This window comes from Eptesicus fuscus, chromosome 3, assembly GCF_027574615.1.
Source record: "Eptesicus fuscus isolate TK198812 chromosome 3, DD_ASM_mEF_20220401, whole genome shotgun sequence".
NCBI lineage: Eukaryota > Metazoa > Chordata > Mammalia > Chiroptera > Vespertilionidae > Eptesicus > Eptesicus fuscus.
Window position 1 is genome coordinate 15,670,561 of NC_072475.1, and position 144,179 is coordinate 15,814,739.

A 144,179-nucleotide genomic window follows, 5' to 3' on the forward strand; every position below is an offset into this window, starting at 1 on the left:
TAATTACCCCATTCTATTAGCTTGACGTGGGGGCCAGTGCTTTTAAATGCTCTTCTTAAGTGATCTTTTCTGATTGGAACCATTCTTACAATGGTCATTATAATTCTAGGCTGCAAGTCCCCTAGTCAGGTAATTCATTCATTAATTCAACTCATATTTAGTGAATGCTTGGTAATTTGGGGGGACTTGGAGAACAGTGATGGAAAAAAAAATTCCTACCCTTATAAGTTGAAGTCCTAGTGGAAGGATGTAGGTGTTAGTGATGTTATTGGGGGTAAAAAGAAGGTGCATATACATTGTCAACTTTACTTGTAGTTCTTTGGGCTCACACATTACATAATACCTAATAATAACATTGTCCATATCATATTATTGTCACTTTATTTATCCTCACCCCTTACACAAATGCATGCTAGAATGAGTTCAGGGACAAAGATTTTGATTTATCCTCACTTTTGAGACAAGGTGTGTGGCTAGTACATGGTACATCCATAATTGGTGTTTGTTGATAATTGGATTAAAAACAAGAACCTTTGTTGGGAAGATAATCACTCCTATTTAAACTCAGGTTTGCATGTTATTTGTCCTCTACATTCCCTTTAACCTTCGTTTTGGATCAGGTTTAAAGGCCAGATGAGTGTGGCAGCAATGTTCACTGTAAAGAGAACCAAGGCCACGGCATCAACAGAGATGAGACAGGTGTAATGGATCGAGGCCTTGAGGAAGTCGAAGCACAGAAGAATTCAGTGCCATGAGAATCTGCAGGGCACAAAGATAGGGGCATGCATTGAATACAAGCTGTGAGAAATGAGGCTGAGTAAGGACCACGGGAAAAAACCTTTCACAGCACCTTTGTGATAACGTCCGTCTTGATTTACATTAAACCTCAAGCAGTTTATCCTCTGAAGGAGCTGATTATAAACAATTTTGTCTGTTGACATTTATTTCTAAAAGTCATTTCTAACTGAAATTATTAAAGCAGCATTCTTTTCATGCGGTTTGTAAAGCTTAATATCATTACTTGGGTTTTGTTTCTGATTAGCTTCAGAAATATATCCTGGAAAACATTAAATGGTAGAAGAACTTAGAAAATTGCTCATTACATATATATTCCCCAATACTTTCTCCTAAGGCCAAAAACAAGATAAAATATGCTCAGGGTGATGCGAACTAATTAAGTTCTTATAATACACATTTCCTCCCCTATAGTCCTTTCATTGTAACGGTTACATTTTTTGTTGTTGTTAAGGCTATAAATAGAATTTACATTTCATTTCCTAAAATTATAGATTTTAATTATCAATTTAATTTTATTTTAAAATAAGTTACTCTTTAATCTCTTGAGCATATAAAATTTCTGCATACTAGTAATAAACGTGAATTCAGAATTATGTAAGTTAATATGCCAACATTTTTCTTTATGCATAAATATTAAATATTAAGCAACTTATTTTGAAGAAACTTGAATCAAAAGGGCTTTTAATTTCCTTTGACAAAAATTGGTTTTAATTATATCCAATAAAAGAAAAAGAAGAGAATCATAGATGTGATGTAGCCAGTTAATAAATATATATGAAAAACAACCAAACAAGTAAACAAATAGAACATTTGATAACTAGAAGTAAAAATTAATATGATAAAATATGGAAAATTCAATAAGGAAAAGGTAAAGAATGCAAGAAGAAAGAATGAATCTTGCTACAATTATTAATGAGCTTTATTAATGTCAACATGTGAGCAATTCCTCACCATTAAAACTATACTATTTGACTCTTGGGATCATTCTGTCTCTTATTTAAAAAATTGTAAATTTGCTTGGTTAACATAAATCATTCACTTACTTCTCAAAATGTCCCTTCTCTCTTTGCTGAGTCCTATTTTTTCATCAGGCCTATCAAGTTAGTTTTCCTCCATCACTCTACTCCTCTGCTCATCCTGCATAATTTCTAGGTACTATCATTTTAGTCTTTCATCACAACCAATCCAGGAACAGTTCTAAAGTAAGTCTGCATCAGCTCTGATATTATCTGAACGTGACATACATGCCCACACTCCAGCGCACACATACTCACACCTGCAAATTTTAGGTCAGGCATTCTACTCCTTCCCTGGGATTCCTCCTTATGACTCACATCAGTTTAATATTTTTCCAATTGAAACAAAAAAAACACACACAAAAAAATTTTTTAAACCCACTCTTCTCAATTAATCCTTCACTCATTTTTACCTTTTGATGTGTCTCCATTACTTCTAAAATAAACTCAGATATTGTGTGTTTTCTTAAATATAGTTTTATTGATTTCAGAGACGAAGGTAGAGAGAGAGAGATAGAAGTATCAATGATAAGAGAGACTCATTGATCAGATGCCTCCTGCATACTCCACACTGGGGATGGAATTGAACCATGACCTCCTGATTCATAGGTCAACATTCAGCCACTGAGCCACGATGGTCAGGCTAAACTCAGATATTGTTAACATGGTATATAAAGATTCACGAAAAATCCTTGGCTTCTTTTCCAATCTCAGTTCGTATAATTTCTCTCTTCCACCCTGTAACTAGTTACAATACTCTTGGGGTAAAGAACATATGTTCTTTTAGCAAAATTTATAAATGTATCTCTTCAGAGATCCACATGTAGCTTATGTAACCATTGATGTTCAACAATTTATCATTTTAAGAATTGTAAATTAATTAAATCCTGCACTTTGAACCTACTTAGTGATTCAGATGCTAATGAAACAGCACACTAGAAAAGCAATCAAGTGTTATCAGGGGAATTAAATTTGTCTGTTAGCATGGATTAGTGATATTATTTATTTTCTTTTATTGGAGACTGAAAAAAAACAACAACAAAAAAACCACAAATCATGAATTATCTTTAACGTAGATCCTGGTTCAGGTCACTAATATTTTAGAAAATATGGTATGAGGAGTACTTTGCATTTAATTACAAGTAATTTTTACTGAGCTATTTATAAACTTACAACCTCAAAATAGTATATATTATTTCCTAAACATTTACATATAAAATACATAGAACAGCAGTTCTACTCTGAAGGGTTACTGTTTATCCATTGCTTTCCTAACATGACATCTATCAAAAATATGAAATATTGTTTTTTAATGAAAACATCCTTCAATTTATAACTTGATCAACTATAATCCCAAGCATTAGCAATAAAATGGAATAAAAGTACAAAGAAGCTTTAATAACAACATGATTATTTTAACTCTCAAATGTATTTTAAATATTATATAGCATTTACCTTTAATGTCAATACAATTATCTAAAAATATGGCAGAATATAATTTATAAGTGACCTAATTTTTCATTATATCTGGTATTTAAAAATATAGAAAAGATGAAATTTATAATATAGGCTTATTATATTAAAGTTTATATTTTAACAATGATAATTTTTGCTGCAAATATGTTCTTTTTAAATTGAATTTTTATTTAACAAATTATGGAAGAGAGAAAGTTGGGTAACAAAATATATTTTAATAAAATAAAGTTTATAATATTTCTTTAAGATATTTGGTACATTTTAAAAGTTAATACTAATTCGTTTTTTATGTTACTGATAGAGAACTATAAAAATAATTTGAGAACTATCAAAAATATTTACTATTAAATTTATTTTATATACATTCAGTATATAATCACAAATAAATGTTGAGTTGGAACTAAGTTTTGGAAAAATAATTTCCTTTAAAAGTTTTATGAAAATAAAAAATGTAACATTTCCAGAATTAAAATATTAAGAATAAGAACTTGAAGTTAAAATTTTATATTTATTTATTTATTTTTCTCCCAGTATGTTTTTTAAAGCAAATGTGTATGCTCTAATTTTCCCAAATTTGGCAATTTTGTGTGCCTTTAAGCTGGTTCTTGTGTCATATTATGACCATATTGGTAACTGAATATTTCTTTCTTGGCACAATTTCTGAAGGAAGGTGTAAGTATATCAGAGTTTCAAAGACATATAGCCACTATACACTGTACAAAAGGCTTGTATGTGTCATCTTATTTAATGAACCAGCTGTGAAGTTTTTTTCCTATTTTACAGGTGAAGAAACAGAAGTGTTCAGAAGATAAGTTAAATAGTATGACATATTTCAGAAAATAAAAGAGATTATTAAGAAATTAAATATAGTTACAATTTATATAACATAGAAATGGGAAAAGGTGTTTATTTTTATTTTTTAATATATTTTTATTGATTGCAGAGATGAAGGGAGGAGAGAGAGATAGAAACATAAATGATGAGAAAGAATCATTGATTAGCTGCCTCTTGCACACCCCCTACTGGAGATTGAGCCTGGAAACCTGGACATGTGCCCTGACCAGGAATCACACCATGGCCTCCTTATTCATAGGTCAAAGCTCAACCACTAAGCCACAAAAGCCCAGCAAACAAGGCATTTAATATCTATACTAATAAATCTATACTAATAAAAGGGTAATATGCAAATTGGTCACGACGCCCTCACAGTCACAACCAAACAGTAGGCTGTGTGGGGAGACCAGGCCAGCAGGGGGGTTAGGGAGGGACGACCAAATGACTGACCAGCAGGCTGAGTGGGGCGATCAGCCTGGCGGGGGGTGAGCAGTGAGGGGCGACCAGGCTAGCAGGGGAGGCAGTGAGAGATGACCAGGCCAGCAGAGGGGGACAGTGACAGGTTGGCAGAGGGTGGGCAGTTGGGGGTGACGAGGCTGGCAGGGGGGGCATTTAGGTGCAATCGGGTTGGCAGGTAGAGGTGGTTAGGGGTGATCAGGCTGGCACTGGGAGCAGTTAGAGGCAATCAAGCAGGCAGGCATGTGAGCAGTTAGGAGCCAGCAGTCCCAGGGATGGGGCCGAAACTGGCAGTCGGACATCCCCTGAGGGGTCCCGGATTGGAGAGGGTCCAGGCTGGGCTGAGGGTACCCCCCCACCCTGTGCACAATTTTCATGCACCAGGCCTCTAGTAAATATATAATTAAGTAGAAGTAAAATTTGAAAGTACTGTATAAATTAAACAGTTAAGTCTGTGTCATACTATATATTGTGGAGAAACAAAAGTAGGCTTTGATATCAGGAATCTGAGTTTAACCTTTAATTAAGCTCTTTAATCCTGATGGACATTTTTAATCTATTTACCCAAGATTCATTGAGTTTGTACAAAACTCCAGACACAGCTCTGTACATAAAGAGGAGAGCAATATACAAAATGGGTGATGACCTAGATTAAAAGAATTTACATGTTAATAGGCAAATTGCAATGTATAAATATATGCAAGACAAGACAATTTCAAGGGAGATAAGTGCTATGAAAGAAATAGGATATTCATTTAGGACTAATTAAATAGTGGTTGTTTAGTTTCACAAAGTAACAGAAGAGATAAAAAATGGTGGACAGATTAGAACTAGGTAATAGATTTCATTTAGTTGACTAAAAAAAGTGAGATTTGGGATAGGTTTTTTATGGTTTGTGGGTTTCCAGGAATATATCACCAGTCATTTTATTTATTGAAATAGAGAAAATTATAAAGACTTCTGATTTTGCTATTTTTAACTTGAAAATGCCATTAAACACTCAAATGAGTTACCAAGACAGTGGTTCACAGTAAGTCCAGAGTTCATCCTCATTGAAAATATAAACATGTAAATCTTTAGTCAACATAGAAGTATAAATATCTAAACTCAACTTACCATGCTGTAGAGAATTCACATTTTAGATGCTTCATTTTCTGTAAACAAACAGCACTGTTTGATAACTAGGGATATGGAAAACAACAACTGTAATTTGTTGATGAGTCCTAAAACAGCATAAAGCTTGTTGTATTCCAGAGATGCAATAGAAACACTCAGTGGTGGGAGCTATGGAGGATGCAGTTTTGTATGTGTTAGACTATATTTCCTAATACAAGAAGTGGGTTAAGTGGACTAAAAATGGATCCAAAGTGATAACATGTCTGAAACTTTACCCACTGAAGCCAGACTTCCTGATCTGGAAAATTTATTCTTTTAAAATCTGTAATTATTGAAGTCAATTATTCCATAAAATAAGCTGGAAAAAAAATGCTGCCAAATTCCATGAATATCGAGGAATAGAGACTTTCTTGCATAAGGTTTCAAAAGAGAAATTTAGCCATATCATCCACTGGATTTGGACTTGAATATGAAAATAAGAAATTAAACACACACACACACACACACACACACACACACAATCCTATATAATAAAAGCCTAATATGCTAAGTGTCTGGTCGTCTGGTCATTCTTTCAACCAATCAAAATGAAATGTGCTAATGATATGCTAAGACTGCTCAACCGCTCACTATGATGTGCACTGACCACCAGGGGGCAGACTCTCAACACAGGAGCTGCCCCCTGGTGGTCAGTGTGCTCCCACAGTGGGAGCTCCGCTCAGCCAGAAGCCAGGCTCACAGCTGGTGAGCACAGCAGTGGTGGCGGGAGCCTCTCCCTCCTCCGTGGCAGCACTAAAGATGTCCGACTAACAGCTCCCATGGGTAGCAGGCCTAAGCTGTCATTCAGACATCCCCTGAGGACTCTCAGACTGAGCAAGGGTGCAGGCCAGGCTGAGGGACACCCCCCCCCCCAGTGCACGAATTTTGTGCACTGGGCCTCTAATAAGAAAAATAAAAAGAAATAATTGAAAGAATAAAAAAAGAAAAAGTGAAGAAAAGAAGAACTAATCTACTATTGGGATGTGAATTTATTTCAAATAAAATTTATTTTAATGTCTGATAAAAATTTTAGATTAATAATATGATAAAAAGTGCCTGAGCTCAGCCAACCTAGCTCAGTGGTTGGGCATCGACCTATGAACCAGGAGGTCACGGTTTGATTCCTGATCAGGGTACATGCTCAGGTTATGGGCTCGATCCCCAGTTTGGGGCATTTATGTAATTAAAATAGAAGATGTTTAGCTTGGTAAAGGGAATTGCTCTTAAGAATTTAAAATGTCAATCCTTTGTTATAATTTGTATTGTCTTGAAACAATATCTGCTTCCTCAGTTTCTTTTTATAATCCCCAAAGCAACAGCACCCTTCAAAATGCCAAAACCTATTTGAAAATATTCACTATTTCTCTAGGTTATTTTCTCATATGCTAAATTTATTCTTTTAAAGTATGTAATTATTTAAGTCAATTATTCCATAAAATAAGATGATAAAATGCACAGATGATCTTAATCTGAATTAGACTTACTACAACCACTTTTTAAAGGCATTTTAGGAATTGTTGATTAATATGAAGTAAACTCTTTAATTATTAATATTGGTCTAGTTTAAAATATCAGTGCATTCAATCCAGGTTGATAGCCATAAGTGAGTAGACTGTGCCTTTTTTTAAAGTGAGTCACTGGTATCTTTGAATTAGAATATTTCTCAAATGCACTCTAGTGACCTTAAATGTTCACTGAAAAATATGAGCAATTTAATCATTTGTAAGAGAAAGTCCATTACAATGCCAGGATAGAAGCCACAGAGAACTTTATGTGAGGATAATGCATGTCTTAAATTGAACATGAACATCTTGAAAGTAAGTGCAGTCAATGGAGCGATTATGTAATGGTTTCGGTTGAAATGATAATCAGGTCTCCATTTACATTCCCTAAAGGCTAGCATAAAATATGCACAGTATGTACCAGTGTCCTTAATTGGTCCCGAGAAGTCACTTGCTATTCTGCCTCCATCTGAATTACATGCTTTTATGAAGATATCTTCCTTAGTTTATTATAACAGTATCAGTTAATATATGTATAGACAGGAGAAACATCATTCTTTAATAATTTTATGAAATTTTAAAAAAAGGAGCTATTTAATCCTATTATTCTCATTAAAGGACTAAAGCAGAACTTAGTTAACATCATTTTTAGGCACCTTATGTGCTTTCCCTGTAAGTTTAGATTTGGATTTCATTCTATCAGTCATAAAGAAGAACATCTTTCCTTCCTAACTAGAAGTCTTGTATCCAACATTTGATAAATGTACACATTTTTCTTGATTTTCTTTTCAACATTACCTTAATGTCCCAAGTAGGGCCTCGATATACTAGATTTTTGATGAATATGTATTCATTTAATTAGCAAGGCTAAAATCATCTTAGATAATAAATTAACTCAGAATAATAAGACTGGTTTGACATATCAAAAATAAAGAATTTCCCCCCAGTCATACACATACAGAGACATGCAGGTTATAGAGATTAGTATTATATCTAGAAATTGTTTCTAGAAATGAGGCATTTTCATCGGACAAATGGTAGATCTACTTCGAATATTCTACTGATTTTCTAATAAGATATGAAAACATAATAGAAAGTTATCGTTTTAGCTATCTTCAATATATCCCTAAAAACAAACAAAAAACAAAGTTACAGTAATTTTTTAAAAATTCTTTATTGTTTAAAGTATTACATATAGTGTTACATATGTCTCCTTTCCTCCCCATTGACCTCTCCCAGGCCACCCCAAACCCCCAGCACATGCCCTCACCCCCTAGTGTCTGCATCTATTGGTTATGCTTATATGCATGCATACAAGTCCTTTGGTTGATCTCTTACTTCCCACCCCACCCACCCCCCTGCCTTCCCTCCAAGGTTTAACAGTCTGTTCCGTGTTTCTCTGCCTCTGGATCTATTTTTGTCCATCAGTTTATGTTGCTCATTATATTCCACAAATGAGTGAGATCATGTGATATTTATCTTTCTCTGACTGGCTTATTTAGCTTAGCATAATGCTCTCCAGTTCCCTCTATGCTGTTGCAAATGGTAAGAGTTCCTTCTTTTTTACAGCAGCATAGAATTCCATTGTGTAGATGTACCACTGTTTTTTAATACACTCATCTGATGATGGGCACTTAGGTTGTTTCCAAATCTTAGCTATGGTAAATTGTGCTGTTATGAACATAGGGGTGCATATATCCTTTCTGATTGATGTTTCATATTTCTTGGGATATATTCCTAGAAGTGGTATTACTGGGTCAAATGGGAGTTCCATTTTTAGTTTTTGGAGGAAACTCCATACTGTTCTCCCCAGTGGCTGTACCAGTCTGCATTCCCACCAGCAGTGCAAGAGGGTTCCTTTTTCTTCACATCCTCACCAGCACTTGTCCTTTGTTGATTTATTGATGATAGCCATTCTGACAGGTGTGAGATGGTACCTCCTTGTCCTTCTGTTTTTCAGGGGGTTGTGGTGGAGTGGGCACCGATTGCTCTGGGTTGCACAGTCCATGGTCTCCTGTGGCCCACAGTGGGGTGTGCTCTGGGTTGCTCTGGGTCACCCTGGCAGCAGGTCCTGGGGCTCTGGGATCAGGGTGGAGTGAGTGCCTGGTGACTCTGGGTCAGGCGAGCAGCTCAGTTCTGGGGTCGGGGCGGGGGTGGGGTACAGGGATCCCCCTGGCTTGCACTCACTGTGGGGTCTTGGAGCCGGATCCTAGAATGCTGGGTCCAGCGGGCTGGTGAGGAGGCCTGGTGTGGGAGCTCACCCTGGCAGAGCGCTGTTTTCTAGGTGTCCTCTGCCCTTCCTTATAGAAAGCTGTCTCCTCAGCTGTATCTAATTTGTTATTTCAGGGTGGATGTCTGCGATTTAGTTGCTTTTCTGGCCTGGCCCTAGGAGGAGGTACAGGGCACTGCTGCCTATCCGGCCGCCGTTTTCTCTATGTACAGTATTTTTTAAGAGTACTTAAAAACCATCTCAACTGATATGTTGACATTGATTTAGAAATAAAAAGCTCTCATTCTCAATTGACTCTTGATTACCAAGAAATCTTAGAACCATCAATTTTATTCTCTAATATATTTATGGATTGATGGCATTCTTTCCTTCTTTAGGGCTCAGGTAAGCACACATTCTTCTTCTTTGATAAAATAGACATAATTCTCATGCAGCTGCTAAAACATACATGTCTTTGCTCTTAGCATAACCATAGTAGGTAAAGCTTCTTCATCTACTTACCATTCCAGTTTTCAGGTTTCTCCTCCTGCTAAGTCCTTGGGTAATACCTTTATTTATTTATTTATTTATTTTTTGCCTCCTTTATTTTTGAAAACTGAGTTCCTATATGGATAGATAGACAGTCAGTTCTCATTATTTGCAGTAGTTTCATAGTCTGTGAAGTCCCCAGGAACACTGAATTAGCCAGTACTGAACCACAACTTGTAGGGAAAATACAGGCTTGGGTGTCTGTGATTCTCTGATCATAGTATTTTTATCAACTGATCAATATGTACCCTTGTTTTATGTGTGTTGCTTTTCAAAGACACGCTGTTTAAAATATGTTGCTGCTTCATTAGCATTGAACTCACAGCCAATGGCAGTATAACTCATGCCTGAACTAAGCTGCTCTAACACAGGTATTTTCTCTGTAAGGCACAGCACAGCCTTCTTGCACTTAGAAACAACGAACAGCATTAGAGCTCTATGCCTTGGGGTGGAGAGGGGCATTTTAAACAGCAGATTTCTCCCAGAGAAAGCACAAAAACGTGGAAAAGGTGGCACTAAATAAGGGGCTGAAAGGACACTTGTTTACAGCTTGAAAGCTGAAAGCTGAACTAAGGGGAGCATCATGTCACCTTATGTCTGACCTCAACTGGGCATGTGCACATTGGAGAATCACATTTTTCACTCTGTGCATGTCCACAAATGACCAGGACAAGCACCAGGGAGCATTGATTTGGGGATTACAAATACATTTTAGAAGTAGGCAAAGACACAATTTGTGGATATAAAATTCGTGAATAATGAGGTTCAACGTAAATAGATATATAGATGTAGATGTAGACATATAATATACTGGAATTCCAAATTAACTGTAACACTGCAGTGTCAGGAAATAAAATTCTAAGCTTGTATTTTTTAAAAGATATACAATCCCAGAAAAGATATTATAAACTCTCATACATTTCTGTGGGAGTTAATTGATAAAATTTCCTGAGAAGTGATTTGGCAACATATATCAACAACTTTAAACATTTTAAAATAAATTTATTAAGTCATTATTTTTGGGGGAAACCAATCCTACCAAATTACATAAATTGTGAACAGATTAATATACTAGTACAGATATATTCATTGTAACATTATATTTACTGTATAAAATTTGGAAATAAAATGCTCAACCACAAGATAATACTTACATAAATTAGATTTATTTATGTAAAAATACTGAGTCAATATAATAAATTGTTTGAAAGAAATTACATTTATTACTATGGGAAGCTTCTGATATAAAATAAGATAAAGTAACACAGATGTAAATATTATATATAAAGTTATGTCAGTTGTGTAAATACTTCATACAATGAAATAAAAAAATATTTATTAAAATTGCTTATAAGTATTTCTTTACTCTTAATTTGTTTTTAGTATGAATATACATTTCTTTCCTAATTGGACAAAATTAGTGGATACAAGATAATATGAAATTGCTTCTAGATGAGTGATGTTTACATATTGCCTTAGAGTCCTTGATGATAATAAAGTATTTTTGGTGGTAGTAGATGTCAAGATATGTGCTCATCAATATGCAAGGGTCTGAGTCTGGGACCACCTGTGGGATTGACACAGTAAATAAAATGTGGAAAGAGTATCACATGAGAATATTTCTTCTCCTACTTTATCTCACCCATACTATAACTACAGAATTTCAGAATACATTCACAGAACCACAATATGGTGAAGACATAAAAATGTTTTAAAAATGAATTCTTACTGTCTAAATAAAAAGATATAGCATTTCTGGTTTCTGTGTATACTAAAATCCTGAAAAGCATAGTAATTTTATGTAGGATATTTAACAAGAGATAATTATGATATATTGTATGTGAAAGAAAATATTCATTTTAGTGAAGAAGCTCAAACATTAGTAATGAGGAATCCAGAAAAGAATCACAGAATCACCTTTGAATTGATATAGCTCAATGGGTATATATACCTTTAATTTTTGCATTAAATAGGCACTATTCACAAACCTGTTGGCTGAAAATATACTAGTAACATTCTTTTAAATTATAGTAGTAAGACCTTACAGAAAGAATGGAATTTTTATATTTTTATAATTTCTATATTTTATAGGTAAAATAAATATTTACTTGGCATTTTATTGTATGCTTTAACAAGTTATGGTTTGTTCAAATGCCTTGCACATAGTAGATGGCCATTTAATATTTTATTTCTGTGAATGTCTTGCCAGGGACAAAACATGTTTCCTTCTATTGGAAATTGATTCCTTGAGGAAATGTCTCTGCCTGCAGTCATGAAACTAATTAATGCTGAATTCTACTCCTACAGCGATGTTTGCTATTACAGAGCAGAAAGGGATGTTGCCAAAAAGTACACAGAAAGTGTGTTTAAGAATTTTCTCCTCAAAAATGCTGAAGGATGAAAAAATGTACATCAAAACTCAGAGTTAACATAGAATTGAAAATTTAAGTAAAAATTTTTAAAGAACGTATCAGTTTTTATTTGAATATTTCTAATTATTCCTATATACTTCTATATATTTTTAATTTTTTAAAGTCCTTCAAATGTTTTGCAGACATTGAAAGATTAGCACTGAAAAACAGCAGTATATTTTTGAAATAAAAAAGGTTTGAGACATAACTAATTTTAAAAACAACAAATCTGTTAGAAGAAAATAAAACTGGAAGTTTATTCTTTGAACTCTTTCTGGATTATTTTTCTATATTGTGTTAATTTTTTAAATATCTTTTTTTAAATTTGAAAATATGTTAAAATACCAGTTGCTGAGAATAAACTTTACTCCAAAAATCATTTTAATGTATAAGCAGATCAAAATTAGTAAACAGATACAAATTTGTAAACTAATGCAAGATTGTTGACTTTAGTAAAAGAAACATCAATTTTCATAATTCCTGTATCAAACTTGATGTCTAGAGTAATGATTCTCTGTGATTTTAATCAACCGTATGCTCCATTGAGAAATACTACTGATAACTCCAAAGTTATCTTATCCAACATTCTCAGTTTTTAAAATATTATTAGTGTCTTATAAGAAATATAATAACCTCAAGTCTGGATGTCCATATAGTGAGCTTATTGTTTGGTTTCATATTAAGTTAGACTATTTCTTCCTTAATTGTTATTTTCTAAAATTAAATGACCTTGTCCAAGAGACACTGAAATCTTATTCTTAAGGAAATTACATTTGACCCAGTAATCCCACTTCTAGGAATATATCCCAAGAAAACAGAAACACCAATCAGAAAGAATATATGCACCCCTATGTTCATAGGAGCACAATTTACCATAGCTAATATTTGGAAACAGTCTAAGTGTCCATCATCAGAGGAATGGATTAAAAAAAAAAAAAAAAACTGGTACATCTACACAATGGAATACTATGCTACTGTATAAAGGAACTCCCACCATTCACAACAGCATGGATGGAACTGGAGAGCATTATGCTAAACAAAATAAGCCAGTCAGAGAAAGATAAATATCACATGATCTCACTCATTTGTGGAATATAATGAACAACATAAACTGATGGACAAAAATAGATCCAGAGGCAGAGAAACACGGAACAGACTGTCAAATCTCGGAGTGAAGGCAGGGGGGTGGGTGGGGTGGGAAGTAAGAGATCAAAGGACTTGTATGCATGCATATAAGCATAACCAATAGATGCAGACACTAGGGGGTGAGGGCATGTGCTGGGGGTTTGGGGTGGCCTGGGAGAGGTCAATGGGGAAAAAAGGAGACATATGTAATACTATATGTAATACAGAGAAGCATCGATCAGATGGTCTAACCTCAGAGGGAAGGTAGGGGAGGGTGGGGGTTACGGGGAGAGATCAACCAAAGGACTTGTATGCATGCATATAAGCCTAACCAATGGACACAGACATGAGGAGGCTGAGGGCAGGAGCTTGGGGGTGGGGGGACAATGGGAGGATAAGGACACATATGTAATACCTTAATCAATAAAGAAAAAATAAATAAATAAAATTTAAAAAGAAATAAAAAAGTATTTGTAAGGGACATTGACCATTTTAACTATCTACCTGTAACTTGGGACTTTGCCAATTATATCTTGGCTGAAAAAGATCATTGTAAGTGAATAAATGCCATTTGTGGAAAATGTTCAAATTGTTCAAATTGTACTTTATATATGACACATTTGGACTTGAACTTCCCACACCTTTGTCACTATTTCTTGGGGTGGGGTCCCATTTATTTCTCATTTAGTACAAAATGTATTCAAAATACAATAAAAAATATTGCACAATTAATATAGTTTCTGCAATAGGATTTTTTTACTTACCATAGCACTTCTACTGTGCTACCAATTTGGTAACATCAACTACCTGAAAGCTCCTAATATGGTTTTAAAACTTCTCCTGGAGTTATAAAGAGAATGTATGCTCAGTTAATTTTATTTCACTGCTGATTATATTAACAATGCCAGATGAATCTTGCTGTTCACAACATTGAGCAACTGTATAGCTTTGTTCAAGGTAAATGCTGTATGTAATTTGAAGGTCAAGAAAAGTGATATAATTGTTGCAAAGAAGCACTTAATATCATTTGACCATTTCTTATCTTGTTTCAGAGAGAAAACTTGAGAAATTAAAAGAGTTGATTTTAGACATAAGGAAGAGGCTAAATTTGTTTTAGGGAGAGGCATATCACTATTATATTTACATGACACTAAATTGTGCTGAGATGGAGCCACTTGAAGAAGGAAATAAATCTTTACAGATATGTTTTGCTAAGAAAATAGCAAATAAAATAAAGCATGTCAATTCTGGAATTTTCTGCTATAACAAGTAATAATGTCAACAAGCCTTAGAATGCTATGTATACCTAAAGAGAACTTGATTCCCATAAAAAAACACACTTATAATAATTTCTAATATTCCCATTCTACTATAATTTTGTCTTTTTGGTTGAGTTTATACATCAGTATTGATTGATTGGTATGGCTGGCCCTTGGCATAATAATTTAAAATACTCAATAGTTTTCATGGATTTAAAATACACTGTTTAAAGTAGCTTGGTACTTCACTGTCTCTTATATGCAAAATGCTTATTAATATTTGACATATATTAGGTGATTTAAAAATATTCTCTGTGATGGGAGATTGCAATTCTTTTTTAATAAGAAAGCAAAAACTGATGTGATTTCTGTAACTTAGAGAAAGAGAGAATAGAAAACTGTTACCACCACCACCAAAAAAAAAAAAAAAAAAAGCCCTATTGAGGCTCCATTAAAGCAGAATATTCCATAATTCGTCTCCTACTTTGGACCTTACCATTTCAGCAACAAATATAATTGGGTAACTTTGTTCTCTTTAAAATATACATAGTTAGTTGTATTTTTTTCACTTTTCAATAAAAAGGCAGCTTTGTATGTCAGGAATGACAGGAACCAGAGGAAGAATGATATAGACACACCAACTAGAAATAGTTCCACGGATTCCCTACAATGCAATGTTGGTTATCGCTACCATTCTTTTCCCCTGAAAAAACATATGGGTCCTACTTCTGATCTAGTATCCCTTCTTTTTCCTTTATGCTGTTTCCACTGGTCTGTCTCTGTGTCTCATATCACTCATATTTTATGTTTCTGAACCCCATATCAGCTCTTGTCAGACTGTACTAATTGCATTTATAGGGAGTTTGATTTTCTATTTATGACCTATACATTAACATCACTATAGTCTTGTTCATTTTCCTACTACTCACATCCAGACAATGGAGTTTGAATGCTTCACTCGTCAATACATCACTGTCTTCTAAAAGTGACTATTATGAATTTTTGATGCAATTTTGTGATAAGCCTCCTTCGTTTTACATAATAGGAGAACACCGTGATGTTGAGTGCTATCTGAAATATATTTTGTGCTCATTAGTGAAAAGCTTCTTCCTACAGCAACTTTCCATCTCATACTATCAAATATTACTTCTAACATTTTGGTTTCTATTGTTAAACCACCATACCACTTGCAGCTTCTTCAGAGCCTTGCTGCCTAACCCTTTATGCACTTTTTACAGCTGAAATATGTTGAATGGGAATGTTAATGCTTCAGCAACTCCCGGGGCTTCTGTGAGCAGAGTCTTTTGCCAAGTGCAGAGCCCTATATTTGCCATTATTATACTCTGTCCGTGTCATTAAATATAATTGGAATGTGTGTTGCTCACTTGGATAAAAATAAACCACCTTCAAAAAACTTTAAGGGAAAAGAGGGGGAAATCTTGAAAACAATAGACAGGATGTAACAAGTCTCACTGTTCTAACTGTAATGAATGCAGTGCTGGTTCTTTAACTTACAATTTTAAGAACACAGATGAGGGCTTAGTTGAGAATAACAAAAAAAGTCAGTATACATTTTGCACTACGGTTAGCTTAAGCATGCCTTTCCTATTCATCTCATTGAATCCTGGATATTTTTTTCAAATATAACTTTGTAACGAGTCATTGCTCTAGACCACCCTCCCGTCTCTATAGATAGTATTTAAGTTCAAGAGCGTTTAATCTCCATAGATGCAGCACTTGTCTAATAACAGCCTGCTCTGGAATATTGGTTCTCTGAAAGCATTTATGACTATATGTAGATACTTCTTTTTAAATATATATTTTATTGATTTCAGAGAGGAAAGAAGAGGGAGAAAGAGATAGAAACATCAATAATGAGAGAGAAGCGTAGATTAGCTGCCACCTGCTTGCCTCATACTGGAGATCGAGCCTGCAACCCTGGCATGTGCTCTGACCGGGAATCAGACCATGACCTCCTAGCTCATAGATCGACACTCAACCACTGAGCCATGCTGCCTGAACTGTAGACACTTCCTAGTTTACAAAAATGTACATGTTAAGATTTCCTTTAGTCAATGAGCAGAAGCTGTCATGTGTTCATTGTATCCTACGTGCATTTTTTGGACTCAGGGATAGAACCAGACTTCCCAGCCTCTCTTATGTGTACATGTGCCCATACCCGATTACCTGGCAGGGTTATCTGGCACATTCTTCATTCTTTCACTAATTTGATTTGGATAAACTTGGGGTCCTAGCATAGGACGGACACAAAGAGCAAGACCTGGATCTCTGCACTATTGACCAAGAATTTCCATTTTTACTGTATATGAGTGAGCCACTGATGTGCTTTATGTTATACATTTTCAGGTGTAACAGTTATACACCTAATATGGAGTACAGCAATACTGCAATAAATTCCTAAAATATGGGACATTATTTATTGTTAGGGAACAGAGAAACGTGACTGTGGATACTTTAGATCTAAGGGAAGTGACTTAGAAATGAGTGATTGTGTGGATTTTTAATTTATGTAAGAGAAATGAGTTTAAGAAATAATTGACTAGATTTCTAGCATAAATGAGAGGGCATGAAGAGCACCCAGATATTTTTTAGTAATAAAATCTTAGAAAAAAAGGAATGCTTTTAGATACCAAAGAGTGAGATAATGTTGAAAGAGATCCTGAGAAGGAAATACCACGAAGAAATAGTTGTATGGCAAAGATCAGATTAATAGTGTACCCATCCTAAAATCAATATCATATGCAGCTTTAAAATTAGAGACCATGAGATGCAATTAAAAAAAATAAAGCAGCCTTAGCAATTATGTCTAAGAACATTTGTAGATATATTACTAGCACATGGAACTTAGCAGCAAAAATCAGACTCCTACTAATCAGAAAAAGTTCATGTCTGAAAATTACACAAACTTAATTTATAAATGTGTTTGGTTCTTAGACTCCCAAACACCCAGGACAGATGCAGCCACAGATGGAAATGAACAAAAACCAAACCAAAGAAACAAACAAACAAAAAGCAACAATAAGATTTGTGAGCAAAAAGAAGCCATTAAGCTTTTATCCAAACACTGCAGTGTGAAGACAGTAAAAGAAAAAATTGTCCTGCAGGGAACAAGTAGCCTAAAAAAATTACAAATTAGATTGGGGAAGGTCAGCTAGAGTCAGTTTCATTTCCACAATTTCTCACTGCCCAACATGTTAACAGGTGTGAAGAGCTTAGGTTGCATTAGATGTGGCAAGGTTTAGTAACTGCAAGACTAAGGCTCCATTGGAGCAGATGTAGGTTTGTCAATTTGAGTTTAACAAGAGAAGTGCAGACGAACAGTTATTAGAGTCAGCGCAAAATTTTCCACCCTTCAGCCTCTTGTGCACGAATATTTGATGAGCAGAAAAGTCGACTGTAGTGGACTGCAATTTTTTTTTTACCCTAAATTCATTTCCTTCTCTTTCTGGATTCAGAGCCATAACACATTTCCAGCCTCTCTCAGCTATGTAGGGACATAGGACATAAATCGAGTCAATATGTGCCACTTTAAGGCCTGGTCCGTAGACACCTCCTATCAGCGAGCCTTCCTGGTCTTTCCCCTGCTGGCTTGATGCAGCTTGACCAGGTTTCTTAGAACCCAGATAGGACAGTGGGACCCTGAGGGTAAGAAGAGCGCAGGGTACCTAAATCATGCTTGGAAAAGCACTTCCTGCTCATCAGAAACACACACTTAGACTCTAGATGAGAAAGAGTGAAACCTCTATTGAGTTATACTATTGAGATTTCATAGATCATGTTTGAGCAGGTAGCTCTTGAATGGCTGTTTAACACCAGTACTCTGTTCTAGCTCAGTACTCTGGGTTCTCCGTTCTGGTCAGTTGTATTTTCTATTCTGCCTAACCATTCCTTGACATGCAATAGCTTTGGAAAGTGTTTGCCTGCCTAATTGCCCCTCACCGTTTCTGCCTGCCACCCTGATCACCCCCTAACCACTCCACTGCCAGCCCAATTGCCCCCAACTGCCCTATCCTGCTGGCCCGATCACCCCTAACTGCCCTCCCTTGCCAGCCTGGTTGCCCCCAACTGCCCTCCCTTGCTATCCTGGTCACCCCTAACTGCCCTCCCTGCAGGCCTGGTCCCCTGCCACTGCCCTCTCCTGCAGGCCTGGTCCCCCCAACTGCCCTCCCCTGCTGGCCTGGTTGCCCCCAACTGCCCTCCCTTGCTATCCTGCTCACCCCCAACTGCCCTTCCCTGCTTGCCTGGTCACCCCCAAATGCCCTCCTCTGCTGGCCTGGTCACCCCTAACTGCCCTCCCTTGCAGGCCTGGTCCCTCACAACTGCCCTTCCCTGCTGGCCTGATTGCTCACAACTGCCCTCCCCTGCTGGCCATCTTGTGGCAGTCATTTTGTGGCCACATGGGGGCGGCCATCTTGCTTGTTGGAGTGATGGTCAATTTGCATATCACCTCTTTATTATGTAGGATAATAAATTTAGAGGGATGATTTTAAAAATATCATTTTCTTGCCCTAACTGGTTTGGCTCAGTGGATAGAGCATCAGCCTGAGGACTGAAGGGTCCCAGGTTCGATTCCGGTCAAGGACATGTACCTTGGTTGCAGGCACATCCCCAGTGGGGGTGTGCAAGAAGCAGCTAATCAATGTTTCTTCCTCATCGATGTTTCTAACTCTCTATCCCTCTCCCTTCCTCTCTGTGAAAAATCAATAAAATATGTTTAAAAAAATAAAAAAATAAAAGTAAAAATATTTTTCTTATAAAATAATCACAAGTATCATTAAAATTAAAGCCAAAATATCAATTATAATGAATGATGATCAAAATATTAAATCACATTTCTTTAAGTAAAGTTTAATGATTTGATTTAATTTGTTAATTTATATTAGATATTTTCTAAAAACAAACCTATTGCTATGTCCTTAACATTTAATGTCTATCTGACTGCTATTCTGAAGAATTAGCATCATGCTGTATGTGTTATTTCTAGAATGCATACAACTTTGAACAGCATGAAATTTACCATACTGACCTTGTCCTTCACTTGCAGTGTGCAACTTGATGCAATAGTGGGCTAATGCACAAGTTTCTCTTCTGGATCCAATTCCTGTACTTGTCAGAATATCTTTTAACATCTAACATATGAAAAAATGACAAATTTATAAAATACAAACATTTTGATGCTATGTTAGAATTTGTTCACATATTTTGCATACTTTTGTATGAAAATGTTTAGAAAAATGACCCCACACAAGCTCTCTTAAACAGGAACACGATCCAGTACTCTGAACCTCAGCCTTCATGCTTTCTGAACTTGCCCAGGTAATCACTTTAAACTCTCATTCGGTTTTGCTTACATTATGCTCTGTGGTTCATGTTTTACTCAGATCAGTGTTTTTAACAGATGCTTTTAAAATGCCAATGCAGTTTTCAGCTGCAATCACTGAGTCAGGGTTTAAATCCAACATCTGGCACTATATGTCAGCACCTGAGGAAAAGAACACTTTTAGCGATGTACTTGTCTGGCCCAATAAACATGTTCATTTGAACCTGTCATTGTTAGATGCCGTGATTTATTACAGCTCAGGCTTCTTCAACCTACTCTACCGGCCACTGATCTATAGAACATTTAGACCAAGAGAAGTACTGGTTTTCCAACATTGTCTTCTCTGATATCCAGGCACTGGAATAGTAGGACTAGAGAACATGACTTGAGGAATGAAATAGAGAATGTTTTAAGAACAGTAGTCATGTGGGGACACAGAGAAATGAACCACAGTCAAGTCAGAGAGCCAATAGCTGCATTGGCTACACGCGAACTTCCGGTTTGGTTGTTTTCATATAGACTGAATCACTGAAGCTTACCAGACAGGATAATAAACAAGTTTTAGCAGAAATACACATGTAAATGTATATATTTGAGTTTTTTGGAAAATAATTTTCAGAAGCAACTGAAATAAGAAAACCACTACTTACCATGACATAAAATGAGGAAATGACTACTGGTAGTGATAGAACAGAATGCATTCAAACAGACCAGGATATCAAGATAAATAAAATGAAATAAATTAGAATTGCCTAGTCAATAACAGGCAATAGACATACTTTTTGTTTTTGAAAGTGCACTATATTTAAGATAATTATAAATGACTAGAGGCTCGGTGCACGAAATTTGTGCACAGAGGGGGGTTGTCCCTCAGCCCAGCCTGTACCCTCTCCAATATGGGACCCCTGGAGGGATGTCCAACTGCCCATTTAGGCCCGATCCCACCGGGCCTAAACGGGCAGGTGGACATCCCTCTCACAATCCAGGACTGCTGGCTCCCAACTGTTTGTCTGCCTGCCTTCCTGATTGCCCCTAACCGCTTCTGCCTGCCAGCCTGATCACCCCCTAACCACTCTGCTGCCAGCCTGTTTGCCCCCAACTTCCCTCCTCTGCCGGCCTGGTCACCCCTAACTGCCCTCTCCTGCAGGGTTGATCACCTCCAACTGCCCTCCCTTGCAGGCCTGGTCCTTCTCAACTGTCCTCCCTTGCAGGCTGGGTGCCTCCCAACTGCCCTCTCCTGCTGGCCATCTTGTGGTGGCCATCTTGTATCCACATGGGGGCAGGATCTTTGACCACATGGGGGCAGATATATTGTGTGTTGCTGTGATGATCAATCTGTATATTACTCTTTTATTAGATAGGATAGAGGCCTGGTACAGGGGTGGGGGCCAGCTGGTTTGCCCTGAAGGGTGTCCCTGATCAGGTGGGGGTTCCCTTGGGGCATGGGGCTGCCTGAGCGAGGGGCCTGTGGTGGTTTGCAGGCCAGCCACGCCCCCTGGCAACCCAAGCGGAGGCCCTGGTATCTGGAATTCATTTACCTTCTACAATTGAAACTTTGTAGCCTGGAGCGGAGCCAAGCCAAGCCTGGGGCTCCCTCTGAGGCTGGCAGCCATTTCTGTTGGGGTTATAATTGAAACTTTGTTGCCTTAAGCGGGTGGGCCCGGACAGAGTGTGCAGAAAGCTTTGCTTCCCCTGTTGCTGGCGGCAACCCTGGCCTACTCTCTCAAGCTCCATTCTGCTGCCATTTGTTTGAATTTGTTTACCTTCTATAATTGAAACTTTGTAGCTTGAGTGGAGGCTTAGGCCTGGCAAGGGCAGGCAGAAAGCTTGGCTTCCTCTGCTACCTAGGAAACCTTGCTCTCTGTGGCTGTAGCCATCTTGGTTTGGGTTAATTTGCATGCTCGCTCTGATTGGATGGTGGGCGTGGCTTGTGGGTGTGTCGGATGTATGGTCAATTTGCATATTTGTCTATTATTAGGTAGGATATGCAACATTTTTGTCATAATGAAAAAAAGGTTATACAAAAATATAATTTACTAGCTCAATAAGTTAAACAATGAAAATTTACCTTTAATGATGAAGATTGTTACAAATCACATGATTTTATAGGTGATTTTCTTAGCACGATTTGTTTCCTACTATTTAAAATATAGCATGCTTATTCATCTTATTGCTTCTTGATTTGTAGCTTACTTTTTAAAAAAACTGTTTCAAAAGCTAAATGTTCTCTTGGTAAATATTTTCTACTACAATATATCTTAAAACTAGTAATATGTCTATAATGATTATGCTTCCAGATTTAACAATAAAGGAAATTTGTCAAATATGCTCAAAAAGAGTTTCTTATGCAAAATATATACTAGGTTACAAAGAGTGATGGACATAAAATTCAGATATGAGCATTGAGTTGGCAGAATTTGTATTAACACATTCATAAAGTTGCTAATATATACCATGACTTTGTGGTACGGTCAATGAAAAACAGAATGTGTTTTTAGTTCTATACAGTTGTATATACCAAATAAGCAAAAGGTTGGTATAATGGCCTGAAAGTATTAGGTAATATGCACACAGCTCATGTCATGTTAATTATTAGTAGATATCCAAATATCCCTGCTTTTTAACAGCATGAGTGGGGGTTTGGGGGGGAAATGGGGGATAAGGACACATATGTAATATCTTAATCAATAAAAAAATATTTTTTAAATCAAAAGAGAACCGCAAGGCATTCATATGCTTACTCAGCAACAGTCTTCTTCTGACATATTGATTTAGCCATGTTTAGCTATGATTTGTTTACTTCGTTTTGCACAGTTTTCATCTGATGTGAGTGGTGTGTGTGTGTGTGTGTGTGTGTCTGTGTGTGTGTGTGTCTGTGTTTGGATTATGTGTGAATGTAAATAAATATGTACTTAGATCTATTTTAACATACATGCATGCCACTGGAACCCTGATTTTATCAGTGCTTGCTTTAGTAGTAAAATAGTATTTTTAGTACTCCCTGGTCCCAATTCCTCATATTTAAATCATTCTTATAGTCTTGATATAATGAAGATGGCATATTTAACCAGTGGTTATCCATTAAAAGTTATTAAAGGATATAATGCACTATCTTTTGATGGTGAGTCTTTGCTAAAATTGTGTATTTAGAGAGATCCTACAAGGTTATCTGAAGTGCCAGAGAGTTTCTTAATTGTATTGAATGCCTTTAATGCCAGAAATCAGTAAAGAAAAACAAGGAGTTGTTTAAAGGATTTAGTTACTCCATGGTCCTGTATAAATCCATTCCTATGCAAAGCCATGCATTCCTCAGGGAGCAATGCATTCAAAATTAACCTTTTCAAAACAGCCTATTATAAACTGTGCAGATTTGAACACTAAAATGTTAAGTTTCAATTTCTGACTTTAATGTTCCCATCTATAATCAAATTTATAAACTACAGATCATGATGAATTACTTTTTTTAAAAAATCGATGGAAGTATTATTAGGTTATGCAACTAAAGGCAAGTGTCAACAAGTACAGAAAACATAAACTATTTCTGTACTTCTATGACTTACAAGGACTAACACTTTAAAAATATATAAAGGGGGATAAATGGTGATTGCAGGAGACTTGACGTGGGGTGGTAAACACACATACAAATATAAAGATGTGTTGTAGAATTGTATACCTGAAACCTATATAATTTTATTAACCAAAGTTACCCCGGTAAATTCAATTATACATAAATTAGGTAAATGCAATTATATTTCTTAAAGAATATAACAGAGAGAATATGAGGTCATTTAAGTATAAATATAAACTTTGGGGAAATATATTTATATTTTCTTCCAAGAAGGAGGATACATTTGTGTTTGGGTGAGAATAGGTTGATATGATCAGAATAAAACTAGAAATAACACTGACTCATTTCTGAGCATTTGAAAGTAGCTATGAATTCCTTAGATCTACCTGATTACAACAGAAAGTAATTCAGAATTTGAAGCCTGGTTAAAACCACGTGGGCTAGCAGGTGCCTCACCTTTAATGATGAAATCGACCCAAAATCTCAAAAGAAGTAGAGTGGGCCATTCCACAGTTTCTCGTTAAAACTCCACTGTTGTCCCTTTAATGCAATTGTGTTTGCTTACTATAAATTCTTATCATTTATTTCTTGCATAATAATCAGAATTTGGAGAAAAAATAAGTCAAATCAAAAGATATATGATGAGGATCAAGAAAAGAGAAATAGTTCATTACTTTTTCTCAGTTTCCTCGACTCTTCACTATTTGATTTCTCTTAACCTGTATTAAAATTTAATCTGCAAAGAAGAGACACATTTCTTTTTCTTATTGCCATATATTCTTAATTCTAAAATGCACATTTTTTCACATTTAACATTTTGAAATCAGGATGATAGTGCATAATATCAATTATATACCAATTCAGCTAATAATCCATTCTATTAATGTTAATGAGTAAGTGGTAGAATATTTATATGAGATTCATAATAATGTAATTAAATGGCATTATTAATTGTCAATACCTATCTAATAAAAAGGGAATATGCTAATTGACTGCCACGCCCTCAAAGATGGTGCCCACAGCCACAAGATGACGGCACCCAGTCTCCTCAGGCCTGCTGGGATGGCAGGCATGCATCAAGGCCTCAATGCCGCGTGCCTGCTCTGCATGCCTGCCTCCGGAGTCCCCCAGTCCCCTCAGTCCCCCAACCACTAAGTGCCAGCCCGAGGTGTAGGTAAGCCTTGGATGGCAGCTGCCCAAACCAGCTAGGGCAAGATATTTTTTTAAAAGCCTATATTTACTCAAAAGTCAATTTAAAAAAATTCTCCAATTTACTATTTTAGTGTAAGTTTAGATGCCAGTGTCTAAACATAATTTTACCAGGAAGGAGTAAACACAATTTTGGGGTGAAGGTGTCTGGTTAGATTTGTTACTAGATTTGCTAAATAATGTTATTATTAACTTATTAATTTTGTTGTTGCTTTTTATTGTTCCTATGTATCACTGGTTTAAAATTAAAGACAAATAAGCCCTTTATAGATGATAATATAACATTAGTCCCAATCTGTCCATATCTTGTGCTTCACTTAGTAGTTACATCTTGGTTTTCTTTCCCTTAAAGGAATCATTTTAATCTTATTAATTCAATGCATACTGATGCTCTGGATTTGCTCCTGATACTCAATTATCTTCACCTTTTTCTTAATAAAATTGGATGGTATTGAATGTTGAACTTAGTCTTCCTATGTTAAGATCACTCAGTTTTCTGGTTTCACAGGATATCGTATGTGAGTAGCACGGAGCTTGTTTGTAAGCATCAGTGTCATCAAAAGAGAAACCCTGCTGCCTACGCTGGGCAAAGGCAGCTGACCTGCTCCACGATTCCCCTTGTATTGGTTTTCTAGGGCTTCTGAACAAAGTACCCCAAACTGAGTGGCTTAAACAACAGAACTCTATTGTCTCACAGTTCAAGGTGTCGCAGGAGCAAGCTCCCTCTAAAGGCCCCAGGGAAACACGTATTCCAGGCCTGTCCCCTGGCTTCTCCTTGTTTGCTGGCAATGTTTGGTGTTTCTTGGCTTGTAGAACATCACCCCCACCTCCCTTCATGTTCACGTGTTGGTGGTCTCTCTGTGTGGGTCTGTTAATGACACCAGCCATATTGGATCAAGGTCCACACTAAAGACCTCATCTTAATTAACTGATTAATTGCATTTGCAATATTCTATTTTCAAATGAGGTCATATTCCAAGTACTTGTGGTTAGGATTTCAACACATGCATTTTGAAAGGACACAATTCAACACATAATGTGTTGCCTAATCTATAATAATAAAAGCATAATATGCTAATTAGACTGGACGACCTTCTGGACAACCTTCCAAATGAAGCTGTGGTGGCCGGGGCACAGGCAGCTGCGCCGTTGGGGGCCGAGCCCCTTGCACAAATTTCGTTGGGCCTCTAGTCCTAATAATAAAAGCCTAATATGCTAAGTGTCCAGTCATCCGGTTGTCTGTTCAACCAATCAAAGCATAATATGCTAATGATATGCTAAGGCCGCTCAACCACTCGCTCTGATGTGCACTGACCACCAGGGGGCAGACAGTCGACCAGTTGCTATGATGTGCACTGACCACCAGGGGGCAGACAGTTGACCTGTTGACCAGTTGCTGTGATGTGCACTGACCACCAAAGGGTAGACACTCTGACCGGTAGGTTAGCTTGCTGCTAGGGTCTGGCTGATTGAGACTAAGTGAGATGGGCCAGACATACCCTGAAGCCCTCCCACAGTTCCTCCCTGGCTGGTCAACCTTCCATGTCCTTCTCCAACCCCGATCATGCACTGGTGGGGTCACTCGGCCTGGCCTGCACCCTCTCGCAATCCGGGACCCCTCGCGGGATGTTGGAGAGCCGTTTTTGGCCCGATCCCAAAGGCCAGGTCGGGGACTCCATTGGTGCATGAATTTGTGCACCGGGCCTCTAAGTAAAGAAATAAAGGCTGTTACGCTTTATAGATTCAAAGCCACATTGCATTCTCTCCTGGCATCTTTAAAAAAATTTTTGTTTATAAAATGTTCATGGTTTTAACCAACTGATGACAAAGGCTTCATTACCTTCTTCTGAAATAAAATCATTAAAAAACACAAATACATTATAATAAAAACTAGAGGCCCAGTGCATGATTGAATTATGCACGTGTAGGGTCCCCTACACGCTTTCATTTTTCGCGAAAACACTGATTATATTAATTTCTCAGTGTTGTTCTTAGGTCCACTTTTGGTGGTTTGGAGGTAGCACTGAGGAGCAGGGAGAAGACCATGGCATTGGGAACAGCACAGATTATTAATGAAGAAGGATTTTAAAAATTCTCTATATGTGTCAAAGTATTCCTTTTGGTTTTGTTAGAAAATAATTTTATTGTTGAAAATTCCTGGTATTGTTAACACGTTTTAGGCATTTTTGGTTACTTTCTATTGTCAGTCAACACTACTTTCTATCTCTTCTAAAAGTTAAAATTTCATATGTTCTCTACCTGAAAGAAAAGCAAATAAATCCTTAATTAAAAGATTTCATCCTTTATATTTTTGTTATCTTTCATAACAGAAGCTTTAGAAAAGGAAGGGTTGTGTTATTTTTTAAGTTCAAATTGCAAAGCACAATTTTAGTACTTAATTTATGATGTGTTTTTTTTTTTATAAACTGTAGAAACAATACTCTAGTTCTCTCATAAAGGATGTTTTTTTTTTTTCTTTTGAAGATATTGTGCCCTAAAAACACTTCCGTGGGGCATCTCACTGGCTGCCACGAGTGTTATATAGATTGAAAAGGTCATGCTCAAGCATCTCTTTCATTACACAGCCCATTAATCAGGAAATCACTGCCTACTTCTACTTGAAAGCTTTTAATGTTAGAACTTTTTTTGAGTGTGTGGTTGGAAACTTGTGTTTTGTTATTTTTCCCCCTTATAGTCTTTTCGGTTCTTAATGGCCCCAATAAAATTACTTGGCATCTTTGATGGGTGTAATTGTTAACCCAATTGTGTTGCTAAATTATTATGTTAAAAAAAACTCTGGAGTCTCATCATTGCCTGTGCTTACCAATCCATACTTATCTCTGTCAAGTCCATGTGCTATCTGAAGATAGCAATGAACAAGGGTAAACTACTGAGCAACTGGTATATCACCTGATCATAAATGTATTTCTTTCTAAAGTTAGTAACTGTTATTGCTGGAAAAACTATTGCTATTTCATTCAACTGGCTCAAATCAGCCCCTTAAAACTGATATAAAATTATCTTTTTACCTTAAGCCACTTTTTTTTTTAAATTTTTAAATCATTGGCTCACTTCCTTTTCCACTTTCATGAATCAAGATAAAACCTTAGATAGTAGACCAATCACTTTCATAATATACATCAATTAATTACAGCTACCTTGGAGAGAGGAAATCATTGTTTTCTTTTATACATATGAGAGTATTGTGTGGAATATAAAGAAGACACAAATCCTACTCTTAGACAATTCAAGAAGAATGCATCTCTGCATATTAATTCTATGGTCTTAATTCTTGCAATTAATTCTCCTCTTTAGTCTGATGCTTTATCATTAGCTTAATTTGTCTATAATGCTGCATATAAATTCTATTCATAAAATAATTCTGCCCTCTCAAGTAGCTTAATTGTATTTATTGCATTAACTGTATTATTCCTTAGGTTGAAAAAAGACTACAAGTTGCAAAATCATTGTATTCATTTCCATTATGTTGAAAAGGCTACATAAAATTTCCATTATTATACCTAATAAAATATATGTAATTCCATTTTACATGGCACTGGTTTACATGACATTATAATTTCCAAAATAGAAGGTTACAAATGGATGTTATTCAGATAGTTTAAATTTTATTTTAGTTACTCTCTGAATAACCTGCCATCTTTAAAAACTATGCTCTTTTATGCTTTGGATTTCGATGCTTAAGGGACTTTTCTTTTGCATCATTTATTAAGTTTCTATCATCTTATCTGGTTTATACCATGAAAGTTTCTGAAAACATATCACGGTTTTTCTACAATTCAAAAATTTTGTGTGATAAATTTAAGTGTGATATAGTTACAAATTAAAACAAAAACAGTGACTCTAGCCTTAGCTCAAAAATGATAAAGGGTCCAAATGTTACCATACATATTCAACTAAATATATGGATACAAACACACACATATACTTATACATTGAGTGGTCAGATTATTATGATCTCTTAACGCATAATAATCTGGCCACTCAGTGTATATCCTATATAATAAAAAGCTAATATGCAATTTGTCCCCTCGACCAGGAGTTCGACCAGCAGGCAGGCCGGCCAACCGCCCATGTCCCCTCCCCCTGGCCAGGCTGGCCAGACCCCACCCATGCATGAATTCATGCACTGGGCCTCTAATACACACACACACACACACACACACACACACACACATATACACACTGAGTGGCCAGATTATTATGAGATCAGTGTATATTCAATTAAAATATAAGATTAAGACTTGATGGAAGATGTCAATGAATAAAACTCATATCAAAATATGTCCAAGCCCAGCTTGTGTGACTCAGTGGTTGAATGTTAACCTATGAACCAGGTGGTCCCTGTTTGATTCCCTGTCAGGGCACATGCCTGGGTTGTGGGACTATTCCCAGTGTGGAGCAGGCAGGAGGCAGCCGATCAATGATTCTTTCTCATCATTGATATTTATCTCTCTCTTTCTCTCTGAAATAAAAACATATAAAAAAATACATGTCTACAATTGCCCAGCATATTGCTGAACCTCAGCACCTGGAAAATGGTTCAGTGGCTTTGGGTTGATATTTTTGAGCCAGTGGGTGCCTACCAAACTTCTGAAGGGGTGTGGTGATGCCAATATTGCAAGGATCAAAATAAATTAGAGATTAAAACCAGATTGGAAGCCATTGACAGAAACAGAAGCAAAGAAGCAGAAAAGTCCTTACCTATCTTCATGATTCCCAGCCTCCCTCTATTGTCCTCTATTAATGTAATGTAACAAGAAGCCAGCTGGCAAGGAAAAAAAAAATGTAGGTTGCAGATTCCCATCCCAAGCCTCACAAAATAGGACATACATCATTAGGTTAAGAGTTGAAAGAAAACAGTTTAACAACTGGTAGAATAATAATAAGCCAAGAGCCTTGTTGATGAATCAGCCACCACTACCTTCTGTTTTTGTCCATGCACTTGTTCTTGTCAAACCTGTCAATATCCCTCTGGCAGTGAGGCAAGAACAAGCAAGCTTTGAGCCCTGCCATGGGTCTCAATGGCCATTTGCCCCATCTCATCTCTAACGGTGTCCATGGCTAAGACTCTAACTCCTAATCCAGCTCCAACTTTGGAGCTCAAGGCACTTTTTTTTTTCCAAATAAATCTTTAAAATTGAAGACATTTTAGTTAAAATTTCGACCAGGTATATTTTTAATGGAAAACTTGATATAACTAGACAAATAAAACAAAATAAGAATTGAACTTTTTCAACAGTGAGGATGATCTAAAACTAACTATACTAAGTAATTTTATGAAATAACAATCCCACCCAAAATTGCTTAACAAATAAAAAAATTAACAAGCAAAGAATATTACAGTTCTAAATGAAAGGACCACTTCAGTATTATAATGAGGATGGTGCAGATTCATGTTGTATTGTTGTTTTGTGTGTGTGTTTTTAAATAAATTTGCCCTTTTTATTAAAAAATGGACTTATATAAGATTAAAATAAGAAAGGTTTGGTTCAAATTCTGTATTCTATATTCAACAGTTGTCAATTATTAATCATCTGACTTTGGGGAAATTCATGTAACTACCCAAAAGCTGAGTTTTCTCACTCCAAAAAATTGGAAATTATAACAGTAACTTGGTGTTGTTTGGAGGCTAAATACTGTTTCACATGTTATGGGACATAGGATATAACATATCAATTTTTTTTAATCCTCCCCCGAGGATACTTTTCCATTGATTTTTAGAGAGAGTAGAAGAGAGAGGGAAAGACAAAGAGAAACATCAAAGTGAGAGGCCAGGGACAGGGAGGAGCCTGAAACCCAGGTACATGCCCTTGACTGGAATCGAACCCAGGACCCTTCGGGCTGCAGGCTGACACTCTATGCACTAAGCCAAACCAGCTAGGACTAACACACCAATCTTCACACACAAAAGGGTATCATTAAAAATATCTCAAACTGACTAATTATACAAAGAATTTTTTTTTAGATTAAGTAAGTAAAAAGTCAATAGATTGGCTAGACTTCAATAAATTTTAATAAGAAATTAGGGGTTTTTCTCTGTGGTTCTCTGAGCTTCCCATTCTTCATCTTTTTTAATCCCTTATTTTAGCAAAATGTCTTCAATAGTTCTGAGCTCACATATATACCCACCATAATGCAGAATGAAAAGACAGCTTTTCTTCACCAAACAAGAAAAAAAAAGTCTTGGGGTAGTCTCTGATTGAGTCATTCCAAATGACATGCACAGACCTTACCCAACAGAGTCAAACAAGAGACTATTATAGCTGATTGGCTAAGTATCTTAGAGGAAGCATGAGTTTTAACTTAGGTTTTATCAAGATTGTCTCTCTATTTCTATGCAACCTTCATAGCTACCTCTTGCTCTTTTGGCCTCTTGATTTCTTAGGTAGATTTCCCTCAGGTTAGTGATGTAGCTACCAATGGCCAGGGCTCCATATTATTATGTCCCAATTTTGAAACAAGAGAGAGTTGATTTTTCACAACCAATTTTTTGAGAGCCCAGGATTTCATTCTTATTTAACAAACTATTACATCTGAAATAAGTACATGGTAATGGGGATAATAGTATGTTTCTGATTGACCTGGACCAATCACAGACCAATTCTGGATTTAAGGGTGGAATCAACTAATAAATAAAGTTGAGGGGTCCAGAAATGGAGGCTGGAGGGATAGTCAAAATAACCATTGCAACCTTGTATAGGAACAGTGATTACAAAAGTGATCAATTAACTTGCCTAAAGGAGACCTATCATGAGTAAGAGATAAATTCTATTTCATTTCACTTGAAAATCATCATAAAAGCAAAACCTTACAATTGATTTTTTAAAAATATGCTCATTTATTTCTGCTTATTTAAACAATATTGTGAGTCAGAATAAAAAAATAGAAATATATTTAATTCTCATGGTGTCGGATGTATTTTATTAATATAAAAATTATGATCAAATCCTAATAATATGAGGTCCCACTAAAAAATGAGCTTGCAATACAAGCTAGAAAAACATATAATAAGAGAATGAACAGGAGGGAGTAATATACCTATAAGTAAAATTACTGGACCAGCAGATGTACATACATTTAGCTTTAGTGGATGCAGTTGATCAATATTCCAAAATTAGTACATCTAAATTTACCCTTCTACTATCTGTACATGACATTGGGTAGGTACAGTGTGTATAGATTAGACTTGAACATGTAAATAAAGAGAGAGGCAAAAAGATACATACAAAAGCAAGGATTAATAATGAAGCAATGTCTCAACACAAGAATGAGATCACTTGTTATTTATTACAATCTTTTTTTCTCTTTTAAGTGAGATTTACAATATTCTATGACATATTGTAAACATGCATGAACTATCCTTGATTGTATAGAAATACTGACTGTAATATGAATACAGACTAATTTTTTAAAATTTTGAAATAAACTAATACCTTCCAAAAATTACTTCCATGAATTATTAAGCCAGGTACTTCTTAGCACTATCAATTAGCAGACCTAAATATCTCAGTAAGATTTATTTGAATTTAAGTAAGTCAATGAGAAATAAATTAATAAAAACTAATCAAGCTTATATTAAATCTTTAATCATCTGGCATTTCTCCCTTATTTAAGGTAATATTTCTGACTGCTACAGTACTGTCATGTATTAAATTTAGATACCACCTCACATAAAGTTAAAAGAAAAATGTGCATATTTTCAACATTATAATCTTAAAAATTAGAAATTTGAATGCAACAAAAAGTATCATTTTAAATATTTTTGCATTGTTTATTATTCAACTCTAGAGAAGAATACTGATTATGATATAATTTTCTTAATATTTACTACAATTTATTTGGTATTTATAAGTATAAATTACTTAACTATGACTCTGGAATGTTGTTATAATAGGAATACTTAAAATGTAATAGTATCAGTAATGTATATGTACAATTATGTAACTGCTGTTATATAATATTCTATGTATTAACAAGTTTGGGATATATGTTTTACCTCCACAATGAAACATGTACCCAATGTTATAATTTACTTGTTCTATTTTGTATCACACTTAATTTTACATATATGTGCAATATAATAACTTACTTAGAATAAATATTTTGGTTATTAAAATGATTATATGTAGGCATATCTACTAATGATTCCATTTATTTTACTATATATTGGTATTTTCTTATTTCAAACTAAATAAGTACATTATTGTTAAATTATATGCAATATATTTGCATATATATATATATAAATTTAAAGTATACTTATAAAATGTTGAGGTTGAAGAATGAAAAAATTATCAAGAAACAGAAGAGATGTCTAACTGTGCAGGCTACTTTGAGAAATGCTTAAATTCTAACCACTGATATTAAGAACAGCAAAAGCTAAACATGCTTGCTTAGAAGGTTTTTTTTGGAAGGGTATCCATTACCTTTTTTTTTATAATAAAATCTGTCCTTTTTTATAATAAAATACTGCTTTTATGATTTCAGTGTATCAAACCTTTCTGAATCTATATCATATGTTATAAAAAATGCAGGGATATACCAGTTCTTTTTTAGTCTAGATTGAGAAGAGTAATGACCAGATAAATTTACTTATGAAAGTATAGAGTATATGGAGTCATTGTTTAATTATAAGCTCTACTTGTAACAATGCTTGTATCATGGCATACATTCTAAAGGTTTAAGCCACATTTTGTCTAATTTAACAGTAAATTTTGATGTATTCAGATAGAAAAGTAAATTAGAACGAATAGGATCTCACCTACTGGAAGCCAATCAGGAGATTCTGATGTGCCAAACTCCACATTAAGTTGTAACAATTAAGATTCTGAAGCTACAGAAAAAGCAAAAGAGGGACTGGGTTCTTTAATACAGGTTGCTCATAGAGCAGTGTGGAACTATTTGCTTTTTTGCAAAATATGTGTATCAATATTGTACAGACAGCTATTAAAATAAGAAATTTTTCCTCATAGGATCTCCTTTCATCCTTACAGAGGCATATGTATGTGCAGCCTGTAACATGTGGTTTAAATGCTGCCAAATGCTTGAGCTTGCCTTTATCACTTTATGTATTTGTGCTTTTCTCATTAGATTTAACTTACTATTGAAAAACCAAGGGGAATGTGGTGGCATATGGCAAGCAGTAGATGCAGATAATATGCTGTTTCGCTATTTCCAAGAGCAGTGATATACACTATATTCATCTGCTTAGATTCAAGTCCCAGCCTCCCTTAATGTTACAGCATATGAATTATTTGGCATCAATTCATTTCTGTCTCTTTTCCCAAATCACAACAAAACATCTCTACCTTATTTTTTTTCTATGTACTGACAGTTTTACAAACCATTTTGCTACTGAGATCCCATCACGGACAAGTACAAAGCATTAGGATATTATAACCATGCATAGAAGTCATGAAGACTATTTTTGCACCTTACATAAAATAGATAAATTAAAATTTCAACAAGATATTAAAATGGGCTTATACATTGATCTTACTTTGTGGTTAAACAAACAAAAACAAACCCAAATGATATTAAAAAGCCAAAAATCATAGGCCACAGCAAATATCTGTAGTACATGTGTATGCTCTATTCATTATTCTTCATCAATAGTTAGTTTGGGAAATTTTTCATAATGAGCTTCTTCTTGCTTCATTAAGTGACTTCAAAAGCATATATAAGTAAGTATACCTTTTCTTAAAAGTTTGCTCTAGAAAACATAATATTGAACCTCAGTTGTCTATAACTTAATGCTATTAATTCTCTCTTTGGGTGTCCAGATATGTAAAATTATGACACCGAAAGCAATGATCCTTAACATAATCAGACTTATATAAATTAAGAAGTTGGCCATATTAATGCATGTAATGAGCCACATCTGGAAAACAAACAAACGATAATGTTAATGATTAGAACTGAAGATGTCCCCTCTAGCACACACATTTATTCATTCTCTCAAGACTCAATGACAAGTTTGTTCTTGTTACTTCTTATGCATTACGTGGTGATGTAGTTGATGTCTTGAAGGGACTAAATGTCCAGGGAAAGAAAAAACTAGGTATGCAGATTACTTATGGTGCACAAATGCAGGGTATGCAACAATAAATATGTGAGCAAAGGGCGAAGGTCACGGAAGACAACAACGAGCATAGAGACAGGAGGGCTTCAAAGAAGAGGGAACGTTTGATATTCATGTTTATTTATCTGCTTCTATTGAGTGTAAAATTAATGCCTTTTTTACTCAATATTGATTGATCTTTTAATGCTACAAAGCAGGAGTAGAGAGGGAATGGGAAAGGTGAGATTTAAAAGACTCCTGTCAGTCCCAAGAAACAGAATAGCTGATTTTGCTAATATATATGTGAAAGCAGAGGTTTCAGTATTGGTACATCAGTTCATTTGGGTAAACCCTAGGTCAGCTTACTCTCTATACCTTGGTCCCTTCTTCATAGTTGGTTGGCTGTAGCAGTAACCAGTGACAAATTCTTCCACATCAGAAACCAAAACAGAGAGGACAGGGACTTTCCACCCATGGCTTTCTCTTCCCCTTCTCAGGGAGGAGCACTGTTCACAGAAATGCCACCAAGATACTTTTCAGGTCCCATAAAACCAGGATATGTGCACATGCCTAGCAGTAAGGAAGGCTGAGAAATTGTCTGGAATTTCCATTTTATAGAAGAAGAAAGATTCTGCTAAAAAGGCACAGAGTAGGGGAGAGCCATAACCAATAATATTATCATTGGAGCTAAATTTTCTACTTGTCATTTAAAAGCCATTAGGTAATGTATAAAGTTACTGATTTATGAAAGTATAGTAAATAACTACTTTTTGAATGTATAGAAATATATTGAAGACATTTCTAAACATCTGGAAAGAGATTGCCCTTGAGGAAGCTTGAGAAATGACCATTTAGTGCTTTTCTGGTTACATGATCTATATTTATTCAAAGTAGTGTGTGTGTGTGTGTGTGTGTGTGTGTGTGTGTGTGTGTGTGTGAATTCTCAAGGCTCTTCCAAAGATGAGCTAAACTACATTATTTTAGAGTATCATTGTTAGCTGATATCTGCTATCAAACGTATTATACTTAATTAAATTTATTTTTATTATCCAAGAATTTGGGAGAAGAGAAATGCACTGTGCCCTCAGGAATGCCATACATTCCCACATAATTTCTTATCTAATTCACTTCAGTAATCATTTCTCAGGAGCTTATAGCCTGCAGGGTCCTGCCTTCAGAGCGGGTCAATGAAAGGCCATGTCACATTTAGGAAGTACAAGGGATTCAGCTGGCTCTAGTGGTTGTGCGTAGTCATGGGATGGCCATTTAATACAAAAGCCAAATTCTTCACTCAATATTGTTCTGTGAACTGGATTTCCCTAGGGTCACTTCAAATAAGAAAATGTTAAAAAAGAAAAAGAAAAAAGGGGAAAGAACTATATTAAAAACAGCTAGAGGACACACTCACAATGGGTTATTATAAAAAGCTATTAAAACTCATGAAAATTTGGAGCTTTGTTTTTTTCAGATCCAACTCATGCAGCCCTCAGTATTCTCAAATTGTTACCTTTCTCTAAACTTCTTCAAGTCAGTTAACAGAGAAGTAATCAAGGAAGGTAGGAATTCATGGGTTATGTAAATATCTTGCTTGTATTTGTAGACAATTTCAAATTTAAATATTTTACAAATCTTAAACAATGGAGTAATTTTAGCATCATCATCAATACGGAATATTCAAAATACTGAGATATGTTCTTTGCCCTTGAAAAAAACTAATTATTTTTAAATAAAATTTATTTTTTAATTTTGTTTCTTTACTGATTAAGGTATTACATATGTGTCCTTATTCCCCCACTGTCCCCCTCCCAACTCCCCCACTCATGCCCTCACCCCCCCCTGGTGTCTGTGTCCATTGGTTAAGCTTATATGCCTGCATACAAGTCCTTTGGTTGATCTCTCCCATTTACCCCCACCCACCCTTACCTTCCCTCTGAAGTTTAAAGGTCTGATCAATACTTCTCAATCTCTGGATCTGTTTTTGTTCATCAGTTTATGTTGTTTATTATATTCCACAAATGAGTGAGATCATGTAATATTTATCTTTCTCTGACTGGCTTATTTCGCTTAGCATAATGCTCCCCAGTTCCATCCATGCTGTTGCAAATGGTACTATTTTGTCAGATGAGATCATCTGAGGAGAGCCCAACAGGCAAGCCCAAAGCAGCTCCCCAGTTTATGCATTTGACTTGAATAAGTTTTTAATTTAGAATTTCAGATATGCCCATGCCTTCCTAGGTTCACTTATTTAGTTTTACACAGAAACTGAGTGGTTATAACATAGCTGTCTACATCAGTGGTTCATTGGATGTCTTATTGTATTACCTGTTTTCTTCCCCACTGTTGCCAAAGATCAGACAAACCCTTCACTTTCCATCTCAAACCCTCCAGTGTGAACTATCTCGTTTGTTTTTGTTTCTTCAATTTACATCCTATTGCTTCATATCTACATTTTCTCTTTCTATCATCCCTAAACACTTAAGAACTATTTTGAGCAAATGTTATATTGTTCTGGTTATTTAGAAACACTCTATAATGAATCAGAAATATCTCGGAAGTTATGGATCTGAATTACAAATGATGAATGTTTTATACTACTTATCTGTCTTTTAATTGTATTTCCTCCAAAGATTTGTCTTTTATGCATGTTCCTTTGGGCATGTTTGAACGCCCATGCCCAGTCAGGATAAAAAGACCCAGACCAGGATAGGCAAAATAGCTTCTACTTGTCAGGACAAGAGGATTGGAAAGATGTCCATGTCTATATCTTTCTAATCTCCATTCTTTCATACTCATCCTGGGTATTACAACAGATTTATATTTTCATTTAGGTTATCCAAGGTCTGTAATGAAATATAAATATACTGTATCATTCATATAATAAATTATAAATATTTCCTGAAGGTTAAAATGTTTGAGAAGCTTAGCCAGTCTATTTTTCACTAGTCCACCTCTTGCCTCCTATTCTCAAAATTGGGCTATTATGTACTCCATGTAATTGGGCTATTTTCAGATTTCATGCCTCTGAAAATATACTTTTGTCAAAGTGAAATAGTTTTCCCCCTACTCCTTCCACATTTCCAAGCATCCTTTTAAGTTAAACCGAATTATCCTCTTTCCATTTAGGATTCTTCAGTTCTCTAAGCTTAAAAATTACTGCTTTTTGTGAACTTCTATAGCATTTTACCTGGCTTTTTTTAAAAGACAAATTCTTATCTACTCTATGTGCTACCAATATTTATTCCTACTTTACATTCTTTAGTTGACTCCAAAATTCCAGAAACTAGGATGTCAGAAGACTAAGGTATAATCTCTTACTATTCTCATAGATGAAGAAAGTAACTTCTGTATAAAATGTTATAACACCATCAGAAGAGAGAAACAAGGCTTTTAATTTTTTTTTTTCAGTTTCTTGGTTGGAAAGTAAATTATATAATGCTAGTCAGGAGCAAAAAAAATAAATAAATCATAGTTTATTATAACCAGTTAGTCAAATAAATGTGAAGAAAACATGATGATGGTGATGATGATGAAGATGACAATCATGATAACTAGTCTTTACTGAACTGAACACTTTTTTCCCCACTCAGTCAGAAGCTTATATAGAATTTTTCTGAATTATTCATTACAACATACCTAAGTGGTTGTATAATTCTCATTTTCTAAACAAACTGAAAGTAAATTAAGTAAATTTCATAAGTCAGAATATACATTGAATCACATTATTATTTAGCTCTTAAACCTTTGGTTATGTTTGCTTACTTTTCAAGAAAGAAGTTAAAAGATACTTCAGTCTACATCCAGTACACAAAATGTTTAAAAATATAACATATTGTTAGGTGGCTGAATATGCAAGTACAGGTGTATCTTATGCTTTTAAGGTAAAATAAATTATTGAAATGAAGATTATGAAATATTGAGATTTCCTGGGTATACTCAAGGTTAAAATGGCTTCCCTGATTTAACACCCAATATATATTATTATAATACAAAAGTAGAGTTGTTAGAATAAATTGGAAGAAAATTATGTGGATGGTATCATACTTTTTATGTCTGAATTAATTTGAGGATAGTAACATTATAAATTAATAATGGGAATTAACCAGTTTATAAAATTCAAGTTGCCAGTAACACTTATTAAAATTAAAATTAAACTAAATCCTTGTCCAAATAAGACCCCTTCATTATTTGATCTATTATTTTAAAATATAATGTAGTTCAGATTTTTCTAAAGTTCAATTATATCATTTTTATTTTCCCTTTTGAAATAATATTCAATTTTTTTTCTATTTTCTCAATTTCTCTCTTTAGATGCTATATAAGTTTTATATTTATTTTATAAGAGAAAAGTAAATATATATTGAATTATCTGAAAATACCAAGATTCATGCTGGATTAATATAGAATCTAAAGAAATTTTTTTTTGTTGGAAGACTGAGTTGTTACATTGTTCTTGCTGTTCACTCAGTTAAATAATACTTTTGAATTTTCTTGTTCAAATTCTTCTTTCTTACACTATTATTCTATAAGACCTTTGTCCTTACTTTCTTGCTATACAGAGAGATACAGTTTCTTTGAAGATGTCTGGATTCTTTTAAGAGCACCTCTTTTATTTAGCCTTTATGAATCAACAAATAGAAAAAGCTATATAATTCCAACTTTATCCCTTATTTTTGGTCAGGAAACACAATTGCCCCTAACTTTTACCATTTCAAAAACACTAATATTATTACTGAATTAATGACTCAGCAAAATCATCATGCTGTGAACAACTCTGACTCATTTGTTGACTCAATCAAGAGAATAAAACTAAAGAGCCTTTATGATCCAATGCCTAGATATTTTAGTTTTTTTTTTCTTTTTTCTTTTTGAAATTATCGCCAAACAGTTAATTAATTGCCATGGAACCTGGCAATTTTTAAACAGGTTAAAAGTTACATTTTTAAAAACCATACTTTTGCTGGTGTTGCTCACTGGTTGAGCATTGACCCATGAACCAAGAAGTTGCAGATTCAATTCCCAGTCAGAGTACATGCCGGGATTTAGGGCTCAATTCCCAGTAGGCGACCTGCAGGAGGCAGGTGATCAATGTTTCTCTCTCATCAAAGTTTCTGTCTCTCTCTAAAATATCAATAAAATATATAAAAAAGAATAAAATATATACTTTATTGTTTTTATGCATGATAATAACAGGAAACATGTTTTTAATGCTTGTAAATTAAAAATTAAATTTGAAAGTTAAACCTGAGAATTTGTCTTCAGAATTATATAAAATGCCATGAAAATATTACTAATGCAATATATAGTGATGGAATATGTGCATAGGGTGGCAAAGAATTAAGAAACATAAGGTTCTGGAGATTTCAGATAAATGTATATTAAAAATTATACTTTTAATAATTATATAGTAGAAGTCAGAAGAGTTTCTCTGGCACATAGGGAGCAAGTTTTTGTTGTAGCATTTTAAAAATATAGACATTGCATCTCTGATTTCAGTTTTAACAAAAATTAGAGACATAGACATCATCTGTGGTTCTTGGAATTGGAAAGTGAGCTTTCATATTAACAATTACAAATTGTATAAAATCATCAGATGACACTTGGATTTCTCTAAATAATATGGCTTGTACAACTGCTTGTTCTTTTGCATCAACTCTTGCATCCTGTACATTTTCCTTGTGATATTACTTTTAAAATATATATATATGTATATATATATACATACACATATATATATAAATATTAATTTATTTCAGAAAGGAAGGGAGAGGGAGAGAGAGATAGAAACATCAATGATGAGAGAGAATAATTGATCTGCTGCCTACTGCACACCCCACACTGGGGATTGAGACCACAACCCAGGCATGTGCCCTGACTGGGAATCGAACCTTGACCTCCTGGTTCATAGGTCAACTCTCAACTACTGAGCCATGCTGGCCAGGTTTGATGTTATTTTTAACAGATCATACTCTGAAAAGGCTTTGAAACATACTGTAATAATTAGAATCCCATTGCTATCCTGTTGAAAGGCATCATAGAGTTTTCCAGAAAATTATGACACTAGAAAACTCAGAAAATTATCTATTAATAGTGGAACAATCCTTGGATAGGTAATATCATTGGTATTTGAGATGCAAAGAAAAAAATATTCAATATAAGAAATCAGATTCTGAATGAGTATTTTAACATGGAAAATAAAAGATAAATACTTAGGGGCATGGAGAAAATGCCACCTTAGGTATAAACTATGAATTTAAACCACTTTTAAAAGAAAAAATACTTTGAAGCAATAGACTTCTGAAGAAGAATAATTATAATATCGCTTTAAAAGACCTGAAATATGTTATCACTAAAGGAAATTATGAAAGTGTCTTCTCTGGAGTTCTGAGAATGAAATAGAATAATAAAGTGTCTTAAGGTGTTCGGGAAAGGAAATAGACTAATAGCATCCTCAAAGTCTTTCCCAAACCTCTAATTTTATAAATACTTCATTAGCTTTAGTCATATTAAAGAAAAACTGTCATAAAATAAAAAAAATCATTTCATGGTTATAGAAGTTAGATTGTTTTTACCCATAGTACCTTGCCTTTCAGACAATTTCAGAACATTAGTTAATAACACAATCACATTGAAGAAGTACTCTGTGATTACACAAACAAAAAAGATTTAAAATTGACCTCCAAATATTTAACTAAGCTACAAAATTTTATATGAGTTTTATTTAAAATACAATCTCTGAATGCATTTGAATTCAATATAGAAAAAGTAAGCAGTGAATATGATTATTATTCATTTTTACTGAAATTCTTATTTGTACAGAAATAGGTTTCTTTTAATAATACCTTAACAAATATTGTAACACTGTACAATTAGACAAAACCTTTCACATATATTTGCACATGCTATTTTATTTAATTGATCTCTAAACCTGCATTCTAAAAAAGCTCTGTGAGTCCAGCTGAAATGTGTTAAGAGCCACCAGAGCAGGCTGATAGAAAAAAGAATGGCTTCATTTTCTTTAATAGTGTTTTAAATATCATTCATACGATTTTATTTGTAAAAATTCCAAATGCATATAAAAACTATTGGGCATCACCTCTTTAAAGCGATTTGTTCAGTTACCCAAACAGACTAAAAATGCAAATATGTAAGTACACTTGCAACTATGGGAATTGTAAACTCTTTGAATAAAAATTTTATATTTTGTATAGTAGTTACATCTTTGTTTTATATAGCATGTATTAACTGAACAAAATTAACCAACTTGAAAACCACTGTACATGGATTATGGACATCTGGACTAAAATAAACAAGATGTCCTAAATTTTTGTTTTTAATTTTTACTAAACTTATTCAAAGATGACACCATATTTGGTTGTAGATTTTCCCAAGTTAGTGGCTGTATTTTTTGATTACTACTATTTTAATATTTTCAAAAAAATTACAGCAAGTTATTTGGGAAAGGCTTATCTTCTACAGTTACACTTATGAAATTAAAACTATCTTCATTCATTTTGAAACATTATAAATATCTAATAAGATTAGTAGGATGGCTTTCAATAACTAAAGAAAAGCCACAAACTGTTCCATTTCCTAGTCAATCAATGAGAAATATTCCTGAACAAGTCAGATGACCTTTGAAAATGTTATCCTCTTTGTAATTATACCAATATTAATAAAGTCAGACAATATTAGGATTAAATATTAAATAAAACACTCTAACTAGGAATTAATAAAATGCATTCATATTTTGGAACAGAAATATATTTCTTAATCTAACTTTTAAAATTCAGATATCTTAGTTCTCTAATACAGAGAACTGTACCTTTACTTGTGGTAAATAAATAATAAAAAACATAAAGCACATATGTACATACAACGAAATTACAGAACTTTTTTTTTTTATAAATAAATGGGAGATGGCGATGTAACCATGAAACGGCATACGTCGAGTCCGACGTAACCCAAGGACTGCCTATATAGAGTAATGGTAAAGGTTAAGATACAAGAAATAACAAGTGTTGGATAGAATGTGGAGAAAATGGAAGTTTCATTCACTGCCAGTGGAAATCTAAATTGGTACAGCTACTATGGAAAACAGTATGGAGGTCCCTCAGAAAATTGAGAATAAAGTTACCATGTGATCAAGTAACCCTTCTTTATAGGAATGTACTAGGTATGTACCTAAAATGTTTGAAAATGTTTATTAATTAACTGCAGCATTATTCACAGTGGCCAAGACATGGAAACATCTGAAATGTTCTTCTATAGATGATTGGGTAAAGAAGATGCAATACATACGTATATACTAGTATAATGGAATATTATCCTATCTAATAAAGAGGGATTATGCTAATTGACCCTCATGCTGTTCCAAAGATGGCAGCACCCACAGCCACAAGATGGCAGCACCCAGTCCCCTCAGCCCTGCTGGGGTGGGAGGCACGTGGCAAGGCTGGGCCCGCCCCCAGGGGGGCCTGGACACTCCGTGCGCTTGCCTCCAGAGTCCCCCAGTCCCCTCAGTTTCCCAGCCGCCCAGGGCCAGCCCAGGGTGCAGGCAAGCATGTATGGTGTCTGCCCAGCCGCTCAGGGCCGGCCAAGGCTTGCGCTGCCAGCAGTGGCAGCAGCAGAGGTGTGATGGGGCGTCGCCTCGCCCTGATCGCTGGTTTGCCTCCCACCCCTGAGGGTTCCTGGACTGTGAGAGGAGGCAGGCTGGGCTGAGGAAACCCCCCCTCCAGTGGATGTATTTTCATGCACCGGGCCTCTAGTCAGCTATAAAAAAGAATGAAATACTGTCATTTGTGACCAAATTGGATGGATCTTGAAAGTATCATACAGAGTGAAATAAGTCAAATGGAAAAGGATAAGAACCATATGATATCACTCATTTGAGGGATATAAAACAGAAAGTAATAAATGAGCAAACAAATGAACTCATAGGCACAGACAACAGTATGGTGGTTATCAGAGGGGAAGAAGGTGGAGGAGGATAAAGAGTGTAAAGGGGGTCAAGTATATGATGATGGAAGGAGATAAGAATTTGGTGGTGAATGCACAATGCATTATAGAATTATACACCTGAAACTTATATAATGCTTTTAACGAATGACACCCCCATAAATTTAATTTTTAAAAAGGATACAATAACAAAAGAGAAAGGGGATAAGGAGTTATTTGTAAAAAAAACAATTTTAACCTATAAATATATAGTTTAAAGATATAATTATAATATGATATTTTGCATTGTGGTAGAGAAATCAGCATTTCTTTTAGTTTTAATGACTGAGCACAAATTCCCAGAGAGTTTAAGAAAAAGCAATGCAACTGAAGGGAAGTGTGACATATGCTTCCCTTCATTTGCTTTGAAAGGAATGTGGTCTAAAACATGTTTTTAGTCATCACACCATAGGAAAGGAATATTGAGGCAGAGAGTGTTTGATGCTACCTATTTCTAGCCATACTTTTACCACAAAAACAGGTATTTGAGCTTAAATAGAGCAGGCTACTATTTTTGTGATTTATAAACTTAATTTTGGTAAAAAGAAAAAAAAGATAAGTTCTGTGGAATAGATCATTAAGAATTCCATATTTATTGTTTTCCAAAAATAGGGAAAGGATTGTATTTTATGAAAATATTTCCACCAGGTGATTATTTGTGTGTGTGTGTGGGGGGGGGGGGAATATTCAAGAATTAGCTATTTACCAACCTATTAATTAAATATTATATTGTTCTGTCTAGAAATAAAAATAGATGGCTAATCAAGCTATAATAGTTAACATGTGTTGAGATTTTAAAAGATAAACACACATGTCTAATTAGTGCTAAACCGAGCTTTGAGCACAAGTCTGCTGTATTCCATAGTTCATATCAGTTATTATAACTCTAACTAAATTATTTCTTATAAATTTATTTATGTTGATCATCAGTCTTTAGAATTTTGCTCTTAGAGACATACAGATAAAGAATTAGAAATAATAAGTAGCTCTAAATAAAGGGTAAGGAAGAAGAAAAGTTAATATTGGACAGCAAAGTAAGCAAAAGGAGAGATTGACAATAATTCTAAAGTGGATTTGTGTACTATACACCTTCACAGGCATATGTGGTAGAAGGGAAGTGTATGTGTGTATATATGTGTGTACATATATTTCTGAAATATATCGATGTGGAGCTTTAAAATACATGATTATTTTTGCTACTTGCATGAATGTGACAGAATCAAAGGTTCAACATTGACATTCCATTCAGATCACAAGGTGAAAAGCATCTCAAAGACAAAAGCCCATCAGAATACATATTGCTTCTGTCTTCAGAGTTCAAATGTAAGCACCCTTTGCAAGAGCATGTTAAGGGATAATCAACTGCGATTGAGTTGGCATTCATTTAAGGGAGGTATGAAAGGAAACCAGATTCTCACCATCTTGACTTGAATTTGGTTTGAACACTTGTAATTACCTGCTTAGCAATAGAAGAGAACAAGTGTAGTTGTATGAACCCACCAAGCTCGACTTCCTGGATACAGAGCACTTGATTTTATTTTGGTCACAGTGTTATTTTGTGCCTCGAATGAAATGGGGAAAATTATATCAAGATGGTTACTTCTTTTTCAACAAAATATTAACCTTTCAAATTCCTTCTGATAAAATTTTTTGGGGAAAAAAAAGTACTAATGAAATATCTGATTCTATGAACATTTTTATCTGAACAAAGTAGCTGATTACATGTAAGGAACGTTAGTAATATAGTACTTATACATTAATGAATGTATAAAATATTCATAAGTAGGAATATGGAATGTTTCCACTTTAAATAAAAATAGTCATCATTACTTCTTTCTACCTATGATGTCTAAAAATGTAAAAATTAAGAAATGCTGCCTTATTTAATTCTAAATAATATGCCAAATTTATTTTGGTGAAAAAAATAGCTAAATCTAGAGGGTGCAGAGGCCAGTTGAATGCACAAAGTCATGTTAATGTATGTGAGAAATAATGATAAAATGAATAATAAAGATAAATCATATAAAGCAAAATTAAAGTTAAAAATATTCAATGTATGATAGCTAATTTCACAAAAATATTTTCTCTTGACTGGTTCATTGAAACTAGGACTTTTACCATCTGTCATAACATTGTCTTTTTATATAAATCTTTGCCTTTGTGTTCAGCTCAACAGAGAAGTGGTTTGTTCATCAGAATTCATATACAACTTATATGTAGATGCATTTTAAATATATATATCAATACATCAATGTTGTATTCTATATGCATAGATGATTTATATATTATAAATACAATATAGACTTCATTATGTCTAAAGTTGGAATGAGATACATACTCAAGAATATGAATATCAATTTTAGTTATTTACAATAATTAAGAATTTATTTCATATTACAAATACATAGAAAATAATTTTAATGGCATTTAAATAACTGCCTTTTAGAAAGCAGGCAAGGTGCTTTACAAAGTTTATCACAAAGAGTAGTTATGTGAGTCTTTTAAGGTAGAGATTTTCCTTATACTCTAATGGAAATAATATAAATAGCCCCCAAACTATAATTTAATCAATGTTCCATCCTATATAATAATAGAGGAAAATGCTAATTATCCGTTACTCCATAACATAACGACCAGTTTAGCAGGCTGCACATGCAGCAGGCTCGGGTGGGTGGGCTGTGGCAGCTGGGGGATGTGAGCCTGTGGTGCCTCCTCTGGAATTGGGGAGCTAATTAGGGATTGGCTCTGGTCCTCCTCCAACAGCCCTCTCTGGCAGGCATGGGGCTGCTGAAACCCAGGCCAGGCCTCTGGCCACAGATCCACAGTTCGTGGAGACCAACTCTACCAGGCCACCCAGAGACCAGGTGGCTGAGCTACAGAGTGCCCGAACCTGGTGCCCATTCAAGATGTGAAACAGAGAGGAGGTGGGGGAGGAAATCCAGAGAATGGGATGTGGGGGTTCAAGACCTACTCCCTTTGGGCTTTGTCCTTCTTGGCCTGACTGAGGGGCGGCTCCCGGGTGAAGCAGCCAGCCAGGAGGCGGGCGGCCCAAGGGGTGCAGAGGGCGCCAAGGTGGGGTGCACTGGAGGGGGCTCGGGCCAGGGCCGGGGGGCAGCAGGTAGGGATATGCCTCGCCTGTGGAGAGCGAGGTTCTGCAGTGGCCCCAAGATGTGGGTCAGCCCAACAGGAAACAAGAGGTGATGACTGCTGGCATGAAAGGATGCCCGGACAGAGGGGCGTGGACCCGCAGCCCTGAGGCAGGCATTGAGGGACATCACCACCTCAGTAGAGGGCTACTGCACTGCCAGGTACCCCACTGTGGTGGTTCGGCGAAGCTCCCGGCGCCAACTGGGCCACGCCCCAGCAGCCTGCGCACTTGAGAGGCGGCAACTCCTGCTCCCGCTGTGGCCCAAAAGCAAGCCCGTGCCCACCCCACCCACAGTTCCAGCCCTGCCGCACCCCTCGGCGATGCACACCTGCATGGTGAATGAGGAGCCTACCACCTGCTCCCCAGAAGGGGGGGCAGTAAAGAATGGGGGTGGGGGACGGGGGAGAGGAAAGAATGTGGAGCATCCACAATGAAGAGGTGCTTGAGAATGAGGCTTGGAAGCCTGACAGGGAGGTTTGTTCTGTTCCCACCCCCCCCCCCCCCCCAGCTGTCCCTTGGAAGGGTGGAGAGTTTGGCTCTGAGGGCTCCCTGTGCGCTGAGTCCATTTCCTCAGCCAACTGGAATTGGCCTCAGTTTCCTGGTCTGTAAAATGGATTAAACGTGTCCCAGTGCCCTCGCTGACCTTTGAGGGCCAATTGAAATACTATATAAAGAAAATGAGGGAAGACATGAGAAAGAAAAGGAAGGGCGAGCAACACAAAAGATTAGAAGGACCTATAAACTTACTGTCACTTAAATGTAGTCAATAGTGTTGTAATGACAGTTTGATACCAGGTGGGTACTGGAAATATTGGGGAACACTTTGTAAAGTATGTGATTGTCTAACCACTATTCTGTAACTAATATAAAACCTGAAACTAATACAAAATAATATTGAATGTAAAGAAATGAAAATAGGAGTAAAATTTTTATAAATTTCAAAGTTTAAATAAAAGCTCAAAAGGAAGGAAGGGGGAGAAGAAAAATAGTGTTTTTCATTTTACCACTTTATTGTCTGTTCAGTACATGAAAAAGACAGCTGTCTTTATATGGTGCTTTTATACTTTTCTAAGTCATTATCTCATTTGATGTTCAGGGCAACTTAAAGACAAGATAATTATTCCCTCCACTATTCAAAGAAAGGAAATCTTGGTGTCTGGCCACAATCATTCAATTGTCAAGCCCTTATTGTAAAGCAGAGTTAGTGAAATTTTCTGTGAAGGGTCATATCTATACTAATAAAAGCCTTGGGGGTGATCAGGCCAGCAGGGGAGGGTAGTTGGGGGCAATCAGCTCAACAGGAAAGCAGTTAGGCATCAATCAGGCAGGCAGGCAGGCTAGTGGTTAGGAGCCAGCGGTCCCAGATTGTAAGAGGGATGTCTGACTGCCAGTTTAGGCCTGATCCCTGCTGCCTAACCCGGCAGTCGGACATCCCCCAAGGGGTCCGAGATTGGAGGGTGCAGGCTGGCCTGAGGGACACCCCCCCTCATGCATGAATTTTGTACACCGGGCCACTGGTAGATAATAATAACAGAATATTTGTGTGACTAGAAATTCTGTTTCTTTCTACAATACATTGCTTCCTCTATAAATATTTGTTGCAGAATTTACCACAATGGAAACAGACAATGGATACTCAGAAGATTAAGGAAAAAGAAAAAGAAACCTTTATTTAAAGCAGTGCTGCTGGCTCAGGGGGTTCGAAGATCCAAAGCCTGCACAGCCAATACAATGAGATCACCCCTTATTTTTATTCCTAAATTATTTGTTTCCTAACTTTTGGGCTTTTGTAGCTGGGCCTTTGCAGCCCTACCCAGGTTAGTTAGAATGGGGAAATAAGATTATAGCTAAAGGCCAGGTGTAGGTGCTGCCAGTGACCTCCTCTCAGGCTAAGCTGTTAAATTCTGGGTCTGTGGCCTTTATAAACTGGGAGTATTTAGGAAAACAAATTATTGCCTAAGGAAGGGGCAGTGACTTAATTATAGGCTAACAAGAATGTGCACTAGGACACCGGTCACTGGCCACTGACACAGATTAAGATTGCTAGCCCCCTTTTCCCACATCCCCCCCTATATTCCTCCTCAATTTATGCAAGAAAAGATATAATGAGTTTTAAAAAGAATCTTTGTTTTCTTATGTACAAAAAGTGAACTTGAAATTAAAAATTAATTCCATTCAATGTAGCTTCAAAAAAATTGAGGAGTATATTCATCAAAAAGTACAAAACTTTCACAGCAGGAATTACAAAATATTACTGAAATAAATTAAAGGAAGTCTAAGTAAATGGAGAGATATTTCATGTATATGGATTGAAAACTCAATGTTGTGAAGCTAGCAATTTTCTCCAAATTAATCTATAAATTCAACCCAATTTTTATAACATTTTCAGCATAGTTTTTTTTTTTTTGAGAAATGTTATCCTAAAATTTATATGGACATGAAAAGGATCTATTATGCACAAAACTATCTTTAAAGAAAATTAAAGTAGAGGACTTATACTTCCCATTTTCAAATTTTTTATAAAGCTATTGTCGTAGCTTTGACTGGGCTAAAGCTAAACATATAGATCAGTGAAACAGAACTGACAGTCCAGAAACAATTTCTTTTATGTATAATCAATTGATATTTGACATAAATGTCAAGGCAAATCAATGGAGAAAGAATAACCTTTATTCAAATGGGGCTGGAACAACATGCAAAAAAAAAGAAATAAATAAATAAAAAAAAATAAAGAATTTATACCCTCACCACACACTACATGCCAACATTTATTTAAAATGGATAGTAGAGCTAAATGTAAGAGCTGAAACTATAAAATTGCTAAAAGAAATACTAGAAGAAAATAAAATATTTGAGCCCTAGCCAGTTTTGCTCAGGGGATAGAGCATCGGCCTGCGGATAGAAGGGTCCCAGGTTTGATTCCAGTCAAGGGCTCGTACCTTGGTTGCAGGCTGCTCCCTGGCCCAGTCCCTGGTCAAGGCTTGTGCAGGAGGCAATCAGTTGTGTTGCTCTCACATCTCTCTGTCTTTCTTTCTCTCTTCCACTCACTCGAAAATCTATGGTAAAAATATCCTCAGGTGAGTATTAAAAAAGAAAAGAAAGAAAGAAAATATTTGAAACTTGTGTTAGGCAAAGAATTCTTAGATATGGTACCAGAAACAGGATGTATAAAATAATAAGCACAACAACAAAGATAAATGGGACTTTACTAGTGTTAACACCTCTGTGCTTCAAAAGATATAAGTAGTGACATTAAAAGATAAACCACAAAATGGGAGAAAAATATTTGTAATCATACACATGAGAAAGAGCTTGTATTCAGAATATGAAAAAGAACACTTACAAATCAATATGAAGAAAATGTTCAACTAAAGTGGGTAGACATTTGAATAGAGATTTCTCCAAATAGTATCTAAGAATAGTCCACCAGCACATGAAAAGATACTCAACATCACCAGTCTTTAGGGAAATCCTACATAATGAAGAGGTAATATGAAAATTAACCCTCATGCCCTCTCAAGATGGCTGCCTACAATTAGGCTGGCAGGGGGGTTAGTGAGGGATGACCAAACGACTGAACAGCAGGCTGTGTGAGGCGATCAGGCTGGCGGGGGGGTCCATGAAGGGTGACCAGGCTGGCAGGGGGGACAGTTGGGGACAACAAGGCCAGCAGGGGGGGCAGTAAGAGCTAACCAGGCCAGTGGGGAGGGCAGTTAGGGGAAATCAGGCTGGTGGAGGAGGTGCAGTTGGGGGTGACCAGGCCAACAGAGGGGAGAAGTTGGGGGCAACCAGGCCAGCAGGGTGGGCAGTAAGGGGTGACCAGGTCTGCAGGGGAGCATTTAGGAGCCAGCAGTCCAAGATTGTGAAAGCGATCGGGCCTAAACTAGCAGTCAGACATCCCCCATCGGGTCCCGGATTGGAGAGGATGCAGGCTGGGCTGAGAGGACCCACCCCCCATGCATGAATTTCATGCTCAGGGCCTCTAGTGTAAAATATAACCACAATGAGGTGTTACTTCACACTTACTAGAATAACTTTAATAAAGTAGAAAGAAAAGAACAAGTGTAGCCAAGGATGTGGAGAAACTGAAACCCTCATACACTGATTGTGGGCGTGTAAAATAATACAGAGCTTTGGAAAAGCTTGGCAGTAGTTTCTAAAGAAGTTAATCCCAAATTTACCATATGACCTAGTGGTTCTACTCTTAGGCATTTTACCCAGGAAAATTAAAAAGATTTATATAGAACCGTTCACAGCAACATTATTTCTAATAGATAAAGAAGAGTTGATTGGTTACACATTGAGTTCCTATCATTGCTTATATAACAGAAAATGGAATTATGTAGTTTGGGGATATGAACTTGATATGTCTTATTTTTATTATGACAAGAATGTTTTGCTGTATTTTTATGTAATTTGTAGAATAAATTAGTAATTAGAATATAGTAAAATAGGAAAAAATATACTATTTCTCCACTCCTTGTCTGTGTCCTTGAGTTCAAGGCTATTGGAAACAAACAAATGCTAGGAATGTTGAAGAATAAATGTCATACATCTGAAGATATGTTATTTGATGAAGCACATTTTTTATGTTCCCATATAGAGAGGCTGAATGCACTGTGATTGTATTGAATTATTCTAACTAGCCCTTGCTTATTATTTCGTTGTTTTTTAATGAAAAAAACTATTTCCCTTTGTATTTGAACTGTAAAGAAGTTTTCAAAAGAGGGAAATAAATAGGCTGACCTACCTATATTGGTCAATGTGATCAAAAGACCTTATGGATTGTAGAAATACAGTCATTAAAGGAATAGAAAATGATTCTTCTCATTCACTGTTGTTTCTGGAAAGATTGATCAAATTGTCAGTGGTTACCTAAAGAGTCTAAAATAAAAAAGCTGTTAACATCTGATTATTATCCATTTCTGTATATAAGCACATATATATGTGGAAATATATGAATAGTGCATCACATAATTGTTCTTGATATGTGTACACGTAAGATATTATTGACTTAACATTTATATCAAAAACATCTACTTTAAATCATTTTTAGCATTTTTTAACAGGTAGAGAGCAAAATGTTTACAATTTGGTTATTTCTGAGTTTGTTTTATGGCTAAGTTTACTTGGGTCATTTCTGATATTGTTTTAAATAGCTTAGTTCACTGTTAATATTAGTGTTGCTCTAATGTGTTTGTTTGTGTGTATATGAATTTTTCAGGAAAACTTGAAAAATATATTTCATGTTTCATATATATACATTTTATTGGCATGTACTCATCTTTATTATACTACTAGAGGCCCGGTGCATGAAATTCGTGCACAGGGGTGTGTGTCCATCAGCCCAGCCTGCACCCTCTCCAATCTGTGACCCTTTGAGGGATGACCAACTGCCCGTTTAGGACCGTTCCTACCGAGATTGAGCCTAAACGGGCAGTCGGACATCCCTCTCACAATCCAGGATTGCTGGCTCCCAACTGCTCACCTAACTGCCTTCCTGATTTCCCCAACCGCTTCTGCCTGCCAGCCTGATCACCCCCTAACCACTCCCCTGCCAGCCTGATTGATGCCTAACTGCTCCCCTGCCAGCCTGTTTGCCCCTAACTGCCCTCCCCTACAGGCCTGGTCACCCCTAACTGCACTTCCCCTGCAGGCCTGGTCACCATAAACTGCCCTCCCCTGCAGGCCTGGTCACCCCCAACTGCCCTCCCCTGCAGGCCTGGTCACCCCCAACTGCCCTCCCCTGCAGGCCTGGTCACTCCTAACTGCCCTCCCCTGCAGGCCTGGTCCCCCCCAACTGATCTCTCCTGCAGGTCTGGGTCCCCCCCAACTGCCCCCCCCTGCAGGCTTGATCACTCCCAACTGCCCTCCCCTGCTGGCCATCTTGTGGTGGCCATCTTGTGTCCACATGGGGGCAGCCATCTTTGACCACATGGGGGCAGCCATCTTGTGTGTTGGAGTGATGGTCAATTTGCATATTATTCTTTTATTAGATAGGATTGTTAGATCATTTAGGTTCTCTATAGCCTTTTGTTGTGTCTGGTACTTCTGTAACTGACCAAAATGGGTTTTTGTCAAGTTATTTGTAAAATTTTTATTTTTTTTATATGCCTAATAACATGGGAATAAAAACTCCCTATGAGAGTTTATAATTTTACTAGCTTTCCCGTTGCAGGAAAATTCCTGCAATGGGATTTCCTGCTGCACTCTACCCCGCCTCCGTTCCTCCCTTGCCGCCCGCCTCGCCTTCTCCTCCGGCCCACCCGCGTTTCCCTTCGCCCCCGGCCCCGCCTCCGCCCCACCCTTGTCGCCGGCCCCGCCTTCTCCTCCAACCTGCCCGCGTTTCCCTTCGGCCCCGGCCCCGCCTCCGCCCCGCCCTTGTCACCGGCCCCGCCTTCTCCTCCAGCCCGCCTTCGTTTCCCTTCGCCTACGGCCCTGACTTCGCTCCTCCCTTCTCCTCCCCCCCCAGCCCCCCTGGCTTGCTTGCTTCTTCGAAGCTTTACTCCCCTTTGCAGCTCTTGGCTTCTTTCAACACTGTCTTGATATGCAAATTAGCCGCCATCTTTGTTGGGGCAATTTGCATACTTGTCCTGATTGGTTGGTGGGCGTGGCTTGGCTGGTGGGCGTGGCTTAGGTGTAGCAAAGGTGCAGTCAATTTGCATATTTGTCTATTATTAGATTAGATATTATCACACAGTGGCTTTGTTGTTAGAATAAGTGATTTGTATAACAGATAACATACTTCTTCTCAAATTGCAGTCAGGGAAAAAAAATTCCCCTTAATGCTACATGCTAAACAGGATGTAAAATAAGACTCATTAACTAAGCTGAGGTGAGGTGGAGAGATAGAGATAATGTTAGTATCACTTGCTTTTATTCTAATCTGTTGTGTCTCATAGCAAATTAAAAGACTCTCTATAATCTATAGTTATTAAGATTTTAACATTAAGCGCTAGTCAGTTTGGCTCAGTGAATAGAGCATCAGCCGAAGGGTCCCTGGTTTGATTCTGGTCAAGGGCACATGCCTGGGTTGCAGGCTAGATCCCCAGTGTGGAGCGTGCAGGAGACAGCCAATCAATGATTCTCTCTCATCAGTGATGTTTCTATCTCTCTCTCCCTCTCCCTTCCTCTCTGAAATCAATAAAAAATATATTTTTAAAGAGATTTTAACGTAAGGGAAGCTGCGTGTTTGGTTCCTAGAATTCTCTGAATTATTTTTGCAATATGCTATAGCCTCAAATGATCTCAAAATTTTTTTCAAAATATATTATGAAAAAAATCAGCAGGGATTTTATTATCGTCTTGATCAGTAATGTTCAACCTCTATTTCTCTAATCTCTGTGTTTCATAAAGGAATTTAGGGGGAATCAGTGTCTTTTACTACCTTTACTTTCTATGTGGTGTGATCTGCATTAGAGCGGCAATCCTGGCCATTCTCCTTCCATCTGACATATTTGGGGGCAGAAACTAAATACAAATAGGTCAGCCCTTCTCTTCTCTTTTTCCCTTTGGGTACCAATTATCATTGGTAAGTATGCACTCTGCACTGCTCCTCAGTGCTATAAGACTTACATGGCCTGCCCTCGTGTGGAAAGGCCTTTGATGAACTAGTGTTGCTTGTGACAGAATGAGTAAGTTTGTCCATTATGAGATGTAAACCATCCTAATAATGAAAACCCATTTCTGCTGTTCATAGAAGTCAATTTCTCCACTAACAACCTTTTCAAATAATAAACAAAATCATTCGATCTCAATTGCTATTCCTTTAAATCTCTCACCTGGTTGCAAATTCAAGCTAGGGAAAAATAAATTAGTCTTATTCAACATCCACTCTAACATGCTGGTTATGAGAGTGGACTCTGGTGATATATTTCCCAGCTTCTAATCCTAGCTCTGCCTCTTCCTGAGTATCTGACCTTAGGCATAACCTTGATTTTATATTTGCAAAATGTGATAACTTTTATATACTTTGGTTAGGATTAAATCTACCTGTGTATCTATCTATCCATGTAGTACACAGAAAATACTATGTAAATAAATATTTGCTATTAGTGTTTATTGGGCCCCCTGAGATCCAGTAGAGTGCCAGGTGCTAAAGAAAGGCAAATCTGGTAGAACTCCATGTTTCCTACCAAAATAAATTATATTAGTATATACCATATGTAAAATTTTTGCTTTTCTCTGTTGATATTCTGTATATGTTTTACATTGAAACTAAAGGAATATATTGTTTAAATAGACAAATGAATTGATAAAATAATTAGTTATTAACATTTCCTTTGTGTAATAATTTAAATGCTTTCTTTGAGGAAATTGAGCCTGAAGAAAAAATATATATATATGGTTTGATATTATATAGTTACTGGAACAGGTGGAACAACTACTGGATTCAGGTTTCCTGATTCTACAGGCAGGAAGACAGTATTATATGTTAGGGTAAATAACATATTAGCATAGTAATAAAGAGCTCAAGACTCAGATATCTTGGGCTGAAACCTTGTTCTGATTGACAATTATGTGAGATCTTTAGCATCCTGTGCCTCTATTTTCTTATTCGTACAGCATACAATAATACCTAGCTCATATCTGTAAAATGTGTGTGTGTGAAATATAGTGAGAGAGTGAATATGTATGTGTATATATATGTATATATGAATATTTATGTACATACAAAACTTTGTGTGTTTGTGTCTGTGTACATTTGTATACCATATTGCCAGGGAATAACTTTTATTTATGCTAGAACATAAAGGTTAAGAACATAAACAAATATTTTGAATCAGAAATAATTAAAAAGACATGTTTATTCTGATTATTATATAAGTGCAATACTCTTTTTTTAAAATATATTTTTAGTGAGGAAGGGAGAGGGTGAGATAGATAGAAACAGAAATGATGAGAGAGAATCTTTGATTGGCTGCCTCTTACATGCCTCACACTGGGGATTGAGCCTGCAATCTGAGCATGTGCCCTGACCAGGAATTAAACCATGACCTCCTGGTTTATAGGTTGATGCTCAACCACTGAGCCATCCAGGCTGGGCTATAAGTACAATTCCTGATGTTTTAAATAATATGACAGTATTTACAAAGATTGAGCAAACCTGAGTTATTTATATGAATACCTCCCCTGACTAATCATTTTAAATGCATCCAATTATTGCCAGGGGACATGTTGTAATTAAATCTGGCTTAAAAGTTTACTAGTATATTTAACATCTACTCACATAGTTAGATCCAGTGTGGGATACAGATCTCAATATCTAAAATACTACTTGAAAGAGAGTAGCCTAATGAAGTCTTTATGAAGTTCCCATAATTATGAGTTGGAAGCACAATATGAATTTTCTAATGACTTTTCAGACATAACTTAAACTGATAGGTATATGACACTGAAATGGATGTACTGTCATGGGTGATCTCATGACTGTCACTTCCAGGAGATTATGACACTGAAGATTTTTAATCATTAGGTGAAAAGGGACAAGAAAAACCTTGTCTTTCACCTTGACAATAAAATAGTGATTAAAAACTGATTATCTGACTATGACCACAGAATCAATCATTTCTTAACACATACTCTCAGCAAAATTGAAATTAACATTGAAAAAGAGAAGTATGAACATAGCTTGATGATTACTGTTGGACAGGAAAGATCCGTAGGCCATGCCATGTTTTTTTGTAATTTACTCCCGTATATGCTAGGACTCATAATGTAATCCTTATTGCTAAATTGTGAGGATAAGGCTTGTCTGTTATAGTAACACTAGAGGCCTGGTGCACAAATTCCTGCTCCAGTGGGGTCCCTTGGCCTGGCCTGCAGGATCGGGCCAAAACCGGCTCTCCAACATTCCCCAAGGGGTCCCAGATTGCTAGAGGAAAGACATGGGAGGTTGGCCAGCCAGGGAGGGACTGCGAGAAGACTCCAGGGCGTGTCCGGCCTGTCTCGCTCCGTCCCGATTGGCCGGACCCCAGCAGCAAGCTAACATATCAGTTGGAGAGACTGCCCCCTGGTGGTCAGTGCATGTTATAGTGAGCGGTTGAGTCACCTTAGCATATCATTAGCATATTACGTTTTGATTGGTTGAACGGATGACTGGACGACCGGACACTTAGCATATTACGCTTTTATTATATAGGATTTGCTGCTTAAATCATCTAAAATCTCAGTGGCACAAACATCTGGCCTATGCCTTAGTACTGGGAAGTCCTGTCATTTCAGATGTCTCTCCTGGAAAGGTCTCTGCCAAGGAGCAATTCAGGGATTTCTGCTTTTTTAATTGTGTGCCTGTGCCATTCTTTAGTTCTTCCTGAAGCCCAGGAAGACTGGGGAAAAAGAAAGCCCAAAATCACTAGAGGTACAAACTTCTATTCATATCAATGGCTGGAACTAATCAGTCTCCAATTTTACTGCATGGGTGTTTGGGAAATGTAGTCTTCCTACAATTCCTGTGAGATCTTCTTGCAAGAACAAGAAAATGGGGTTAGTGGGTATCTGACCACTTCTTCCTCATTGTACAATGAGAATAGGTGCGTGAAATATTTCTATCATTTGTTATGCTATTAAGTTATGCTTGAAGATGTTAATATCACTATCTATCAAAATTATATATTCTCATGCCAGTAGGTTTTATTTTTCTTGTTTGTTTGTTTTTTTAAGATTGAAATTATATCTTCTCAGATCACAGTGGCATGAAATTCAAAATCAACTACAATAAAAACATTCAAACACATGGAGGCTAAATAACATGTTATTAAACAATGAATAGATTACCAATGAGATAAAGGAAGAAATTAAAAACTTCCTGGGAATAAATGAAAATGAACACACAACAATCCAAAATGTATGGGGCACAGTGAAAGCAGTCCCAAGAGGGAAGTTCATAGCATTACAGCCCTACCTCAAAAAACAACAAAAATATATAACCCTACAACTTAAAAATTTAGAAAGAGAACAGCAAGAAAAGCCAAGAGTAAATAGAAGAAAGAAAATAATAAAGATCAGAGCAGAAATAAATGACATAGAGACTAAAACCAAACAAACAAAAAATACAAAAGATCAATGAAACCAAGAGCTGGTTCTTTGAAAAGATAAACAAGATTGATGAAACTTTAGCCAGACTCATCAAGAAACAAAAGAGAGAGGACCAAGATAAATAAAATCAGAAATGAAAACAGTGAAATAACAACTGACACCACAGAAATACACAAGATTGTAAGCAAATATGAACAACTATATGCCTACAAATTAGACAACCTGGGCAAAATTGACAAATTCCTAGAAAAATACAATCTTCTAAAACTGAATCAGGAAGACTCCGAAAACCTGAACAGGCTGATATTTTTATTGTTTTAAATGTTTAAGCATATTGAGAATTTATACTTTCAGAAAAAAACAACTTTTCTGTGACTCAAGGCCTTATATTGCTAGGTATCATCTTAGTTCTCAGTACTAATTTCTTTTTTTTTCCCTAGGAATCTTAATAATCTTCTGAACCTGTTACTTTCAATAACATTTTTAAAAATAATTATATCTTCTGGCAACACTCTTTGATCATACTTAAGAAAGAATATTTTCTTTCTTAAAAATAATTTTATGCTCCTGCTTGCATTTTAGTGTTCCCATTAGAATCTTCTTTAATAATTATAAATATGCCAAATATTTAAAATATGTCCAATGTTTTCTTTACCTATAACTTACATGTGATATTAAAGTAATTAATTCTGTTGTCAAATATTCTTAATTATATAAGGTTTTCTTATCATTCAGACAGATCATCATTTTCTTAGGCTTTAAAAAATAGTTCATGCAAATTGCCATATTTTTCATTTCTCTATAAGAAAATTTCAATCTATTTTGACAGGAGGTTATTAGATAACAACTACTTTCCAAGTAATTTCACACAGATTCTTTGTACTTCAAATAAAGCATCTGCTGAGAACACTGTTCTTGTGAAAGAGGCTTAAAATTATATTACATCAGTCATAAAGCACTTGGTATGAGCATTTGGAAGCTGCTTGAATCCCAAAAGAACACTTTAAGATTTTTATCAAATTTAATATTAACAGTAGCCAGGAGGCAAGTATTATAAGTTCAATAGAAATATGTTCAATGATTCTTGGTAAACTGTTTTTTTCCCTAATGTATACAAAATGTCTTTCTATATTTCCTTTCTGATGGTGAAATGTTTCTTTTTTTAAATTATCTATTAAATTTGTTTGTTTTTAACAATGAAGTCAGCCTGGTAGGTGTTGCTCAGTGGTTGAGCTTCAACTTATGAACCAGGAGGTCATGATTTGATTCCTGGTCAAGGCACATGCCCGGGTTGCGGGCTCGATCCCCAGTGTGGGGCATGCAGAAGCCAGCTAATTGATGATTCTCTCTCATCACTGATGTTTCTATTTCTCTCGCCCTCTCCCTTCCTCTCTAAAATCAATAAAAATATTTTTTAAGATGAAAAAACAAACAATGAAGTCAAGTTTTTATAGACTTTACTGTGTGTGTGCTGTCTTTGCATTTATGTTCATCTTTTATGTAGCAATCAAGATGCAATTAAGTTCTTAGCATTCTGTTCTGAAGTATTGAATATTTCAGAATTTCCTCAATTCATTATAACTGCAATTATTCTTTTACTGTATTTGATTGTTTAGACTGATATATTAATATAGAAGTGATTGATTCAAAATGGTTTTCATATAAAAATCTGAATGATGGAAACATTCTACAAGGAAATACAGTAACTGACCCAAGATCCAGAGGAGGAATGGCAGAGCAGGTTTCTATTTAATTTGAAGTAGGATTGGGTGCTTGGGATGGAGAACTGTAAGTTATATGGAATACCAGCCTCTCATTCATTCAGCAAACAACTAGCATCTTATGCAACACAGCACAAAGTATAGTGCAGTATTCCGGGAATTTTATCATTGCAAAGCATGCCACAAACATTGCACCCCTGGATTTTGATCTAGAAGACTAAAGTTCAAGTTAGAAGAAAAATAGGAGAGCAGCTGGAAAAAGTTGAAACTTTTGTGGGAAAAGGAAAAGAGATGATGGCATCCAGAATGAGGAATCCCAATGCGAAAGTCCCCAACCACGAAGTGATATTCAATGATATCACAAAAATATCATCATATCCAAGCAGATAAATGTTTAAGATGTCAGACAGGAAAATGCTTTTTTTTTTTAATTCAGGGGTAGGAGATCAGAAGGACTATAAAATATTGTAAGATTTATGAATACATAAAAACTGTGTTCATCAACTGTGTTATCCTCTGTTGTTTTTTCTGACTGCAAATACAATTTTAAGAGAAAACATAGTAGAGTTCTTAGTACTCAATGATGATACATACTTAAAGGCATCCCGCTTTGAATATTCTTCTTACGCAGCCCACAAGGATCCCTTAATTGGCAACATACAGCTAGTGCATGCAGAGAGTCTGCCTCCCACGGTCGACCCCCTCGGGAGAACAGGTCCAGTGCTGGAAATGGACAAAGTGTTCTGATAGGCTAATTGCACCATTGCCAAACTGAAAGATGTACAGGAAATGTAAAAATGGGCTAATATTGAACTACTATGGAATTCAGTGTTTTTTATCCTATTTATTTTTTCCCTTTCTTCATCTTATTTTCTAATTTTCTCTCTGTGTCTGCCTTTCTCACACGAAGTGACTTAGCATGGATGAGTTTGCTATCAATCTTCCCAATGGAAAACACGTATAACTTCTCAGTTAATATTACAAATGCAGCCTTGTGTTACCTACTGATTAGAGGAAAATACTTAGTTGGTTTTTCCATGTATTTCATTTATTTATTAATAAATTGGACTGTATAAAAGTAGACCTTGTTGCCAGGCTGGTGAGGCTCAGTGGTTGAGTATCAATCAATATATCAGAAGGTCCCAGTTTGATTCCCAGTCAAGCACATGCCCAGTGTGGGTCATGCAGGAGGCAGCTAATCGATGATTCTCTCTCATCATTGATGTTTTTATCCCCCTCTCCCTCTTCCTTCCTCTCTCTGAAATAAAAAATAAATAAATAAATAAATAAATAAATAAATAATAAAAGTAGATCTTGTTAATGATTAAATTAGAAGTTTCTAAGTCGAGGAACTTTAATCAGGACTGTGCAGTACCACCTGTTCTTATTTTATTTTATTTATTTATTTTTTCCATTACCATTTCTTCTGTAAAGTCTACATTGGTTGGTATACAGAATTTCTGCTTATTGTTCACAGGAAGACTGTTTTATGGAGATGTTAAAGTCGCAAATAAACTTGTAAAATTTATATAAACTATATTTTGTATGTATTTAAGTGTAAAGAACAATTTTATATGGGAAGGGTATAAGAAATGTCATCTATAATCTGGAAGTACTACCTGTAGACTAATTCTGAAAATATAAATCATCATTTAAAAAAGAATCTCTACCTAGTGATTGAGTCCAGTGAAACTTAAAAAGTAACATGTTAATGTGTATAACGACATTCTATTTCATCTTGAAAACTAGGTATGTAGGAACAAAATTAATATTTGGTAACAAAGTATAGCCAACCACCCTATGATAGACACAAATGTATGTATTAAAAACAATCATTTTTATGCTCATATATGCTTTTGAGAATTGTTAACATATAGATTTAAATTGAAATTCTATTCGTTCAAAATAAAAAAATAAAAACACCTCCCTCGTAAGTTAAAGAACCAAAGACATCATGTGAGTATTTATTAAATGTGGTGAATTGGGAAGTACCCAAATCCCAAATAATTGAAACATCATAAGGCATTTGACTTGTCTTACTCAGCTCCCAAAAGATAATAAGCATATTTGCAAGCTGAGTCCTCTATTGTTACATTGGAGGCTAATATTGTCTCATAAGGTAGATTGATTGCAAAAATGTCTCTAATTTTTTACCACTCTCTATACTGATGATTTTTTGAAATATGGCTTTGAAGCAACTCTTATTAAAAGGTGGAACTTTTCCACGTCTTAAATCTGCATTGGTTTTCTCACTTGATTTAACCAATAGAATTTTTAAAGGGCTTTTTTAAATTGATTTTTATAGAGAAAGGTAGAGAGAGAGGGAGAGAGAGAAACATCAATATGAGAGTGGAACATCATCAATCTGCTGCCTCCTGCATGCTCCCCTACCTAGGATCCAGCCACAACCTTTTGGTGCATGGGAGGACACTAAACCCACAGAGCCATACCAGCCAGGGCTTAACCAAAAGAATGTGATGTGCCTGAGCATCAGAAGGCCTTGTACATTTCTACTCAATGCATGGGAAAGTCACCCATTACCTTGAAACCAAGCTCAGTCTTGCTTACTTCAAAGAGTTTGAGAACCATTTGGGGAGGGACAAGCTGTCCTAGCTGAAGACCATAAATTATCTGTCATTAGCCATCTTTGTACAGCACTAAATTTAGTCTTTTTTTTGTATCATTGTGTTATAGATTGTTGATATCAACTCTATGACTTTTAAAAGTTCAAAGCCAATTGAGATTACTTGAGACTTCCCATTGTGCAAAGACATGACATAATTTAGGAGAGAAGAAAAAATATGGTAATCAAGGATTCACAAGGAGATTTTTTTCCCCCATAGACACCTCTGTAGGGGGCAGATACTTTCTTTTGCTTGCTAATGATATTTTCCTGTCATTGAGCACCGAGATCTCCACAGTTTAGGTTCAACTGCCCAAAGGCAATTGAACAATCCTAATTGTTTTGTTATATCTGAGTATTTTGCCGGCAGTCGAACTATGCCAACAATCCATTTTATGTTGTTATACCTAAAGGGAGTGATAAACAAACAAGTCATTTTATTTAAGTGTTTTGCATGTTCATTTAATCAACAAGAGCTTATAGAGTATCTAGCTCCGCTGTACACTCTATGTCTATTCCATGCCCTCTGTCCTCTGAAGCCAGCTATGCGGCATCCACACAATATCAACTCCTGTCTGAGTGCAAAGCAGGAACTTCTATGCTCAAATAGATAATATTGTTCAGTAAATTTTTACAAAATAAAAGCATGCATAGGACAATGCTAAAGAGCATTGAGATAGTTATTGGATCTCTTTAACAAATTTAGAAACTTTAGTTTCGTGAACTGTTTCAACATTGCAAAGTAAACATTTGCAGGCTTAGATATAGAAATTAGAATAAAGATCATCAAGTTAAATAGAAAAAAAAACTATTTTCATAAATAGAAATGAACACTATTTTCATGAGATGCATTACATGGACAAGTAACCAAAGAAGCAGCCAGCTTTTACATTAATTTTCCTTCCTGATTGGAGACACAAGGATAAAATACATTAACTGGCACTTTGAATTATACACAGGTCAGGAAGTCACTTTTGGTTTCCTGTGCAACCTCCCCAGGTTACAGGGAATGTCAGAGGAAACATTAACATGCCATTTTATAAATTTACATGTAAAATTAAATTCAGACCGACATCATGAAACCCTTGTGTATGAAGAAATAATGCTTCTTAGAATAATTGTTCCACTAGAATCATCAGCTTTAGAAGTACCAAACTTTATATTTCAAAATTATTTATCAGAATTTATTTGAATATTGTCATGACCCATAAAATACACTTAGCAACTCTAGTAACTGTTGCATCATCAGGAACATCCTTCTCAAATTAAAAATTACCAAATATTGCCTGCCACCTTCCATTTGCCAAGAAAAACCGATGTCGCTTTGAATTATATCAGTTGAATTGCTAAATGTACAAATTTAGATGACTTGATAAATGAATTTGCAGAACAGTCAGAAAAATCTTACTATCAATCAAGATAACCCATTAATCAAATGCTATTATTATTATGGTACTAGGGAGCAGTGCACGGATTCGTGCACCTTGAAAGGAAGTGTGGGCCGCGAGGCTGCGGTGGGCACAGGGGCGGGTCTCAGCCCAACCTCCGCGCCCCCGCCAGGCTCTTCCTGCCACGGGTCCCCCCTACCCCCGCCCCTGTCTGCCAGCATCCCCACTCCTGCCACCGCTGCTCCCGCACACTGACAACACTGGCCCTGCTCGCATCCACTTAAGGCACATAGTGATTGGGGCTGGCTCCAGCAGCAGGTGCAAGCAGGGCCAGCACTGTCAGCAGATGCAAGTGGTGGCTACTGCCCCAATCACCCCTCAGGAGCAGGGCGAGGAGGAGAAGCCCTCAGGGATGATTGCACCTGCTGATGGCACCAAGGGATTGGGACTGGCGCATCTAAATGGAGAAAACGACAAATTTGTTCAAACTTACATGTTTAACTCAAAATTTCCTTTGCTTATTAGCAAATACTTCTAATAACAATTGTGAGGGCTATCAAATAAAATAAGGTAATGTATAGCTTTTACATAAACTTTCACTCACATATTAGAAAGTCTCACTGGTCAGAAAGTTAAATGCTCTATCATGGCTACGATCTCCCAAATAGGAAAATAAATCTATTTTCAGAAAATTTTCCTAAAGGGTATAATCCTTTATAATACTCAGCTCTGTACAAAGATTTTAGAAACTTTCCAGCATTCTACTAGACTCATTTGCCTACTCACATTGTACTTATTACTTACCTTATTATGATAATTATCTCAAAGTATTGCTATCTCTTGTTTAGGCTTACATTTTTCTCTACTTTAAAATCTCTTACTGGATAATTCTCGTATCTTGCCCACCAATAAAACCTCAGCATCTCGTCAACTCTTGGCATATATTATACAATAATAATTTATTGAATAAATAGCCTTTGTCTCTCCCATGTATTTACTAATTAATTTAGCTTGTTGAACCTTTTCAAGAAATCATACTTAATTATAAATATGATGGAGAAGATTAAGTCTATGCACAATTTATAAACTAAACATTAAATTATTTAATCAGAATATGCTATCTCAACTGAGATGTGCTGGAGTTTTATGGTAAAAAGGCATTGAGTAACACTGTAAAAAGTTTAGATTAAAATATTGGCATTTTATTTATATTTTGTTTCTGCACTGTGCTAGATGCTACACTCACCTGTGCCCTTTTGAAAGAAAAACCAAAGTTATGATTAAAGGGAACTGAGAGGTTTCAAACAATTTTGTTGACATGGAATTTTGTGTACATGTATAGATTGTAGCAACCAGTATGTTCTTAAAATTCATCCTTGACATTGTTTTTTTTTTTCTTTTTAAAATATATTTTTATTGATTTCAGAGAGGAAGGGAGAGGGAGAGAGATAGAAACATCAACAGGGAGAGAGATTCACTGATGGGCTGCCTCCTACACACCCCACACTGGGGACTGTGCCTGTAACCCAGTTATATGCCTTGACCAGGAATCCAACTGTGACCTCCTGATTCATCGATTGACACTCAACCACTGAGCAACACTGGCGGCATCTTGACATTATTTTTTGACTGATACAGGAAGCACACTTCTAACGTCCATAGAAATTTAGATCGCTTCTGAATTTCAGTATCTTGAAACACACACTCTCACATCAACGTCTTTACTCTTAATGTAAGAATGCTTTTTAAATGCTTATTGAATAATTTTTGTTTTAATTTAACCGATGGCATTACTTTTAGTTACCTTAAACCTGAGAGTGACTTGGAACTGAAAGATAACAGCCACAAAAGACAACATTTTGTATGACTACATTTCTATGCAATGTCCAGAATAAGCAAATCCATTGCAGCAAGTAAATTAGTGGTTGCCTACATGATAGGGGGATGAGAATGGAGGGGATGGGGAGGGAGTGTTAGCTAATGTGTATGGGTTTGCTTTTGGGTTGACAAAAAAATGTTTTAAAAATAGAATGTAATGATAGATGTACAACTCTGTTGATAGACGGATATTGGTTGAATTGTGAACTTTATAGTATGTGAATTATATCTCAATAAAGAAGTCTAAAGAAAGAGTGACTCACAGCTGAAATTTCTAATTATGTTACTACACATTTATGTTTCCATTAAGGTGAAGAATAATTGCTGCTGTGTGGTTTGCTGTTCCTTTATCCATTGATTTGATGCTACCATTAATTAAAGTGAATCCTGCAATGTATGATACTGTCAAACATGTAATTGCTACTTCTCAACCTACAATTGTTTTTAAAGTAAGAATAAATCAATTTGTTTATTTATTTAAATCTTGTTTATTCAAAATCCACTTATTGATTCTTTTAGTTTTTTAATCATTTCAGGAGGCTGACAGAGACCTTTTAAAATAAATTTCACTCATATGTGGAATCTAATGAATAAAATAAACTGATGAACAAAATAAATAGATCCAGAGACATAGAAGTTTGGGAAAAACTGATGAATTTCAGAGGGAAAACAAGTGTTGGGTGGGTGGAGTAATTAACGGGGGTTGGGGGAGTTATATGCATATGCATATATGCATAGTCCATGGTCAAGACAATAGCGTGATGAAGGCCTGGGAGGGGCTGGTGGAGGGTGGAGGGGGTCAATCGAAAAGAAAAAAAAAAAGAATCAAAGGAACATCTGTATTACTTTCAACAATAAAGATAAATTTTAAAAAATAATTTAACTTCATTTGCTGGTTGTAACTCATGGAATAGTGGGTATGGCTATATTTCTGTCAGCACCTATTCTACTTAAAGGAAGAGAAATTATGGGCTGCTCTTCTATCAAGGCTTCTTTACACTATTCTTATCTCAAATTTCTCCACATTTGAGGCATATAGATGTCTTACTTCTTTCAAGTACTCTTGTGTATTTCTTCTCTATGAAATTATCCTTTTCCCAATTTCAGGCAGATTCTGGAAGAAGAATGTTACTTTTAACATATATATTTAATACAAAAAAATGATTTCTTTTAATTTCTCAATAAATTTTACATCTGTGGTATTATAAATTGTGAAAAGTGTAGGTGCTGTAAAAAGATGGTAATATAAAGAAAGTACAGACATATTTAAATATATTATTTTTAAAGGAAAATTATACAGAGACTTATCTGTACATATATGGTTGCACAAAGCAAGACATATCACAGCATACTTCTATTTGAAGGAGCTATCTCCTGCGTTAACCAATTCTTTATAGAGCTAGAATGTTGCTGATGACATCTTCTGAAAGCATCCATGGTTTTGAAACCTAAATGTGGGGTGTTGACTAGAGTTCATTGTCTCACGAAATAGAAGAATGAAGTCCAGGACAAAAACGATTAATGGAATAGTCTGAGGAGGATAGGTTTTAGTTCTTCTTTGAATGTTTGGTAAAACTCCACTGTGAAGCTGTCTGGTCCCGGGCTTTTGTTTGCTGGAAGCTTTTTGATGACTGCTTCAATTTCCTCCATAGTTATTGGCTTATTGAGATTTTTAGATTCTTCCTGATTGAGTTTTGGAAGGTTGTTTTTTTCTAGGAATATGTCCATTTCCTCTAGTTGTCTAGTTTGTTGGAATAAAGTCGTTTATAATATTTTTTTACAATCCTTTGTATTTCTGTGGGGTCTGTTGTTATTTTGCCTCTTTCACTTCTGATTTTATTTATTTGGGTCATCTTTCTTTGCTTCATGGTGAGCCTGGCTAGAGGTTCATCAATCTTGTTTATCCTTTCAAAAAACCAGAGACATATGAAAACATGCTCAAAGTCACTAATCATCTGAGAGATGCAAATCAAAAGGACAATGAGATACCATCTCACACCTGTCAGAATGGCTATCATCAACAAATCAACAAATGACAAGTGCTGACGAGGATGCAGAGAAAAAGGAACACTCCTGCACTGCTGGTGGGAATGCAGACTGGTGCAGCCACTGTGGAGAACAGTATGGAGTTTCCTCAAAAACTAAATATGGAACTCCCATATGACCCAGTAATCCCACTTCTAGGAATATATCCCAAGAAACTAGAAACACCAATCAGAAAGGATATATGCACCCCTATGTTCATAGCAGAAATTCACCATAGCTAAGATTTGGAAACAGCCTAAGTGCCCATCAGCAGATGAGTGTATTAAAAACCTGTGGTACATCTACACAATGGAATTCTACACTGCTGTAAAAAGGAAGGAACTCCTACCATTTGCAACAGCATGGATGGTCCTGGAGAGCATTATGCTAAGTGAAATAAGTCAGTCAGAGAAAGATAAATATCACATGATCTCACTCATTTGTGGAATATAATGAAAAACATAAACTGATGAACAAAAACAAATCCAGAGACAGAGAAGCATCGATCAGATGCTCAAACCTCAGAGGGAAGGTAGGGGAGGGTGGGGGTAAGGGAGAGAGATCAATCAAAGGACTTGTATGCATGCATATAAGCATAACCAATGGCCACAGACACCAGGGGTGTGAGGAAATGACCGGGTGGTGGTGGGGGGGGGGGAGCTGCAATGGGAGGATAAGGTCACATATGTAATACCTTAATCAATAAATTAAAGGCAAAAAAAAAATGATTAATGGAACCAAAGTTTATTGAGAGAAGCCAGTCCTGGAAAAGGAGCAGCTGGGGTCCCAGGAGCAGGCCAGTGTCCAGAGCTTCCTTCCCATGTTACAGTCGGGAGCAGTTCAGTAGCCAAGCTAGTTAAAGTCTATTAGTCCAGGTGTGGAGGCCCACATGGCCCTACGCCAGGTGGGTGCAGGGATGTGCTCCCACACCACAGGAACCAACATCAGGAACCCATTGCATGCTGGGGAGAAGAGAGAGGGTGAGAGGAAGCACAGGCCTTTTAATTTAGGGGGTGGAGACAGCCTTGCTAGCTCCTGATTGGTCTTAGCAACATCCTTGGGATTGGGTTATAAGCCTTATTGCCTTCTGATTGGTTATCTGCAAGCAGCCTGTCTGAGCAACATTCATACATTTTAAAGTTCATGTCTCCCACCAGTGACTTTCTTTCCCTGCCTGTCCCCCTGCCTTCCCCCCCAATACACACACACACACATGGTCCCTGTCCCTGTCTACTTAGCCTCCCTCTGTCTCCTCAGTTTTAACAGGCCTAAGACACAACCCCTCAATCTTTCTGTGGAATAAAAAAGGCTTCCTGGAAATAAAAACTCATCTATGTGCTTGCTTGAAATAGGAAATTATGAGGCTGCTTGTAACAAACCAGAATATTAAACTACAATCTCACAGGAAGCTCAAAGTTTCATCACCCAGGAAGACATATAGATTGTAGTACACAGGAAGATTATAATCACACTAGAGGCCTGGTGCATGAAATCTGTGCACGGTGGGGTCCCTAGGCCTGGCCAGGGATCAGGGCCAATCGAGGCCTGGCCGATTGGGGCCCAAAGACCCCTGCGGGGTCAGGAGAGAGGCAATAGTCACCAGGCCGGGCGCAGAAGGAACAAACGCCAGATGCTGACGCCACCCTTGGGGCCCAGCTCCCGTGCAGTTCCTCCCCTCCCCCCTCCTCCTTCCCTTGCCGCTGTGTTGCCATGGAGACTTCTGGCCCGGGGAGGGGCCATGGGAGGTTTTTATCCCCAGTTTGGAATGTGCAGGATGCATCTCATCCATGATTCTATATCTCATTAATGTTTCTATCTCTATTTCCCTCTCCAAAATCAAATATATATTTTTAAAATGCAAGGTTTTTAAAGGAAGAAAGGTAGGGCAAGGGAGCTATTAAAAAAAAAAAAAAAGGACAGGGGGGCATAGCTCACATCTCAAATAGGATAACATATGGTGGTCCTCAGGGGGTGACAGGTGAGGAGTGGCAGTAGGTGGAGCTGGGCACTGTGGGCTGAGGAATGGGCTGTAATGACTTGAAATGTCTGTGACAGTGACACTGAGCGTGTGTTGGGGCCATCGCCGGGATTATTATTCCCCAAGAGGTTTTGATTCTGGACAGGAGGAGAAAACCAGAGATCAGTGGGCCTTTCTTAGCCTAGAAGGTGACACGGGCGGCAGCCCTACAAATGTTAACACTCAGTATAACTGGACATGGACGTCAGTCACATGGACAAATCAATGCCCAGCCAGCCCTGGTGGCTGTGTCCTGCCACTCTCTGGCTGTGCTAAAGAGCTATTGGCCAGGGAGGCTGAAGCCATGCCCCTGAGCACACAGAGTATATGAAGGGGCGGGCAGGAAGCAGGAAGCTGGAAGCTGAAGCTGACCCAGCATGGCCCGGCAGCACTGCATCCACCATGGAGCAGGACCGGGAGCAGCTGTCAGTGCGACCGGCTTTGGAGTCAGAGGGACTGCGATTCCTGCATGTCACCGGTGAGTCACCGTGAGACCCGGGACCTAGGGGCAGCAAAGGGTGGGGGGGAGGGGGTGCTGCCATGTGCCATGGTCGGTGCTTGGTCCTCGCAGTGCACCAGTTGGGCCGGGTGGGGCCTGGGAGGCCTTTCCTTCCTGGAGCCATTCTTCCCAGGGTGGCGGTGTCCAGCTGCTTTTTTTTTTTTTCCAATTTATTTTTTTTATTGGAAAGCAAGCTCTGGGCTTGCAGTTCCTGGGATCCCTGGGCCATAGCGTGCGCCTCCAGGCCTCGCTGAGCCTCCCTCTCCCTCCTCCTGCATTGAGCATCTGCCCCCTGGTGGTCAGTGTGCGTCGTAGCAACCAGTCATTCCAGTTTTCTGGTCCTTCTGCTGTAACTTAGGTGGCTTAGGCTTTTACATATATAGATTCGTAAAGTTAGTGATTATTGAAACTGTATCAATACCTGAGTCATACAACAAAGAACTCTATGATTTTAAAACAAAAGTCCTTTGTTTCAAAACACAATTAAAGACATGTATTTTGGCTTCAAAAGTACTCATTTCTGGGAGTTAAAAAGTAATTTAATTGACTAATGTGTGTATAGCATCTATATATATATATATAAACCCTAATATGCAAATAGACCAAACGGTGGAACAAATGAACAACTGAACAACCGAACAACCGGTCGATGAGAGCGGGACTGAGGTGGGATGGTGAAGCAGGTGAGAGAGTGGTGCCAGGCCAAGGTGGTTGCCCCACAGAACGGCCCTGATCGCCGGCCAGGCCTAGGGACCCTACCCATGCACTAATTTCATGCACCTGGCCTCTAGTCTTATTTATAAGTCTTTCCAAGTGGCCTTATTGTCTTACCCATGATCTTCTTTTTGTCCCCTAGTTTGTACTTGTGTCTTCTTTCAGATATACTGGTATAATACTTGTTTCTTTCACTTCTTTTTTTATACTCCTAAGAAAGAGGCCCCAAATTCTATTTGATACAACCTTATCCTTTTTTATGTTTTACATATCAACAAATTAAAACTAAATGCATGACTCTCTAAAGTTTATAGTTGGTGCAAGGATGGACAAGTTGATATTAAATCAGGTTCTAAAATTCTTGGAAATATGAGAGCTTGACCTGAAAATAGAAGTGGATAAAATTTGGAACGTGACATATACATGAAACATTAGCTTAAATAAAGGGGATTTTCATCAAGGCGTGTGGTCAGTAAGTTACAGGAAAATGGGAAGCAAGAGAATAAATCCTATGAGATATAAAGTTTCAGCAATAAAAGAGCCTCCAATAAAGAGTAGTATAGAAATTGATGGAGCCAAATAGTACCAAAATGAAAATAAAATATACATTTACTGGTCATATATCAACTTGGAACATTTAATTTCTTTCAAATCTGTCATTACATTCAAATGAAGATTTATCTTTCATTTCACTTAAGATGAATGCAGAAATCAGTTTAAATAGAAAGCAGTCAATAAAGCATTATTCTTGTGTGTCTAAATAACAGAAGGCTTATGTAGATATTATTCTTTTGTGTCAAGAAGTTCCTTGGTATCTTACCTCAAGTTCAAAATGGTTGACTCCGTTATGATTGTGGCAGATTTTTTTGTTTGCTTGATTGTTTTCAGGGTCATACAGGTGATACTCTCATCTAAAATACAGAACTTGGCCCTGGCCAGTGTGTTCAGTGGTTAGAGCATCAGCCTGCACACTGCAAGGTCAGGGCTCAATTCTCGGGCCTGGTTGGGGTGCATACAGGAGGCAACCAATCGTTGGGTCTCTTTCACATTGAGGTTTCTCTCTTTCTCTCCTCTGTTTCTCTCCCGCTCCCTCCCTCTTTTCCACTCTTTCTAAAAAGCAATGGAAAAAGTTTAATCAGTGATAAATAAACTCCAATGGCACAACAAAAGCAATTCAAATTGTTTTGAATAAATGGTAACATAAAAATACATGCTCAATAATATTTTTAATTGAAAAGATAGACAAAAGGGACCACAAATAAAATTGCCTTTTGACACCTTCTAATATCACATAGTTAATGTATATAAACAGTGTTTATAACAAGTATGAAAGTTTACATCTAGATTTAATATAATTTTAGAAATCAAAAACATATGTTATTCTATGTATATTATAATAAAAATGAAAAATACTAGTTAAATAAAATAGAAAAAACAAGTACATTAGTTAAATAAGATGATAAAGAGAACAATAATTTTTCACTTTGTTATTAAATTTTGTTTAAATTGCATCCTAATTTTTAAAATTCTACATGTTAAGAAGGTAATAATTTTGAAATGAAGATAATAGTTTGGAGTGGAACAACCTGTATGTAGAAATAAGTTTATAGCAGAGAATGAGATGTTTATATTTTAGTTTAGAATATTTAGCATATACTTTAACATAATTTTTACTAGTGAGTCTTATTTTCTTTTGGTAATTATCTTTTTTAGTTCATTTACTCAGAGAAATAAAATTCGTAACTTGATAATTTCTGATTTATTTTATTTTTGTTAAGGTTAAGTGTATGACTATTTATAGAGGCTGTGTGCTGTCTGTGGAGCTATTTAATTTAAGCCCATAAATTAATGGCTTAGTAATCAATATCTACCTAATGCCCTGCTTAAATTGTACATATTTCATTAAATTTGCATTAGTTCAGCTCTTTTAGTGATCTTGACCAGTATTGAAAAAGAAGTCATCCTGGCTAATGAATGATTTATTGCAAAGATAGTTTACGAAGAAAACACTCAATTGCCAATTTGCCAGGTTGCAAAAAGATGAAATAATATTGATGCCACTTATTTTTTAATTCATATAAATCCCTCAACTTCCCTGTAACATATTTATAAAACTACCATCCTCTCTACTTAGATTTTATTTTCCTCTATTTCCTCTCCTTTCGATCCACTAGTATTTGTGTATTCAGGAAACATCTCCAACGATTTTCTCTTTTAATGTCTATAAATTCAGTCTCAATTGTCTTCCCACACCCACCTTAGCCAACAAATGCTTTCAAATATGTGAAAGCCCAGACAATTCTAAACATATTTAGCATCTTTCCTTCACAAAGCTCTTAGTGCTAGAAGTTATGAGTGTGAGCCCTGCAGAAGAGAATTCCTGAGTTTGAACCCTGGCTCTGATGTTTTTAGCTATGTGATCTTAAGAAGATGACTTAACTTCCCTGTTTCTTTACCTTGGTGAGAATAACGATATCTAATTTATAAGGTTTGCAGATGGCAAGAAAATAAAAACCAATATGAATTTGTTTGTAAATCAAGTCTAGTTTCAATAAACTTGGCCTGAGAATTTCATTCCAACTTTCATTTACACATCAACCTGTTTCTATCTGACTTTTACACCATTATGCTAATGAGATTGATTTTATAAAATCCCTTATTCTGTATAACTAAAAGTTTAGAAAACTTTGCAATTGCAATTTTATCCTTTGGCATATATTTTATGGAAATAATTTAATAAGTGAGAAAATTAAAAGGCTATATTATCAGAGACATGTTTAGTAACAACAAATTATCAACTAAGCTTTATGATATTTTTAAAAACAGTAAAAGTGTAAATTCCAAGAATAGAGTGATTAAATAAATTATCATCTCTATATATAAAAAGCCAGCGACCATAGCACCGTAACAACCATAATGACCAGTTGCTACGATGGATGCCCACTGTGGCCAGCAAACCGGCCCAAACCAGGGGGGGCAGTGGGACCAGCAGGCCAACCTTCCACGGCCTTCCCCCCGGCAGGTCCCTCCCTTGATCACCCTCTGTATCCCAATAGGGGGCGGGGCCAGCCGGTCAACCTCCTGCAGCCCCTCCCCCCACCCAGCCCCAACCCAGATCGGCCCCCCCACCCCAATCAGGGGAAGGACCAGCCTGCCTCACCCCCAGTCAGCCTCCACCAACTTTATTGGCCCATGACCCCTCCTCCAAGCCGGCCCCACCCTGATCAGGGTCCCGATCAGGGTGGACTGACTGGCCAACCTCCCACTGTCTCCTCTTCCCAAACAGGCCCAGCCCTGATCTGCTCAATTGGGGCCAGGCCGGCCCAGTCGCCACACATGCATGAATTCATGCACTGGGTTTCTAGTATAAACATAAAATGAGACACATAAGAATAACATTACAGCCGAAACTGGTTTGGCTCAGTGGATAGAGCGTCGGCCTGCGGACTCAAGGGTCCCAGGTTTGATTCCGGTCAAGGGCATGTACCTTGGTTGCGGGCACATCCCCAGTAGGAGGTGTGCAAGAGGCAGCTGATTGATGTTTCTCTCTCATCGATGTTTCTAACTCTCTATCTCTCTTCCTCTCTGTAAAAAATCAATAAAATATATTTAAAAAAAAAGAATAACATTACAGATGCATACCTGTCAATAAATACATTTATGATTTTTTCCTGCCAAAATAACATAGGCTTTAGGGCCAAATGGCTTAGGTTCAAATTCTGACTCATTCAAATAATACTTCTGTAAACTTAGAAAAATAAAAAAATTAACACTTCCAGTCAATATTTTCCTATTTAATATGAAAATACTAGTGGCTCGGTGCACAGATTCCTGCACATTGAAAGAAAATTAATTAGAATAAATATTTTAATATTGCTATTCACCATTTCTTTATACTAAAAGTGTCAGAAATGAAAGAAAATTAATAAAATGTATATGAAAATAATATATACATCCTATCTAATAATAGACAAATATGCAAATTGACCATACCTCCGACACACCACAAGCCACGCCCACCATCCAATCAGAGCAAGTATGCAAATTAACCCAAACCAAAATGGCTACAGCCACAGAGAGCAAGGTTTCTTAGGTAACAGAGGAAGCCAAGCTTTCCACCTGCCCTTGCCAGGCCTAAGCCTCCACTCAAGCTACAAAGTTTCAATTATAGAAGGTAAACAAATTCAAACAAATGGCGGCAGAATGGAGCTTGAGAGAGCAGGCCAGGGTTGCCACAGGCAACAGGGGAAGCAAAGCTTTCTGCACACCCTGGCCGGGCCCACCCACTTAAGGCAACAAAGTTTCAATTATAACCCCAACACAAATGGCTACGGGCCTCGGAGGGAGTCCCAGGTTCAATTCCAGTCAAGGGCATGTACCTTGGTTGCGGGCACATGCCCAGTAGGGGGTGTGCAGGAGGCAACTGATCAATGTTTCTCTCTCATCAATGTTTCTAACTCTATCCTTCCCCCTTCCTCTCTGTAAAAAAATCAATAAAATATATATATATTTTAAAAATCTATGTTTAAAAAAATTTTCATAATGAAGTGCTATTTTCTGTTTTTCAGTGCTGTATAAGTTTTCAAGAACTTTGTCCTTGATACCCATCTCTTCAGAATGATCATCCTAAATTGAATAAAAATTATTTTGAAAGTCATAACAAGTAAATTATTTCTAAATCTCCAACACCATAATGTCATTCAAGCTTTAAAACTGTGTTTCAGATGCCTATAATATATTGTAAAGAGATCACCTTAGCCCTAGCCGGTTTGGCTCAGTGGATAGAGCATCATCCTGTGGACCCAAAGGTCTAGGATTCGATTCCAGTCAAGGGCATGTACCTCAGTTGCAGGCTCCTCCCCAGTCCAGACCCTGGTTTCTCTCACATTGACATTTCTCTCTGTTTTTCCCTCTCTCTTCAACTCTCTAAAAATCAATGGAAAAATATCCTCGAGTGAGGATTAAAAAAAAAAAAAAAGAGCTCCACTCAGAAATTCCAAATGGCTCTTCATAATCTTTTCCCTCAAGTCAATTATCTCTTTTGGAATCCTTCCATTCATTTTATATTTCTATCTAGAAAGAATTCTTAGATATTAGGCTCTTGTTTTGGTTTAACAAATTCATCTTCCTAGCCTCCTATTCAATTCGGTTGCCATCTACTATGGATTGAATTGCATTTCCTACAAAAGTCATACGTTGACCTCTAAGCCCCAGTATGTCTGTATTGACATTGACTAGGCCTCTGAGAGGCAATTGGGTTTAGATGAGGTCATGAGGGTGGGGCCATCATGATGGGATTAGTGGCTTTATAATAAAAGAGAGAAACAGTTTGCTTTCTCTGACATGTGAAGACAGTGAGAAGGCAGGGACCCAGGAAGAGGATTCGTGGCCAGCACCTTGATCTTGGACTTGCCAGTCTCCCAAATGTCTATTAGTTAAGCCTCCTAATCTATAGTATTTTGTTATAGCAGCCTGAGCAGACTAAAATACCCTGTCTTAATATTTTTTCCCAAGAGTCTACTTACAGCAGATTCGTCCTTCCCTCCTCTTTACCCTATGCCATTTACCCAAAAATCATTTGATCCGGAATTCACGTTTCAGGCTTTGCCTCTTGGATATCCAAAATAAGAGACACAATATCATTTTTATCGTTCACAAATCTTTAAGTCAGATATATGGTTCTTTCAGTCCTGGCTAGCTCAGTATTATACCTCCTGATTGTGGCTGGACTCTCACATTTTGGGTTTGGCTTTGTCAGCTGCTCCTGATGGCTCAGCTCTTCCACATGTGTTCTCTCCTATCTTTCTAATGGGCTAACCTAGACATGGCTTTGGGAGATCATGAAGAGGCAAGGGAAAGCAAAAGTACAAAAGGCCTCTTGAAGTCAGAACTCATCCTTCATCTTCTCTGACACACTCATTTGGACAAAGCGAGCTGCAAGCCAGCCTCCACGTTATTTCTGATCATAAAGCAGGTGAGGTTTGGTGTTTAGAATGTTTATGTCTTTATTTAGCCTACTGTCTTTTCAAGAATGATTCAAAAGGTGTGAAAAAGTGACAGGGTAGAGGGGGAATCTTCTTGGAGAAGAAACCCAGAGCTTGATGATTTTTTGCATGCTTATCCCTCTTACTACTTTGGGCAACTCTCCCTCAGAGCACAGAACTATTAATTAGTGCACTGAATTTATTTGTCCATTACTCAGACATTCATTAAACTCCCATATGTACCAGTCATCTACTAGGCACTGTAGATTTAAATTTCAATTATTTTTCCCTTGTATATTTTTTTTCTCCCTTTCTTTTGAATTCGCATCTCATTTACTTCTCTTTTTTAGAAAGATGCCACATTCATTTTATTGTCAAGCTTTTTGAAGTTATAATATAAATCTCACTCCCATCAGTCCAGGCTCTGTTACAGGTATATTTTGAAGCAGACCCTTTTAAGTTCAACATCATATTAACTGACAAGGTAGAGGCAGCAGTAATTAGAGCATGAAATATATACTGCAGGTCACCTTACATCTCTAATGTAAATCACAGTTCAAAACACTAACTAAGCCATGTTTTGACAAGGAGTCCTCAGCTAATTTTCTTACCTTTGGACAACTTACCCCTTAGTTTGTTAGTAAAAGTTGTAAATATTGGAAATGTATAAACATTAAAATCCCATCTGGGCATAGGTATGCATTTTTGTTTTTAATGTAAAAATTTTCTCTCTGTTCTACATAATAATTTATGGAAAACTCTCTTTGATTTGGGTTCTTTGGTTATGTTCTGAATAAAGATAAAGAAGAATCATGCCTTCTTAATTTGCATACCTGAAATAGAATTTGGAAAGACCTGGTAATACAGTATATCTGCATATACTTTCAGTGTCATATTGCACTATTAATAGGCCCACCCAAGAATTATTTGAATTTCTAGAAGGATAAATATTTTTGTGCTAATTGATGAGTGCATAGACATTTTAAATTACGTGCTTACATGTAAATATTTGTCCAGTAGAAAAGATATCACCAAAGTTAATGGTTTTATTGCCCATTAGGATATGAAGCAGTGTTTGGCTCATTTAGGGATCTTATTTTAATATTCTACTTAGGTGTCTTTCCAAAAAGACTATGCAAATATTTATTCTTCAAATGTTCTAGGAATCAGCCTTCCCATCTTACTGGTTACCTCATTAGTTAATGAGTTGAATAAAATCTGTGACATGTATTCATTCTATATTACTATGAGGATCATGTATTAAGAATTTGAAAATAATACTTTAAGAGAATTTTAAGAGTGACTTCACTATTCAAAATACTTTAAAATTTAATAATTATAATAATTTTATTCAATAAAATTGATAATTTAAAAAATAGATTATTTCAGGCTTTTAAGATCAGCTAAAGTATCATTTTTGGTTACTAGTACTTACTACCAGCAACATTTCCAAATCACTAGTAATCTATTTCTTAGTGTATGTGTCTGTTTACAAAATATCTATCTTGCTATGTTCTTACAGTTCAGAACAAAAGACCTGAAAAAGAGAAGATATCTGATTGCAGGAATCTGATTGCCTCTGGGAAGTGAAGGGGAAGTGTAGCCCTGAATGTCAAGTGCTGCTGGCCACAGCTCTTCGGAGCAGTATTTCTTGTCCTGTCAGCTGAGTTCAACAAGGTAGAAAACTTATGGTCTACCCTGAGGTTCCACTTGTAAAGGATGTTTACTTGTAAGGCCATTTGACTTCACTCAGTGCACTGAAGAGCCATTCTTTGACCTCATGACAAGAGAGACAGAATGAAATGTTGCATTCAGAGGGCCCAGTGCTCTGTCAGAGACATGGGCCAAGTCCTCTTTAATTATTCAAAGAAATCCCACCATTACCATCTTTATAGGTATTGAACCCAGAAAGAAGACAATTATCTAGAGAATGAAAAACAAATTGTTGTGCATTGACATCTAATTAAAAATAAAGGTTGGGATTTTTTTATAAATTTACAAACTATATATTTGCTAGTTTTTTTATATTATAATATAGTATTTTACACATTTATATTATAAATGTCTCTAAAATTGAGTTTCACATTACAATTTATGAACTATCAGAACCTAATTGACAGGATTTTGCCATTCTAAGAGGTATGCAATAAAATGGGAGTAGTGCCCTTATATAGGATACCCTGGAGAGCTCCTTTGGCCCTTTTGTCATATGAGGACACAGGGAGAAGATATGTTCAGTGGGTTCTCACTAGACACCACATCTGCTGCTGTATTAATCCTAACCTTCCAGTCTCCAAACTGTGAATAGTTTTCTGTTGTTTATAAGCAACCCAGACCCTGGTAATTTGTGACAGAAGTATGAAAGGACTAATACATTTGTTTATATTGGTTGCTCTCAGAAAAGGCTCCCTGTATTTAATTAATTAATTCACTCATTCATTCACTCATTCATGTTTATTTGTTTTACAAAGTATTGAGTAGACACTAATTAAACATTTATTGAAAGAATAAATGAATTTGGGTTCATTGAACCATCTGTTTGTTTGTTTTAATTGAGGATAGGAAACAGACCTGAAGGAAAGTCACCTTTGCTTTAATTACCTAATGATTGCTTTAGGGTCAGGATGAAAGATTTGGAAGCTAAATTTGTAAAGAAGCAGTAAAGAAAATCAAATAGTGTTTATTAGCTTATAAATATAAAGAATGCTGGGTAGAGCTATTGATATTTTCTGTGTTACCAAAATTTGTAGAATATTAACTTAAGAAAGAGCTTGTTGGCAATACTAGATATGTTCAATTTTTTATTATTTAGGAATTTTTATATATTTTATGTACATATATACATAATATATAGAAAAATAAGATAGAAAAAGGTATAGCTAGAAATGTATATAGAAAATATATAGAAATATATAGAGAGAAAAATGAGATCTTATATATGAATACTTAGGAATTAAGTCCAATAAATGCTAAATTGCATTTTTCCAGTGTAGAAAGAGAAGCTAAAGAAATTTCAGCGTATTTGCTACAATTAGATGTCTCATCTACTTGTTAAAATGTGGTGATGATAGTGATATTGGTGTACATTGGGATTTTGTGTGTGTGCGGCATTATTTTCTTAGTAAAAAACTAAAAAAGAAAAGTAGCCTATGTGAATGTTTGACTAAGACATCATTCCTGAATATTCAAGTGTCGTTGCAGGAAGCACTGAAAGCGTAGCGTTATTCCCTGTTTTGAAATGCTGTTTGCAAAATTAGAACACCCTTCACAATAATGTATATAAATGTACAATAAATACAATATACAGTATAATGCATATTATATACTTGTTTGTTTATATAAACACATGATATATGTGCCTCCCTCTATCCGTCAATATATTTATATCAAGGTTCATGCTTACTAATATTCTATTATGCCTTATTCTCTTCATTAAAACATGTTGAGTCCTCAATTTTGGTTACTTTTTGTTTGGTGGTCGTCTTTTTATTTCCAAATATTTTCCTTAAGTATGATAATTGAGGAATACACTTTTGAATTCTTGTATATATTCAAATATCTTTCTATATCTGAGAAGCAAATGACATCATGAGTAAATCTGGAATACCTGAGCTGAAATTCTTTTCTTTCTGTAGTTTACAAGTGGTATTCTATGTATGTTTAACTGCTGGTAATGCAAAGGTGTCAGATCTTTTTCCTCTGTTGATAACTTATCCTTACATATGGAGAACTGTTAAATTATTATTTTTATAATTAGAAACCATGCATTTGATCAAGACAAATTTTCTTTCTTATCAGTGAGCACTCTCACTATAAAGACAGTTCTTCCTTGGGATAAGAGGATTTTCTTCAATCATTTGTCTTGTTATTTCTGATCATCCATCTGTCCCCTCTTCTTTCCTTGAAACTCCTATTTGTTTCCTGCTAATTTTCCTGAGCACATTTGTTAAGTTACTAATTTCAGTCTCAGGTTCCTCTCATTTAACTTGATTTCTGAATATATTTTACCAAGAGCTTAAAACAAATCAGATGTCTATCTGTCTCTTCCAGCAATTCTATTTCTCTTGCTACGTATTTCAAATTTTCTGTCATATTTTCTTCTCCTTCTTGAGGCCTACCAGATAAGCTGTAATTTTACTGTGCCAATGAATTGAGAATTCGATTTTAATGTTTGTACATCTTTTATAACGGGAAACATCAGGGTGTCAAAAGCAAATGAGACTCTTTCTCTTGGAGCCGTGGGGTAAGGACAGGTTGTTACCATTCTACTGAGATAAATAGAAACATTATTTCTACTTTCTCAGATTTGTTTACTTCCTGCTTTCCTAGTATGAAAGAATCAGTTAACCTATTGTTTCCAATCCAGGCCAGAACCATTTAGCCCATACCCTTGGAGAAAATTCAACCTTCAACTTTTACTTCCAACACTCTCCCACCTAGTTATATAGGTCTCTGGATACCAAGAGCACTAAAGGGAAAATCAGTATCTGATTTTGATGAGGAAAAATAGAAAAAAATATGGATGATGAATATGAGTGGATAAATTTGAAAGCATGTTGTTGGAAATGGACCTCAGGGGGATAAGACTGAAAACAACAGAGATTTTGGGGTTATTGCATTTGCTTAATAAAGATTGTAATATTGAAATTATGTAATTATGTCAGGAGGAGAAGATGAAGGAGGAGAAGGAGAAGGAGGAGGAGGAGGAGAAGAAGAAGAAGAGGAGGAGGAGGAGGAGGAGGAGGAGGAAGGGGAAGAAGAGATAATTTGATTTTATGTGCTGATCAATTAGGGCATGTGATAAAGTTTTCCAGCTGACAGGTAAATAAGACTGGAAAGAGATAGCTGGGTTGGAATACAGATTTTTAATTATTAAGTTATAGATGTTAGATGAAGCTATGAGAATAAATAATTTTTCAGCTAAAGTATACACAGTAAAATGTTAGTAATCTGCACTAGGAATCATGATGATAAGCAAGCCTAAAGTTGGATGAAGAAAAATATTATTATGAAAGAAGTAGTTTTTTTTAAAGATAAAGAGATTACTGTTTACTAATATCCAGTTTCCTCTTCTCCAGGGCACAGGAGAGACTTACTCCCTGTTTCCTATGACTCTGGAACACTCAACAGACTTTGTGGGAATCCCTTGTCACGTCCCGCGTGTTTCAGGGTTCCCATTCAGGTCCGGTTTCTGGAGAAGGCCGCAATCAAAATGAAGAGAAGCTAGAAAAGAATCAATTTGGGAAAATGGGGGCCAGGCGGGAGTCCACCTCTAGTGGGAGGACTGCTCAACTGCTCTGGCCTTTGCCATCCCTTTTATTGGGGTTCTGAGATACACCCATTACAACAAAAGACAATCAGCAAAAATTTACATAATTAACAGGTGAGAGATTCTTTAACTACCAATGTCTCAACTAAACTATGAGTGAATGGCTCTGACCATTCAGAGCTATTAAGGTTGACCAAAGCATTCCTTAAGGTTGACCAAAGCATTCGGATTCCCTTTTCACATTTAACTTCCAATGTCTCAATGTTCGGTTTCCGGCAAGACTTGGTTTGATTAATGAAACATGAATAATAGAAATATGGTGCTTCTAAGTGAAAGCAAGTGATCGCCCAACTCCCCTCACCTTCCAACTTTGATACGCTCATCACAGAAGTATTTGTTGAGATGAAGCCTAGGTTACTGTCTACATGTACAGCTGAATGAATGCTGTTGTAGTTTCAATGAAATTTGTGATACTACACAACTCTTAGTCCACGAAAATAAATATTAGTATTCATTAGGAAATGCATGGTGATGTTAGCAGGGCAGTTTTGGTGATCTGGTGAGATAAGTCAAACTTCAGTGCATCTAGGAGTTTAACAGCTATGATATGGTGGACATAATGTATGTCATTTGATACTGTGTGAACTTTGGGAGGACAGGAAACTGGAAAGTATATTAAGGGACATATATAGTTAAAATGTCATCGGTGAAAGTGGAGTTCTTGGGGTGTCACAAGGAAAACAATTTCCTGAGGCCCCCATGTGATAATGAGGTTTTGTAGAAAGCTTTATTGATGACATGGAATTAAGGGGTTCCCTTCCGAGGTCCCATCTCCATCCACCTTGCCATGGAAGAAGTCCAATCTTGTCTCCAACAGGGCCATAATGAAGGCCACTGTCCATTGTTTCTGCTCCATAGCAAAGCATAGTCCAGTCCAGAATCCTGTGTGTGAAGTCCAAGTCCTCATGGCCATGGGCCATACTCCTGCTTAAGCCCCATGGCTATAGAGACAGAAGAGGCAAACACACAGGTGAGTGTGGGTCATGGAGCAAGAGCCTGTGAGAGGAAGAGAAGGGAACTCCTTGTCTGGAGATTTTAACTTTCCAAGATTTTGCACATTCATTGTTACAAGGCTAGACTGACAGGCTAACTCCTTTTCTATATCACCCCAACTTCACTGTGCATGTGCCCATCTCTCCCTTCTCCCCCAAACAATCCAGTATCAAATGGGGAAACAAGGGGTGTTAATACCCTGGGGGAACAAGGTTGTGTGAAGCTATATAGCTTCCTAGTGAAGCTTCCCAGGTGACCATGTTTATAATGTCTGACTTTCCTTTGCTTTCTTCCCTTTTGTTAAATACTAATAAACTAGCAATTATCAATAACAAAACAAATAAATAAAAACAACAAAACATTAATAAACTAATTACAGTGATAATAAAAACACAGTGTAATCTGGCAGGGGTAAATAAATGGAAGAAACTTCAGGAATGTATACACCTTGAAATCCAGAAAGAACATTTGAGAACTATTTTGTCAGAAAGAGAATGAGAGTACAAAGGCATGCATGGGAGAGAAAGACAAAAGATTTTTTTACATAAAGGAAATATACAATTTTGTGAATGCTTAGTACTGATCTAAAAGAATATTTTATTTCCTGTGGCCACCAGTCTGATATAAAGAAAAAGTAAACCAATTTTTGATTTTGCAAGTAAAAAATTTACAATGCAAATGAAATTCACAACCTCTTTAGGCTTTTAAGCGAAAGTGAGAATGATGATTGGAAAAATGTAGAACCCTGGAAATTTGTATGAATTCTGATACATATGATTACTTATATCATCACTTCAAATCCTCTTTAACTGTGCGTTTAAGAAGAAAAAACTCTCTTCTGTGATTGATTTTTTAGCATTCCTTTGCTTTAAGAGTTAATAACCTTTTTTGATGCAGATGCTTTTCAAGGAGATGCAGATTGTTTTTATGTTTCATGTCTTCCAAACTCAGATAAATGACCAGCATACACTCAGAAGAATCAAGATGAATTATGACCTGAGAAGAGATAGAATAAAAATCAAATGATTGGCCAGATTTGTGTCAACTTATCTCAACCAAAACCTTGGAATACATGTGGGAAAGGATTATACATATGTTATTTTAGGAAAAATCATAACATTAGATGGGTTTAAATAAGGAATATGGATGGTAGCTTGAGCACTGATAAGTATCTATCATAGTGGATAACTAAAATCTTGCTCATAGTTGACCTAAATTAAATGAAGTTGAGATATTGGAACTTAATTGGCACATAATACAGGGGGAAAAATGGAAATGATTAGGAAGAGAAGCCATCTGCAGAGGATTATTCATGGGTTATTTTATTATATTCCTTCATGAATTTCTCCCTAGTTCTTCCTTCAATTTCTCTGACACCTTGAAAACATACATGTAGTGTATATTTGCTCAACTTCATGACAAAAGGCTCTGGTTTCTGTAGATGCCCCAATCACCAATATCAGGGGCAACAAGAAATAGCAGGATTCTCAGTGTGTTATCCAGTGGTTTCAGCATTATTGTTATCTTCTCTTCCTACAGTACCTCTAGCTTTAGAAATAGGACACCGTTACTAAGAGTACTTAGTCTATTTTCTATAGTAAATATCCCTCTATTCTGCTCCTCTTATTTAACCCTGACTAAAACAAAGGGAAATCAGTAATTATTTTTTCTTAATATGTATAGTAGAATAATACAAACAAATCTAGGCAGAGTGAAGAAACAAGGTGAGCCATCAAATTAGGGAATCAAGGGCTGCAATTTAATTGCCAGATTTGAACCACGACAAAGACTCTGGGGATCCTGGAATAAAGGATAAACTGGGTTCCCTTCAATTAGATTCTAGTAACAAAACTGCAAATATGTAATGGAAATAATCTTCACAGTTTTTCCCAAAGGGCCTGTGAACATTATCAAGGTAACTTGTTTTGGAGAAAGAGAAATGTCAAGAATTTTTAAGTCTTACTTAATGCACAGCTCTGAACTGACATGCATTTTTGATCATCTGAAAGGCCACTGCACTCTTCTACTCAGAATGGGGGATTTCAGAGGTCAGTTGGAAAAAAACAAAAAACATTGGCCTGAATCCATCTCTTAGTGGATGTAGTAAATCTGCAAAAGCACTCTGTAGTTATCTCCCAAAATTCCAAATGCATAGTTGAAATATGCATAATTCATAGTTGGCAAAATCCCCACATTTGTTTTCCAGCCCACGGGGTAAAGACTATTATGATATAAAGGAAAAATGTAGGTCTCTGATCCCGTTATATCCAGAAAGGACAAATAAAAATAAAAAATATAATCTCTGATACAGTTCTAAAGAATTATGACACCATCAAATACTTGAGAGGTACAAGAATAAAGAGTTCTTCTAACGTATCACCACTTAACATGCCACTTTGGCTATGAAGAAATATCAGTGCTGGAGAATGAAAGGCAATTATTGTAAACTTCTTAGAAACTGCCTTCAATTGCAGCTATTGTTTAAGATGGGATCTACTTACTGGAACAAATTGCATGAAGAGCAGTAGCTGGTTTAAAGCTATTAATATTGCAAATGGCTTTCATCTATGTATTCATTTAAGAATCAGCATGGTGTTTGCTTAATTGTGGCATAGAAGATAGCATATATTTACTCTATTGCCTCAGAAATACATCAGATCTGTTCCATGTCATAGTCCAACACGCAGAACCTAGAATGTTTCACCATCCCTCTGAACATTCTACTATCATAGAAACTGGATCTGGTGATCCAGATGTACTATATGCACCAAGTCGTGGGAGATAAGTTCCATGAAAGTTCAGAATAGATATTGTGCATGAAGTCAATGAGAAAGACATCCATTATGTAGGGTCTATCTCTTTGAATGATCAATCTCCAACTGCAAAGGCCAATGCTAAATGCCTAAGAATGATGTCATGTCCCAAGAGGACCAGCCTGATACCTGTGGCGTATAAGTATTTCTCTCTTGGACCGCGACCAGCGGGGCTAGAGAGCGGACACGAGTCCTGAGTAGGGGCGATGGGGGATTGAGAAAATGAAAGAGACAGACGCAGAAACAATAGGGAAAGCTGGGACCGCGTGGGACAGCTGTCCTCTGATGGAGAGACAATGACCCAGAGCCGGTGCAGCACATTTATTTTATACAATATAATTCCAGGAAGTTTTACTAGAGTTTAAAACAAAGGAAATTATGTGAAATCATGGTTAAAGATCAAGCTATAATCATGGTTAAAGATCAAACTGTAATTTTTCATTCTTGTGGCTTCTTTGTAACCGTCACTCTGGGCTAAGCCTGGATAATTGTGTCTGTTCCTTGAGCTTGGTTGAACTTAGATAATGAAACCCACCCCCTGGCACCTGAGCTAAGGGTCAGGCTGACAATGTACCTGCCTCTGGCACGGTATGTTTTCCAGGACGTGACTCTGCCAATGCCACTGGACTCAGCTGACAATAATTAAAGAAATGCTCATGTGCATTCTTAGGCACTCTCTACAGTGGCAGTTGAATTATGTTGACTCTCTCCAGTCAGACAAGGGAGAAAGATAGAAACAATATATTAGCTTTATGGAAATAATGACTCAGTTATAGAATGTTTTTGCCAGCCCAAAATTCTTTCAGCACCACCTTTATTAGATGTATTGATTACTTTGTTCAACATCATAGTATTCACATAACACTGCTCCTCAACAAGCAAATTAATTTACAGACAAAGAAGCAAGAGAATGGATAACTATCATGAAATGTATTAGCCTCACCATGTACACCATCCCTAGAAGCACCTGTACTAATAACATTGGATGGCCTACTAAAGACTTAGTTACAATGCTGGTTGGGTGGAAATAACTTGTCATGCTAAAATGATGACTCTATAGCTGAAAGAGTACACACAAATATTGGAATACATGTAAAAGTTTTGGATTCTATTCTTGGTTTTATTCTTAATTATTTAGATGGAGCTAGGAAAATTAGTATAATTTCCTATATTTTTAGAAAGAAAAGGTTGCCCTAGTGTGTTTAGGAACAACAGAAGTATCCCAGGTATACCAGAAAGATTCAGTGGTTAAAAGCTTACAATAAATGTGTTAAATCTATTTAGTTTTAAATAGGGTGTGCCTTAAAAATTATTTGAGAGCCTCTTTGTGGATATTAAGTGGCTATGCGTTTATTAAATTTTGAACCACAGATTTTCACATTTTACTTTTTAAAAAAATGTATCTTTATTATTGAAAGTAGTACATCTGCCCCTTCCCCCCGCCCCCCGCTTGACCATTTCACATTTGATTTAAAGCCATTATATCTTTATCCTTTTGCTTCAAGGGAATTGTGGCTTCCCTTGAGCATTATTCTGACTTAAAAACAATGCTACTAGGGCTCACATGTTAACCTTTTCTTAGTTTACTTTTATTTATTTTTTAAATATATTTTTATTGATTTCAGAGAGCAAGGGAGAGGGATAGAGAGATAGAAACATCAATGATGTCAAGAGACTCATTGATCAGCTGCCTCCTACATGCCTCACACTGGGAATCGAGCCCACAACCCAGGTATGTGCCCTGACCAGGAATCCAACCGTGACCTCCTGGTTCATAGGTGGAAGCTCAACCACTGAGCTATGCAGGATGGGAAAATATTAAAGAACATTTTAATGCCTATAGATTATTTTATTTGATAATTTTGGGGAATTCTCTCTAACCATGACCTTTAAGGTTAAAATATGTAAAAATATGCAAATGTGTTTTTAAATAGAATTCCTAATTGGTTTAGGCTAACATTATAATCACATAATTGTTAGGTTTGTAATTGATTCTTAATTGCTCAGACGTGTACTACCTTTATTACTAATCATCATAACGATTAAACAATATTAATAAATTACATGTTGTTACAGTTTAAAATCCTTATAATTCCATGATCTGTGCTTCATTAGATTTTTTGTAAAATTCTTATAGGATAGGTAAGGTTTTGCCATACCATTTTGTCATACCAATGGTGAAGACCGGCATAAACCATAGTTTTGTCCGTCATGTTGGCAATTATTGAAGGTTAATAAACATGAATCTAAGTAACCAAATCAGTTGATTCAATCCTGACTAGCCCTGGTATTCAGATTCCTTTGTCACTTCCATTGGACCACACTCACTGAAGCCTAGGAAACATGCTTCCACTGTGTTGGCAGCACAGATCTCATTGACTGAGGAAATATGAAATAATTAATGATCAGTTTAGGAGATGGAAAATTTTAGGTTTCAGAAAAATGAAACTTAGCATTGAATGAAGATTATCATGCACCATAGAGGACTCAATTACATTTAGAAAAAAACTCTTGTCCAGATGGTGTATTATAAAATGGTGAACTTGAAATCTACATAATTTCATTAACCAATGTCACTCCAATAAATTCAATAAAAAAATGTAAGTGCCACCAAAAAAGAAAATACCCCTTGTAGTAATAGCCAGAGGCGAGGAACATAAAAAACAATTAAGTACTAAAAAGCAGTGATCTAAGCCCCCAACTCAAAACCTGTCATTTTTAATCTTGCAAAGATTAAACAGATTTTTTAACTTTATTTTTTACTTCATTGTCATATTTCAAAATTTCATAAAAAACCTAATTCAATTCTAAAATATTTAAGTCAGATATTATCTTTTTTTTTTTAATTTAAATTCTTTATTGTTGAAAGTATTACATAAGTCTCCTTGTTCCCCCATTGAACTCTCCCTGACAGCTCCAATCCCCCAGCACATGCCCTCTCACCCCTACTGTCTGAGTCCATTAATTAAGCTTGTATGCATTCATATAAGTCCTTTGGTTGATCTCTTACCCACCTGGCCTTCCCTCTTAAGTTGAACAGTCTGTTCAATGTTTCTGGCTCTATTTTTGTTCATCAGTTTATGTTGTTCATTATATTCCACAAATGAGTGAGATCATGTGATATTTATCTTTCTCTGACTGGCTTATTTCCCTTAGCATAATGCTCTCCAGGTCCATCCATGATGTTGCAAATGGTAACAGTTCCTTCTTTTTTACAGCAGCATAGTATTCTATTGTGTAGATGTACCACAGTTTTTTAATCCACAGATATTGTATTAATCTCTGAAGAGACAAAGAAGAATAAATGTCATCCTGACCTTAAGAAACTTACAGAATGGAATAAAAATAACAATAACTGGAAAGAATAAAATTGTCTATTACACAGACACATTATATTTCTTGTATAAATCAATGATTTTGTCCACTTTTATTACTGGTAAAAGTTCACTATTTTTTTTTATCTCCCTAACTCAAAATAATTTAAATTTAATGGTGCTTTATTCTAAAATTGTATGGACTTGGATCTCAAAAGCATCAAGTAGAAAATGGTAATAAGAAAAAATGTGTATGCTGTCAGATAAACAAATGTTGTTTCAGCCATGTGAACTCTATTTTAAAAGTTGATGGAGGAGAGAGATTAACCAAAGAACATATATGCATATATGCAAAACCCATGGAGACAGGTAATAGTGGGGTGAAGGCCTGAGATGGGGGATTGGTGTGGGGAGAAGTGGGGTCAATGGGGGGAGAAAAAGAGTGGCATCTGTAATACTTTCAACAATAAAGATAAGTTTAAAACATAATAATATTATTTTTTTTAAAGTTAATGGAGCAGCAAGACATTTTAAAGAAACTTAGTCATCGGCAGCTTGACTTCAACTTTTGCTTGCCCTCACTCTGTAAGACAACTTCAACATCCTGGTCAAATAAACATTATTTTCCCAGTTGACTCTCTGATCTTATGATTGAGTCAATCATAAATGATTGAATAAATACCAATGTTGATATTCAATTACAGTACAATCTGTAAGATGGTAAAAAATCTGAGAGATGCATTTTCTTTGCTTTGCAGAAATAAGCCATTATAAAAGATTTATCCATTAATAAATAAAAGATTTTAGTTTCTGATCTCATTTATAATAGAACACTTTATTAATTAGTGAACAAAATTTTATTATTTTCAGGCAAATAGGCATATACATTCACTCCTGGAAAAACTTCATTTATTCCAAAACATCAAGTATGGTGAAAATAAGTAACTTGATTGGTATCATCATTTTTCCACGGCCATTTTTGGTATTAGTAAAAGCTTTTAAAACCATAATAAATTCTGGTTAATATTTTTGCTGCTACCACTAGTAAGATATCATTATTCTCTAAACCGACCTTTGGTTTATTGCAGTCTAAAATGTAGTTCTCAATGAAATTAAATGTCAAAGAAATCTATAATGTACTTTTTAAATTCAATACCACCTAATCATTAGAGCCTATCAAATAGGAAACTGAATTCAAATCATTCATTTTACAGCATTTTATCACAACATTATAGAAATCTAAAGAAGCTATTATATTAAAGCAAAATTGAGCTTTAACTTTTCATATATACTTTTATTGTCCATAAAACTTTCAATTAATTTTATTGCAACTTCATTATATAGTTCGAATTATTTTTTGACTATAAGTGTTCAAATAGTTTTGACTGAAAAATCAACTTGTTCAAGATTCTGTCAAAATTTGAAATAAACCCTAACTGGTTTGGCTCAGTGGATAGAACATTGGCTTGCAGACTGAAAGGTCCCAGGTTCAATTCCGGTCAAGGGCATGTACCTTGGTTGCGGGCACACCCCAGTAGGAGGTGTGCAGGAGGCAGCTGATCGATGTTTCTCTCTCATCGATGTTTCTGACTCTCTGTCCCTCTCCCTTCCTCTCTGTAAAAAATCAATAAAATATGTTTAAAAAAAATTTTGAAGTAAAATATGCCCTAGATGGTTTGGCTCAATGAATAGAGAATTGGCCTGCAGACCCAAGGGACCAGGTTACAATTTAGGTCAAGGTCACGTACCTAGGTTGCAGGCTTCTCCCTGGCCTGGGCCCCGGTCAGGGTGCATGCAGGAGGCAATAAATCGATGTGTTTCTCTCACATTGATATTTCTCTCTGTCTTTCCCTCTCTCTTAAAAAAAAGAAAAAAAAATTCAATGGAAAAATATCCTTGGGTGAGGATAAAAAAAAAAAACTTGAAATCAAATCATCAAATCTCACAAACTCACAAAAGTAAAGTAAAAGTTAATAGGGAACTTTAAATGTTGATATCTAGAAATGCTACGAACCAGAACTCAAAGATATTAGTATCTTTATAAATGAGAAACATTGTCTTTGTATTTAAGAATGCATAACTTTTACTTCTGTTTTGACCTTCAAGAATAGCAACAATTGAAACCTTTTATTCCAGGGATTCATTAAATTATTTAACATTTAAATTTAAAAATATATATGCAAATTAGGTGTTTTTTAAAGTTTAATTTATATATTTTTAAATAATGACAGCATAAAAACTGTATTCAAAGAACAAAGTAAAACAATGTACAATAAAAATTTGGTTTATTGGAAAAATTAGAAAAATATTATGATAAAATCTGTATTTATAAAAATGTGTAAGAACACATATATATGTCTCTATTTAAATAATTACACACTTAAATGTTATTTTTAAATCCTGAAATCATCAACTTGTGAGGAACAAAAAACTTTTGTTTCAGTTTTTCTAAAATAACTAAAGAATGCTTTTAGGTAAATAGGTTAACTAAAATATAGAAAGTTACAATAGAAAGGTTAAATAAAAAAAATCATAAAATAAAATGTTAAAATAAAATTAACCAAATCATAAAACATTAATCATTTTTCCTGACTTGCAAGGCCATAGAAATGCTATATGATTGCATATTTTATAATATACCTTATGTATATTTAGGACTAACAAACACACTTTTGCCATGGTATTAATCCTTTCGTAATGAAAGCCAAAGGCATCGTGTAGTACAGCTACCAGAAAGGGAGTTTTCTCATTAACGTGTCTCAATGTACCACACAGATATCCGATGAAAGCTTCTTAGAAGCTGTTGGAAGCCTCAGTAGACATGCACTACATTAGTTATTCAACTAGAGTCCTATAATATTAGAATAAGATTTGCTCTCTTAATATCTTCATTGTCTTTGATAAGCTAAAATAAACAGGAGATCGTTCATGCTGGGGCAAGCCACAAAGTTCAGTTTAGTAAGGCAAAGGTCATTTGTTAGCCGTATTTTGACTTATCTGATTGAAGAACCTAAGACAGGTGCTTACTAGTCAGGAATAATCACAAGAGAGGTTTTACTATTTTTTTCTTTAGACTAATAATAAACGGTTTTGATAAGCTATGCCATACATTATTTTCTTTCCTAATATTACCAGAGATTTTCAAAGGAGCGTGCCTAAACTTCTGTTTATTCACTACCCTATTGATGTGACACTATGTGACTCTTGGATATTTATACTTCATTCTGATTGTTTAAACCAAGCCAAAAGCATGCACAGATAAAGCAAAAGATGCCCCATAATTGTTACTATCTAAAAATGCCTTGTAAGTTCATATATACCAAGAATAATTTAATTCCCTTTCATTTTCTAAATCCCTCCCTCCTGCTAGTATCACAATATTCAAGGCAGTTATGTGCCAACTTTTCCTGGGAACACCTGGTCGATCCTTTACTGCCAGATGGACCTGCTGATGCAGAACAAAACAGGGAATGGTTGTAATAAATATGTCTGTGGGGGATATTGGTGATAATGTTATTGGTTGAGTCTGCCTTGAGTGAAAATTGTAGCAATCCATAGCCTCCATTTATCTGTCTACAAGTAGCAAATTATTTAGAGGTGTCAGGCGGCAGGGTTACACAATGAAAGATCACTGATCTGTAAATTGGCAGATTGTACAATCTGCGCTACTTACTTTACTTCTTTGGGTGTCCACTTTTCTATCTCTAAAATCAGTGATTTAGAAACGGAGAGAATTAACTTGTTTCTTGTAGTTTTTTTTTAAGTTTTATACTTCAAAGTCACGTTTAAGTGTTAGAAAAAGAATAAACTTTTAATGGCATATACTTTTTAAGTAAAAATGTACTTTTATACAACACCTTCATTTTAACAAAGTTGTATTACTTTTTTAAAAAAAGATTTTAATTGATTTTTTTTAGAGAGAGAGGAAGGGAGAGGGAGAGAGAGAGAGAAACATCAATGTGAGAGCAAAATACCAATCAGCTGCCTCCTGCTTGCCCCCTACCAGGGATCCAGTCTGCAACCCGGGCATGTGCCCTGACCAGGAATCTAACTGGCAACCTTTCAGTGGACAGGAGGACACCCATCCAAGTGAGCCACACCTGCCAGGGAAAGTTATATCTATAATAATAAAAGGGTAATATGCAAATTAGACCAGATGTCCTTCCAGACGTCCTTCCTGACGAAGCCAGGGCAGAGGGAAGCCAGCCCGGGTCCCAGATGCCGGAGGGAAGCCGGTGCCGGCAGCTGGGGGTAGGAAGGCCTACACTTGCACGAATTTTCGTGCATTGGGCCTTTAGTTACTTTATAAAATGTGACAGCTACTGATGTATTTTTTTAAATACTTTTCAACATCAACCATGTTATTATGAGCCATGCACTATGGCATGAGCTGAGATCTTATTAAGCCCAACTAACTGGGACTGGTAAGTGTAGGGTTAAGGGATAGCCGAAGAGCACCCGTGCAATAGATGGGGAAGAGGGCAAACATAGATGGTTAGATGCAAAAGTAAGTGGAAGCCTCCTGACAAATGTAAGCTTAGCAGGCTTCCACTGGGCTTGAGGGAGAGGAGGGGTAGCCAGAGAATTTAATAGAAGGACGTTTCAAATGATAACAAGTAGATGTAGACTGTAATTAAATTACAAGAGCCTTTGTCAAATAACCAAAAGTTAATAGAAGAAAGAGGAAATGTCACATAAGAGACAAAAAATTAAGTGAACAGAGGAACAAGCAAATTCCAAGAGCAAAGCTAACACCTTATCAGTGGGTATTCGTGTACTTTCTATTTCAGCTCGAATATCTAGAGAGCTCAGAAGTCATTACTCCCATCATTAAAACAAGAAATGGTTGTACAAACTGAAAATCAATGATGATTCCTGGACCTGTCAGAGAACCAATGTTGCAAGGAAAAATGCTACCTCGAAATCTGGAGAGACAAGCACATACAGAGAATTAGAGCCATAAACTGGAGAGAAAGTAGTCATATTAACAAATTTCTGGGTGCTGAGTGTGGACAAGTTTGAGAATGTTAAACTACTGAGGACATTAGTCTTGTGAAAGGGGGCATACTATTATGGTGTTCTCTCTAGGCACCTACAGTAAAGACATGAGAAAGATCTAGTGTTTCTGGCAGGGAAAGGGGAAGAGAAGTAGTTCTGAAACATACCCAGAGCCTTCTTCATAGTGAAGGCCTACTCTCCAGAGAAAACACTTAACTGGAACCTAGCCTACCTTCACTCTAGGACCCTCTGTCTCACCTACGGGGAAAAGAAATGCTAAGAAACACTGTGAAAGTCACACTCCAGATAAATAGACGCACTGAAATAATGAGATGCACTCATAAAATTCTAGAATGTATCCTCTGCTCCACCACTTAGCCCCACACCAGCAGGAATCCCATGGATTAGAGCTGAAACCAGTTGAAAGAGAAGACTCTCTTCAAATAGTTTTTAGAGAAGCCCAAGATCAATAGGAAACAAATCATATGCCATTAAAAGTCTATTCTTTTGCCTTAGCTGGTTTGGCTCAGCGTCTGCAGACTGAAGGGTCCCGGTTTGATTCAGGTCAAAGGCACATACCAGGTTGCAGGATCAATCCCCAGTAGGGGGCATGCAGGGGATCAATGATTCCCTCCCATCATTGATGTTTCTATCTTTTCTCCCTCTCCTTTCCTCTCTGAAATCAATAGAAAAATATATTTTTTTAAAAGTCTGTAAGTATACAGAGGTACATAATGCTAATATAAATAGAAATTGTTTTTTAGAATTTCATTAGGAATTTTAGTATTTTCTTGTAAAAATGCAACTGATTTTTGTATATGGATCTTTTATTTTGAAACCTTGCTGAAATCCTTTATTAGTTCTAGTAGTTTTTGTGGATTTCTTACAATTCTGCATATAGAGGATCATGTCGCCTACAATTAGAGCTTTAATTGTTTTCCACTCTGAATGTTTTATTTTCTTTTTTTCATATCTAATTGCCTGGGATACTATTCCTAGAACAATGTTAAATGGAAGTTGTGAGAGCAGATATATTTGTCTAGTTCCTCATCGGGGGAAAGCATTCAGTCTTTCACCATAAGTATGTTATTAGTTGAATGTTTCATAGATGCCCTTTATTAGGTTTAGGGACTTCCATTTTACTTCCATTCTCTTGAGTGTTTTATGATTAAAAGGATGTTGGATTAACCCAAAATGCTTAGCAAAATTTGGGAGAATACTACAAATATGTAGTTTGTATAATTATAACTGCAATATATGCAATCTTAGAAGGCAAACAATAGAAGGCAACATGATTTTTGTTTGTTTTCATAGCCTCCACCTCCTAAACATGCAATCAATAAGTCATTTACTTCTTGAAATTTTTCCAGATATTGAAATAAAATCTTAATTCATTTGATAAATATTTTATTATTTTTTGCATGTCTTGAACATTATGACAGAAGTTCAGATTAAGGAACCTCTCTTTAATAACTGGTTTGAATGTCAAGAATTAGAACTTTACTAGCTTGAAGCTTATTTTAGAGACAGTTTATAAAGAGTTTCACAAATCATTTTCTTAGTTGTAACAAAACCTTGAAGGCTTAAATTTAATTGAAAATCTTAAAGTTTCATTTCAGGCTTCAGAGATCAAATCTTCTGAGAAAAGAAGGGTAATTTAAAGACAATTACCTTCTTTGGAGTGTAATATAAAATCATCCTTATTTTCAAATTAAGGATTTCCATAATAAGATCACCTCTAGATTAGTGGCTGGTAAATAGTACATTGCCAACATAAATACCTGTGGGTCCCTTTAAATCAGCTATAAGTTAATCAGTTCCCTACCACATGCTGGCTCTCTAATGAAGAATAATACTTTGCCTAAAGTTAAAGACCCTCAATGATCTGATTCTTTATATTGATTCTAACTATAGATAACATTTATCTCTATATCACAGCTATAAGTGACACATCATTCTTATACTTGTCAGAAGGCTGACATTCAAGCCTCAGTTCTCTTACTTTATTGGCTGCTCTAACTTGTGATTTGTTTCTTTACCCATGTGGTCTCATTATCTCCAAATCTTGTAAGGGTAACACTTCTACTATGTGCTCCTACAAATTTGTAATGCTCTTTCTCTTCAGATAGGTTAAAGATAAACTGGAATTATTTTTATTATAACAGTTGGTAAGTATAGAGAGGTATATAATGTTTAAAATTGGCATTTTTATGCCTTATCCATAAACTATACAATTCAGCAAAGACAAACAATTGTAGACTAATTCCACTGTGCTATGGTTGCTTTTATATGTCAACTTCACTGGGCCACTGTGTCCAGATATACGGTCAAATATTATTTGGGGTGTTTCTGTAAGAGTCTTTTTGGATGAGATTTACAATTAAATCATTGGACTTTTGAATAAGGCAAATTGCCCTCTTTAATGTGGGTTGGCCTGTTCCAATTAGTTAAAATTTCTCAATTTATCCCTCTCTCTCTAATATATATGTGTTTTGTTTCTCTGGAGAATCTGACTAATATATGTACACTGTAAAATCATATTTTAAAATTTATAAAAATTGCATTTGTAATATTGGAGTTTTATCATTTAAAAATAGTATTACATTTTACACCTTAAGTTTTATATTTGTGATATATGGTAGATGACATTCACTTTCTCAAATTCTTAGGTTATGGCTCTTAATCAAAACAGGTCAGTAACCTTCATCCGGGAACATAGTTCCACCTCTTCTCTCAAGTTTTAACGGGATCAATCACTCAAAACAGCACTTTCTCTTCTCTTCTGAATACCTTGAAATATATCTACAGAAAAGGAATTTTTCCACTCCCTTACCAAGTTTCTTCCATGATATGGGACATCAATCATTAAAAACATGACTATTATCACCCATTTGTATCAGTTCATCAGGCAAAGTATTATTTGAGACCAGCTCTCAATCAATTTGTCCCCAAAATAACTTCTGCCAGAATTATAATATTGAATCTAGTGACCCTTGTTCTTTTATTCTTTGGGGAGAGATTCCTTCTATTTTCAACTAACATTCCCATTATCTTATCCCATCTTATCCTTACAGCACTAAATCTTTCATCTCCTGTAGGCTTCCAATATCTACTACTCTCCATAACTTTTTTCCTCTGCTGTGTAAAACCTGGATTCATTATCAATGAACTTGCCCAGTCTCTTGTTACCTTTTCCACAAAGCTTTACGTCCTGCCTGCCTTGACTAAATCTTGCTTCTTCCCTGAGAACACATTCTCCTGTGGTCATCCACTATGAAATTACTCCCATCAAACAAGATCTCCAGAGCCAGGAGAGGGTTTTGATGTTCCCTCCATCATCATTTCTTTTGCTGGATCTCTTGCTATATGCACATGCTTTTGTGAGTTTCAGGCAATTTGGCTGTAAGCCCCTGTGTTTTATCTAATGCAGTTAGTACTCTTCATTCCATGACATCTTTCAGGTAGACATTAGAAACATGTTCCAAATGCCTGTGATAATTTAAGGACAGTTAAACATCCATTTTGGGCAGGTCTATCAAAAAAACTATTCTGAAAACTCATAGAATTCTTAAACTGCAACACCAGTCATAACTTGTCTTTCCTGTAGGAATGAATTAAAACACGAGACAACAAATAACAACAAAAGCAGATGAGGATTTATTTGTAGGAAAAAAATACACCCAGTACCTGAGCAGGCAACTCAGTCAGCCAAAACCAAACCAAGTGCCCTGATGTTTGAAAGTTCAGAGGATTTACAGCCCTAGGCTTGAATGCAGTAGGCAAGGAGCAAGCCACACCCTCCCTCATAAAGGTAGGGGATGGTGGGGGTAAGGGGGAGAGATCAACCAAAGGACTTGTATGCATGCATATAAGCCTAACCAATGGACACAGACAACAGTGGAGTGACGGGGGGGATGGATGGGGGGGGGGGGGGGTAATGGGGAGAAAAGGACACATATGTAATAACTTAATCAATAAAGAAATTAAAAAAAAAATGTGTCTTCAAGATATAAGGCTCCTTCATCTAGGCGCTATGCCACTGGTTAGGCCACATCCTAGAGGGGCTCTGAATAATTCCTCCTCTCACAGGAGCCTGCCACCTTCATTGCCTAATTTTAGTTTGTCATGTCTCATACACACTTCCTCCAAGCAGCAGCTACCTTCCTAACCCATATCTACCTAGCTGCCTACTCTAACAAACAAACTGCATTTTTATGTATCTTAAGCTTATTTTATTCTTGAATAATATCTCTACCCTTTATATCCTCATCATAGAAGTATTGCTGATGTCAAATGCCCTATAGAATACCCCATTTTCCAAATTCTTAATTGTTCTGTCATTTAACTGATTCTTTTAGTTCCATTAATTCTGTGAACTTTAAGTTACATATAGAAGCTTCATTAAGTTTGGCTTCATCTTTTTAGCTATAATATTACACGATATTTTGTATGTGACAATATATACTTCACATTTCATCCAAGCATGGGAACATGCTCTCTGCTGTTCCACTTTAAGTGATGCTAACATTCACACATGGGTTCAAGCATGAAGAGTCTGATCTCTACGCAGTAATTCAAATTTTTGATTCTACAATCTTCATGTAATCTGAGGGGGGTAATTGGGCATAATGTAAATATGCAGATTCCCACACTAATACACCCAAAGTGCTCTTGATAAGATTTCCAGTCTTCTTGAACAGAAGTCAAGACTTATCTCAGCTTTAATTAAACCATGGCAAATTCCTCACTTGGCTTTCAGAGTACCATTCTTGCTTGATTCAACATTTCTCTCTCTGCAGATACTTTGCAGGTGTCTCCAGTTCTTCTTAATCCCTAAACATTGGAGTATACTAAAAGTTAGCTCTGGAGTTTTGTGTGTTTTTTTTTTCTTTCTTCTTTAAACTAGAGCAGTGATTGTCAGTTGGAGGCAAGTGTGATCTCAAGAGACATTTGGCAATATCTGGTGACATTTTAGGCTGCCATAACTAGCAGTTGCTACTGACATATTCTGGATAGAGGCCAGCGATGCTGGTAAACATCTTACAAAGCACAGGATGCCTTCCAAAACAAAAAGTTATCCAGCTTGCTATATCAATAAGGCCAAGGTTGGGAAATCCTGATCTAGAATTGCTCCCTTGGTTCATATCATTTATTCCCAAGGCTTTAAATGTTATTAAAATACTAGAGGCCCTGTGCATGACAATTATGCACTGGGGGGGCGGGTGTCTCTCAGCCGGGTCTGTGCCCTTTTGTAGTCCAGGAGCCCTTGGGGGATGTCCGACTGCGGCTTAAATAGACACTCAATGCAGGAGCTGCCCTCTGGTGGTCAGTGTGCTCCCCCAGGGGGAGCACTGCTCAGCCAGAAGCCGGGCTCATAGCTGGCAAGCGCAATGGTGGCAGCAGCCTCTCCTGCCTTTGCGGCAGCGCTAAGGATGTCCGACTGATGGCTTAGGCCCACTCCCCATGAACATCCCCCAAGGGCTCCTGGACTGTGAGAGGGTGCAGGCTGTGCTGAGGGACACCACCCCCCAAGTGCACAAATCTCGTGCACCAGGCCTCTAGTGTGGGATATAATGAACAACATAAACTGTGTTGAGCGTCTGCCCCCTGGTGGTCAGTGTGCATCATAGCAACCGGTCATTCCACTGTTCAGTCGATTTGCATATTACCCTTTTATTATATAGGATATGACTCTCAAAATTAAATTTTTCTTGGATTCTGACACATACGTCTACTGCCTACTTTCTGTCTCAATTTAGATTACTAATAAGTATTCCAAGCTCAAAATGTACAAAATAAATTCTAGACTCCCTCTAAATACATCTCACCCTGAATCTCAATTTTAGTAAAAAGCCATATATTTTAAAGCCAAGAAAAGGAAAAAAAGAATCATTCTTTATTATCTTTCATTCTAATCCATTAGTATTTAATCAGCATTTTCTATTAGTTCAAACCTCAGATATATCCAACATCAAACTAGTTTTCATCACTATCTGGTCCAAGCTATCCCATCATCTCTTGTTTAGATTATGACAGTAGTCACCACCTGAATTTCATGCTTCTGACCTCAAATATTTTAATTTCAGTGTCTCTTTCTGTGTAAAGATCTCAAACTTGCCTGGTAGGTTTAAAATCTTCTTAGCTTCCCATACATTCTGCCATACTTGTATTTATTTCATTTATAATGTAACACAGGCATGACATCTTGTAGGTTTATTCTTTCTTGAGAGAGTTTTATATTAATTTATCTGGATGTAGTAGAGTTCCCAGTATATAATTAGTGGTTATTAAGTTAGTATTTTCTTAATAAGGAGCATAAATGTAAACTGTGCATTCTAAAAAAATCTATAACATAAAATTAAAGTTTAAAGTAAAAATAAGACATTTCTTTTTAGAAAGTGAGGCATTAAAAATAACATATATTAAGTTACTACACTTGGTGAAATTATGGCAAGTTAAATTCAGTAATATATCTATATTTTTAAAAATACATAGTATAGATGACCCTATATACTGTTTCCATTTATTTTAACAGTCTGTTATCAGCAACACAATATTTTAGAGACTTTGGATATTTGTAGACACACTAAATAACATAAAAATTATAAAGGTTTATTTGTGCTTACCAGTTAAAGCTGATCATGTGTAACTTTAATTAAAATGGGAAATTGTGTTTTCCTAATGTTGCAGAGTAATTGGAAAAGATAAAAAAAGAGTTTGATAATGCAATGTGTCCCTTTTTCTTACTCAGAGATAAATGCAAAATATTATAAATCATATTTTAATAAGTTTTATTCATTTTAATACAAAATACAGCCTCAGTGCTTCTTTCGTTCCCCAAATACTATTGGGACTCTACATTCTATTGAATGTATTATATTCTGATATCAGTAATTATTTCTATCACCACTATAATAGCTGCTCTAATTAATGATTAGTTTATTGCCAAACTCAATTTATACTTTTAAAAAAATGCAGCTTCAATTTCCCATGATCATTCCTATAAATCGTATCCCATTTGACATCTGTGCCTCCAGCAAACTGCTAATGTCTCAGCTTTATTTATACAAACATATTTAGATTTATAGATTTGATTAAAGAAACATTCTAAAAGATTGATTATAGTTAAAAGTCAGTTTAGAGAAAAATAATATTTAAAGATACCATGTTGAAATGTTTCTATTCAAAATAAACATATATTTCATCAAAATGCAGTAAATTGACATGGTTATTTACCATTATTTTATTAGTTCAAACATTATATTTCTTCAGTGAATGTGCAAATACTAAGAATATTAATTTGGGGGTTTGAGGTACATGACTTAGCAAATATAAGAAATTTATTTTTACTTTCTCTTATCTGAGAAAGCATCAGATAATAAATGTATTGCTCATGGAATTAAGTTAAACTAAATTTCATTACATGATCCATTAATTTTCTTGTGCTGTTGTAACAAAAAAAACAACAATACACACACAAAAACAAACAAATAAACAAAAAACACGAACTAGGAGGCTTAAAACAACAGAAATCTAGTCTCTCCTATTTCAGGAGCCTGGAAGTTGAAATCAAAGTGTCTGTAGTGATGGTTCCTTCTGAGGGCTAAGAGGGAGAATCCATTCCTCTCTTCTAACTTCTGTGGGTTTCCAGCGATTCTTGGTATCCCGTGGCTTATAGATCACCCTAATTTCTGCCTTTATCTTCACACTAGAGGCCTGGTGGGGTGTGTCTCTCAGCCCAGCCTGCACCCTCTCCAATCTGGGACCCCTCGAGAAATGTCCAACTGCCCGTTTAGGCCCGATCCTGGCAGGATCGGGCCTAAACAGGCAGTCAGACATTCCTCTCACAATCCAGGACTGCTAGCTCCCAACTGCTCATCTGCCTGCCTTCCTGATTACCCCTAACCGCTTCTGCCTGCCAGCCTGATCACCCCCTAACCACTCCCCTTCCAGCCTGAATGATGCCTAACTACTCCCCTGCCAAGCCTGATTGCCCCTAACTGCCCTCCTCTGCAGGCCTGGTCACCCCTAACTGCCCTTCCCTGCAGTCCTGGTCACCCCTAACTGCCCTCCCCTGCAGGCCTGATCCCTCCCATCTGCCATCCCCTGTTGGCCATCTTGTGTTCACATGGGGGCAGCCATCTTTGACCACATGGGGACATCCATCTTGTGTGTTGGAGTGACAGTCAATTTGCATATTACTCTTTTATTAGATAGGATGGCCTCCTTTTCTGTGTGCCTGTTTGTTCCCAAGGCTTCCTCTCCCTATAAGGTCACCAATCAGTTGGATTTAGGGCCCATTCTAATCCAGTATAAGCTCATCTTAAATTATTACAATGGTCACATTCTGTGGTTCCATGTGAACATGAATTTTTGGAGACCCGATTAAATATGTTCAGACACTATTTAACCCAGTATAGTTCACTCTCTGCACCCTCCCAAAATTCACAGCTGTCCCACATGCAAAATGTAATCCCCCATCACCCAATATCTTCACCCATTCTAGCATGAATTCTAAATCTAAAATTGCATCTGCCCTTGGATTCATCCTTTCTTTTCCTTGAAGAATAGCGCACGCTCACAGCCAAGTAGCTCTTCATCTCATTCCTTGCCTGTAGAACCACAGAAGTCCAAGAGCATGCATTCACTTTATTCTATCTCCATTGCCTTCAATACAAACTTGTTTGTGTTTTGTTTTGTATTTTGATATAATAATTCAAATTGAGAATTTCTAAATCATCAAGTTCTAGTTCCTTTTTGCTTGACAGTTTCTTCCTCAATTGATTTATTTCCTCTCTCATTTTACCATAAGCAGCCAGGAGTAAACACGTCTCGTCTTCCATAATCTGCTTGGAAATCTGCTCCACTAACCATCCAAACCCAATGCTTATAAATACCACTTTCCACCAAATGCTAAACAACAATTTAGCCATTTTTTTCTGCTACTTATTAATAAGGATCCCTTTCCTTCAATCTCTATTGATATGCTTTTCATTTCTACGTGAAATCTCAACAGAACCACCTTTATCATTTACATCTCTACCACCGTTCTGTCTTTGAGGATATATGTATTTTTGAAGACTTAAAGCTTTCTCTACAACACTCCTCAGTTTTTCCTGGTGACCAGCCCCCATCCAGGATCCATTGAGGATCCCGCCCAGAGTCTCCTCATTCAAACAAAAGACACTCATATCTCCCAAGAAATTATAAGTATTTAAGGACCCCTGTGTCAGAAACTTGGGTCAAAGATCAAATATCAAAACATAAGATGCTCCTAGTATTCTTATCATTTAGCAGATTACAAGGGTTTGGGGAACTTTGTCCTTGGAACTGGGGGCAAAGACCAATATATATTTTCAGTTAACTCACGTCACATCTAAAAATACCTTCACATCGCATCTATACATAGATTAGTGGTTCATCAAATAATTGGATACTATATTCTATCAAGGTTGACACATAGAATTAACCATTACATGCAATAGGCAAAGTTTATGGGTTTTAATGTATATAAGAAAGATTTATTATAAAATTAGTAATTATTCAAATATGTTTTTGAGAAAAACACGTTTCATATGTTACTCATATTGAGGCAAATAAAAATGTTATAAAATAAATGCTAACTACACAGAATATATTTACTCATTATTGTGTCTAAAATTAAAGTTGTTTTAAACACCACATTCTTTTGTCATCTAAACTAAAACTTTGCATACATATTTTTAACTCAGTTTACTTAATAGTTAAATATAGCTTAAGAATTTTAGAGAGTGCATTTGTCCTGGACTTCTATGTTGTTTATGGTCTCAGTTTCTGTTTTGCTTAAGTTATATTTCCTTTGTTTTAGAATTCTAGCTAGCTCTAACGTATTTCTATTATTATGGTTATAAAATACATTTATGAGAGGCTGAAGTTCCATGACAAACACTAAAAGATAGAAAACTATTTTAATTACTTACTCTACATACATATTCTAACTATATTCTATAAGTATTCTGTGTGGGGTGGGAGATTGAATAATATTTTCTAGACCTATCTAAATTTCTGGAAGTTTTAGGTTAAAATTGAGTTAGAAAAACATTTAGTGATAGGAAGTTACTCTCTAACTATAATCTCTCCTTTCAAAGATTTAAGTACACTCATTATTTTATTTAAGACATATTAATTTTCAGATATAAGTTATAAAAATTAACAGTTTAGTGTGACTGAGTTTATATATGTATTAAAAGGATATGTATTGTTTGAAACATTTTAATTTTTGAAACATTTTACAAAGTGCAAATAAACACACAATTAATGGATTTTCTTTTGACCTTGTTAATTTTCTAATTACTGTACCTGAATTGGTTATCCAGAAAATAAATAATAATCATTTCATAGGGCAGGTGCCTCCATGCATTACACAAACTACTTACCATTTGGCAAGTAAAATAAATGTTGCATTTCAAATCATACAATTGGAAAAGAAACACAAACATAATAAATAAACATAAGGAATCACTAGACCGCTGGATAAATACTGAAGAAGTCTCATTATTACTTTTGTTCCTTGTGAGTGGCTCTGATAGTATTATAATGTTTATATCAATATTTTGCTGTTAGTAACTTCCATAAATTTATGTTGTCTCCTCATCAGAGTAACTAAAATATTCATGAACAACAAGCATTTATTAAATCCCATCCGAAGTCCTCCAGATGGTGTTAACTCTTATAGATGCAAAAAGAGGCTTTTGTGTTCAGTGGGGAGGCATTCATCATGGTGATGGTGAATAGTGATATTAAAATATTTCTTCTTATTAATTTCCTTTCTTTTTTTTTATTAAGGTATTATATTTGTACATATCTTACCATTGCCCCCCCACCCCACTCCCATACATGCCCTCACCCCCCAGAGTTTTGTGTCCATTGGTTATGCTTATATGTATGCATACAAGTCCTTTGGTTGATCTCTTATTTCCCCCACCTCTCCCTAACCTTCCTGCTGTAATTTGACATTCTGTTTGATGCTTTACTGTCTCTGTATCTATCTTTTTTATTAATTTCCTTTCAATGTGCACAAATTCATGCACCAGACCACTAGTATCCTATATAATAAAGAGGTGATATGCAAATTGACCATCACTCCAATACACAAGATGGCCGCCCTCATGTGGACACAAGATGGCCGCCACAAGATGGCTGGCAGGGGAAGGCAGTTGGGAGCAATCGGCCTGCAGGGGAGGGCAGTTAGGGGTGACCAGGCTGGCAGAGGAAGGCAGTTGGGGGCAACCAGGCCTACAGAGGAGGGCAGTTAGGGGCAATCAGGCCAGCAGGGGATGGAAGTTGGGGGTGACCAAGCCTGCAGGGGAGGACAGTTAGGGGTGACCAGGCCTGCAGGGGAGGGCAGTTAGGGGTGACCAGGCTGGCAAGGGAGGGCAGTTAGGGGTGACTGGGCCAGCAGGGGAGGGTAGTTGGGGCAACCAGGCCTGCAGGGGAGGGCAGTTGGGGGCAATGGGGCCGGCAGGGGAGCTGTTAGGCGTCAATCAAGCTGTCAGGGAAGTGGTTAGGGGGTGATCAGGCTGGAAGGCAGAAGCGGTTAGGGGCAATCAGGCAGGCAGGCAGGCTAGCAGTTGGGAGCCAGCAGTCCTGGATTGTGAGAGAGATGTCCTACTGCCTGTTTGGGATCGGGTCTAAATGGGCAGTCAGACATCCCTCAAAGGGGTCCCAGATTGGAGAGGGTGCAGGCTGGGCTAAAAGACACCCCCCTATGCACAAATTTTGTGCACCAGGCCTCTGGTATATATATATATAAAAGAGTTATATGTGATCTATCTTATCACCTTACACCTTTTCTTTAAACACATCTTCCCATTGTTTTCTTTCCTGTGAATGCTTTCCCCAGTGCTTGCTAAACTCCTATTGTAAGCTAGTACTTCCAACACTAGCAGCCATTTCTGAGAACTCTATGTAACAGCCTTAAATAAAACTTACTTATTGTTCAATGATACTATTTCTATCCTGGTCCCCTTCCCCATTCCCAAGGAATGCACTCAAGCATTCACCTGGGACGTTGGGGGAGTACTTGGGAAAGATGGGGAAAGGTCAATGGCTTAAGTAGTCATTCTTCTTCTCTCCACTATTATGGCTGGACCTTCTTCTACTTCTTGCATTTAAATGATCCCATATAAGACCTATGTTCTAAGCTCTCAGGCAATCTATTCCTTTTTTCCCCCCAAAGAATAGTTTATTGATTTTTAGAGGGAAATTTTTAGAGGGAAGGAGAAGAGAGAAACAGCAATGTGAGAGCATAACATTCATCTCACATTCATCAGCTGCCTCCTGCGCACCTTTACTGGGGATTGAGCCTGAAACCTGGGCATGTGCCCTAACTGGAAATGGAACCAACAACTGTATTGATTTGACCACTCTGGAAACTTTTGACTTATCTTACTTCAATGATTATCCTAAGTCATTTTAACAAGGTAGCAAACTCTACCTGGTAACTATCAAATAATGATAGGCAATAATAGGCACTATAAAAATATTAAAGTAGGGAAAGCAGGGCATTATTCAGGATGTAAACTAGAAGGGAAAAAGAAAACCTAATGATTGATTAAAAAAGAATAAATTGAATGTAGGAAATTGGTAACATAGATAGTGAAAGAGATGAGAACCCAAACAAAGGTGAGGCAGCTAAGTTTTTGTAGCCCTAAGACTACAATGGAGCAGGCAGAGTGATCACAGCCCAAGGGCTAAGTTTACTCTATGGATTAGTCTTCTATTATCAGTGTAACAAATTACCAAAAACGTAGTGACTTAAGTAAAAGGCACACTTATTCCTTTTATAGTTCTGAAGAAAGAAGTCTAAAATTACTTTCATTAGGCCTAAGTCAAGGTTATAGAAGTGCCATACTCCCTCCAGAGGCTCTCAAGTCAAAATTTATCTCCTTGCCTTTTTCTGCTCCAGAGCTGTATCCCTTGTATCGTATGGCTGGCAACCCCTTCCTCCATTTCCAAAGCATCGGCTTGCATCTTGCTTCACTTATCACCTAGCCTATATTTTTTTCTTTTTTTTTTTTTAAGTAAAATCACCATCTGTCTCCCTTTCACAAGAACATGCATGATTACATTTATGCTCCACCCAAATACATCAGGATTATCTCCCCTTCTCCAGATTAACTTCATTGTATGTGCAGACTCCCTTTTGCCACCTAGGAAACATTCACAGAATCCAAGATTTTAGGGCTTGGATATTTTAAGCGGCCATTTTTTATACTACCTCAGTCTTTCTTTTGACTCCCAAAGACGCACATCAATCCCACATGCACAATACATTCACCCAATTCCAACATTCCCAAGCATCTCAACTCATTACAGTGTTTCTCAAGTACAAAATCTCATCTCAATATTATCATTTTAAAACTCCTCGATCTCATTAGCTGTCATCTATATTAGATATGAGAAATTCTGAGTATGACCCTTCCTAGAACAAAGTTTATCTCTATTTATGGACCTGTGAAGCTAGAAAACAAGTTTTCTCCTCCCAAAATACAATGTTGGGACAGGCATAAGGTAACAGTTAGGAACACTCCCATTAAAGAAGAAAAAAATTGAAGGAAGAGTCACTAGACCCAAGCAATTTTGAAATCCAACTGAATAGACTCCATTAGGTTTTAAGGCCTTGAAATAATTATCTGTGGATCTTGAGTCCATCCTCTAGATCCTCAGGTCCACTCTTTGGGTCCAGCATTCCTTCCTCTAGACCTAAGCCTCTGTTCCTGAGTTATCCTTCTTTTTTCTGCTAGAGTGAACATGTCTGTTGCAACTGAGTTTTATCAGTCTGTTTCTTGCCTATGAAAATGTTAGAGTATGATAGCTGTAACCATGCAAAAACCCTAATTTCTTTAATCTGGTCTTTACTTTTGATTTTTTCCCCCTTTGGACTCAAACTGGCCTCACCCAGTACCCTCACTTACCTACCTCCCTCTCCCTTGCTTACTCAGTACGTCCTCAGAGAAATGAGGTTCTGGTCAGCATCCAGTAGTCTTAGGAACAAGTTCTTTGTTCTCTTGACTAGAGACAGTGTTTTTAATCAAACTAAAGATAACATCTTGGTCTCAACTGTGTTTTATCTTAGGCCCCAAGAAAGTGGAGCTATCCCACAGAATAAATCTTTGCAAAATCAGAACAGCTCTATGACTGAGATTTAGGACCAGATGCAATGATCAGTTATCCTCTATTCTAGCACCAACTAATCAGTAGAGATCATGACACTAACTCCTTTAGTCATCATGATGAATGATTTTCCCCCTATATAACCCAACCCCTGGGAGCCAGCAGGGAGCCACACCTTTGGGCACTGGCTCACCCGTGACTCCAGGTATGGCACCATCCTCTTAACTAATAAATCCTTACTTTCTTGACTGCAAACTCCTGTTCATGTTTTACTGAGCTTTGATACATGCAGGCAAACAAAACCCTTCAGGCCAATAGGGTAGCCTGCCTTCCTTTTGTTTTTGTTTTTCCGTTCCATTTAATAAAAATTGGAGAGTTCCTGCTGATATAACATTCTCAGACAATTTGTGGGTCTTTCGAGTATGTCATGGGAATTTACTCCTTTAAATAAGAGTGTCTTCCTAAATATTTCCTGGATAATTTCATCTCTATATCTGATTCTTTTTTTAGATTGTTGAGAGCATCAAAGAATGTTTATCGTGATTAGGCCAGAAATACCTATTGGCTTTCTTAGCCTATGTGATGGCTCCTACAACAAAGGAGATTTTAGAAAATAATTATTAAACTCCTGATATGGCTTTTTCTACCCTATCTCACCTTCACTATTCATTACTTCTTAACTAAAACTAAAGGTGGGTATAAGGCTCAGGCAGATACATATTGATACTATCTACTTTCCCATGTAGTTCATTTCAGAGAAAAGGTAAATAATGAAGGAAGATATTGTTTACAGAAGTGAATCCAATCATCCCTCTCCTTATATCAATGCTATTAGACATTGTCCCCACCCATGATGCTCTGATGCATGGTCACATGACTTGGTTTAGCCAAAGGGACCATAGCACATTTCATGTAAGCAGGGACTAGAAAAGAGCTTACACATTGGGGTCTATCTTTACTCACTGCTCTTTGGAACCTTTAGGCTGTGATGTGTAGAAACCAAAGATATCCTACCGTTTAATATGCACATGGTGCCAAAATGAGCCATCCAAGATGAGGTCTTTCCACCAACCAGCCTGACAACTATTACACATGTGAGAGCAGTTGTTAAGATCATTCAGCTACCAGCTGACCTCTAAACTGACCATAGACACATGAGAGAACTCAGTAGAGATGTGAACCAAATCATTGCCCACTCAAGACACAGAATAATTAGCTAAATAAGCCACTACATTTTGGGTAATGGATTGTAGAGCAAAAACACAGATGATAAATAATATAGTATAAAGCATTATTTAAATGGATATATTATGTGGATATAATTAACTGCTATTTATTTTTCTACATCTTCTATATCTTAGAAGAAAATATATGAAAAAATGTCATTTAATTTATAAGACCTTTTTAAAAAGCACCGCAATGTTATTTCCAATAAATGAAATATAAGCCTTTCAATAGTATTATTTCTTTATCAGGTGAGAACACATGCCTTTTGTAGTAGCCCCCAAAAAAATTATTACAACAGGACAGAACCTTACGCTATTTTGTTTTTATTGCATTTGCTATAATGACATGTTGAAGTAAAAGTAAAACAATGATTTGGACACTGTTCAACTTTTTAAATTTCAATCATGGGTAAAAATATTTATAATAATATTAGACAAGATGCAGGCATACTTGAATGTAATAAATCATATAATTTTAAAATATTTTTAAAAACAGTTATAATTTCCTCCATTTTTTAACTAAAATAAACAAAACAAAATAAAACCAAAAAACAGGGACAATTTTCACTCAAATAAATAAGAGCAGTAAACTATTTTTATTTCTTTTTGTTCTTATATTTTTTCATCATTTCAATCTTCCACATTTTTAGAACTTATATATACAATCCATAACCTTATGAAGTTGAGCCATGACTCTTACTTTATTCCACAGTTTGGAGATATATCAAAGCAGTGGTTTTACAACCACTTTATCAAATGATTTGAAGCTATCTCAAAGCGAACTAGATGCATCCTGATGTACTACTATGTTTTTCTTTAAACCAGGATTTTTTTTTGCTCAATAAGTAATTATAAAAATCTAAATAAGTCTGTGAGTGAATGCAAAGAACACCTGAACATGTACATAAGACAACCTAAACTTTTATATTTTAGAGATGAGGTTTGGAAATGAATGTCAGTCACTGGAAAAATAATTGTTCTTCATATTTTGTTGATCCTGAGAATTTCCCCAGAGCATTGTCTTGTGAGGCTAGTCCATCACTGGCCAAAACTTCATCTTTTTACTACTTTTTCTTTAATTAATTTTTAGAAACTAGAGGCCCAGTGCACGGATTTGTGTATCGGTGGGGTTCCTCGGCATGGCCTGCGGGGATTGGATCGAATCTGGTAGTCCAACACTCCCTGCTGCTCCTGCCTGCCACTCCCACTCATCCCGGCTCTGCTGTGCCTGCCACCACCACCGTGGCTCAGTGGGCTTGCTACCACTCTGCTGCAGTCTCCAGGCTGAGGCTGCCAGCCATGAGCCCTGCATCTGGTGCCCATCGGTCAGCTGAGCAGCGCTTCCACTGTGAGAGTGCACTGACCACTGGGGGTGCTCCTGCATTTTGTGTCTGCCCCCTGGTGGTCAGTGCGCATCATAGTGACTGGTCATTTGGTCATTAGGTCGTTCGATTGCTTAGGCTTTTATAGATGATAGATAGATAGATAGATAGATAGATAGATAGATAGATAGATAGATGATAGATAGATGATAGATAGATAGATAGATAGATAGATAGATAGATGATAGATAGGTAGATAGATGATAGATAGATAGATAGATAGATGATAGATAGATAGATAGATAGATAGATAGATAGATAGATAATTCAGCAATCACATTGCAGACATTTTCTTTAAAAATAAAATCTGATTATTCTATGCCTATAATGTGTGAATGGCTTCCTGTTGCTTTTAAGATAAGAATAAATGACATGGTCACATATGATCTGGTCATTGCCTATTCACATGTTCTTTTGAATCCCTTTTTCTTCTTTAAAGACAGATTTTATGTGTTTACTTTTGTTGCATTGATTCTTTCTTGCTCTCTAAACTACAGCTTAAACAAAGTATCATAATATAGCACACAAAATGAAAAGCTTTTCATTGGAAGCATAGGTTATATCAAGAAATAGGATGATCTCAAACTAAAATGACAATAAATAGATATCAACATCAAGATGATAGAAATGTTAGAATTTTCTGGCAAAGATTTATAAAGTAGCCATAATAAAAATACTTCACCAAGACATTACAAATTTGCTTGAATCAAATAAAAATTAGAGGGTTTTATTATTAGAGGGTTTAAATATTTAGAACATTTAAAGACTTAATGGAAATATTAAATTACAAAATAAAATAAATTATAACTAAAATAAAACTAAAAATAAAATAACTAAATTACAAAACTCAATGGCAGTTTAATTCAACATAGTTATGAAAAGAGAACTATGTATTCAAGAAATAGCATTAATATGACCACGAATGTAATTATTATTCATTTATAATATAAATATATGATTATTAAAAAATAATTTGCAAATAATCTGTACTATTAAATTAAGTGATAAGTATTAAAAATGTTGTTTCCATTCATGTAGACATGATTAGCTTTATTTTTGTGCCAGGAATATTTATGCAAATTAACAAAAGAATAAATATAAGCGTGGTGTGATGTAGAGGGAAGGGAAAGGAATTCAGACACCTTTGAACTGCTCCTAGCAGGAGATTCATGTTCACTTCAAAGAAGTTTTATGCTTAGATATGCTCTGCATGGTGTCCAACAAGAGAGTAACAGCTGGCCATCCACAAAGGCTGAAATTCACAATCAACTGAGTAACACACAACTCTGGTAAAAATGTAGGTAATATGCAAAGGAAATCCTGATTGAAATTTTCTTTATAGTTTCAGAATGATTGCAAATGTTCTTTTCAGAATACTTTCTTCCATGGGAATGAAAAAATATTATAATTTTCCCAACTAGGCTTTCAAAATAATTTCATCATTATACCTTTACTTACTGTACAAATAGTAGGAAAATAACACAGAGAAAACAAATCAAAATATTTATTTATTACCTATCAAATACCAAAATGCATAATAATCAAAACAAATTAGACACATTTTGTCGAAGTCTAAAAAGAAACTTCACCTTTTTATCTATAAACATCTCTAGGGCTCTGGGTGTTTATCAAAAGTTTCAACTCTAGCCTTAAAGAACATTAAAAATTTTATATTTTATCATTCAATAGATAATTAGCTCAATTTCCTATTACTCAAATTGTCTGGGTGGACCACATGACAATACAACTTGTTTACTGTTTTCTATTCAATTGATTGTTTGGTGCTGTCAAGACTTGTTAGCAAAGTACTAGCATATGGAGGAGCACAGGGACCCCTTTGTAGCTCCAATCCCTAACCAAAGGCCTTGTGTATAAAAGACTCTCAACACCCATTGGTTGTTGCTAGTGTGGCTGATCAAATCCACATTTCCATACTTGTCAGTACAGCTCTATGCAAAGTACAAAATTTAATTACTCTCATATGAAAGACATTTTTCCACATAGATAAGATATACCATCATTTTAAGACTGAGCACGTACAGTGAAATGTGACTTTGTGTTTTGTAACCACCAAACACTTTCAAGCGCCCTCTTTACACTTGTAGAACGAACCACCTGAATATATGCCTTCCTAAGGAGAGGGCAAAAAATTACTTTCTGGCCTTCTCTTGATACTAGACCACAGGCATGTGACTTAAGTCCTCTTATCAGGTCCATGAGGGGATTTTAAGTCAGAAGTTAAGAGTGGAATTTATTCTGATGAGGATGGGGTCAGGCACATTAGTCCCTCCAGGCAGCAGTAGCAGAGGCAGAAGTGGTTCCATCTGATCCCAAGCATGAGTGCTGCTTTTCAGTAGCTGCAGCAAAGATGTCTTAGTGGTGGCAGTGGAGTATCATGCTTTAGGCCTCATGGAAATAAGGTATGCTACAAAATATTCTTCAATATATTTATTTTTCTGTTATCACTCTGGATCAGGTCTTGTTTCTTGGAACTAAGAACCTGATAGAGCAGACAGAGTTGAGTTACGCTTGGGCCTGGCAAATGTAATGTTCAGAGACTGATTTTATTTTCAAACTTTCATAGCCAGGTAGGAGTAAAATCAGGCTTAGAGCCCATGTCTTTCAAATGTTATTCCTGTGTTATGAAACAAATATACACATTTTAAAAATCCAGATGCTTTTTCACCAGGCTGGTATGGCTCAGTGGTTGAGCGTCAACCTATGAACCTGGAGGTCACGGTTCCATTCCTGCTCAGGGCACATGCCCAAGTTGCGGGATCGATCCCAAGTAGGGGGTGATGCAGGAGGCAACTATTCAATGACTCTCTCTCATCATTGATGTTTCTCTCTCCCCTCTCCCTTCCTCTCTGAAATCAATAAAAATATAAAAAATTAAAATCCAGATGCTTTTAAATATCTAAATATCTGGATATCTTAGTTAACACTCCAAATAAAAATTTACAACTCTATGACTTTGCTTGTTTTGTATTATCAGCATAATTAAAATTGATCAAGAAATGAATTTCCTTTGTGATCTTAAATCAACAGAGAAAGAAACCCATATCTTAATAATTATGCCAGTGAATGTTCCTTAGATTTCAAATCATTAGCTACAAAAAGAACCACTAGGTTTGCCTAACTATCAGTTCAATAGACAGACATAGGGTGGGAAAGTGGGGAGGGAAACTATCTGCTTTCTATTACTCTCTGGGCCTTTTAAAAATTGATATAGTAAAACGATCCCCCAAAAAATGTTTCCTTTGGGTCTGCAGTTACTATGCTTTTAAGCTATTATTTCTTTAAAGAGAAGTGATAAACTACAGCAAATTATTTATAGTCTTAGCTATTTCTTCTCTATAATATGTGACTTGTTTCCCTGACCCGAAGGCCGGCTGTCTTGGGTCTTTTTAAAGCGATGGATGAATGAATTTTTGAGCTAAGAATCATATTATGGTAAGCATCTTTCTCTTTGAATACTTTTCATTCAGTTCTCAGCTCTCTAATTCAGGAAATATTAGATTAGAAATACTTTAGAAATTCTCAAAGGTTAGAGATGGATATGTGAAGAAAAATGATCTTAAAGATAGCTAAGGACTAAGCCACATATCAAAACCAACATTTGCACTGCTCTGAAAAGCAAAATGGCTGCTCACACACTCTAGACCAAGTAATATAACTCACAGGAGAAAAATGATTAAAGAAATCACATATATCATTGACATAGCACTCCAAAATGTCCTTTTAGGATTGTCCCAGGAGGATGTGTTACAGGAATTTATTCTTGAGATACAAGTCACACAAAAATGTAGATGTTTGCTTCTTGAATTTAAAAAAGCATAATTCATTATATGTACACATTTATAATATTCATAGTTATTATTTGATTTTTAATTATTTTTTACAAATATTTATCACTGCTTTAATGTTCAAATTGCTGACAACTAATGCATCTACATGAAATGATAGAGACAAAGATCCATCAGTTATAGTCCTTTTGTTTTAGTTAAGAAAAGAAAAAAAATGATTGTAATTACTATGATAAATTCTTAGAGAGAGGGAACAAAAAAACACATAGACGGGTACCTAATATAGGCTATTGTATTCAAGAAAAGCTTCAAATTAGATGTAATGTTTGAACCATGATCTGAATCCCGAGTCACATTTAGCTAAATGAAGAAATGTAAAAAAAAATTGTTGCAGGAAAAGGGTGATTTGGATTACAATCTGTCTTAAGGCATGACTTTGAAATTTGGTAATTGATTTTGTAACATGTCAAGTCACATGGTTTTCCTCAATTCTTATTTATTTCCTACTGAAAGCCACACTGAAAATGAACTTCAGAAATCTGAATGCAGGTCCCTTTGTTATTGTGTTTTGTAGAACACTAAGCTGTGTGTGTGTGTGTGTGTGTGTGTGTGTGTGTGTGTGCACGATGAAACTCCATGAAGCTAGGCAAAAATAACAGAAAAGCTTTTTTTTTTTTTTAAATATATTTTTATTGATTTTTTTACAGAGAGGAAGGGAGAGGGATAGAGAGTTAGAAACGTCGATGAGAGAGAAACATTGACCAGCTGCCTCCTGCACATGCCCCACTGGGGACGTGCCCGCAACCAATGTACATGCCCTTGACCGGAATCGAACCTGGGACCTTTCAGTCCACAGACCGATGCTCTATCCACTGAGCCAAACTGGTTTTGGCAACAGAAAAGCTTTAATTTAAACAATTCCCAGATGTCACAGAGGGCATGGAGAATTTTGATCTTCATCCTTATTCATTATACTAGAGGCCTGGTGCACGAAATTTGTACACGGGTAGGGTCCATAGGCCTGGCCAGCGATCAGGGCAGATCAGAGCCTTCTGGCTGCCAGCCAGTGCTTTCCTTCCCTGGCTACTGGCTGCCAGTCTGGGCCTTCCTTTGTTCCACACTTCCCCCTGGTGATCAGCTCATGTCATAGCAAGCAATTGAACTCCCGGGTCTCCCAGTGGAACTCCCCAGGGGACAGTTTGCATATTAGCCTTTTATATAGATAGATAGATAGATAGATAGATAGATAGATAGATAGATAGATAGATAGATAGATTGGGCATTCAGTAGAGATGATGGAACAGTCATACCTTGATAGAAATGCAAAACTATATTCAGAGTAAAGTCTACTTGAAGCAATCACAAATAATGCATGAAGCAAATCCTCAACAGAAAAGTAAGCTGTTAAACTTTAAAGGAATAAAACAATCCAGACACTTCCCAATGTATTCTGTGAGCACACCACATTTGCAGAACCAAATTCTCCAAGCCAAAATTGGTGCAGATGCCTTGTCACATATGCACCGTGGGAGTATGAAGACTATTTAATAGTATCTTGATAATATGGATCCAAGGGATGCAAAGCTTGTTCAACATTTAAAATTCAATCACACTTTTATTCATGTTTTGAACAAATAAAAATAAAAAGCCATAAGATCATTTTAATACATTTACACATGATAAAATTTCTTAGCAAACTAGGAATAGAAGGAGATATCCTATTTTTTAACCTGCTTTAAAAAAAAAGCTGACATGAAAAACCTACAGCTAAGACCACATTTAATTATAAAAGATGGAATGCCTTTCTACTAAGTCAAGGATATCAGCTCTCATCATTTTTTTAACATTATAATGGACTATTCACCCCCTCTTATAAGACAATAAGTTAAAAGAAAAGTTTATAGATTTAAAAAGAAGATGTGCAAATACCTTAATTCAGAGCTAACCTGATTGTGTACATAGAAAATCCATAGGGATCTACCAAAAAAAGGTAAAAACGAATTAATTAATTAATTAATTAATTAATTAATCTAAGGTATGAATTTACCAAGGTTGCATAGTCACAAGACACTAGGTTAATTATAAAATATCAATTTTATTTTTAATGTACTTGCTTGAAACTTAGAGATCTCTGAAGATTAAAGATATTAGCTCAACAAATACAGGACAAGCTTGTGAAAATAGTTATGCAGAAAAATGCAAGGGTCCTACGGAAATGCATCAGTGAAATAAAATAAGTGAAGAATGTGAGACATTCTCACAAGTGTGACAAAGTCACAATTAAGTGTGTCAAAATCATACACTTGAACTGTATAACGTAGTACATGACAAAGCTAGAGAGGCTAAAATTGTGCTTCCAAAAATAAAGTAATTTCTTTGCAAGTTGTGAACAAGGAAGCCATCAATGGACCAACCAACATTATAGTATTGTCAAATTACGTAACATAGCCACAATTGAAAATTATATTTTTATAAGTAATTACAGGAAACACACTAGTCAATTTTAACACATTTTCCTACTACAAAATGTACAATGAAAGTATTTTGAAACTTCAATATCAAGTAGATAGTTTGTCAGGTGTTTCTATACCACACAGAATAAATTTTATTGCCAGACAAAAATAAATGTGCTAGTTCTTTTGTATTTTGACTTTTAAGTTTGTTCCAGAAGTACCACTGACATCAACTTCTGACGAGAGAAAATAAAATAAACTCTCCAAAGAGCTGAGCCTATTGAAGTAGATGAAAAAAACATCTCTCTTGGATGTTCTAATAATGGATGCTGCATACATAAGTAAAATTCAAGAGAAACTTCATTTCTTCTCACATTTCAATTATTTTTTCTTGTTCAAGCCCATGCTGGATTTCAGCATCTTTACTTAGTCATCCTAGACCAAAAATTTTTTATTTGGTTCTATAAATAATACAGTTTTTATATATGTGACTCTGAATTTCTTTTCACCATAATGAGGTGCATTCTGGTAGAAAATAAATGAATGAAGAATACTCAGGACTTAGTTGCTATGGAAACTAACAATATCTTTTCCTCATGATTAGACATTGAAGTAACTGGTTTTCTTTTTCTTTTCTTTTTTTTTTAGTGCAGAAGAATTTATTCTGATTTTTTTAGACTTCTAAACTAATAATCTATAGGACTTTCTTTTGGCACTAAATTTCATTTGCTTTATCCCAGGAGTCTCTCTCTGAGTTACTATTAATTACATATTAAATAAACTCGAAACTTTTTGAGAAGTAAGTGTATGAAGAATAAAAACTCTGAATTATTACTTAATCCCAAAGTTGATCTGAAAACTGCTATTTTAAGAAAAAGATGACCTGAGAAATTCTGCCTTCAGAGAAGTATTTTCTGCTTATTGTATATATTCAATGTGTATGTGAAGTTGCACATTGATGGGAATATATATACACATAGTGTATGTGACACCAGTAATGCACCTTGTCATATACGTACATTATATATGTACTATATATATAAACAAGTGTCTCTGACAAGGTGCATTACTGGAAATATGCATTTTTACAAAGAAGTCTGCTATGTCAGTATAGTCTTGCATCACCTAATGATGGGGATACATTCTGAGAAATGTGTCATTAGGCAATTATGTCATTGTGCAAACATAATAGAGTGCACTTACACAAATCTCAATGGTATGGCCTACTACATACTTAGGCTATAACTTTAGCATATTGCTACTAGGATAGAAACCCATAAAGCCTGTTCCTGTACTGAATATTGTAGGCAAATGTAATGTGTTGTGCTATGATGTCACTATGCAATAGCATTTTTTCAATTCCATTATAATCTCACTAGAGGCCTGGTGCACGAATTCATGCACAGGTGGGGTCCCTCGGCCTGGCCTGTGATCAGGGCTGATCAGGGGGGCCGGCCTGCTGCGGGGAGGGACCGTGGGAGGTTGGCCCCAGTATCAAGATAACCAATGGTCAATTCTGCGAGGAATTGGGCTCCCTCTTCCCTTCTGTCTGGGTTCGGGGTGCGGGTGAACCAGATTCAGGGCTGTAAGGGTCCCACTGGCAAGGTCTGGGTCAGTGCGCATCATAGCTATCAGTCGGTTGTCCGGTCGTTCCACTCATTGGGTCGTAATGGTCACTTAGGCTTTTATATATATAGACTAGTAGCCCGTTGCAGGAAGATTCCTGCAATAGGGCTTCCTGCTGCGCTCTCCCCCGCCCCGCCTGCTTTCCTCCCTTCTCCCCACCCCACCTGCTTGCTTCTCCACAGCTTCGCTCCCTTCTGCAGCACTTGGCTTCTTTCTACGCTGTCTTGATATGCAAATTAACCACCATCTTGGTTGGGTTAATTTGCATACTCACCCTGATTGGCTGGTGGGCATGACTTGGGTGTAGCAAAGGTGTGGTCAATTTGCATATTACTCTTTTATTAGGTAGGATGGGACCACCATCAGATATGTGGTCCACAGTTGAACAAAATGTCATGATGCCATGCATGACTGTAATTTCAAGATCTCCGGACATCAATATAAAAATCCCCCAACTGCCCCACTGGTGTGGCTCAATGATTGAGCATTGACCTATGAACCAGAAGGTCAAGGTTTGATTCCTGGTCAGGGCACAGGCCTAGGTTGCAGGCTCATTTCACAGTGTGAAGCATGCAGGAGGCAGCCAATCAGTGATTCTCTCTCATCATTGATGTTTCTATCTCTCTCTCCCTTCCTCTCTGAAAGCAATCAAAATTATGCTTAAAAAAACAATTAAGACATAGCTTAAATTTGTAAATATTATCCACATCTGCTATCTATAATATAAAAGGCAATATGCTAAGTGTCCATCCGACCGGTAGCTATGACGTGAATTGACCACCAGGGGGCAGAGGCCCAACGCAGGAGCTGCTGAGCTACAATGGGTTGGCAGTGGCAGTTCTCGGGTGATGCACCCTGAAACCAGAGAGGAGGAAGCCCGATTCCTCACAGGGCCACACAATTCCACCTTCGGCCATGTGTTATGTTGTTGCTGGGGCATTGCTGGTTCTGAATCTGGTTTACTGCACACTTGTTTTTGCGTTCCACACCCTGTACGACAGCAACTTTGCAGAATTCCCTTTCACACTCTGAGACCGCTCGGGGGCTGTCAGAGAGCCAGTTTTGGCCCAATCTCCACAGGCCAGGCCTAGGGACCCCACCTGCTGGAAGGACCCCGCTTACTCCACAGACACCCTTCGAGCCACCCCAGGTGCGGCCGGTCAGGGAGGGACTGCAGGAGGTTGGCTCCAGAGTGTGTCCAGCCCATCTCGCCCAGTCCCACCCCGCAAGCCACCTTCTAATTAATTTCCTTTCAATGTGCACAAATCCGTGCACTGGGTCACCAGTCTAAATATAAATTTTCTCTTTATTTTAGTGATTTAGAAATGTTTTTGCAATAATTTTGTGAATGAAATGCATATTTACATTTTATATACAAATTTGGGCAATCAAAGACTTTTAACATTATTCTAAATAATTTAGGTCTCTCATGGAAGTTATATTTAGGTAATTTGTTTCTGTAATAAACTTATTTCTAAGTTTTTGAAATGTGAGAAAAACTTTAATAGACATATTTTTAATCTCAGATGGAATCCTAATACATATTTGTTCTCAGAGGTCTTGATCCTGTCATGGTATACAATTGACAATCAACATTTTATGAATAAATAACTGCATGCAAAAATGGATGAATGAACAAACTAGCTGTGAGAACTTCAAAATGACAATGAAAACAAATGACAGATATCTTCTACTTTATTTCAATAAAATGTTATTAATAAATACTTTTGTAAAATATACTGCTTTTACATTAATCTGAAAATGATATATTTTAAAATAACTTTGTTAATATTAAAATAATTCTCATCTTTATACTTAATTCTTGTTATTCTGAAAGTGTTAAAAGAGTCACCTTGAAAGTTTTATGGTTTGTACTTGCAGATATGAGGTTATCTCCTTTCTCAACGTGATTTATCCTAATTATGTTTTATTTGGGTGTTTCAATAAGGTGTCACAGGAATGCACAGTTCTAAAAACTCAACTCATTAAAAATGTCATTAATTATAGTGTCCTTCAAGACATTTTGGAGAACTTCCTCTTTTATTTAAACATGTGAAAAGAAAAAAAGAGAGTATAAAAGATAACAAAACCTAGAAGAGAAAACATGACTGAGAGAACAACATTCATCACAAAAACTTCAGACGTAAGGTGTGAGTTCTTACAATATTTAGACTTCCTCCTTAGGACTGCTATCTTGACAAGGAGCTCCTATTTATTTTTCTCTTTTTCTAAATGTTTTGGGTTGGAAAGCAACATGCTATAATTTAAAGAACATTGTTCATGAAGACATAAACATTAGCATGAATCTCAGCTCCATGGTCTACTAGTGTATGAATCCTGTGATTATGCAGCCTCTCTGAGGCTTGCTTTCTTGCATAAAATGTGGAAGCAAATGAAATAACTATGTTAAAAGACCCATTGTTGTTCTTGCAAACAGTAAATTATTGATAAGTATCAGTGTCACTGAGCCCAGAAAATGTTATATTTCAGTTGTTTTGATAACTTAGGGGGAAACATTCATTAGATAGAGTTTTGTTTCTTCTGGAGCTTAAAACAATACATTTATAAAGACAGTGAGATTCCAATATGACAACTTGACAAATATAACAAAAAAAGACAAATAAGTTTATTACTTAAATATGCAAAAATCAACAGTGCATTTGAAAAAAAAAACTGCACATAAAATGAATAATTCAAGATGATGCAAAATATATAAAAAATCTATTAATATACTTTTTTACCTCAATAGATAATATAAAAAGTATGCATACATCATTACTTCAATAGATAACAAAAAGGTATACACTAAATGTTGTTTAATGAAGAGACCAAATATCTATTCAACACAAATAAAAACATTTCCTTTAATGGTGAAACACACAGAACATGACAATGAAAATCAGAATTAAGTAAAAAATGAATGCACTGCTATATGCATGTTATTTAAATAATTTTAAAATACTGTATGAAAATGAAAAAAGAAATAAAATTATATGTATATGTATTAAAATTATATATGTACTATATATGTATTAAAATTAATGAGTTTTTCAGAGTGGTTGTATACAAATATATGTACTATATATCTTTAATAACCAAGATAAATATATATATGCATATATATTTCATAAAAGCCAATTTATGTTTTGCTTCTATAGTTCTATTTCATTTTATTTTATTAACTTTTATTCCTTTAATAAAAAATAACTAAGTCTATAGCACTATAGGCAAAATAATTACATAGTAATATAGAAGATTATGAGTAAGTGCAAAAAACATGATTTAGAATGGGAAGAATATGTGATGTTATGAAGATTTTCCCAGATGGTACATTTATTTATATAGAGGTGCATTTAGATTTCATATAATTCAAACAATAACTTAATATAATTTTATTGGACTATAAAAATGATTCAAAAGTCTTCTAAAAGATTTAAAACACAAAAATTAGATCTATTAAAAAGTAATAATTGGTAGAGGAGAAATTAGTGATACCATGTTTTAAGTGTATTATAGAGCTTTGATGAAAAAGAAATACCATGATTCAGGCATAAGAAAATTGTGGATATATTCATGTACTATTTAGCTAGAAGCAGTCTCTAAAATAGGTAAGAATCCTAAGTCATCACAAGTGTACATAGGATTGATTTCCAATAATTTGATTGTTGATATTTATTTGGGGAATAACAATATCTGTTTTAAAGAGTATAAATTATATTTAAATGAAGTCATCTGTTTGATGTAGAGAGAATTCTCATTCATGAAGCTTATTTTGACCTACTCTTCTCTCATGATGTATTCTTTCAGAGGCTCGTTAGCTCTCTTGCACGCTGATCCCTGTCTGACCATTCTGTGGACCTTTCTTACCTGTTTAAATTCTAGAGCCAACTCATCTATAACAGAATCTAGAAGCTCTTCTTTCAGATTCCTAACACTTACGACCATAGTGTCTCCTTATCCTTGCTTTCATAAAACATGTCTATCTGCTGAGATTTTTCTATATAAGTTTCATTTCCTATAGTGACTATATCTCCCAATTGGGAGAAGTTCCCAGGGTGATGCTTTTCATCCCAGTACAAACCTTCTTCCCTTAGAGGCTCATACCATCTGAATACTTCAGCATCTACCACTCTTTTTTTCATTCTAGGCATTGCTCAAGGACATTTACACACAGCCTAAAATTTCAGAGATGGCCTTCTTCTATGACTAGATATGTAATCATGAGCAAGTTACTTGAGTTCTTTTTGAAACATGGTATATTTGCAACCCTCCTAGAGCTTAGAATGCTTCAGGAATAAATATGATATTAAATAATACTTCATCACCAAAAGGGTATTAAAAGGAATATACAGTGCACAATGGGAGAATATACCAATTTAGTCAAGTTAGTTCAGCATTCATTGCAAATTTCTCTGAAGATGTTTAGGTGCTATAAGGTTATGTTATAAGAAAACATAACATTAAAAAAATTATCCACCAGATTACTTCCACAGAGAAGCATCAATCAGATGCTCAAACCTCAGAGGGAAGGTAGGGGAGGGTGTGGGTAATGGAGAGAGATCAACCAAAGGACTTGTATGCATGCATATAAGCACAACTAATGGACACAGACACCAGGGAGGTGAGGATATGAATGGGGGTGGGGGGCTAAGGGGGGTGTAAGCGGATAAGAACACATATGTAATACCTTAATCAATAAAGAAGAAAAAAATAAATAAAATTAAAAATTTTACAAAGATGCCACCCCCCAAAAAAAAAAAATAAAGTAATCCATGCACAGGGAAAAGCAAGAACAAGTCAGCAGGTAAGTGAGAGTATACTATGCTCAGAAACTAATAGATTTACAATCTAGCAGAGAATGTGGTAAGCAGGACAATAGTTGGGAAAAAGTTGATAAAGCAGGCTGGGTATAGAGAGCCTTATAAATCCATGTGGACTAGTGTGTGCTCTTACGCTAAGGAAAATGGGTAAATACGAAAGTTTTTAAACAGTAAGGTAGTATGCCAAATTTGTGCGCTCTCTCTCTGTCTCTCTCTCTCTCTCTCTCTCTCTCTCTCTCTCTCTCTCTCTCTCTCATGAAAGCACTCACTGCATATGGAATAATTCAATGAAACAAGATTAGAAGCAAGCAAACCCATCTGGAAAGAACTGACTTTCTGAGAGTGGTTTGCCATGAAATGGGGAGAAGCAAACATTTCAGGAATTTAAATAGAGGAGGAAGATTTACTGCCCACAATCTTGATGGAATAACTGGATAGCGGGTAGTGTTGCTAATCACCAATCTCAGTTTCTGATCAACCTAATCTCCCCAAAAATGTATTTAGCAATTCAATGTAAATCTGATTTTACAAATAACTTAGATTGTACCACCTGCAACAAAGACACATACACACCCACGCACACACATAATCTAAAACAAAACAAAACAAAAGAAATACTAACTCTAATTTTTCTTATAGCATGAGGCAAAAGCAATGACTATATTAATAAAAGAGAAATATGCTAATTAGAGCAGGAGACCTTCTGAGACCTTCCGGACAAAGCCAGGGGCTTGGCTGGCCTGTAATCCGCCCCCAAACAGCCCTCAGCCCCTCACCCAGGCAAGCCACGCCCCCCAGCAGGGACCTCCACCCTGATGGGGATATGGTCAGCCTGCAAAGGGCCATCAGCCCCTTGCCCAGGACCGCCCCACCCACAGTGAGGACCCTCACTCCAATGGGGGTGTGGCCAGCCTGCAAACGGCCCTCAGCCCCTTGCCCAGGCCGGCACCACCCCCAGTGTAGACACCTACCCCAATGGGGGCGTTGCCAGCCTACAAACCCTGTCGGCCCCTTGTCCATGCTGGCCCCGCCCCCCAAGGGTACCCCCACCCTGACCTGGGACCCCCTTCAGGGCAGACCAGCCGGCCCCCACCCATGCACCAGGCCTCTATCTATACTAATAAAAGGGTAATATGCTCATTAGACCGGATGTCCTTCCAGACAAAGTGATGGTGGCGGGGCCAAGGCAGAGGCAGTTAGGGGTTATCAGGTTGGGAGGGGAGAGCAGTTAGGGCGATCAGGCCGGCAGGGGAGAGCAATTAGGGGGATCAGGTCGGCAGGCAGGTGAGCAGTTAGGAGCCAGTGGTCCTGGATTGCAAGAGGTATGTCCGACTGCCTGTTGAGGCCCGATCCCTGTAGGCAGTCGGACATCCCCCAAGGGGTCCCAGATTAGAGAGGGTGCAGGCTGAGCTGAGGGACACCTGCCTCAGTGCACGAATTTCGTACACCGGGCCTCTAGTAGTCTATAGAAAGGGTGTGCCCAGAATCATACAGTGACCACTGCTGAACCTTAAAGGCCATCATGACTCCTTTCAGTTTTCTCTTTCTGCTATTCTTACTATAGCTGCTTCATTGTCACTGGGATTTCCAAGCCTTCTATCTCTCCCTTAACTTTTGATGTATTTACTGCTTCTTGATATCATTTTTTTTTTTTCTGCCTAAGCGAACATGTGGCCCATCATTTCAACCATTGCTCCAATTTGGGAGGTATTAAAGTGACAGGCAATGGCTGCCTCAGAAGCCTTTCTTACCTCTGCTATAGGAAAGGTACCTTACATATTTGTCACCCCAGAGGCCAAAAAGACTCATTTGGAACCTGCATAATAGGCAGTGTTAAGTGCTTCAGCCATGTAAATAGTATGAGACTGCCCTCTGATTAAAGGGTAAACCAGACAAGTTCTCAATTATTCTGAATTAATCAGATGATGGGAAAGAACAGTGCAAGCAACCCTTGTGCTACAGAAATCTGCTCTCCCGTCTCTAGCTTGGCATCTAACATAGAGTTGCATCTCCTAAGCTGACATATAGCCCCCTTTCTAAAATGAAAAGAATATATTTCTTCTTTGGTGATATCACAGACATCTATGAGAAGACAGCAGAAATCAATATAAATGTTTTGTGAATAATCTAAAAACTTAATAACTAGAGCTTCATCAATACAGAAATTCATTATATTACTATGTCAAAATAGAGGCATTTAGTTTATAATTAGTTTTTTTCTCCACCCTGTCAATTTTTAGGATGCATGATGGTCATTGTTCTCACTTTTCACAGTTTCTTCATACATTCTTCCTGCTCTTTCCCCCATCATTCAATATATAATGACAAATGAGGATGGAAAATGTAATGACTATTCTTACATCATATAGTCAGTAGCTGAAGCTAAGCTAGAAAACAAACTTTGTATCTGCAGTCTAGTACAATTTTCCTGAAAGTTGTGAGAATATTAGAAATTATTTTTGCATCATTTATGATTTATTTCCTTAACAGTGTTTACATCATAAGTAGAAGACTGTATAATATGGTGATCCAGTTTAATATACATGGTTTACACTTATGGGCAGAGTTAATACTGCAGCTTACTTAGACAGAGGATAGAGCTATAATGGAGAGATTATGTGAATTTCCTCAAACATCCAAATATATTTAAAAAATGAAAATAAATGTTAAGCAGGATAACAATAACCTGCACTAATTTAGGTGTCTAAAAATTGAGAGTGGATAAAGTAAGAGCTTCAAAGTCTTACCATGTTTTTTATTTTTGAAACATATTAATTATTTTATTATCACTGAATACATTATAGGGCAAGATGTACACATTTCACCTATCACATTCAATATTTCTTAGCTCTTAAGCAAGTATGTGCCTTCATAGTATATTTGAAATTAAAGAAAATATATCATCTTCTACATATTTTAATTTTTCTCCATTTTTGAAGCATCTATGCATTTAAGTATTCAACTGTATAGTGCACTTATAACTCAGGGCAATAAAACAATAATTATAATTTTTTGTTTAGTATTAAGGAGATACACTTTACAGTAACTAAAACTTCTAAAATTGTCAACATTTATTTTAGTTGGAGTAATTGTAAACTGTTACAAAGTGAAGTCTGAAAACATTTCAAATGTAGTTTGTGAGCCACCTTGTACTAAAACGGCAGTTTCTATAACTGGAAAATACATTACTCTGGGGGTTATACTACCATGTGTTTTAATTTGATCCATTTAATTAAATCAAATGGTGTTATAATCCTCAAGAGGGAAACTACTCTACTTATGATAACTCCATTAGAAATACTTAAAATATGAGTATTTTTATAGTGTGTATTAAGAGCCTGGTTAAAAATGCAGTGTACAAAGGAAGTGAACATCAAGAATGACTAGAAATGCTATATTTTATGATTTTGTTAACCAGGAAAGTAACAAGAAAGTAAGCCAAGTAAATAGCTTTAAGAAAAGATAATAAGTGTTATATTAGAAAGCCATATAAAGTGTTGCAGAGTGATTTTATGTAGATCAAAATCAAAATGTGTCTACACGGAACACAATTGCTATTGAAAGCTACTATATGTCTTGAAACACACTGGTACCCCTATTATTTAAAAAAATACATCCTCAATTTCTTCATTCATTCTATGAACATTTACTGATCACCTTCTATGCACATCACTGTGTTAAAACATCATCTTTCTTACCTGGTATCTTTATCCATCTAACCATGTCTATCTGATATTTAGTCTTATATAGTAGATTACTCCCCTAATTTGGTGGTAGATTCTGAGAGAGAGTCTTGAGGTAAAGATTGGGCTGAGTATGAGGAGTTAGTGGGAGCTGTGTTTCAAGAATAATTTTAAGGAGTGGCATGGTCAGACAGTCAAAGATCAAATTTACAAACAGCTTTTTATTTTAGTTGAAATTACAAGAGCGAAGACCAGACAAATGCCCAGTATGGTTTAAGTCAAAGTCTAAATCTGACATTTTGAAGTATTTAGATTTTAACCCACTGGTAGAAAGAGTTAACTACAAACAAGTTCCAAGCCTGGTAAGCAATATTTAAAAAGGGATGTAAAGATAAAACATGATAAAACCAACATTCATAACAAATTCTGCTACCTAAAATGGGTATACCTTACTATCTATTCTCTCAGTCTAGAGCAGTGGTTCTCAACCTTTCTAATTCCGCGACCCTTTAATACAATTCCTCATGTTGTGGTGACCCCCAACCATAAAATTATTTTCGTTGCTACTTCATAACTGTAATTTTGCTACTGTTAATGAATCGTAATGTAAATATCTGTGTTTTCTGATGGTCTTAGGCGACCCTGCTAGCGGTTCTCAACTTGTGGGTCGCGAACCACAGGTTGAGAACCGCTGCTGTAGAGTCTAAGACCATCAGAAAACACAGATATTTACATTATGATCATTAACAGTAGCAAAATTACAGTTATGAAGTAGCAACGAAAATAATTTTATGGTTGGGGGTCACCACAACATGAGGAACTGTATTAAAGGGTCGCGGCATTAGAAAGTTTGAGAACCACTGCTCTAGAGTGACATAATGAAGGATTTCTGTTCACATTTTTATCAACTTAATTAGAAGAAAGGTAATTTACCATGTTTATATAAAAAAAGCACACACACATAATCTTTTGAACTTTTGTCAATGATGGTCTCTATTTCAATTGGTAGAATATTAGTTTGCTTGTATGCAATGGCAATCACATGTAGATCATACCAACTTCAGATTTATTTTTTTTATTTTTTAATATTGTGTTAACACAGGTATTCTTCCATAGCTGTTCACTTGTACCCTGGGGGAAATATTACTACTAGAGTACTGTGCTTATGTGAAGTTCCTTTTGCCTTTAGTTTTACAAACTCTGCTCATTTCCAAAGTTGCATAAGTCGGTATCTTTTTGCTCACCTTCTCCAAGGAAATGAGTTCATATATTCATAATATGGTAAGAATCTTTCATCATAATGGTATGCTTTAGAAGACAACTTGACAGTTTCTTACAAAACTAAACATTGTCTTACCATAGTCAGCAATGATGTCCCTTAGTCTTTGCCCAACTCATTGGATTCTTATGTACACACTAGGGACCCGGTGAATGAAATTCGTGCACAGAGGGGGGGGGTTCCCTCAACCCGGCTTGCACCCACTCTAATCGGGGACCCCTCCGGGGATGTCCAACTGCCAGTTTAGGCCTGATCCCTGTGTCGGACACTCCTCTCACAATCTGGGACCGCTGGCTCCTAACCACTCACCTGCCTGCCTGCCTGATTGCCCCTAATCTCTCTGCCTGCCAGCCTGATCTCCCCTAACTGCCTCTGCCTGCCTGATCACCCCTAACTGCCCTCCCTTGCTGGCCTGCTTTGCCCCCAACAGCCCTTCCCTGCCGACCTGATCTCGCCCCTAACTGCTCTCCCCTGCCAGTCTGATCACCCCTAACTGCCTCTGCCTGCCCGCCTGATCACCCCTAACTGCCCTCCCTTGCTGCCCTGCTTTGCCCCCAACGGCCCTTCCCTGCCGACCTGATCTCGCCCCTAACTACTCTCCCCTGCCAGCCTGATCACCCCTAACTGCCTCTGCCTGCCCGCCTGATCACCCCTAACTGCCCTCCCTTGCTGGCCTGCTTTGCCCCCAACAGCCCTTCCCTGCCGACCTGATCTCGCCCCTAACTGCTCTCCCCTGCCAGCCTGATCACCCCTAACTGCCTTCCCTTACTGGCCAATTTGGTTCTGATTGGTCAGTTTCTATGCCAGTCAGCATCAAAAGCTCCGCCTCCTAGGCAGCCATTGGCTCCTTACATTCACCCAAATTTGGTTCTGATTGGTCAGTTTCTATGCCAGTCAGCGTCTCTGGGCCTATTAAAGGGGCCTGACCAGAAAGGCAGGGCTGATCAGCAGCCCTGGTGGAGGCCTGGAGAGAAATGGAGGCCCAGCTGTTGCCCAGGCCAGAAGAGAAAGAGAGGCAAGTTCTGATCAACAGCTGCCATAGAGGCTACGGATCAGACCCTGCTTCTCTTTCTGCAGGCCTCTCTCCAGGCCTGATCCGAAGCCCCCTAGGCAGTCAGTGCTGGGTCGCCACAGCAACCCAGCACTGACTTCTGGTCTGGTCAAGCCTTCTGTGGTAACGGTCGTTATGACCCTGGCTCTTTATTATATAGATTATATAGATATACACATATATCTGCCTGGAAGTATTTATAGCAGCTTTATTCATAACCACCACAAAACTGGAAGCAACCAACTTCTGTCTAGAATACTTTCACTTGACAATGTGCACTTGAAAATCTTGACTGTTAGTGCTTTATTGAAATCGCCTTCTGTTTTTTGTCCATATGTTAATCTTAAGTACTGAACATCCAGAAAAGGTATTTAACATAAAAAAAAAAAAACTGGCTCCTGAACAATGAAATGTATTAAATATAGATTTAACACCAGCCAATGACAAGCATCAACTTAGCACAGCTGCCTAGTAAGGCAAGTGCATTCAGACAACTCTCACTCTGCAGCAGGTTTGCTCAGCCGCTGTTCTCTGGGTGTATTTTTTTTTTAACAGACTTCATCAATAATGCTTCTTTTTCCCATGGACTCCAAGACTGGTGGCCCGATGGTTCTGCTTCTTTGTATCCTGCTGGCCACAGCATCGAGGACATCACCACGGCTGGTTCATCAAGTGGCTGATGGAGGCAGAGGAGGTTTCTTTTCCCCACATTTAAAGAGGATGCTTACTTTTTGACTCTTGGTAGTATTGAATAAGTGAAAATAATAATATAACTTAATAAAATAACCCTTGTTTACTTTCCCATTGCATTGGGCTTTTTGTCTTTATACTTGCATTCTTCGCATTTGTTACAATGCATAAAGTAGCTAAAGTAACATAGACTGAATGAGTGAATCAGTATATCTAGGAATTTCAGAGTTTGGAGGATATTTAAAGAGATCATTAAAGTTGATAGCTATGCATAACCTCAAAACCTCTAAAATACTGGTTGTTAATTGGTGTCACAGTTAATATGAATGATATCATCAGTATGAGAAAAGCAGTGAAAAGAAAGGGTCAGACAAAATCAACTCGTATGCATAGAATTACACAACTAGAGCTATGAACTTAAACCAAAAATGTTTTAATCAACTAGCTTTTAAGATAGTGACTAGGAGTTGTTACACTCTTTCTATTATTAGAACTAACTCTTGTTAATTAACATAAATTAAAAAACAACATACAATTGAACCTAAATTATATTTAGTAATGTCTGCCATAGCCAGTTGTTTAGAAATAATATAAGACATTAAATCAGAAATAAAAATATGAATTCATGAAGTTCTATAAAGTATTCCATATTTTTTTGATGAGTGAGTTGTATTGCATCATGTTGAGCATAGAGCATGGCATTTTTGGTATAGCATATTATATATGCATGTCACTGCTAATAAAAGTCAACTGTCCTTTTACTTACAATTTGCATTAACAGTTCATCAATATAAACGAAAATGATTTATTAAAATATTACTGAGCAGAGACTGAGTGGCTCAGGGGATTGATTGGTAATGGGATATGTAGTCTTTTATTTCTAGGTCACTGATTTGAATTACATCTTGGCAGAGAGTGGAGGCTATTTGGTGCCATATGGTGTGTGGAATGGGGTGGTGATGTCAGTCTTATTTTCAGTAAGTGCTGTCCATTTAGGTTTCAATATTTCAAGGAAGCAGCACTTGACTCTGAAGTCTCCATGGACCCAAAACATTATTATATATACATGTGTAAAAATGTTCATGAGAGAGATGAATGTTACCAAGAATAGAAAAGAGTATTATTCATCACAGCATTTTCAATATAAAAATATTTTTATGACTTCTGTGGGTAGTTTTGAAAAGCATGAAAATAAATCTTTTTTAAAAAATATATTTTATTGATTTTTTACAGAGAGGAAGGGAGAGGGATAGAGAGTTAGAAACATCGATGAGAGAGAAACATTGATCAGCTGCCTCTTGCACACTCCCTATTGGGTATGTGCACGCAACCAAGGTTCATGCCCTTGACCAGAATCTAACCTGGGACCCTTGAGTCCACAGGCCGACGCTCTATCCACTGAGCCAAACCAGTTAGGGTGAAAATAAATCTTTTAAGATAATGTAAATTAACATATTTTTTTAGGTTTTTACATTCCTAATGACTTCAGAAATACAACTACTAATATTTTAAGTTTAGAATTGATTTTGTTTTACTATTAAAGTAACATTGAGATCTTTTATACAAGTAAAAATTTAAATCCTATGAGAATAAATCATAGTGTAAAGTAATAGAGTGTTATACTGAGAAAGACTGAGAAATCTCTTTAACTAACATTATTTTATGGGTTAATGAAAGTGAGAAATAGAAAGTTAAAATGACTTCTTCAAAATCATCCAGCCCTGATCTACAGCTGAACCCTAAGTTGCAGATCAACACTCTTCTCTCACTCCTTGTGCTATCTTGTATTTAAGATGGAGTCCTAATACATAAGAGAAGTACCGTTTCCGATTCTTTTTAGTCCAAGATAAAGCAAGGAAAAAATTAGGTCAAAGGACCTAAAAGGAGTATTTGGAGGTCATTTGATTATCTGTGAAGCAAATCTAAATCTGCAATCAGACTGTTAGAATAAGTGAACTCAGCAACACTGTTCAAAACAAACTCAACAAAGATCAATCCTATTTATATGTAGTAGCAACATAAATTTAGAAAACACTATTGTTAAAAACAACAGGTCAATAACAGCAAAAATAAATACTGAGAATAAATCAACTAAATGGCATATAACACCTCTACACAAAAATCTATAAATCTTTGAGATACATTGGGAAAGACCGAGAGAAATGAAGAAATGTGTCATGTGTACCTGGATTGAAAGTTTAAATTTTGTACAATTATTTATCTCCTCGAGTAATTCTTCTGATTGAATGCAATGTCAATCAAACTCCTATATATTTTAAGAGAAAATTTACACATTTCTTTTAAGATTTTATGGAAATGCAATAAACCAAGAATAGGGGACATGGAAACCCAGATTATTTAAGACATGGTTGACAAGGACAAAGAGCATTTGCTTTAAATTGAGTTCTGGGCAGGTAATTTTCTTCTTTTAAAATGTATTTTGTTGATTTTTTATAGAGAGGAAGGGAGAGGGATAGAGAGTTAGAAACATTGATCAGCTGCCTCCCCCACACTCCCTACTGGGGATGTGCCCACAACCAAAGTACATGCCCTTGATCGGAATCGAACCTGGGACCCTTGATTCCGCAGGCCGATGCTCTATCCACTGAGCCAAACCGGTTAGGGCTGGGCAGGTAGTTTTCTTTGACTAATGAAATGTGAGCAGAAGTATATCCTTTGTTTGCCAAGGGGTAGAGGTAAAAAATACTAATGTCTGCCACATACAATTCCAGGTTTTAGTTTGGATAATGGAGAGAGGGATGAAAGTGTATTCACAGCTTGACTTTTTAGATAGAGGTGGGCACAGTGATAAGTGATTTTTCTATTCTCATAGCAGAGCAAATATACTGACATCCATTGTGGTTAGCAGCTAGATGGAAGGCAAAATGTCCATGCCAAGTTAATATGGCTACAAAATAATCCTTAGAAATTAAACATAGATATTTATGAATAAGGATGACTTCCATTCATGAAAAGACTAAATTATGAATTACTGTATTGCCCTGAGTTTGGTAGTAATTTGGTAAAGATATCCTTTAAAATTCAGTTGCTATATATTTTTAAACATGTAATAACTTCAAAACTATGGTTTTTCATTAATTCCAAGTGCTAGTATTTCATTTCTGTACAAAACTTACGTTAAACTTAGTTTCCCATTAATATCTCTGTGAGCAAGAATAACCTTTATTATAGTACAGAAATGCCTAATGAATATAGCCTTCCATCTTATATTAATTACACACTCTATGTGTGCTTATGGTGTCCAATTTACAGAAAGCAATTTTCTCCTTTATTTAGATTTCTGAATGATGTACATATTAGAATAATGGGTAACATACTGAGATGCTAATAGCCTACATGCAGGGTTTTTCCCCTCCCCCCTGAATGGCTCTGCTATTTTTTAGATATAATTTAAATCATATCAAGGCTGTTCAAATATTTTTCCTTTGAAGACAATATTCACTTTAAAATATATTCTAATTAAAAATAAATTCAAATATATTTCACATATCTTTAACTAGCTTTTGTATTATAAGTTAAATAACATATCATCTTCCAAGGCCATAGTCATTTATGGTATATTAATGCCATTTTACCTATAATTATGTAAATACATTTTTATCTCTCCATTCATACTTAAAGTATAGGATGTCAACTTGGACATAATATTTTGTACAAAACAACAAAATTTATATATTTTTTTCTTTTTAAAAATATTTTTATTGATTTCAGAGAGAAAGGGAGAGGGAGAGAGAGATAGAAATATCAATGATGAGAGAGAATCATTGATTGACTGCCTCTTGCACGCCCCCTACTGGGGATCAAACTCACAACCTGGGCATGTGTCCTGACTGGGAATCAAACCATGACCTCCTGGTTCATAGGTCGACGTTCAACCACTGACCCCCAGCCAGGCAACAAAATTTATATTATTAAAAATGTTAGTAAATAAAAAGAATCATTCATGCTCAGTTTATAAATTTCAAATAATAATTTATTTCATCCATTATTTCAGTTATCCAATCTCTATGATGTTCTCACAGTTGCATTCAGTACTAAGTCCATGACATTGTCTTTAAGAAACAAAAGATTGTTTACATGAAGTGTCTGCTTTTATCCACTCTCCTTCTATACATGTACAGTTTACCTTCAGATCAAATACAGCAGTATAAAATACATGTTTGGACAGGCATTTTACAACTGAAGTTGAAATTTATTTTTATTTTTTATCTTAATAGTGTTTGCACAATCAATAGAAATCAAGTGTTGGGAGTCAATAAATAAAGAAAATAATAACAGCTAGTCTGAAAAAGACAAATACCATATCATCTCACTCATATGTGGAATCTAATAAACAAAATAAACTGATGAACAAAATAAAACCAGAGGCAGGGATACATGGAACAGAATGACAAATGTCAGAGAAGATGGAGGTAGAGAGGACTAGATAAAAGAAGGTGAAGAAATTAACCAAATAACATATATGCATACCCCATAAGCACAGACAACAGTGTGTTGAAGGCCAGGGGAGCAGGAGGCAGGGGCTGGGAGGATGTGGGTAAAGGGAAGAGGGGAAATGGAGGACATATGTGATAGTGCCAACAATAGCAAATAAAAAACAAAAATAATTTAACAACTAACAAATTTCTCAACTATACTTCCGCTGTGTAAGCATGCATATTGTAAATACCCTAAAAGCAAGCTGTTATTGAAAAGGCTTTTATTATCTAGTTGCTATGTTTTAGGAAGATTACCAAAGGGTGAGTGAAATCTTGACAGAACATCTTCATTTGTGTCAATAGTTTTACATTCTGTATGCCAACATTTAGACAACCTTTAAAAGTTTAGAACAACGAATTCACTTACTTTTGGAGTGTGAGAAATAATTAAAAATGTCAAGAAGAGTAAGAGCAGCATTCTAACATGCCTTTCTTTAAAAAAAATATGCCCAAATGTATTTCCAGGATCTTTCTCTGGCTCCTCTGAGGTATAGAAGCTCAATAAAAGTCTCTGATGTCTTTAAAAGATAATGCTAATAGATAGGCAGCGACAGGGACTAATGGTTATTTTATGTAACAGGATAAATGAAGAAACAAACTACTCAAGGTTTCTATCTCCAAATGTCCATTAACATGCATATAAATATAGAGAAATATATATATATATGTATGTATATATACATATATATTCACACACACACACACACACACACACACACACACACACACAAAATGGTACCAGAAGCAATATTAGAATTGAATCACAAAATAGGGAGGACTTTGTAAAAATCAGGATGTCAATAAAACTGGCAAGAGATACACATCAATGGCTAATGAAAGCTGCCTCATATAATCTGCCATAATTCTTTAGTTCTAAGCAGCTAACAATTACCAAATGCCATGTTATTTTATTACCATAAAAAAAAAGCCTTGCTATTAAGATCAATACAACCAATGCTGCTTTTGATTGTAAGACCCAACCCACTCTCAAACATGGTACAATATGAAAATATATATGAATTAAAGCTGATGATTATGATAATACATGAAACTATGAGGAGCCTAAAAAAAATAGAATTTATTCTCATCTCACAGCTAGAAGATGGGAAGGCTGCACTAGTGTGATAAGGGAACTAAAGGGAGGAACTGAAAATCCTTCCCCAAATTTATAATATCTACAAATGATTACCTAGCATCAGATCCCAGAGGGTGGTTTAAATAGACCTCTGACCTCAGCCTTAATTTAGCAATCCATGAGCCACACACAGAAGATATAAAATGAAATCTTTTGTCAGCAGATCAATCGCATCAGCATGGTCCATTACAGGAAAAGACAAAGAACTAAGCAAGAAGTCCTTGTCCTAAACTATTCCAGCTCCTCAAGTTTCCATTTGCTTCCGTGCACTAGTGTAATTAGGATTCTTCCAGTAACTTCCACTGATATGTAAAAGCTTTTGATGTCTTCTCAAACTCACTCAACAGATTATATCCTCAGGTCATTGGTCTAAGCATCAGGCAGAACAATATTTGGAAGACTGAAATGGGTTTCACACCTTGAAGAGAAATATTTGTTGAGTTATGGAAAAGACAGGGCATCAAAGGCCATATGTGTCAAGCCCACTTCTGATTATTTACTTAAATAAAATTCTACTAGCACCCTCACCCTTGTAGGGAATTTAAGTCTGCCAGCTTTTCTACTATTATTTGCAACTGCCTGAAGAGGCCCCCAAAGAGGCTATCTTCTCAGCCTGCTGCCAGGTGCTAAGTCGATTGTATGGGTCTAGCTGTCATGGGTTCAACTGGGAGGAAAATAAAAACATCATTCGATTTTAGGCCTGAACAACATCCTCTGATACACATTAGCAGAAACATTTCATAGGGGACAAATGCACATGAGTAATTTGTAAACCTAATAGCTGTGGATCCATTCTTCACTGGTAAGAAGCAAAGGAAAGGATGAATAATTAACACCACTATCACATGTATGGAAACCAACTAACAATTTAAACAACGTTAATTTGATCTTGTAATCGTTGTGATGGCTCTAAACTCAAATTGAATCACTAAATCAAGCAATTCAATATTTGTTAGTAGAAAAAGATATACTTTTAGAAGCAATTTGGTTAGCATATGATTCTTACTGTCTCTCCCAAAAGATGACATTAATATTAAAAGTTAAATAAGATTTAAATTAGTCTTCTTTACACAATACATTTTTTTCCCGTTGAATTGCAGAAACACTTCAATTATTCTTTTCATTTGGCATCTATTTTCACTGAAACAAGTAATATTGTGTTACAACAATATAACTTGAATCTTGAAAAATCTGGGTATTTTCATGTAAATTCTTAAGCACAGGAGAGAAACATATTTGTTTTCACTTTTTAATAGCTGCTTCACTGAAAGGCCTACTAAACAATGTTCTTCCCTATGATTTCTCTCCAAGGTCCATGTCCTTCCCAGATCTTGAACTGTTTTTAGAAGGTAGAAATGTGATTTTTTTATTTCTCATGTGGGGTAGAGAATAGATCAAATGTCTTAGCAATAATGCATACAAAAATGTCAGAGAAGGTAGGTTGCCAGCTAAAACACAGCACACCTAGTTAAGTTTGAATTTCAGGCAAACAACAAAACATTTTTTGGAATAAGTATGTCTCAAATATTTCATTGGACATACTTATGATAAAAGAAATTTATTTGTGAAATTCAAATTTAACTGAGCACTGTTTTGCTGTTGATTTTGCTAAATCTGAAAATCTATGTAGGGATAAACGGAAAGGTTATTTACTTCCTAGAGAAGACAATCCTTGAAGGTTTCTGTGAAGGTTAATTTTATGTTTGAACTTGACTAAGTTAAAGGATAATCAGATAACTACTAAATCATTATTCCTGGAAGTGTATGTGGGGTTGTTTCTAGAAGAGATTAGCATCTGAATCAGGGTACAGAGTAAAGAAGAGAGCCCTCATCAATGCAGGTGGACATCACCCAAATCATTGAGAACCTGAACAGAACCAAAAGCAGAGAAAGGATGGATTTGCTCTCTGCCTGAGCTGAGACATTGATCTTCTACACTCAGATATCTGCACTGCTGGCTGATGGACCTTTCCACGTGGACTGCCACTTAAACTATTGCCTCTTCTAGTTCTTAGTATTTTAGACTCAACCTGAATTATACCATGAGCTTTCCTGGTTCTACAGCCTGAGACTGTCAGTCATGGGACTTTGTGGCCTCCAGAATCACATGACTTAGGTTTTATAAAATATCTTTTATTGGCTCAGTTTCTCTGGGGAGACATATAACATCTATATGTTCTTCCCTTGTGAATGATTTTCAGTTTTGTAATTTTAGAAATAAACCATTCTATTAGACTAATCTTGTTTCTCATCTTCAAAGTTATAAAGAGATTGGGAAAGAAATAAAATAGGACATTAATTTTATATTGCAATGATTAGATTCCCATGACCTCTGCAGAGTGGGGACTTCCTATCCATGAAATAGTAAGGTATCCCAGTTCTGTCACCTAGGAAAATAAAAGGCTCTCCCAACATTCTCTTCAAATCCCCAAACTGTGTGCTTGTGCCTCAGGTCTCAAAAAATCTATCTTTGTTTGGATCTAGCTCACACTGTTTTTTAGCAAAAAAAAAAATTGTTTGAGCATTGTTTTTCATAAATTTTACAAACTTAACTGAAAATGTGTTATGTCACATTAGATGTAATATATTGCACAATGTACAGTGTTTGATCTCCAGCCAGCCAGCACACTCATGGGTACTGAAGTGCATTCTGAACTGATGCTACGTGGAAAGTATTGTCCTTTCGTGTTTTCCTAAACTGGACTGACCCTTTCCTTTCCCCATTAGGTTCAACAGTAGTTCTAGAAACATATTTTAAAATAAAGGCTTATCTATAATTATTCTTAAAGAACAAAAGCAATAAATACTTTGTTAAATTCAATGCATAAAGTCTATACAGCAATTTGCCCTGTGACCTCACTTCTCTAACAGATCCAAGAAAAGTTGTTAATTTTTCAGTTTGTTTAGCTTTTTTTTTTTAATGTTTTTATTGATTTCAGAGAGGAAAGGAGAGGGAAAGAGAGATAGAAACATCAATGATGAGAGAGAAACATTGATGGGCTGCCTCCTGTATGCCCCTACTGGGAATCAATCCACAACCCAGGCATGTGCCCTGACCAAGAATCATACTGTTACCTCCTGGTTCATAGGTTGATGTTCAACCACTGAGCCACACCAGAGTGTGTGTGTGTGTGTGGGGGGGGGGGGGCGGGGGAGGGCCTGGCAGTTTGTTTAGCTCTTTATTTGTTGTTAGAATCAAGTAGACTTCCAAATTCCTTATAAGCCTGATCAGAAGACTGTAGGAAAGATTTCAATTACTTTAAAAAATGTTTTTAACTTATTGATTTGAGTAAGAAAGAGACATTGATTTGTTGTTCCACTTATTTATACATTTATTGGTTGCTTCTCGCATGTGCTCTGACTAGAAATCAAACCCGAAACATTGACTGGGTTGGGATGACTATCAATTACTTTTAAATGTTCATTGATATGTTTTATAAAACAAATGTATCCTTCCTGTTTCTCACAAAATAAGGTCCATGAATCATTAATGATGTTTCTCACTTTGTCTATCTTAAACAGGGAATATGTTTTTCTTTAATACTTCACAGAAAGCCACTCCCTATGGAAGCAGGAATTAGGTTTTATTTACAAACATTACTTAATTTTCCATTCATACTATGAAGTAAATATCTGTTATAAGGACTGGGTTTCTTAGGAAAATAATAGGCTAGGGATTGAGTGCATTGTTTAGCCTGAGATAACTATTTATGGCATTTGATATTAAAAGATAATGACAGAATGGCACCATAATTCCTGGTGTTGAATTCTAATAGTATTACTGAATTTTAGTAAAATATAACCACCAGGTATTTTAGTAAATATGGATGAATACAACATTTTGTCTAAATGGTGTTTGTCACTTGATGAAAAAAGAGGACATCTGAAATACTTTCAATAATAAAGATAAACTAAAAAATAAAATAAGTAAAAGGTAGACTGGAAGCAACATACATTTTAATTATAAAGAAAAAAGGTATAGTTAGGATTTAAAATCATTTTTCTTTACAGTTATATAGACGATTTTAGGGTCTAGAATTCCTTTGTAGATAGTCACAAACAACAAGCTACATTGACTCATCTATGCTGAGAAAATTGTAGTTGCTATTAACAAATCTGTGACACCTTTGTTTTTCACAAATTTTAAAAAATGCAAGATGGTTTGCTTATAAAGACGTGTCAGACAATAAATTACTTTATTTGTGTAGTTTAAAACTTTCCAAAGGATACCTAGCAGTTCTTCCAATACAACATGCCTTGCAACCTTATCCACACTATTGGTATTCTGTTTCTGAAGTTTTAAAAAGTAATTTCCCAAAAAACTGTTGACAAGCCACTGTTTAAAATGATTGCTTACTTGAACAAGTGCCTACCAAGCTATTTTCTATAAAGACTGCTCAGAGAAACTTGTTCCACATAACTGTTTAAATCACAATAGGTATTTAAAAGAATAACAGAAAACATTAATTAGAGCTCTTTTAAAAGCTTCAAGACAGGCCAACACTAAAAGACGATAATAGCTTAAAATGGCTAACTATGCAAATCTGTTTCTTTTGGTTTGACATAGGCACTTAGAGTGTCATCTAAAATTGTTCAAGTATAAAATGGTTAATGCTTATAAAACTATGCATTCATTTATTCTGCAAATATATCCTGCTCTAATTAATTAAATAGTGCTTGATTAAAATATAAGTAAATGCATTTTTATAAAGTAAAATTATAAAGGTGTCCAATGATTCTATAATTTTAGCCTATTAGCAAAGTAGCCATTGCAAAAGACGTTTTTAATATAGCTTATAAATAGACATGAAATAGTCCTCACAGTTCTTATTCTTATTTTATGAACCTTCTCTTTTAAAAAGCCACAAGCATACTTAAATCACTTAAAAATGGTGACACGAAATCTCTGTGGAGCTTTAAATTATAAAATGTCCATTTCTGATTTAATGCATTAGTCTATAGGCACAAGATCAAAATAACAGTTCTTCACTTCTGGCTAATTCAACTATATGAATGGGTGTGTCAAAAACTCTATGCAAATTCACATTAATTTGGTTGTCATATTTGAAAAAGTTGCTCCTAGAAAACAGGGATAAGTGATCCCTTCATCTTCAAAGCCAGCCCAAAAAAAAAAAAAAACAAAAAAAAAAACCTTCTTCATGTGGAATCTCCCTTTTAAAGGCTAACCTAATAGGTCCCTTTCTTTTTTAAAAAAAAATATATATATTTTATTGATGTTTTACAGAGAGGAAGGGAGAGGGATAGAGACTTAGAAACATCGATGAGAGAGAAACATCGATCAGCTGCCTCCTGCATACTTCCTACTGGGGATGTGCCCACAACCAAGGTCAGGCGTCCTCAAACCAGGTGTTTTTGCCGTTTTGTTTTTTTACTTCAAAATAAGATATGTGCAGTGTGCATAGGCATTTGTTCATAGTTTTTTTTAAACTATAGTCCAGCCCTCCAACTGTCTGAGGGACAGTGAACTGGCCCCCTGTTTAAAAAGTTTGAGGACTCCTGACCAAGGTATATGCCCTTGAACAGAATCAAACCTGGGACCCTTCAGTCTGCAGGCTGATGCTCTATCCACTGAGCCAAATCAGTTAGGGAGATAGGTCGCTTTCTTAAAGTCGCTGTACCATATAACCTAGTCACTGGTGTTATTAACTCACTAGAGGCCTGGTGCACAAAAATCGTGCACTGGGGGGGTGTTTCTCAGCTGAGTCTGTGCCTTCTCGCAGTCATTCTGGGACCCCTTGGGGGATGTCTGCCTTCCAGCTTGGGCCCTATCCCCAGGAGATTGGGCCTAAGCTGGCAGTCAGACATCCCTCTCACAGTCCAGGGCTCTCACAGTCCAGGGCTCTCACAGTCCGAGACCCTTAACTCATCACCGCCTTCCTGCAACACAGGCGGGAGAGGCTCCCACACTGCCGCTGCGCTCACCATCCATGAGCCCAGCTTCTGGCTGAGCGGCACTCCCCCAGTGGGAGCACAATGACCACCAGGGAGCAGCTCCTGCATTGAGCATCTACCCCCTGGTGGTTAGTGCATGTCATAGCATCCAGTCATTCCACCGGTCGTTCCGCCATTCGGTCGATTTACATATTAGGATTTTATTATATAGGATGGTATTGGAATATTCCAGGGATTATACAGGCAGTTTATACCACAGAGTGGGAGTCTCTGGGGCAATCTTAGAATTCTGCCAACCACACTGATTAACAGTAAATGAAAGGGAAAATGCTTAAAATAAAATCTATACTATCTAGTAAAAGAGTAATATGCAAATTGACCATCACTCCAACATACAAGATGGCTGCCCCCCATGTGGTCAAAGTTGGCTGCTCTCATGTGGACACAAGATGGCTGCCACAAGATGGCCAGCAGGAGAGGGCAGTTGGGAGGGACCAGGCCTGCAAGGGAGGGCAATTGTGGGAGATCAGGCCAGCAGGGGAGGCCAGTTGGGAGAGACCAGGCCTTCAAGGGAGGGCAGTTGGGGGCAATCAAGCCTGCAGGGGAGGGAAGTTTGGGGTGACTGGGCCTGCAAGGAAGGGCAGTTGCGGGGGACCCAGGCCTGCAGGGGAGAACAGTTAGGGGTGACCAGGCCTGCAGGGGAGGGCAGTTAGGGGCAAACAGGCTGGCAGGGGAGCAGTTAGGCATCAATCAGGCTGGCAGGGAAGTGGTTAGGGGGTTACCAGGCTGGCAGGCAGAAGCAGTTAGGGGCAATCAGGAAGGGAGGCAGGTGAGCAGTTGGGAGCCAGCAGTCCTGGATTGTGAGAGGGATGTCTGACTGCCCGTTTAGGGATGTCTGACTGCCTGATAGGGCCTAAACGGGCAGTCAGACATCCCTCAAGGGATCCCAGATTGGAGAGAGTGCAGGCTGGGCTGAGGGATACACACCCCCGTGCACGAATTTTGTGCACCGGGCCTCTAGTATATATATAAAACTCTAAGTGACTGGTTGACTGCTTGACCGCTTGACTGCTCAATTGCTTGACTGCTCAACCATTTGACTGGTCACTATGATGCACACTCACCACCAGGTGGCAGATGGTCAGCGCAGGAGCTGCCCCCTGGTGGTCAGTGCGCTCCCATAGTCGGAGCACCACTTAGCTCACGATGGGTGCCAGATGCCAGGCTCACGGCCAGTGAACACAGCTGTGGCAGTGCAAGCCTGTCCTGCCTCCGCAGCAGCACTACCAAGCAGCAGTGGAGGCAGGAGCTGTTGGGCGGGATAAGTGGGAGTGGTGTGGTGCCTGCTGCTTCACACTCTACTACATCTCTCAGGGGATGTGAGACTGCCAGTTTAAGCCCAATCCAGGCATGCAGGGATGGGGTCAAAACTGGCAGTCCCATATTCCCTGAGTGGTCCCAGATTGCGAGAGGGCATTGGCTAAGCCGAGATACCCCACTGAGGCATGAATCCGTGCACAGGCCTCTAGTATTAAACTAAAAATCATATCATGAACACACATGCACACTTATCACTGAAAATAATTACATCAAAAAGTTATTTTCCTCTGTAAATGAGATTTTTTTTTTCTGTTTTCCTATTTCATCACAATAATCTTTAGACTTTAACAAGCATATATTAAATAAAAATTTTATCAAAGCTTCCTTCCAATATTATTGTGGACATTTTTGGTTTTGCTTTATCAATGAACTTACAAATTTTGACTAATAACTTTTATATAAGAAAAATAAAATAATTCTAATTATGTTAGTAAAGAAGTTAGTAATATATAAATTAAAACTGCAACTTTTTTTAGCATGATACAGTTTGATATAAGAAAGGAGAAGAAGTTGATATTATAAAATTATAGTAATAAAATCATGTGTAAAAGAAAATATTATTTTACCTGTTTGATATTGGATAAATCTAAATTTTCATATTTGGTTTTAGTTAAAATG